The following is a 144,179-nucleotide window of genomic DNA, read 5'->3' as shown; positions in this document are numbered from 1 at the left end:
CTTTCTGTTCTTGTTAGTTATGCAAAAGCCTATGCAATGCTATAAAAGCAAACTTATAAAACAAGCAACTTCTATGAGTTGTCATAATCCCTCTTTTATTTAGAATACCTTTAGAACTTAACTATATATTTTATTACCTTTGAGTTATATATGTGTCCATTGCAATCCCAATCATATCCTAGAAAGTTTAATCAAAACTGACAAGTGGATATATAATTCATATGAAGTATGAAAGAGCAAATAGCCAAAGCAATCTGTGTAAAGAACAGCTTACAAGATTTAAACTACCTGATGTTGAGACATATAATAAAGCTATATCAATTAACACAATGTGTTATTGGTACAATAATAGATGAATAGACGAATGGGAGACTCTAGAAATAGCTTACACATTAATTGTTTCCAGGTATATTACATGTTTGACACTGACATGCTATGGGTGAAAAAAACCACATTTCAATAAATTTGGTTGGATCAACAGAATATTTACATAGAAAACTAAATCATCTTAACCCCTAGCTTACTGCATGCATAAAATCAATTTCAGATAGATTTTGACCTAAATATGAAAAGCAAACTGATAACGTGTTTAGAATTACATATAGGTAAATATATTTATGCTGTTGACATAAGCAAATATTTAAAAATTAGACTCAAAAAGTGCTAACTATGAGGGAAAATGGATAAATGAGACTGCATTTAAATTAAGAATATGTTCATAAAAAGGCATCATAAATAGGGTAAAAGAAAACCAACAGAATGATAGAAGATATTTTCAATACATATATCTAAAAAGGGAGTTGTTTCCAGAACACATAGAAAGACAGAAAACTTAACAATGACAAATTTCTCTAAGAGTCAATTTACAAAAGACTACCTGAATTTTTCAGAGGCATATGACAATGTGTTCAATTGTGTTAGTCGTAAAGAAAATGCAAATTAAATATTTATGTAAATAGAATTAGTTAATATATATGTTTGTGAGGATATATAATTAAACATATATAACACAAAGCTAGAAATAACACAGTAACAGTAGAAATGAGTAAATATGTACTATGAGGTGTAGTTAAAAACAGGGGTAAAATATAGTAAAGGCAATAAACAAACTTTTTCTACACTCAAAAATATAGATTAATCTCCCAAAATAAAAATAAGCAAAGCAATGAAATAGAACTAAAGGCTTCCCTTTTATTTTTTATTTAACTTGAGAGTGATGAGACCCTGACTATTCTGTCTCAGAAAAATTACCCTTTGAGAAGAGAAGGCTTATCAACATATGATACTGGCATTCATGTTACAGCATGTAGCACAGATCATTTATTATAACATTGCATTACATAATTCATGTAGCAACTGAAATAGGTTATTTCTCTAATTTAATTTATTCCTATACATTACAATGTCATCGATTCTTACTTTTGTTCATTAACATCAATCACTGATTTATTTAGGCACCATTTTGCTTTGGAAACATCATTCAAAAGTTTTTATAACAAATATTATGGTATAAATATTTATTTAATGATAACATTAATTTTTATTTTAGCAACCCAGGAAATCTGCTTGATAGAAAACATTTGCAGGCTTCTAGTTACTTTTTTGTGAAAATCTCTTTGAAGTGACTCTAACATTTATGCCTGTGATATTGTTGTTTGTAATTATGGTCAAAACTTCTTAGTGAACCACATACCAAGAAGCCAATTGGTTTCATTACTTAATACTGAAATTTTATTTTGTATCATTTTTGCAGGAGAGATTGATTAAATTCCATGGTGTATTCTAACATTTTCAGTAATTACAAGGAATTTAGTTCTTGTCAATCATATTATTAACAGTATTCTCAAATACTAGGCAGGCACAAATTTTTCAAACAAGGTAGGAATTTTAACATTTTAAAAGTAAGATATTTTATAATCTGTGTTTAAATTGTAATTTACATTCCTTATTCTGGTTCAAATTTTTGTGTTTGATAAATGATTTTATTTAGAATTTCCTTTTGTTTATAAGTTTGAAAAATAGTTCTATATAATTGTTGCACACTAAATTACTCTCATTTTCTCATAGAAGAATATTTGTGTGATTTAAAACATGTTAGCAAGGCTTTAAAAATCTGGAGGACTGTATATAATTTACCATGATAATAAAATGAAGGAATAGTGAACTAGAATGTTCTACATCAATGATATCTAAAATTAGAATAAGAACCATCACTGAGGAGGGTAGTCACTTCTGGAATGATGGCTGAGGTGCTCTATAGATTTTCTTCAATGAAATAACCACAGATGGTCAAAAGTATTATTTAAAAAGTACCTAACGTAGCTGTGAATTGTCCTAAGGGCAAACTTCATTGAAAGAAACATATATTTAAGAATGTCTATGAAATCTCTTGAAGACCAAGAAAAGGCTAAGCATTGAGCCATGACCAGCTCCCTTTCCCATCACCCCTGGCTCAGGGTGAAAAGATCTCCATTTCAGGTACATATGGCCGAAAAGACAGAATTGTGACTCCCCCGTTTCCAGTTGAGTGCTAGGATATCTGTACAAGAAGTTTGCATAACTGGCATTTCTTATGACTCCCAGGTACCTATTGCAGAGGGGATGAAACTCCAGGAAAGTATGATCAAGAGGCCAGGGTTTCCATTTCACTATGCAGTCCCTATCAAAGGAAAAAGTCTCTATAGGCAGGAAATACTAGAACTTCAATTGCCCTTGCTCTAGCTCACTGATAAAGTGATGTTTCATACTAGGAGGATCAAGCTGAAAAGACCAGGGGTTACCACACCTGGACTGTACCCTGCTTATAAAGTAAGATGCCACTCAAAAAAGCAGCCAGCTCTCTCCACTGACAGCTATGAAAAACTGGCTTGGATATTTGGCGTCCTGTGAGAGACAGACCGTAAGGGAAGGCTCAAAAGCTCTCCCCAAAAGAACTGGCTTTCTTTATATCCCAATGTGCACCTTTATATTATATCATGTCGATTTTGGTGGTGAGCAACTAAGAGGAGGCTGGTAGCTCTGGGAAAACAGTAAAATAAACTGCCGACCAGACCAGCTAGTTTACAGAACATACCAAGGAAAAAGAACATTTTCCAAAAATACAGCAACCATCCAGCAATGAATGAAGCCAAATTGCCGGCTGTGGTACCAACGGAAGCAGATAGCTTTGTAGAGGGAAGAGATGCTCAAAGAGAACCCTTCCATAACCACTGTCATCTCAGAATCACTGTTCATAGGCTCAGGGGTGAGTTTTCTGAGGGGTGAACCAGAACCCCACAAAGTAGAGAAAATAGAGTTTACCATTAATAAAGGTAAGTCACTTAAACAAATATATGAAAAAACAAGCATTTGGAGGAAAGGGGACTTTAGTATATGGAGCTGCTATAATGCTATATAAAATGTTCAGTTTTGAAAAGAAATTATGACATACATAGAAACAAAACAGTGTGAACCAAACATAGGCAAAAAAAAAAAAATTGACAGAAACTGTGAGAGAGCTCAGATGTCAGACTTAACAAAGACTTCTAAATAGACATAAATATGTTAAAAACTAAAGAAAACCGTCTTTAAGAAACTAAAGAAGAGTACTATTATGATGCCTTATTAAATATGGAATACCAGTAAGGGGACAGAAATTACAAAAAAAGAACAAAACAGTAATTCTCCTGTTGAAAAATTTAATAACTGAAATAAAAAAAAAATCCTAGAGAGAATCAACAATGGATTTAAATTGGCAGAACAAATCAGTCATCTCAATACACACAGAAAAGTCATTGGATAAAATGTAATACCTTGTCATCATAAGAACTTCTCAGCAAAAGTAGGAATAGAGGAAACTTTCTCAATGTGTTAAAAAATGCCTGCAATAACTCCATAGTTAATAACATACTTAATAGTCACTCTGTACTAAATGTTTGTGTTCTTCCAAAATTCATATGCTAAAACTGTACTCCTTAAAGTGGTAATATTTGCACTGGGGTCTTTGTGACATAATCAGGTCATGACCGTGGCGCCGTCGTGATGGGATTCGTGCCCTTATATGAGAAAGTAGAGAGCTTGCTTCCTCTCTCTGTCCTATCTTTGGTGAAGATACAATAAGAAGAAGGTGGCCTTCTGAAAACTGGGAAGCAAGGCTTCACCAGACACTAGACCTGCCAGCAACTTGATCTTGGATTTCCCAGCCTCCCCCATAACCATGAGAAGTATTTTGTTTGTTTGTTTAGGCCATACAGACTATGATAATTTAACAGCCAGAGCTGTCTAAGATAATTGTACAACACTGAATATCATCCACTGAGATTAGCAACAGATCACCCTTGCCACCACTTATGTTCAACATAGAGGCTCTATTTGGGAAATTAGGCAAGATAATTTTAACAAATTCATCCGGATTGATAAAGAAGTAAAACTATTTCATTTGCAGATAACATGGTCACGTACATAGAAAATCCTAAGAAATCCATGCGAAAATATCAATATATAAAAAGCAATTTTTTGTTTCTATACATTAGCAATGAACAATGCAAAAATGAAACAAACAAACAGTTCAATTTGCAAGAGTATCAAAAGTTTACTTAGCTGTAAACTTTACAATAAGAACTACAGAAAAATCTGAAAGACGTTGTAGAAGTCTAATTAATAGAAAAACGTTCTATGAGCGTAGATTGTAAGAATTAACATTGTTAAAATGGCAATGGTCCCCAAATTGCTCTGTAGCTTCAAAGTAATCCCTATCAAAATTACAACTTCTTTTTTTTTTTGTAGACATTGACAAGCTGATTCTAAAATATATGTGGAAATTGAAGAGACACTAAATAATCAAAACAGTCTTGAAAAAAAATGTTGAAAGCTTCCTGCAAAGCTACTGTAAACAAGACTATGTGGTGCTAGCATAAGACAGACATGTCTTCTTTTGAGGTGGAGTCTCACTGTTACCCAGGTTGGAGTATATTGTCACGATCTTGGCTCACTGCAACCTCTGCCTCCTGGGTTCCAGCAATTTGATTCTCATACCTCAGCCTCCTGAGTAGCTGGGACTACAGTCATATGCCACCATGCCTGGCTAATTTTTGTGTTTTTAGAAGAGATGGAATTTCCCCATGTTGGCTAGGCTGGTCTCAAACCCCCGACCTCAGGTGTTCCACCAGCCTCAGCCTCCTAAAGTGCTGGGATTACAGGCATGAGCCACTGCAACCAGCCATAAGATAGACATATCTGTAAATGGAATTTAATTGAGTGTGCATTAGTTAACCCTTACATTTGAAGTCTATTGTCAAAAGGGATGGCAAGACAATTCAATGGGGGAAAGAAGAGTTTGCCTAACATATTGTTCTGGGGCCACTGGATATCTACTTTAAATGAATGAGGTTGGACTGCGTTTTTATCTTTTATTAAAAAAATCCTCAAAATAGATAAACACCTAAATGTAAGAACTAAAGTTATCAAGCTTTTATAAGAAAATACAGAAATAAATTATGAACTTTGGTTAAAACTTTCTTAGATGGAACACCAAAGTCACAAGCAAGAAGAAAAATAAATAAATTGGACTTCATCTAAATTTCCTAAAAATGTGTTTCAATGGACACCAAGGAGAAAGGATAAAGACCACTCACAGAATAGTACAAAATATTTTTTTAAATTATTCATCTGATGAGGGATTTAATGTAGAATATATAATATATTCAATAAGAGAAAGAGAAGTAACCCAGTGTAAAAATAGGTAAGGAAATCTGAATAACCATTTCTCCAAAGAAGGTATACAAATAGCCAGTAAGAAAGTAAAAAGATGCTGAACATCATTAGTCATCAGAAAAATGCAAAACAAAACCACAGTGAGATATAATTTCACACCCAGTAAGATGGAAAATGTTGGTGAAATTGAGGAGAAACTGAAACTCTCATATAAAATAGTTAATACATTTTGTAAAACAGTCTTTAAGTTCTTCAAAATATAAAATATTGTTTGGTAATAAATAGGAATCAAGTACCAAAACATGGTGCAAATGAATGCTATGAATGAAGATGTATGAATGAACCTTGCAAACATAATGCTAAGTGAATGAAGATAGTCACAAAAGACCACACAGTGTATGATTATATTTATGTGAAATATGCAATATAGACAACCTACAGATAAAGAAAGTAAATTAGTTGTGGAATGAACATGGTATGAATGAACCTTGCAAACATAATGCTAAGCGAATGAAGATAGTCACAAAAGACCACAGAGTGTAAGATTATATTTACATAAAATGTGCAGTATAGACAATCTATAGATAAAGAAAGTAAATTAATTGTGGCCTAGTGTTAAGAAGATTTGGTGTGAAATAATAAAGGGATGATAATGGGCATGAAACTCCTTTTGGAGTGATTTCCTAAATTGTTTCACAAATATTTAAAAATTGATTGTCCTGATGATTTCATGTCTCTCTGAATATGCTAAAACATTCAATTATATTGTATAGGGATTATACCTCAATCACGCTGACACAAAAAGAGAATCCTCTTGGTGATAGGAGCTCAAGTTACAGGATATGACAAAAATTTCAATCACTTGGAACAAAGGATTCTCAGAAAATTATATCATCGGCTTCTCAGTCAACTGTTATAAACATCATCAAATTATTGATCTCTCCTTACCCAATAACAATACATTTTTTTGTTTCATTCAAATTATGGCTGAAACAAAGGCTTTGTTTTTTAAAGAAAAACACTGTCTTGCTTAAAGGGACTTCATACTTCTTATTCCTTGGCAACCCCAGCTGCCCTAGGCTTTCCAGTATCTACTGTTTTGAGATGTTAATCACTGTGCTTCCTCTTTTTTTTTTTCCGCCACCTTTTTTCGTCTTAAATTCTTATTTCAGATTTTAAATAACTATTAGCTCATTTTTTTACATCTATTTTTCTGTACTTTTAATTAATCACATTCTGTAGTTATGCCAGGGATTTGTTTATTGTCCTGTCACATCAAGAACCAGGATGTGAACCATTTCCTGTACAACACCATTACCTATGTGATTGACAATGTTACTACTCTTTATATGCCAGAGATAACAAATGAAAAAGGTAAAATGAAGAATGGAAGGTATGCATATGGGACAGGATGAGTGTGCAGAATCTCAGGACACTAGTAGCATAATTTTAAAAGTTAGCATGAAGGTGAGTGTCAACATACTGACAAAATATAGAGTTAACATAATCATTGACTCGGAGAAAATAAGAAATGATTCAGAAATTGAACGACCTGAAGTTTTGTACATATGTAAAAACTAAGCTTTTAGAGGGTCTGAGAACTATTCTATATCCCTTATGTCAGTGGTCCCCAACCTTTTTGGTATCAGATACTGGTTTCATGGAAGACAATTTTTTCCATGGGACAGAAGGAGTGGAGGGATGGCTTCAGCATGAAAATGTTCCACCTCTGATCATCAGGCATTAGATTGTCATAAGGAGCTTGCAACCTAGATGCCTCGCATGGTCAGTTCACAATGGGGTTTGTGCTCCTACGAGAATCTAATGATCCTGCTGATCTGACAGGAGGCGGAGTGCAGGCCCTAATGCTGGCTCACCTGCTGCTCACCTCCTGCTGTGCAGTCAGGTTCCTAACAGGCCACCGACCCATACCAGTCTGCAGCCCAGAGGTTGGGGACCCCTGCCTTATGTGCTGTATTTTACAAACAGTCCAAGTAGCTTCTTTTGTTTCTTGGTTTAAGGTGCCATCTTTCGGTGGTAGTAAGTGAATATTATTTAGGATAGTGCTTTTTTTTTGCCATCTTTCAGTGATAGTAAGTGAATATTTATTTATTTAGGATAGTGCTTTTTTTTTTTTTTTTTGGATGGAGTCTTTCTCTGTTGCCCAGGCTGGAGTAGAGTGACACAATCTCAGCTCACTGCAGCCTCTACCTCCTGGGTTCAGGTGATTCTCCTGCTTCAGGCTCCTGAGTTGATGGGATTACAGGGTACTCCATGCCTGGCTGAATTTTTGTATTTTTAGTAGCCATGGGGTTTTGCCATGTTGCCCAGGCTATTCTCAAATTCCTGAGCTCAGTCAATCCAACTGCCTTGGCCTCCCAAAATGTTGGGATTACAGGCGTGAGCCACCACACCTAGCTTGATCATGCATTTTCAAATTCACCAACAAAATTGCTAAGTATTTACTGATTTAATTTTCTAAGTTTCTATAGTTGCTTTATAAATATGTCTATAATATATCCTTAATTAAATTGATATTTGTAGAGTAGATGATTTAAAAATATAGAGAACACTGTATATGCCTGTGTGGAAAATTGAAATTTGAACAGACCTATATAATCATTATTCCCTAGAATTTAAACAGGATTTGGATTTAGGGAAAGTGTTAAAATGAATTTTTACTTTAATTAGTGAATATTCTAGATTCTTTTCTACAAATTTTACAAATAATTTAAACTTTACATTAATATTAATATATTAATGTCTTTTTTTTTTTTTTTGAGATGGAGTCTCACTCTCCCACCCAGGATGGAGTTCAGTGGCACCATCTCGGCTCACTGCAAACTCTGCTTCCCAGGTTCAAGCAATGCTCCTGCCTCAGCCTCCCGAGTAGCTGGGACTACAGGTGCCCACCACTTGCCTGACTAAATTTGGTGTTTTTAGTACAGACAATGTTTCACCATGTTGGCCGGGCTGGTCTAGAACTTCTGACCTTAGGAGATTCATGTGCCTTGGCCTCCCAAAGTGCTAGGATTACAGCCATGAGCCCTGGCGAAAGGCCTTAATGTCTTTTTTCTAACAAATTCAAAATTTATTTTTGAAGAAATATTTTAAAATACCAAATTTTCTTTTATCTTTAGAAAACTAGAGTGTTCAGATAATTAATTCTATAAAATTCAGTTGGATATATTAATTTGACATAGAGCAAGCTATATCTCAACAATTGTTCAAGATCCTCTCAATAGAACTCAGATTCCAGAGGAAACTAGTGAGCTTAACAAAGGAAAATAAAAGCAGTGGACGTCAACACCTTCAAAATAAGATTTTATTTTCCCAGCAGTGACAATTAATTGTGATTGCTTAATATTACTAATCTAAAACTACATACGTAATGTGGAAAAAAGCAAATCAGTAATTATATTTTATTTTCTCCATATTCTGTGCTTTTGAAAACCAGGATTTTTTATGTAGAAGATCAAGATAATAGACATATAATATGATACAATTTCAGATGGAATATGAAAGATAAATGAGGCAATGTGTAAAGATAGAAGATACTTGATATAATATTATAGATGCTACATGGAAGAATTAAGTCAAAAGCATGTGTCCTGAATCTTTGAGTTAGAAACAGCAGTATGATTAATTTATTCATAGTCTGTGTTGTCTTGTCTCATCTATCATCTATCTATCTATCTATCTATCTATCTATCTATCTATCTATCTACCTATCAAGCAACAATCCCTTTATTCTGTCTTGCACACCAAATAGACCTAAATGACCAAGTCTGAAATCAATATGCATCTTTAACACCCAGACCAGATTGTAATCTAGCCATACTATTTTCCACTTATGTAATGGAGGTTTCTTGGAGAAATATTTGCCTTTATGTATGGGTCAGAAAAGGAAAAATAAACAGTTTCTTTTGCCTCTGAAAACAGCAAACAATAAGAAAGTTACCAATGACAATGTAGTTTTGTGCCAATCGAATAGTAGACTCCCTGGACAAAAACAGACAATATTCACTTCAATAAGGACAAGTATGATCATGGATTTAAATCTATAGGGTACATTTAAATCCATGATTTTAAGGTGATTGAAAAATATCTGGTCTCCTTCTGAGGAAATCAGAATAAACAGTTTGTTTTTAAAATAGAAACAATAATAAGAAATAATCATACATTAAATCTATTTCTCTATATGAATTTACCCCTGGAAAACCAAACTGCTTCTTTATAAGATTATTTCCTCTAATAAATAAAAGCACACTGACTTCAAATATTACTCTACAACCCAAATAAATAACTGGATCTATCTGACAACAGCTGCTAATTTTTTTTAAGCAAAACACACACACACACACACACACACACACACTCTTATGTCTCCTGATGTGTGTCTCCTGGAGAAAGAAAACATCACCTGTAACCTTACTAAACTTCTGGGACCAGCTGACAGATTAAAGGTAATACAGAGGGCAGAGGAACATGAAAATTGCTCTATGAGTGAACATCAGCAAATTCAAGACAGTGGGAGTCTAAACAAATCAAACAACCACTGTCCTTCAAGGGAGAAAGGAAGTATGGAGATCTGCAGCTTGTGAGAGACTTTTTTTTTTTTGAGATGGAGTCTCATTCTCTCACCCAGGATGGAGTTCAGTGGCGCCATCTTGGTTCACTGCAACCTCTGCTTCCAGGGTTCAGGCAATTCTGCTGCCTCAGCCTCCTGAGTAGCTGGGACTACAGGCACCCACCACTTGCCCAACTAAATTTTGTATTTTTAGTACAGACATTCTTCACCATGTTGGCCAGGCTGGTCTAGAACTTCTGACCTTAGGTGATTCACATGTCTTGGCACGTGTTTTTTAACGAAAACTAAGCTATAGTGTTCAGAGATGCACATTTGGATGACAAAACCATGTGGAAACAAGGGAAGTGATTACCATACTTTCAGAATAGCTGTTACTTTTAGAGAGACTAAGGGGACAGACATTGGAGGAGGCACATGAAGGCCTTCTGGGATGCTTGGCAGAGTAGAGTTTTCTATTTCTTGTCCTAAGTTGTTTTTGCAAAGGTATTCATCTTATATTAACAAATTAAGCTCTACATTTTTGTATGGTTTTCTAAGAATAGCTGAGCTTATTTAACATTATAAAGGTTGATAATGTTATAGACATAGCCAACAAAATCCCAATGTGTATTTAGCTACATATTTTTGAATAATTATAACACGTGATTTTCCACAAGTCCCAAACATATATAATATAAGAAATGGATTATGAGTGTTCTTTTTAATAAACTAAATTTCATTGTATTTTAGAAAATTAACTTTTTAAAACTTTATTGCTATTTAGATCAATATAATCATTGTTTATAATATTGTGTGTTCACATAGGCAATGGTAATGCCGTGAAACACTGAGAAAATAAGACTGCTCAAAGAAAGGGAATTCAAACTTTTATTTTAGAAAATGAAAAAGGAAAATAAAGAAACTGCAGAAGAGAGGCACTGCAAGTTTTATATTACTGCTTTGTAATATTACTCTGGGCAGAAAATTAGGACATTTAGAATAAACCCTTTGATGAATTTCTGGTCCTCTTGTCTTTCCTTATTCTCTCCCTCCAAGCAAAAGAAGATGAGGGGACAATCAACTGCAGTATTCTTTCCATATGCTTTCTGAGTGATACCTTTTCTCTAGGCTAAGCAGGTTTGCAAATAGTGTTAGTTTTCTTTATCTCCATGGCTGAAGATGGGCAGGGATTACTGCTCCTCAGGGTTCCTCAAGTGCTAGAGACACTACATTTTTTGAATCTCTGTCTATTTCTTGTTATCCTAGAGCATGGCTGAACCCTTGGGTCCACGGTGGGCTATTTCTCTACCATGTCTTTCTATACTCTTGTCTCTGCAAAATTTTATCCTTTCTGGAAATCATTGCTGGTTAGGCCTTTGAAGGAAGAAAACATAAACCTTGAAATATGCCTTCACTCTCTTTCCAGATCTTTTTATTTTATCATTCGGTAGGAACAAGCAGACGCTATTGAGTTTACCGATTTCCTGACTTCTGACTTTTAGTATAGCTGTATAAACTGGTTTATTTAATCATATGTTTCAAAAGGAGGAGAATAAAAAAAACTAAACACCTTTTCTCTGCAGATAGGCCTAACTCTTAAACACATTTTTAATTGCAGATTTACAAATTTATATTAAACATTAGATTCAAATATTAAAATTTTATTCTACTTTGTCCTGAGATATCTATTTTAATTCTTCCATCACTATCCCCTCAATGGAAAAGTAGGGATGTACTTCAGGAAAACTAGAAATACAGTCATGAAAAAGGAAATATGAAAGAGATAATCACATTGGTATATTGCATGGCTGTGGATTATATTTCAAAAAAACTAGTGCGTTGGCTCAAATGTTAAGCAAGAGTAATGAAGAGATAGAAAGCAAAGTAAAAAGACATCGTGGAGAGAATAGCTGAATTAATGAACTAAGGACCTCAAATTTTACTATGGCCAAGTCACCAAGGGAGTCAGTCAAAAATAAACTGGGGTATAGGCTTAAGAAATAAGCTTTTGAGTATTAAGGAAAGAGACTTAAATACTATAGAATGAGTTGACTAATATAAGACAAAGGCACTCCCAGATGTCCATCTGGCATTTAAGAAGCCACGGTTTCCTAAAAGGAAAAAGCAGCATTATCACATATTATAAATGAATAATCACCTAATTTATTAGTCAATTAATTTTTTGGAGACTGTGGATACATGGCAATGTTGTACATAATTGTTTAAAAACCTGTGGTGTTCGATTCCAAATCTAATTAGAATTGTTCAAAAAGGATTTGGCTCCTTAAAATGGTAATTGCTTTAGCGGTGGTTAATTTAACTGAGAGTCAGCACTCCCCAGGGAGTAAATAGTTTTGTGTTATAAATAGGAAACTGTTTGCCAGCAATACAAACTAAATGGTAATAGGTCATGGAATAGAGAACTATCCTGACCCAAAATAAAATGCCATAAACAGAGCAAGTGGAATTTACAATTAAATTATAAATCATAGTTCTTTATAAGCCATATTCTTCCTACTAAGAAAAATAAAGTCATCAGAGTTGAGGATCTATAGAGTCATCAAGGACTTACTTCTAAAACCATATCAGTTGGAACTGGAATAAAATTCAAAATAGACACTGAAAATGATACTGGCTTACTAATGGCCACCATTCATTGATTTTTCTCATTTAATTAATTATAATTGATCATTCATGTTGATGTAACCAGAATTTGCATTCAGTTTGAATTTAAAATTGGTAAAGTTACTATGTAAGTTTTTTTATACCATTGAAAAGAAAAAAATAAAAGAAAATAGACATCAAATATGACTTTCTCTTTAGGAAACAACTGAAACAATTTATATCATGATAATGAAATTAATGTGTAACATGTTAACAAATCCCATTTTCTAACATAAACATAGTCTATGAATTAAATAACATTTATAAAGGTTTGCATATTTTTAATTAAATGTTGCATTTCAAGGAAATCTAAAAAGAGACTTTATGTTTATTTTTGAATTAAAAACCCAAGCATAATATGAAATAGACTGAGATTCTTATTTATCCTACCTAGGATAGACCATTTAACTGACATCTTTCCCATCCATCTCATCTTCTTGTTCTAGACTTCAGTAATTACCTGGATGTCAACGTTGTTGCTTACTGAGGAGAATCATGATCAGCCTAGGACTTCAAAAAGTCAAAGTTCTTATTATAGAAGATTCTATGTTTCTATGACATATTGAACTTTATGGTGCATCTTTTTAAAAAAATAAACAAAGGTTCAGCAATAGTTCTAGATTTCACATTTCCTGTTCCACATCTACCCTGCATCAATTATTGTGATAGATGCTACAGATAGATAGAGCACTCAAACATGGCTCCTGAATATGGAGTACTGAAGGGATGGATGAACATACATTCAACACTGAGTTCTAAATACTATGGCTGAAATATATGAAGCATCTACTGCTGGTGAAAAGGGAATAAATACAAAAACATTAATTTGTCACATATTATTATGTAATTTATTTTACAATAAAATGAAATTATTGTTATGAGACAAAAATACCAGTATCATAGATTATTAAATGAGGACCAGGTGCGGTGGCTCATGCCTGTAATCACAGCACTTTGGGAGGCCAAGGTGGGCGGATCACGAGGTCAGGAGGTCAAGACCAGCCTGACCAACATGGTGAAACCCTGGCTCTACTAAAAATACAAAAATTAGTTGGGCATGGTGGCGCACGCCTGTAGTCCCAGGAGGGATTCACTCAGGAGGCTGAGGCAGGAGAATCGCTTGAACCTGGGGGGTGGAGGTTGCAGTGAGCAACTGCACTCCAGCCTGGGTGACAGAGAGAGGCTCTGTCTCCAAAAAAAATATATATATATTAAATTACACGATATTGCAATAAAGCTAAAATTCTGTAAAAGTCATTTAATGTTTTTAAGCAAACATAGCACTAATAAGTTTTGCCACTTCCATTTTTTTGTTGTTGTTGTTGTTGTTGTTTTTTTTTTTTCTTTTTACCTTTTTTTTTTCTTTTATTATTATTATTATTATTATACTTTAGGTTTTATGGTACATGTGCGCAATGTGCAGGTAAGTTACATATGTATACATGTGCCATGCTGGTGCGCTGCACCCACCAACTCGTCATCTAGTATTAGGTATATCTCCCAATGCTATCCCTCCCCCCTCCCCCCACCCCACAACAGTCCCCAGAGTGTGATGTTCCCCTTCCTGTGTCCATGTGTTCTCATTGTTGCCACTTCCATTTTTTAGTCACATGATCTTCTCTGTATGCTATCATGTTGTATCTGCTAAAATTTTCTTGCCGAGTATTTTCTGAATATTTTTTCATTTATTTTAACCTATGTTCACATATACTGTCATAAATGTAAACATTTTCAAAATCAAAGATACTCTTTACAGATAACTTTTGTTTAGCTATGAATTTTAAAGACATCCATCTCCTATGGACTGGAAGTCATATGTTAAGTAAAATAAGCCAGGCACAGAAAGACAAACTTCGCGTGTTCTCACTCATTTGTGAAAGCTAAAAGTAAAACAATTGAACTCACAGAGACAGAGAGTAGAATAATGGTTACCAGAGGCTGGGAAGCCTAGTGGTGCGGGTGGCAGGAAATGATGATGGTTAACAAGTACAAAAATATAATTAGATAGGATGAATAACATCTAGTATTTGATAGCATAACAGCATGACTGCAGTCATCAATAGTTTATTGTACATTTTAAAATAAACAAAAGAGTATAACTGGATTGTTTATAATACAAAAAAAGATAAATGTTCAAGGTAATGGATACCCCATTTACCCTGATGTGATTATTATGCATCCTATGCCTGTATCAAAATGTGTCCTATACCCCATATATACACATACACATATGTACATATACATATATATGTGGATACACAAAAATTAAAAATTAAAAAATTTTTCAAAGGACACCCATCTCTTCAACTATGCTGATAGTTATAGTAATGCTTTGTCTGTTTTAAATTAATAAACTTAATTTGAGTACTTTTGTTTTACAGAAAAGTTGAACAGAAAGTAGAATTCCCATACACATCTTCAAGCTCCCCCCCGTTTCTCCTATTATAAACATAAGATCTTGAATTAGTCTAGTACATATTCATAGTCCAGTACATACTCAACTGATAAGCTAATATTGCTACTTCATTTCAATTATATCCCATAGTTTACATTACACTTCACTCTTTGTGTTGCATCTTCTATGGGCTCTGTCAAATGAATAATGGCATGCGTACACCATTACACTGTCATCGAGAATAGTCTTACTCCCCTAAAAATCTCCTTTTTTCCTCTTATTCATCCCTCCCTTCCTCATTCTGAACACCTGGCAACCATTGATATTTTTATTATCTTCATAGTTTAACCTTTTCTAGAATGTCATATAGCGAATGTCATATAGCTGGTATCATCCAGTGTAGTATTTTCGGATTGGCTTCTTTCACTCAGCAATATATATTTAAGCCTCTCCTATGCCTTTTTTTTTTTTTTTTTTTTTTTTTTTTTTTTTTTGAGACAGAGTTTCGCTCTTGTCACCCAGGCTGGAGTGCAATGGTGCCATCTCGGCTCACTGCAACCTCTACCACCTGGGTTCAAGTGATCCTCTGGCCTCAGCCTCCTGAGTAGCTGGGATTATAGGCATCCACCACCACGCCCAGCTAATTTTTGTATTTTTAGTGGAGACAGGGTTTTATCATGTTGGCCAGGCTTGTCTCAAACTCCAGAGTTCAGGCGATCCACCTGCCTCGGCCTCCCACAGTGCTGAGATTACAGGCGTGAGCCACGGTAAGCCATGCCTTTTAATGACCTGATACCTCATTTATTTTTATTGCTGAATAAAGTTCCATTGTGTGAATAGGCCACTGTTTATCCAACTCATTTATTGAAGAATATCTATAGCTTTCAAACTGTAACAATTTTGTATGAAACTGTTATTAATATTTATGTGCAGGTATTTTGTGAAAATAGGTTTTCTGATAGTTTTACTAAATTTGAAGGAAAATGATTATTGGGTGCTATAGTCAGAGTATGTTTAGTTTTGTCAAAAACTGTCAAACTCTCTTTAAACTGGCTGTAGCGTTTTGCATTTTCACTAACAATGAATGAGAATTCCTATTCTTCCACATTCTTATCAACATCTGACATTGACATTGGGATTTTTGCCATTCTAGTATGTGTATTGTGGAATCTCATTGCCATTTTAATTTGCATTTCCCTAATAACACATGCTGTTGAGCATCTTTTCATATGCTTATTTACAATCTATTTATTTTCTTTCATGAGGTGTCTGTTCAAATCTGTTGCCCAGTTTTCTTAGGTTGTTTGCTTTCTTACTGTTTGCGTTTTAGGAGTTCTTTGTATATTTTGAATACCCATAGCTTATCAAGTATGTGTTTTGCAAGTATTTCTCTAAGTCTTTAATTATAAAGCCCATGGACCTCTACTGAGAAGATCAAATCTATGAGGTTACTTTTGCAAATTTACATTGCTGATAAAAACATGCATGAGACTGGGTAATTTATAAAGCAAAAAGGGGTTTATTGGACTCACAGTTCCACTAAGCAGGGAGGCTCACAATCATGCCAGAAGGTGAAAGGCACATCTTACATGGTGGCAGACAAGAGAAAACGAGAGCCAAGCAAAAGGGGAAATTCCTTACAGAACCATCAGATCTCATGAGATTTATTCACTACCCTGAGAACAGTAAGGTTGAAATTACTGCCATGATTCCATTATCTCCCACTGGGTCCCTCCCACAGCATGCGGGAATTGTGGGAGCTACAATTGAAGATAATTTAAGATGGGATATGGGTGGGGACACAGCCAAACCATATCATTCCACCCCAGCCCCTCTCAAATCTCATGTTCTCACATTTCAAACCAATCTTTCCTTCCCAACAGTCCCCCAAAGTCTTAACTCATTTCAACATTAACTCAAAAGTCTATACTCCAAAATCTCATCTGAGATAAGGCAAGTCCTTTTTGCCTATGAGCTTGTAAAATCAAAAGCAAATTAGTTACTTCCTAAATACAACTGGAGTATAGGCATTTGGTAAATACAGCCATTCCAAATGAGAGAAATTGGCCAAAATGAAGGAGATACAGGTCCCATGCAAGTCCAAAATCCAGCAGGGCAGTCAAATCTTAAAGTTCCAAAATAATCTTCTTTGACTCCATGTCTCATATCCAGGTCACACTGATACAAGAGATGGGTTCCCAGGATCTAGAGCAGCTCCAGCCCTGTGACTTTGTAGTGTACAGCCTCCCTCCCGGCTGCTTTCACAGGCTGGTGTTGAGTGTCTATGGCTTTTCCAGGTGCATGGTGCAAGCTGGGGATCTACCTACTATTCTGGGGTCTGGATGATGAGGACCCTTTTCTCATGGCTCCACTAGGCAATGCCCCAGTGGGGACTCTGTGTGGGGGCTTGAAACTCACATTTCCCTTTTGCACTGCTCTAGCAGAGGTTCTCCATGAGGACAACACCCCTAGAGCAAACTTCTGCCTGGACATCCAGCTTTTTCCAGTATCCTCAGAAATTTAGGTGGTGGTTCCCAATCCTCAATTCTTGACTTCTGTGCGCCCACAGGTTCAACACCACATGGAACCTGGCAAGGTTTGGGGCTTGCACTCTCTGAAGCAACAGCCTGAGCTGTACCTTGGCCCATTTTAGAAATGGCTGGAGCATTTTAGAAATGGCTGAAGCACATGGGATACAGGGTCCCATATCCTGAGGCTGCACACAGCAGTGGGACCATGGGCCTGGCCAAGGAAACCATTTTTTTTTTTCCTCCTAGGCCTCTGGGACTGTGATAGGAGGCTCTGCAGCAAAGAGCTCTGTCATGCCCTGAAGACATTTTCACCATTGTCTTGGTGATTAACATTTGGCTCCTTGTTACTTATGTAAATTTCTGCAGCCAGCTTGAATTTCTCCTCAGAAAATGGATTTTTCTTTTGTATCACATTGTCAGACTGCAAATTTCTGAACATTTATGCTTTATTTCCCCTTTAAAACTGAATGCTTTTAATAACACCCAAGTCACCTCTTGAGTGTTTTGCTGCTTAGAAATTTCTTCTCCCAGATACCCTAAATCATCTCCCTCAAGTTCAAAGTTCCACAAATCTCTAGGACAGGGGCAAAATGCTGCCAGTCTCTTTGCTAAAATATAGCAAGAGTCACCTTTACTCCAGTTCCCAACAAGTTCCTTATATCCATCTGAGACCACCTCAACCTGGATTTTATTGTCCATATCATTATCAGCATTTTGATCAAAGCCATCAACAAGACTAAGAAGTTCCAAACTTTTTCACATTTTCCTGTATTTCATCTGAGCTGTCCAAGCTGTTTGAACCTCTGCCTGTTACACAATTCCAAAGTCACTTCCACATTTTCAAGTATCTTTACAACAGCACTCCACTCTAACTGTACCAATTTACTGTATTAGTCCATTTTCATGCTGCTGATAAAGACATACCTGAGACTGAGTCATTTATAAAGAAAAAGAGGTTTAATAGACTCACAGTTCCATGTATCTGGGGAGGCCTCACGATCATGGCAGAAGGCGAAAGGCACGATTTAACATGGCAGCAGACAAGAGAGAATGAGAGTCAAGCAAAAGGGGAAACCCCTTATAAAACCATCAGATCGCGTGAGACTTATTCACTACCACAAGAATAGTATGGAGGAAACCACCCCCAAGATTCAATTATCTCCCACCTGGTCCCTCCCGCAACAGATGAAAATTATGGGAGCTACAATTCGAGATGAGATTTGGATGGGAACACAGCCAAACCATATCATTACTTCTGCATGACGACCTAAGGGACACTGTGTTTTGTCATTTGTATGGCTCAGATAATCTGTCTACTCTTCATCCTTTACTTTCACGAAAATATCATTTGAGTTTCATGACTTAAAGGTGACAAATAAATCTCCCCATATTCATTTACTCCACAATAACTCTGGTCACTATGGCAGGATTTTCCAAGCATATTTAATGTGCAGAATATCCATGCTAAACCTGACTCTGATCATTATGAAAAAAAAAAATCCCTGCACATTTGGAAGCATCTAACCTATTCCCCCTCAGTGTAATACATTGCATTTCATACTCCATGTTCGACTGTAACTTAAATTATTCTAATTGACCTCATTTGCCCAAAAGGGAATTCCAGTACATATAAAAGTATCTCGCTAACCGCCACCAAGTATTCTAAGCGCCCCAAATAAACATTGCTTATGCACTCAGGAATGTGTGCTTTCCCATCTGCTGCTACGAACAAAAGAATTCTTTGAGTGGCTGTTGCAGCCTTATTGAATGTCTCCTCATTTCTCCACTTCATAGCCTTGGACAGATATTGCTTATTATTTCCAGCAGGGAGCACCACCAATAAATAACTTCTTTTTATGTTCATCTGATCATGATTATTCTTCTTTTATGGTAGGTTCTAACCAAGAAAAAGCCATATTTTCCCCACACTAAAATGTTTTATTATCAGGTGTAAGTGCCAACTTAAAAATTTCTCCAAATCTAAGCAATGGATTTAACTGCTTAATTTCCATGAATAAAGACTTGTCATGCACCTTTTCTCCATATTGCCAATTATGTCCCTGCAGACATTAACTTTTATGACTGGGCAAGGAAAGAAAGTTAGGTCAAGCTATGAGTTACATGAATAGCTTTCCTAGTTGCGGAGAACCAGAAGGATGACAGAATGAGATGGAATCACCTTGTCATTAATGGCTTTAAAGATAAAGGAATGGAGCAGTGAACTAAGGAATACAAGTTGTCTCTAGAAACTGAAAAAGACAAAGAAACAGATTATTCTCTGTAGCTGCTAGATAATAAGGCAGCCCTACCCATGCCTTGATTTTAGCTCAGTGAGGCCTGGATCATATTTCTAACCAACAAAATTATAGGATAATAATCTTTTGTTCTTGTAATCCATTCAGTTTGGGACAATTGGTTGTGGCAAAAATGAAAAAGTAATATAATACTTGAACTGGTCCACAGCATGGGAGAAAAGAAATGGAACCAAAGCCAGTTTGACTTCATAATCCACTCACAAATAATTATTTATCACACATCACTAGTTTGCTGATGATTTAGGTATCATCAATGGCTAAATAATTGGGGTTTTTTTTCCTCATAGGAAGAAGTAGACTAGTGGGATAAATCAGGTTTTGCCTAACAATTTAAATTGCATATTGGGATATTCAGGAAAAATTAGCTATAGAAGATTTGAAAATATAAACTTAATTTTGTGGTTCTACTATTTACTAATCATTTACTCTTAACAAGCTTTTTTTTTCAAGTGGTAGTTTTAGCAACTGTGCATTGAGGATGATAATAAATATTAAATAATGTTGTGATAAATACATAAAAAATAAGAATTCTATGTATATATTATTTAAAATGAAAAGCACAGGCATTGCACTTTGAAGGAACTCAGTAAGTAAAATGCAAACTATAGGTCGTTGTGCTTAAAAGGTATTCAGTTACTGATATTTATGTTATTATTAGAATTATACAGCTTCTTCCCTGTAATCTCTCTTTCCTTCACTGCCTGTTATTTGTAATGTTCATAAATTTATTTAAATATTTTAAAATTATTTTATTCAATAAATGTTTATTAGGTTCATATTATGTACCAAGCATTATCTTATATGCTCAAACTACAACATTGAAAAAGACAACATTTCGACACTTAAAGAGTATACAATTTAGAAGGGATGATAAACACAAAAACATACACATATAAGTTTATGTGCTGCAGGGTGCTTTTTTCATGGTGTGTGTATCTCTTTTATCTCTCATTCTGTTAATACTGCTTGATATGGTTTGGCTATGTCCCCACCCAAATCTCATCTTGAATTGTAGCTCCCATAATTCCCATGTGTTGAGGGAGGAAGCAGGTGGGAGATAATTGAATCATACAGGTGGTTTCCCCCATACTGTTCTTGTGGTAGTGACTAAGTCTCATGAGACCTGATGGTTTTATAAGGGGTTTCCCCTTTTGCTTGGCTCTCATTCTCTCTTGTATGCCACCATGTAAGATGTGCCTTTTCTCTTCTGCCATGACCGTGAGGCCTCCCCAACCACTCAAAACTGTGAGACCATGAAACCTCTTTTTCTTTATAAATTACCCACTCTTAGGTATGTCTTTATCAGCAGCCTGAAAACAAACTAATACACTGTTTTCTTGATTAATTTAGTTATTATTCCATGTAGTGTACATTGTCTAGTTAAAATTTAGAAACAACAAAATATGATTAAGGAAAAAAATGTATTATCTATTGGGCAGACAGATGACCAGAAATTTGTTTTTATCGAAAGACCAACTCCTGAATACTTTGTGATAATGAAGATAATGAGATATTAGTTACTAGGAGTTAAAGGCATTATAGATAAGTACTCTAATATAGTAGCTATGGCATATGTAAAAATTTTCAGAGAACTATAGAATTCATCACATTACAACAAAATGCACAGAAGGATCAAATATTTGCATATAAGTAACAAAGCTATAATAGTATTAGGATAAAATAATTTACATTACGTAAAGTCTGGGTTAACTAAACCTGCTAAAATGTAACATCCACACATGAGATTATAGAAGGATGCTTAATGTATAAATATAGTTTAATATTCTAAGAGACTAAAAAAATCAAAAGAATATTTTTATGTATGTGATAAAGTGCCAATTAATGTGCTTTCTATAGTAAGAATTCTAACAAAAATATAGAAAAAGTAACTTGATATGAGTAGAAAGATGTGATAAACCATCAAGTCACAAAAGCAAAAATAAATACTTCATGGCCCAAACACATTTTGAAAATCAAATTGTAATATAGATTTGATGAACAAGATTATTCATATAATTTTGATGAAAGTTATAAAGTAAAACAATTTTCTAACAGAAATGTAATTTTATTCGGCCTGGCATGGTGGCTCATGCCTGTAATCATAGCACTTTGGGAGGCTGAGGCAGGCAGATCATGAGGTCAGAAGTTTGAGACCAGCCTGACCAACATGGTGAAACCCCGTCTCTAATGAAAATACAAAAATTAGCTAGGTGTGGTGGCATGTGCCTGTAGTCTCAGCTACTCAGGAGGCTGAGGCAGGAGAGTCACTTGAACCCAGGAGGTGGAGGCTGCAGTGAGCCGAGATCGTGCCACTGCACTCCAGCCTGGGCAATGCAGCTAGAATCTGTCTCAAAAAAAAAGAAAGTGTCTCTGTGTGTATATATGTGTGTGTGTGTGTGTGTATATATACACACACACACACACATATATACACATATATACACACACGTATATACACATATATACACATACATACACACACACATATATATATACACACACACACACGTATATACCTTGGAAACTATCAAGTAATTGCAGAGACACATATGAAACACTGTTTGTAATTTTGAGAGTCTTATAAACTACATATTCAAACTGGGGACACAATTAATAAGAAATAAATTAGAATATTATTCAATGTTTCAACTTCTAACAAATGTAACAAGATTGCAGAAGATCAAGTGCTTTTTAACAGCTGAAAATTAAAGACCTTGTAATGATCCAATAATGTGGCATCACATCAGCTAAGCAAATTATGACTTATCCTTTTAGTCTATAATGACAAAATATTATGTGCCCCTCACAATGGTCAGCACTGTGCATGGCCGACATAGATTTAAATTCTGTAGCCTCTGTAATTCTTTCAGCTTTGCATTAAATGACCCCTACATCTGAAACCCAGACCTGCTATTCTTGCCTGACCTAAATTCTTCTTGAATCCTCATATCTGGGGCATCATCACATTGCTGTGGGGGGGTTTGTTTGTTTTTTATTTTGCCCAAAATATTTATTAATTGTTTTTTCCTCTGGCTAAATCATCTTGACTATCTAGACAAGTTCAAAGGAAATTGGGATATAATGAATGGGTATAGTGTTTTCTTCTAATAGGGAGATCAATTTAATCAGTTATTAAAATCACTGGTACTTGAAATCCTTATTATATATTCAAATTTAATTGGAAAATGAAAAGCATTTGTTTCATATTATTTATTTATAGCAGTGATAATTTAACTCCTAATGTCAAGGACCTTAGGAGTTACATATGCATAACTGGAAACATAATTTAATACCAAAATGACTGATAATCTGATGGCTTGCAAAATCATATGGTGAGCCTGACTTTCTTGGAAAGCTAAGGAGATATTTTAACACTAATTCTTTCTACTGTACCAAACTTGAGATTATTGTGTAGTTTGGAGCCATCTAGTACTGCATTTGAATCTAATATCTGCCATAAAATCTACATGAACATGGAAATTTATTTGATGATATTCATTCATTTTTTCTCACCTGTAGTAGGAAAATATTGACCCCTCCATTGAGAAATCTCAAATGTAAAGAGTGCTCTGAGATAGTAGTTATAGCATTTGGAAACATTTTCAGAAAACTATACAGTTCTTCACATTACAATAAAATGCATAGACCAAATATTTGTATATAAAAAACAAAGCTAAAATAGAATTAGAATAAAATAAATTATATTATATTAAGTCTGGGTTAAAAAAGTCTCCTTAAATATATCCATACATGAGATTATAAAGGATCGCTAATATATAAATACATTTTCATATGCTAAGAAACTAAAAAAATTAAAATAATCAAAAAGAATATTTTGTTATGTATTCATGTAAAGAAGAGAACTTTTATTTTTTGGTTGATAAAGAAGTCTAGTCTACTAATCTTACTTTTAGCTCTAATTAATATATTTATATTATATTTATATACTTCTAATGATATGTTATTTCTATTTCTACAAACTTCTTCAAAGCCCCTTAACATTTAAAAATTCTTAACTCTATTAGTACTTCCTATATTTGTTTCCATTTTTTAAAGACATAAACTTAAAGCTCCAGTATTTTATCATAAACTACTAAGAAACCTGTACTTGTAAGCTAATACATAGACCAATTAATGATTTGCTTTTCATGAATCCTGAAGGGAAGAGGTCCAGAGATTTGTAATAGTCTGTCTTGGGTTTAGGTATAGAGATTACAGCTTCCAGGTGGTTATCTATAATATTAATTTTGGGGGCCTAGTAGTAACAAAATATCGTAAACCGGGTGAATTAAAAACAAATTGAGTCACAGTTTTGGAGGCTAGAATTTCAAAATCAAGGCATTGCCAGGATTGGTTCCTTCTGTGGGCTGCCAGGGAAATTCTGTTCCATGCCTCCCTCCAAGTTTTGTGTGCCTTGAGGCATTCCTTGTCTTCTAGATGGTTTTCTTTCTGTGTTTTATATCATTTTTCTTCTATTAGTGTTTGTCTCCGTGTCAAAATGTTCTTTTTATAAAAGGACATCCTTCATACTCAAGTAGGGCCCACTCTAATGACCTCATTTTAACTTGCTCATTGCAAAGATCCTATTCCCCAGTAAGGTCACATTCACAGGTACTTGGGGTTAGGACTTAAACAACTATATATATAGAGAGAGAGAGCTGGAAAATATTGACCCCTCCGTTGAGGGATATATACATACAAATATATATGTGTGTGTATGTATATATATGTATGTATATATGCGCGTATATATATACACACATATGTATATATGTACGTATATATACACACATATGTATATATGTACATATATACACATATGCATGTATACGTGTATGTACATATATGTACACATATACATATACACACGTGTGTGTATATATACATATATACACATGTGTATGTACACATATGTATATATACATATATGTGTATATATATACACACACATATATATATACTCAAAAGTATATATATATATGCTTTATCACTTCTCGGCCTTTTGGCTAAGATCAAGTGTAGTATCTGTTCTTATCAGTTCTAGGATACATGTGCAGAATGTGCAAGTTTGTTACATAGATATACATGTGCCATGGTGGTTGGCTGCACCCATCGACAATCATCTAGGTTTTAAGCCCCGCATGCATTGGGTATTTGTCCTAATGCTATCCTTCCCCTTGACCCCCACACCCTGGCAGGCCCCAGTGTGTGATGTTCCCCTTCCTGCGTCCATGTGTTCTCATTGTTCAACTCCCACTTATGAGTGAGAACATGCAGTGTTTGGTTTTCTGATCCTGTGCTAGTTTGCTGAGAATCATGGTTTCTAGCTTCATCCATGTTCTTGCAAAGGACATGAACTCATTGTTTTTTATGGCTGCAAAGTATTCCATGGTGTATATGTGCCACATTTTCTTTATCCAGTCTATTATTGATGGGCATTTGGGTTGGTTCCAAGTCTTTGCTATTGTAAACAGTGCTGCAATAAACATATGTGTGCATGTGTCATTCTAGTAGAATTATTTATAATCCTTTGGGGTACTTAACTTTTGTAGGGCACATAATTCTACCCATAATAGCGAAGTAAAGCAAAAGATCTACTTTTTGATCACTTTCTGTTTCTTAAAAAAAATTAACATTATAGCAGCCTAGAGTTTGCTGTTTAAATGAAACTTTCAATTATATATTTATATACTCTAAAGTGATTTGTAATGTTAAAATGATAATTAATGAGATAAAGTCTAATTCTACTAGACTAATATGTGGGAAGAATCCAGGATTTAATTATGTGAAAACCAGCTTATAGTAATTATAGAAATAGTCTTGTTTATTCAAATACTCACCCAAAAAACTCCTATTCTGATCCATTAAGTTCCAAAGGATTTCATTGCATTGAAATCTTATAAAGTGGTATTGCCCAACTGGTCACCATTGAGTAACATGAATCAGAAAAACACATTCATAAAACTGAAGAAGTGCCAAAAGCATCTGGTACTCAGTATCAAAGAGCACCAAGTAAATGGAACTTGAGGCAACAAGATGATGGAGAGAACATAAACAAATTGCAGGGGGCCAGATTATACTGCTCTTTTATGTTGGGCATTGCTTTCTCTAAATCTCAGGATAAGGCATAAAGGCTTAGCAGAAAGCAGAAACTTTGAGTTTGAGATATTATTATGGGAGGAGGTAAATATTTGTTTTCAGAAGTAACAGCACACCCAGAATGTGAAGGCTAGGAGTCCTGGAGGAGAAGAATGACCCAGGAAAGCATTCTTAGAATTTCAAGTGCTTTACTACTCTAGGCCATTGGTAAATTCTACAAAGCATGGGGATAAGGATCCAAGAAGTCAATCAGAAGGCTATTGCTAAGTGACTAAAAAGCTAAAAGCTGTCAATAATCTTACTTTGCAGCAGAGGTAAAATTAGACTGCTGGACAGACGAGGAGAAATGACAGCAAAAAATATCATGCATTCAGTTTAGACTTATTAAGCACTATGTCCTATAATAAAATGCAAAACCAGAAAAAAGATAACTCCTACAACACTGGCTCAAAACATCTGAGTTGTTTATAGAGACAAGTAATTTGCCCTTACCCTAACTCTGTCAGGGAACAAACTAATTCTTCCTGAAGGAAAATAAAAATAAAAGTACATCGTAAAATTTTCATATAGGAAGTACAATATGCAATTTTTAAAAATTTCAGTATTAACATGAAAAACACATCAAAAGATTAAAACCAAGGTAAACTCCTACAATATAAACAGCTCTACAGGTGATCTAGATAACGAAGTCATTAGACATGGAATTTAAAACAAACCTGATTATAGTATTCTTCCCTTATCCGTGGTGGATACGATCCAAAATTCACAGTATAGTTCCAAACCATATATATATACCAGCACTTTTATCCTTAATAACTTGAGAGCTTTCACCTGTTAACTTAAAGAATAGACTTAATGGCTTCTTTTTGTCGTGTCCAAATTGCCCGCATCACAACTCTTGTGTTTTGGAGTCATTAATAAGTAACATAAGAGCTACTTAAACGTAAGTGATATGATACCAGGAAAATCAATCGGATAATGATAACAGTTAATAAATGACTAACAGGCAGGTAGTATGGATACTCTGGACAAAAGGACAGTTCATGTCCCAAATGAGGTGGTGCAACAGGGCACAAGAAGATTTCATCAAGCTACTCAAAATGATACACAATTTAAAATGTATAAATTGTTTATTTCTGAAATTTTTCATTTAATCTTCTCAGCCCATAGTTGAGTGCAGGTAATTGAAATAGCTGACGTGCAACTATGAATAAAAGGGGATTGCTGTATCATATTTAAATACATCCATGTCCAAAGCAATGAATAGCAAGATCAGAAATTATACATGAAAAAACTTAAAGGTGTATCTGCTACCTGATGACTTTGGGTGACTCATGCCACCAAACAAGCAAGAACTGAGGAGTTAGCATATTGGCAAAGATAATTGGCCTTAATCACTACAGGTTTGTTACATAATAGAAAGAGAAATATATTGCAACATTTCAGGACAACTTTTGGTATTCCCATGTCCATTCCCATCTGCAAATGAGCAAGTACAACAAATAAAGCCTGATGAGAATACAGCAAGTAGGATTTCAGATATGAGGTCCTGAGTCAAACAATATGACAAGCCACTTTTGATCAGCATAAAGCTTAGCTGAAAGGGGGGTAACTAAAGTACGGAGAATGGAAAGTGGAGATTGTGATGATCAGTTATGAACTCAAGACCAAGTGAAGCAACAGGAATTAAGGTTTGTCCCATTAAGCCATCCCTTGTAATTTTTCTGCAAATTGTAATAAAATGGAATCTTGGTGAGGCGGAGCCTAGATGGAGTATAACAAATGGGAGAAACAATTGAATCTTTGTGTTTTAAGCGGGGACTGTGTTGGGTGCAATAACTCATCAGGGTTTCCTCCAGCAACTGGCATAGACATTCACCAACTTCAGTGATTCTTGGCTAATGAAATTTGCAACTGCCCTCTTCTCCATGAAATTGCTAGAATTCTTTCCTCTGTGGTACAGTATGCACTCCAGAGCTTCCTTGTGACAACAGCCTGGATATAGCCTTCAGTTGTGATGACATACTTGCTTCCATTTGTTCTTCAGCACTTATTCTTAGAGAATTCCTGATTCCCTGAAATATATGGGTTCCAGTGATAGAGAATCTGTCATGAAATCACATCTCAAATTGTTCTATTGCCTTAGAATATTCGTGTCTAAATTCTGACAGACTTTCTATAAGAGAATATTATAGGCTGTCATCTCTCAAGAATATATATAAAAACATATGCTAAGCCAAACAAAAGCCAATTAAATTTACTTACATGGAAAAATATATCAAAGATTAACTGAGTTTATGCTAGGATTTTAAAAAGGTTTAACTTTCAAAAGCAATAAATGCATATCACTATATCAATGTAATAAAGAAGAAATATGATAATCTCAATGGAGGAATCAATAATGTTCTTAACTTGATTAAAAAAAATTAAACCAACATATCCAAAATGTTCAGAATGGCATTTTCTGCTAAGATTGGAAGCAAAACAAGTTCAGAATCAAAACACTACTTCTCTTCAACTTCTGTTAATGTTTCTAGCCAGTTCAGTAAACAAACAAAAAAGTAATAAGATTTAGAAATGAAGAAAAAATAATTGTTGTAATTGGCACATAATATATACAGTGAAAAAATTCAAAAGCATCAAAAGATAAAATAAGAGGATTAATAAGTTAATTTAGCAAGTTCTCTAGATACAAATTCAATATTAAAGATGATAAGCCTCCATGTACCCAAGGCAATAAAATAGACTTTAAACCTCAATGAAACTGCTAACAAAAGCATCAAAAAAAAAAAACCCACCAAAAATATTAGGAATAATGCTAATTAAAAACATGGAAGACATATATAACAAAATAAAATATTCTGAGATAATTTAAGGACAATCTAAGTACCATTCCCGACAAAAGAAAAAAAAAGGAAAGAAAGTCTAAGTAAACTGAAAGACGTATCTTGTTCCTAAATGGTATATTTGGCATTTTAAACATATCAGTTTTTGGTCAGTTGATCTACAAGTTAAAAACAATTCCACGGAAAATCTCAGAAGTGTATATGTGTTTGTGTGTAAGCATGGGTTGTATGTATATCAGTGTAAAAAATGAGATGTTGCTTCTGAGTTTTATATGAAAAGGCAAAAATAGAAGAAATGGCAACACAATATGAAAAAACATAGAGCTTTTATATCATGTACCAAGTCTTACATTAAAGCAATCAGTATTTAATATAATATTAACATAAATGTGGAAAAATATATCAATAAAACAGAATAATGTATCTTGAGAAACACTGACTCATATAGTTATATGATTTATAACCAAGGGCTGTTAACCTTCATTAGTATTTTATTTTCAATAAGCAGTGTTGATTCAATAAGTTGGGTTCATTGGATATCCACAGGAAAACATGTGGATCCGTATTTCAAATCATACAAAAAAATCAATTCCAAATGCATTTGAGACTTAAATGTAAAATACAAAATTGTAAATATACAGAATAGCTTAAAGATTTATATACCCATATAATATACCAACATAGTTTTAAGATAAAAGCACAAAGTACCAAATATAAAATAAAGATTTGTGAATTTGACCGTATTAAAATGATGAATTTATGTTAATTAAAATACAACATAATATCAATGAAAAAGCAACCTTTAGCATAGAACAACGTATTTTCATTGTGTCTTATATAAATAATTTCTGTATATCATAAAGACAATTATTAAACAACTCAATAAAACATGGGCAATATATTTGAATAGATTCTTAATAAAAGATGCTATCCAGTAATCAAACTTATACAAAGATGTACATTATTGGACACCAGGAAAATACAAATTTAAACCACTTTGTGATGCTATAACATAAAATTGGCTAAACTTATACAAAATAATTAAATGAATATATTATGTTTAGGCAAACATGCAGAGAAACTAGAATACACTTACAATATAGTTTGGAGTCTAAAGTTTACCAAAATTGAAAATTGTTTGTCTATTTATGTTCATCATTTGGATACTTTATAGTTCAGTTATTTCACTCATGGGTATATGCCCAACAGAAATGTATACTTAAATAGACCATACAAATGTTTAAGAATATTAAAGCAGTATTGTCAGTAACATTCAGTATCAGAAAATAAAATAAATGCCTATAGATATACTATATTCATAAAATGAAATAGCATAAAGCAATGAAATGAAGAAACTATGAACTCCAATTTGGATAAAACTAATAAATACAAATTTTAGCATGGGAAGTCAGACATAAAAAAGAGTACCATTGTAGATTCCCAGTCTTTAAAGTTCAATTACAGGAAAACTCAGGCTGATGGAAGTCAATAGTTAACTTTCAGTTGGAGATACTTCTGGAAGTCAACGTGGAACCAGTCTTTTCGGATACTTGCAATTTTTATGCACTTCTAATCTGTGAAGTATATATTTGTATAAGTTTGTGTATAATTTGCAATTTAACAAAAAGAGTATAGGTCTTAAAATAAATTTCTGAAGTATGTTCCCTGACCACGGTACAATTAAATTGGAATGACACACACATGTGTGTTTAACTTATATTAAAATATAATAAAAACAAAAATTTAAAATAGAGAATGGTTTGAGCTGAATAATAATTAAAGATTTAATATTAAACACCTATGAGATGTATCTCAAACCATGTTCAGAGGACATTTATGGTCCTAATGTGTATGTTAGTAAAGAAGAAAGACTGAAAATAATTAATCTATGATTCTTCTCAAAAGCTAGTAAACAAAAACAAAATCTAAGGAAAACATTTTAAAATACTTAAGGACTAAAAACAAGATTAAGTGAAATATATTCCTTTCAATCATTATAGAAAAATATTCAAACTACCTTCTTATATACTCCAGAGTAGATAACCCTAAAATGCTGAAAGAAAGTTGTACAGTATATTTAATTTTATTGTTAAGGAATTAGAGATGGAATGGATGTTCCATGTATAAGTCTGTTTCACACTGTTATAAAAATGGCCCAGACTGGGTAATTTATAAAGGAAAATAATTTAATTGACTCATTGTTCCGCATGGCTGGGAAAGACCTCAGGAAACTTACAATTATGGTAGAAGAGGAAGGAGAGGCAAGGCACACTCTGCACAAGGTGGTAGGAAGAAGGAGTGCTAAGCGAAGGGGGAAGAGCCCCTATAAAACCATCAGATTTCCTGAGAACTCACTTGCTATCATGAGAACAGCACTGGGGAAACTGCTGTCATGATTCAGTTACCTCTGCCTGGTCTCTCCCTTGACATAGGGGGATTATGGGGAATCAATTCAAGATGAGATTTGGGTGGGGACACAAAGCCTAATCATATCATTCCAAAAAAGTGGCTGCCTCCTTCCCAGGTAAGAAAGTAGAGGATTCACATTTCCTCTTCCATACTTTTTTCCCCTTCATGGTTTTTCTCCAGGAGTATCCCTGGTGATCCTGTTTGTGTGTGTGTGTGTGTGTGTGTGTGCATGTGCGTGCGCATGTGTGTGATTAGAAAAAGAAATAATTATCAATAGATTCAAATTAGATTACAACAGAGTTTAAGGGGCTGTGTGTAATCCAACCAAGTAAGGATTTGAGTATAAGGTAAGACATAGACCCTTGAGACATCCATCCATCCATGTTCCTATTACAATTGAAAATCATTTCATCTCCACTCTTCATCTGAACCTAAATCTACATTTTTGACATGATGCATTGGTTATCAGCATGTTCTGTACCATTCACAAAATGATTTGTTTCAGTGCTCATGCTACTACAGCTGAGTTTTTTTTTTCTTTTTGCCAAAAAAGTAAAAGCAACAACAGCAACAAAAACGCCTTGGCTTGTGTACATTTTTTTTTTTATTATTTGAGATGGGGTCTTGCTCTGTCACCCAGGCTGGAGTGCAGTGGCGTGATCTCGGCTCGCTGCAGCCTCTGTCTCCCACATTCCAGCTATTCTCCTGCCTCAGCTTCTAGGGTAGCTGAGATTACAGGTGCACGCCACACACCCGGCTAATTTTTTTTTGTATTTTAAGTAGACATGAGGTTACACTATGTTGGCCAGGCTGGTCTCGAACTCCTGACCTCAGGTGATCCACCTGCCTTGGCCTCCCAAAGTGCTACGATTACAGGTGTGAGCCACTGCACCTGGCCACAATTTTTTTTTTAATCTCATCATGTCTATTTCCATCATCACAAGGAAGTGAGCTACTGTAATCTAGGTTACTGTTTTTCCATAGTAGGCATTCAATAAACAACATCATGATTCAGTTTGACTACGTAGACTGCCAGTAAGGGAGTCTTGAAGACACAGGTAATTGTCCTATTAGGTTGTGCAGCGCTGTGTTTGACATTTGCTATAAGGAATGCACTGTATAAATATGGCGATTAATGATAACATAGATTATTTTTCCTTTTCAAATTGCCTTTATTTTCTCCTGTTCTTCGGAATACTTGTAAAAATTATAATCAATTGCAGTAACAGCACTTTAATTAGTATTATTTTATAGTTCACACTTGGCTAAAACTTGTACAATGCTTCTGCACATATCTATTTTAGCTCTGTCCACAATATACTATTTTTTATGAATCTGTGTTTCAAAGTGATATTTTTGCCTACTGTGGATGGTTTTAGTTACATAAGATCAAAAGTATTGTTTCCAGGAACTTATAAAAGCGGTCATATGAGAGTCCACACAAATATTGACAGGTATAACGAGTCTTATTAATAAAAACATGTGATTGTATAAACAGGAAGCATGTAATCAAGTAAATTGATTTATATGTGCGGGTTTTTGTGTGACTTGCTAAGTAAAAATTTAAAAATAAATTAAATTTCTCTTGACCTTCTGGGGATAATTTATCACACATTAATGTAAGCATATTAGAATAATAATATATTCACTGAGGGTATCTTCCACGGATATTATAGACCTATATTATAAAATATGCTACAACTTGAGAGTGTTGTGCGAAAATACACTCATCCATAAATCTGGTCATATTTTACTGAATTATCCGAGAGTGTTTGGCAACTTGTTTTCTGCAGTAAACATGCTGACTGATTTTAGTGGTCTTTTGAGTATAGATTCCCATCTCATTTTATTGCCTTGATAAAAGGTCAGCAAAAATGTATGCTTTCTTTAATAGCCTCTAGAGAAGGCTGAACCTAAATCAGAAAGTAACAACCATGATGATAAAAAGCATATGTTTTGGTATTTTGGGTGTAATCTTTTGTATTTGCTGAGGAGACATTTTGTATTGGGAATGCTAATGTTTGTGAGTAAGTAATACATATCTCTAGGTGAATATTGAATGTATTTTAAAAGTCTATTAAATGAACTATTATTTCATATACTGCCACCAGTGAGTCTTCTCTGTAAAGCTAATTTGGTATGTCACAGAAGAGTTTATCCTGTAATTCATAGCAATATTTTAGAGAGTAATGCCAGTACAAATGAAAATGCACATTCTCAGCTTATTGCCCTTGGCGGTCCTTAGACAGCTGTGTGTAGGTAAAAAAAAAAAAAAGTTCCATTGAATAATAAGTAATTCTAAAAAGAAAATTTTGAAAAGTCGTTTTTGTGGATGTAAAAATTAAAACCTGATGGGCATCCCAAAAGCAAAAGAAATTGTTATTATTACAAAGCTAATTAATGTATCTTCCAGTGAAGATTTAGATGAGGATATATATATATATATGTTGAGCATTTTATAGTCACTTCTAAAATTTGAATTCCCAATTATTGGGATTGGAATCTTACAATTTAATAAACATATTGGGATCTAGATTCTCATTATGTTGATTATATGCCTCTATTATGTAGAATTGATTTTACTTATACATATCACTCTTTTTATAACGAAGTAATTTATTATAATTTTGATGTCTCACATCAGTAATTAATTATTTTTAAGAGATAATCATCACATGCGAGATAAGAAAATCTTGTGGTATAAATAAAATGATTATCAAAAATGAAAAGTTATATTTAGAGGAACCAAATTAGGGAGGAGGGTTATGGTATCATGACAGAGAGTCAGGTGGATTGTGTATGTACAAAATAGAAACAGAAGCACAATAACAACAAAAACTTGGTCATTAAATCGTGGTTTCCAAAATAATTTTTTAAAATGTAAGAACATAATTGGTGACATTATTTTAAAACCTAAAATATTAAGAAATAAAATATGATACAGCAGAGATAAAAAGGATGAACCCAGAAAGCTTATATATCTAAAGAATGAATACTTGTTTGTGTTTTTAGTCAAAAAGTTTACATTTTCTAAAACAAAATTTGCATAGCTTATCAACAGTTTATATTGTAGTATTTTTGTTTTGAAATATTCAGTCTGATGTGCTTCATGTGATGTTTTAGAATGTTTATATTATTTTAAGGTAATATTGAAAGTAATGTGTCAAAATGTAAACTTTAAAATTTCTTGTGGAGAATTTTATCAGTTAACTGTTTCTGTGAAATAGTCCACTCCAAATTTAGTTGCTTAAAACAAAACACTTTTTTTTTAAGTTCCTGAACATGCCAATAAGCAATCAAGATGGAGAACTGCTGGCTAGATCTTCAGATCTCAGTAGAATTCGTCCACATGTAGCTGATATTAGCTATGGGACAGAGAGAGACCGTAATTTAAACTTGGCCTGTTAGTTCCCTGTATGCTGTCTCATCCACCAGCAGTCTGGGGAGGTGTGTTTGCATATGGGGGCAGAGTTATGAGCAACATTGGAAAAATTCTGCATTCCATTGACCAAACCAAATCCAAAGGACAACCTACACTAAAGAAATGGTGAAACAGATACAACTCCTGATGGGAAGAGCTTAAAGCAGCCTTGCAAGTGGCAACAAGGGAGGGAGAAATGAAGAATTACAATCATTTTTCTAATACATCCCCCTACTATTAAGATCTCATTTTTATCAGGCTACTGTATGTAAAGATATTTAAAAGAGAACCTTTTAAAAGTTTAAAGGTGTTAAAATATTTGAGTGTTTTCCACTTATTTAGAGAAAACTCATTTCAAACAATATTATCTTGATTTCTTTCACAACTATGTAGGCTTAGGGTATATGTTAGCATGTGTGTAGGTGGATGTTTCAAATTTGTATTTTATGATTATTATCATTACAGATGTAATACGTAGTAATACAACTACATATTTCTTAAAGTCTATGATCAATGATTTTTTACAAATATCTATCTATCATCTACTTGACATCATGTTTCCAAGTGACATTTTATCCATATTTGGCCTGAGTCATTAATCCCTATTAGTTTTTTATGAAACAATGCAGTTTAATTAATTGTTAAATGAGCCAAAGTAAGTATTTTTAAACATTAATATTTAAATTAACTCTTTAGAAATAAAATGGAACTGGTTGATAATTAAAGGTTAATCCACATCCAGAAAGACAAATTGAGTAATTTTGATATTTATGACCCGTAAAAAATGGCACAGTTCCTTGATTCCCTACCAAGCTACAAAATCTTGCTTAGTAAATAAAAGAAATTTTGACCAACACTGTTTTAGTTCACCCAGTTTGGCTGATAAACCTGTTCTTACATAGACACGGCTTTGGTCATGTAACTATTTCCCCTCTCCCTTTTAAAAAGCAAACAATGAGCAGAGAAATAATACACTTTTATAGGGTTAAAATAAATCAAAAGACAATGTTTAATTTTATCTGATAACATGGAAATTAATTCACTAGTACTATGCCTCCATTTTTTAAATGTGCACTTCACATACATAAATCTTAAAGCAAAATATATGAAACTTCTGGATTCTAAAAAAAATGCAATCTAAGTAGTGAAGGAACACTAACTCTTAAATTTTAATTGGGTTATAAAAGTAATCATCCCGCTCTAGGATTATCCCCATTAAAGGCGTATATTAATATCCCATACATGGTTAATTATGTCCACTCTCTTTTAATACTATATTTTTGAAGTGAAACACAAATTGAGAAAAAATGCATTAGGTGTATAAAATTACATAGTTTGCATTTTCTATTTTATTTAACCACCGAGAACATGCATCTAATAAAATTTATTTGCTCTACATTGCTAATAAACATCAAAATATAATTCCACTCTAAATGCTGAACCAAGATGTTCACTTAGAGTACTAAATTAAGAAATGCCTTAAAATAAAACATTAAAAAAATATGATGCTAAAACAAGTGGAGAGGGCAATGATTTTAACTGTTTTGCAAGTAATTATAAATCTACATGCTGAGCTTCAGAATCCTATTGCTAAATAGTAAATTTGGCTTATTTCCTTCCCTGTTGCCACCATATTTACCATTTAATAATCCCATAAAATTATAATGTGAAGAAAATTGTATTCATGATAGCCTGAGGAATAGGCAGTAAACCTCTGCAGATCAATGTGTTCAGACTTTTGTTGTTGTTTATTTAACTTTCATGGTAAGTGTGAGGAAGAAAAACACTCTGAGCCCTGGTTGCTTTTATTCATCAAAGCTCCCTTCTGCCTTTTCTATTATTTTGTCTATGAAGGATTCAGTTTCCCATATGACTCAAGCCAAATGTGAACAACACTGTTTATCTGGCCCTGAAATTGTGGGCTCTCAGGCTTAAGGAGAATGTGTGAGTTTTTGGTCAGGATGCTCAAGGGATATACTTCTGCAAAAGCTGTTGGTAACAATTCTAAACAGATTTTTGCCACATTTATTATCTTCAACTGATTTTCTCTATATCTTTCTGTTTTCCATGTCATTGATTTTTGCTTTGATGTTTCTTACTTTTTTCTCTCACCTGCTTTAAGTGGATTTTGATTGGCTTATTCTATTTTCTTGAGCTAGGAAATCAGATTATTAATTTGAAATGTTCTCCCTTTACTAATGTAAGCATTGAGTGCTATAAGTTTCCCTCTCAGCATTGCTTTAGAAGCTTCCCATATATTTGATGATTTATTTTCATTTTCCTTCAATTTTATGTATTATTTTTATATAAATTTTCTCTTTGACCATCATATTATTGAGAAACATTGTTAATGTCCAATGTTGAGAAATTATCTTTCTGTTTTTCTTACTTTGGTTTCAAGTTTGAATAAACTGTGACCAGAAAATATAAAGTCTGCCTGATTTCAATTCTTTTAAATCTGTTAAGGTTTCGGTTTGTTTTTAGGTTTTTTTGTTTTTTTGTTTTTTTGAGACAGAGTCTTGCTCTGTCGCCAGACTGGAGTGTAGTGGCGCGATCTCGGCTCACTGCAACCTCCGCCTCCCGGGTTCAAGTGATTCTTCTGCCTCAGCCTCCCGAGTAGCTGGGACTACAGGTTCATGCTACCACGCCCGGCTAATTTTTGTATTTTCAGTAGAGACAGGGTTTCACCACGTTGACCAGGATGGTCTCAATCTCTTGACCTCGTGGTGATCCACCCACCTTTGTCTCCCAAAGTGCTGGGATTACAGGCGTGAACCATGGCGCCCGGCCAAGGTTTTATTTGTTTTGTTCTGTTTTGTTTTTTTGACCGAGGATATAGTTTATCTTCATTTTCTATGAGTGCTTACAAAATAGTAATTTTGGTATTGTTGGATGGAGTGTTCCATGTCAATCAGATTCTGTTGATTGTGGTGTTCAAATCTTCTCTATTCTTGCTGATTCTGTCTAGTAGTTCTATCAATTGCTGAGAAAGGAGTGTTGATGTCCGCAATTATAATTGCAAATTAGTCTATTTTTCCTTTCATTTCCATCTGTTTTTGCTTAAAGTGATTTAAAACACGTTTTGTGATTTTTTGTTGTTGTATAAACATTTAGGAGTGCTATATCTTCGTGATGAATTGTTCATCTTATCATGATGTAACATGACTTTTGTCTCTAGTAAGTTTGTTCTGAAATCTAATTTATGTGATATTTATATGGCAATTCCTGATTCTCTTTAAAGCTAATGTGGCCATGGTATATCATTTTCTTTCCTTTTACTGTCAGCCTTTCTATGTCATTGTGTTTGTATTTATTTTCTTGTAGACAGCGTATACTTGGAACATTTTTTTTTCCCACTCTGCTATTCTGTTTTTGAACTAGTGTACTTTAAGCTCTGACATTTAAAGTACCCATTAACGTGTTAGGGCTTAAATGTGCCATTTTATTATTTGTTTTTTATTTGGCCCACTTCTAGTACCTCTTTTCATTTTTTTGAAACCTTCTTATGTGTCACTTCAACTGTTTTTAGAATTTTATCTCGATGTATTTAAAGTTTGCTGTTTTTGTTGTTTTAGTATATCACTGAATAGTTTTCTAGAGGGTGTTTCAACTGTTACAATACACATGCATAAGTTATCACAGTTGTTGAAATTTTACCACATGTAAATTATAGAATACTTACTTGAATTAGGTCCCTTTTCTTTCCTGGTTATTATAATTATCTCAAGTATTTCATCTACATACATTGACACAACTACAGATTATGCTATATTATTTGTTTAAATAAACAAAAAATTTGAGAAACTCACAAGAATGAGTCGTTAGACTCATATTTTATCCATTCTGATGTTCTTATTTGTAACTTTGATTTATTTGCTGAGATAGCATATTTTTTCATTCTCATTGGGATAGTCTTGGCTCTTAGTATGTTGAGTGGTTTTTAAATGCATCCCACACATTTTGTCTATTATGTTAAGAGGCTCTAGGTTCTATTAAAATCTTTTAATGTAAGAGACAGTCCCCTTAGGTGGTTTATCAGGCAGATCCCAGCCTATTTGCGGGGGTGGGGATGGGGATGTAGTTTAAATGATAGTTTTGTCCTTAAAGTTTTTGAGATGTTATTTTGGTCTATTTGGTTGATTTCATACCACTGAGGTTGATCTGGGCTGACACAGGTCTAATTTAATCTGATGACAGACCTGGCCCAAGAACAGGCCACCTTATGTCTCTCCATGGGGGAGAGTAAATCTCAATGCGTGTGGATGAAGAGGTTTCCTGGGTGGTGCTTGTTGTGATAGTGTCCTCAACTGTTTGTGCAGGGTAGGAAGTATTTCCTGGGCTAGGCATTTGTTATGTCAGGATTCCTATTGTATTATCTCAGCCACCCCAGTGTCTCTGACCAAGGACGGGGATTTCAAACTGGACAAAAGAAGACAACATTTTTCCTGTTGGTTTATTGTTGGTAGAGTTTTTGGTTGATCCCACTTGCCAGTGATTCAGGCTTGCCTGGTATGGTCAGATGGAGTTCTGCTTGATCTCAGGGAAGAACAAGATTGCCTGGCTGGCTTCTGCTGCTAACTTGAGAAACAGGAAATGCCAGTCTGGCTCACTTTCTCCTCTTGGGGTTTTGGGGAAAGCTTATGATGCCCTTTGATTGCTCTTCTTCCAATTACATGGCCTCAGACCACTTTTCCTGCCTCTGACTATCTGACAGAGTGCTCCTTTGGTTGTCACTCACATTATTTCAAGGATTCATAGGTTATTTCTTGAGAAAGGATAGGAAAACACTGCTGTGTACCAGCTTGTCCAGAACCCGTATCTCCTTATTTTCCTTGTGATGGTTCAAGCCTTTTTCCAACTAATCTTTCTATTTTGAGAACTTCCTTTAGTGAGTATTTACAACTATATGTTATATAACAAATATATACATAACATTTTGGGTTTTATTTTATAAGTTTGCAGTACACCAGTTGAGGTGTGGCACCACAGCTGCATAGGTATTTATGTTGAACTTACCACTGAGCTCCACCAATACTGTTCTGGAAAAAGCACAGCACTGACTCATACCACCTTGTTGCCTCTGAGTGAGTGTGCATGCTTACTTTCCCGCTACCCCACAAACATTAGGCAAAATGGAGTCAGATGGCTGACATATACCATCTTATTTAAACACGGTGGAGGTGTAAGCTTGGCTCCTCATGGAGCTGACAAGGGGAGAGGTGAGGCAGAGTGCCAAGTGGGCCTGACCTGCACTACCTTATTCTGCCTCCTTCATAGCAGTGGGTGATAAAGACTCAGCTCCACACCAAGACTTGCTCATGCTTTTGGGGAAGGTACCAAAGTACCCAGGAGCCCTGAGACACACTGCCTCATTCAGTATTATTGTTACCCTGTGGGAGCTGAAGTTCAGGTAATCTCTGGGCCCCAGTGATGCTAGGTGTGTGGAGAGTAGAATACTGATTAGCTTGAACTCTCGATGCCTTGTTCAATCTCCCTGATGCTAGATGACTCAATTCTCTCTTAGGCCTGCTGACAATAATTGGAGAAGGTATAATTCAGAATACTCACTAGCACAAAGTTGCACAGCTTTATTAATCTTCCTTACGGCTGGGTGGAAGTTCTCAGCTTGCCAACAGACCCCACAGAAACTAACGTGGATAGGACAATGGAGTATTAACTGCTGCCCCTAGACAGGAGACAGATCTTTTTTTTTTTTTTCAGCTGGACAATATTGTTTCAATAGAAGAATCAGGGCAACACCTGTATCCACAGGCAGGGGATGGGAGATCAGCTCTCTGCTGGGACCCCATGAAAATGCCCGTGGTGGAATCAGAGTGCTGCTGCCTGTTTCTGCAGAGCAGGGTGTTGGATGGAGTGGAAGATTTGCTCTTTGGATGACTTCTTAGAACCCACAGTGTGTATTTATTTGTGTGTGTGTGTAAATGAGGTGTATGTAGTAGACAGCATGCCACCCCTCCAGAGATGTCCATGGCCTAATCCCTTTAATTTGAAAATATTTTATGGTACATGGCAAAGGGGGCTTTGCAGATGCAATTAAGGTTATAGACATTACAACAAAAATATTATTTTGAATTATATATATGGGTCCAATATAATAGCATGGGCTCTTAAAAATAGAGAAGTTCCCCTGGCTAAGGTCAGAGAAATGTAATGAAAGAAGAATAAGAGAAATGTCACAGATAGTGAACTCAGGCCATTCTGGTTGAGAAAAGAATTTGATACAACATTGCTGGCTCTGAGATGTAGAAGCATATTTTTTAAGAACCAGAGAGAGATGGCTAAAGAGTCATTCTTTCTTTTTAACAGATGTCTATTCAAATATTTTGCTCATGCTTCTAATCATATTATTTGTATTTTTACAGTTGAGTTTTGTGTTCTTTATATATTCTGAATACAAGTTCCTTATCACAGTGGTACCCAAACATTTCGGCACCAGGGACCAGCTAAGTGAAAGACAATTTTTCCATGGACTGAGGAGGGGGATGGTTTCCAGATGAAACTATTCCACCTCAGATTGTCAGGCATTAGTTAGATTACCTTAAGGAACAGGCAACCTAGTCCCTCACATGTGCCGTTCACAATAGGGTTCATAGTCCTATGAGAATCTAAGGCCACTGCTGATCTGACAGGAGGTAGAGCTCAGATAGTAATGCTTGCCTGCTACTCACCTCCTGCTGTACAGCCCATTTCCTAACAGGTCATGGACCAGCACCGGTCCATGGCTCTGGGGCTGGGGACCTCTGTCTTATCAGATACATGATTTGTAGATGCTTTCACCCATTATCCAGATATCTTTTCATATTCTTGATTGTGTTTTATTTTGAAGGAAAAAGATTCAATTTTGATGAAGTCTTATTTATTGAAGCTTATTTCATCATCTAACATATGTTCTTTCAGCAGAATATTCCAGATATAATTTAGAAGAATGCATTTTCTGATGTCATTGGGTGGAGTGTTCTATAGATGTTGTTTATTAGGTATAGTTGTTCAAATTTTCTATTATTATTTGATCTTATGCCTAGTTGTTCTATCCATTATTGAAAGGGTTTGTCAGTCTGCAATAATTACTGTTTGTCTACTTTTTATTTCAATTTTTGGTTTTTGTCATCTTGTCTTTTGGTGTTCTATTTTTAGGTTCATATATAAGTGTTCTGCCTTCCTGAAAGACCTACACTTCTATTGCAATAAAACAACTATTTTTTCTCTAGTACCTTTTTTTGGTATTAAAATTTATATTCTCTGATATTAATATATCCACTTCAATTTTCATTGGTTACTATCTGAATGCCATGTATTTCCCATCTTTTTTTCCAACCTCTTTGTACTTTGCATACAGTGTGTCTTTTGTAGGCAACATAAAGTTGGTCATTCTTCTAAAGTACATTCTGACGATCTACAACTTTAAAGTTTTTACTCCCTTTGCATTTAATGTAATTATGCCTGATATCTTGCTATTTATTTATTATATGTCTATAAGACTTTTTTTTAGCTATGAATTTCATGTACCATTTTTGCCTCATTCATCCATGATTGACTTGTTTTGTGTTTAGTACATATTTTCAAGTGGACTATTTTAATTCCATTGATATTCAACTCATATATATATATATTGAAATATTTCTTATTGCTTGTTCAGGGAATTACAATTAGCATCTTAATATTAAAACAGTCTAGCTCAGATTAATACCTACTTAATTTCAATAGCATACAAAAATGTATTCTAATATAGCTCCTTTTTATCCTATTCTTTGTGCTATATTTGCATCCAAATGTCATATTTATACCTTATAACACTGTCAAAATAATTTTGTTGTTGTCGATTTATGCAATTGTGTTTTAAATCAGACAAGAAGAAAAGAGTCACAAACAAAAATACATTGTGTCTTTTTTAAATGCCTATGTACCTACCTTTATCGGTTTACTTCATTTGTGGTATGGATTTAAGCTACTGTCTAGCCACGTTTCCTTTCAATCTGAAGGATTTCCATCAGTATTTCTTATAGGTCTGCTCTCTTAGCAACAGATTCTTTCATATGTTGTTGCCTCTTTCTTTCTGTTTTTGTTTGGTACTTCCATTGTCCATATGCTGGTACATTTGATGATGCCACACAGGTTTCTCAGGCTCTCATTCTTATTTCTGTTTTTCAGACTAAATAATCTTGGTTGATCCATTTTCAAATTCACTAATTCTTTCTGGAGCAGAAATCAGCTATTGAACCATTCTACATTTTACATTTGTTTTGTCAACTTCAGATTCTATTTTAAGAAATTCTCTCTCTCTCTATTGCTATTTGTTACATTGTTCTCATACTTTTATTTAGTTTGTTAAACATTCTTTTCGTTAGTCCTTTGAATATATTTCATAACTTGATATAAAAGCCCAGTCTAATAAATGAGCTTCCCCAGGAACCTTCTCTAGAGACTATATTTTTATTTCTCCTAATGTGTGTGCCATTCTTTCTTTATTATTTCCGTGTGTTTTTTGTTGCTGTTATTGTTGAAAGCTTGGCATTTTAAATACTGCAATGCACTAAGTATATAAATCACATTCTACCTTCTTTAAAGTTTTTGCGGTTTCTTCTTGTTGTTACTGTTGCTTGGTGACTTTTTTCTAAAATGATTATATAAAATCTCTATTATTTGTCTTAAGCGGCCACTGAAGTCTTTGTCAGTTAAATTAATAGTGAATCAATGTGTCGGCAAGATTTCCTTAAATCCTTAGAACAGGTAAGTTTCCTGGTGTTTGCTATTGAATTCAGTGTCTAAGTTGAAGAACACCTTCCATGCTCAAGAAGGCGGCTTCTTCTGTACCTGATTGTACAGAGCCTCTAACTCCGACAGAGGTGAAAACCTGGGGCCTTCTCAGGTCCTCTCTTAGGTCTATGCATAGCCTTGGGATGCACATGAGCTTGTGGCCTAGTGCATTCCCAGGAATGTGTCAAACACATTCATTTAATTAAATTAATTAATTAACTAACACAGACATTTCATTTAAGTGTTTTTAGTCAAATTCTTATTTGCCCTCTGTTTTTGCAGCCTCAGGCAGCCACAATGTTCAAAGATTGCACTGATTGTTTCTAACCAACACTCTTCGGAATAGGTTGTTCACACTGGGAAAACAGTTGAGCCAGGTCAAATAAAGACAAACTTTGCATTGAGGGTTTCCGTGGGATTGCCAGAGTAGTCATAAAATTATAGTCTCCAACTTTCACAGTGATTCAGCTTACAATTTTTTGACTTTATCATGATGCAAAAGAGACATTCATTCAGTAGAAATCCTTCTTCAAGAAACCATAAACACATTATGTTTTTCATCTTTGGTACTATATTCAATAAGTTACATGAAATATTTAACATTTTATAAAATAGGTTTTGTGTTAGATGCTTTTGCCCAACTGTAGGCTAATGTAAGTGTTCTGAGCATGTTTAAGTTAGGCTAGGGTTAGCTATGATGTAGGTTAAGTGTATAAGTGTATTAAATGCATTTTTGACTTAGAATGTTTTTGTCTTACAATAGGCTTATCAAGGAATAACCTCAGTCTAAGGGGCATCTGTACAATTCTCTGAGAATGTTGCTTTGAGGGATCACCAGTACCATTTTCTCCTCACCCAGTGGTTGCTAAGCTGTTGGTTTTCACTGTGATTGTGGGACTGTGATTTTTCAGTTTTTATGGTTAGTGCAGAGGTAGGTAGAGGTATCTCGGAAAGGGCAAATTAAAATGCCACACGTCTCCCAATTCAGCTGTTTAGGGATTGGGGCACTAAATTGCAACACATTGTTACAAACTGTTACCTATATTTCAAAGTCCTAAAAATATTAATTTTGATAATTTTGACAGTGTTCTTATTTTTACAGAAAAAGAAATTTGGCAGCTACTTCACTATTTCTGTCCAAATTCCCATTTACTATTATTTTAAAGTAACTATGTTTTGCTTTTTTTTTTCTACCTGAACCATTTTGAAGTGTATAGTTCAGTATTGTTAAGCGTATTAACACTGTTATATAACACATTTCCAGAATTATTTTCAACTTGCATAACTGACCTCTATACTGAGTCAGCAACAACAACACATTTCCCAATCCTCCCAAATCCTGGCAACCACCATTCTACTTTCTGTTTCTATGTGTTTCGAAAAAAGCCGTCTAACAGGTGTAAGATGATATACCATTGTCAACTTGTTTTGGATTTCTTTAATGATCAGTGATGTTGAGCATTTCTCATCTGCTTATTAGCCAGTTGAATACCTTCTTTGAAGGTATATCTATTCAAGTTCTTAGCTCATTTTTAATCAAGTTATTTGTTTTAGTTGTTATCAAATTATAAGTGTTCTTTATATATTCTGGGTATTAACCTTTTATCAGATCTATGATTGGCAAATTTTATTTTCCTTAATTTAGGTTGCCTTTTCTCTGATGATTTTGTCTTTTAATTCAAAGAAATTTTGAATTTGATGTAATCCTTGTATTAATCTGTTTTCATGCTGCTGATAAAGACATATCTGAAACTGGGTAATTTATGAAAAAAAAAAAAGAGGTTTAATGGACTCATAGTTCCACATGGCTGATGAGGTCTCACAATCGTGGTGGAAGGCAAAAGGCATGTTTTACATGGTGGCAGAAAAGAGAGACTGAGAATCAAGCCAATTAAATTTCTCCTTATAGAACCATCAGATGTCATAAGACTTATTCACTACCACAAGAACAGTAGGGGAAACTGCCCTCATCATTCAATTATCTCACACCGGGTCCCTCCTACAACATAGGGGAATTATGGAAGCTACAATTCAAGATGCGATTTGGGCAGGGGTTACACAGCCATATCAGCCCTATTTCTCCATTTTTGCTTTTGTTGACTATACTTTTGGTGCCCTTTTTAAGGAAATCATTGCCAAATCCAATATCATGAAGTTTAGCCCTATGTTTTCTTCCAAGATTTTTATAGATTAAGGTCTTAGGTTTAGGTCTCTAATCTATTTTGAATTATTGTTTGTTATAGTGTAAAGTAAGTGTTCAACTTTATTATTTTAAACGTGGATATCTAGTTTTCCCATCACCATTTGTTGAAAAGATTGTCTTTTGCCCATTGAGTCATTTTGACTCCTTTATTTGAGATCATTTGACTATATCTGGGAGGGTTTAAATTTAGGCTTTCACTTCTATTGCATTGGTCTATATGTCTGTCTTTAAGCCAGTACCACAATGTTTTGATTACTATAGCTTTATAATGTTTCAAATCAGAAAGTGTGAGACTTTTCTTATTTTTCAAGATGTTTCTGGCTATTCAAGGTCCCTTAAGGTTTCATATAAACAAAAAAAATGCTATTGGGACTTTGATAGAGGTTGCATTGAGTGTGTAGATCAGTTTGGGTGGTATAGACATCTTAACAATATTAAGTGTTCCAAATTCATGAACACAGCATGACTTTTGATTTATTTGTGTTTCAAAATTTATTTAAATAATTCCCTTTTAAATAGTTTTTGATGTACCAGTATTTTCCTACCTAAGTTAATGTTATTCCAAAGTATTTTATTCTTGAGAGTATTGTAAATGGAATTACTTTCTTAATTTTGGGGTGAATTTTTTATTGTTAGTGTATAGAAAAGCAACTAATTTTTTGCATGTTGACTTTGTATCAGGCAATCTTGCTAAATATTTTCATTACTTCTAAACATTTATTTGCGGAATCTTCAAGGTTTTCTACACGTAAGATATTATCTGAGAACAAATACAATTTTACTTCCCTCTTTTTAATTTAGTTGCCTTTTATTTATTTTATCTTTTGCCAGCTCCCTTTGATTGGGACTTCCAGTACCATGTTAAACAGAAATGTTGAGAGTGGACATCCTTGTCTTGCTCCTAATTTCAGAAAAATACCTTAAACTTTGACTACTGGGTATGATGTTTGCTATGAGTTTTTTATGTATGGTCTTTATAATGTTTAGGGTTTTTTATCCCTAGTTTGTGAAGTGTTTTTGCAATGAAAGGGTGTTTAATCAAGTGCACATTCTGTATCAATTGAGATGAACATGTATTCATGTTTCTCTTCATTCTCTTATTGTGGGTGTATTTTTGTATGTTTAACTGTCCTTGTATTCCAGGAAATAAACCCCGTGATATTGAATTCAGTTTGTTAGTATTTTCTTAGGTACTTTTGCATTAATAATCAGTAAGAGTATTGATTTGTAAGTTTTTGTTCTTGTAGTGTGTTTGCTGGGTTTTGGCATCAGGATTATGTCAGCCTCATAAAATGAGTATGAAATTATTCTTTCTTCAAAATGTCACTACAGTTGGAGGAGTATTGATGTTAACTCCTATTTAAATATTTGTTAAAAATCTACAAAGAAGGCCTCTGGTCTTGGGCTTTCATTTACTGGAAGATTGTTAACTACTGATTCAATCTCCTTACTATAGGTCTGTTTAGATTTTTTATTTCTTCACAATTCAGGCTCAGTGTGTTGTATGTTTCTAGAAATATGTTCATTTCTTCTAGTTCATTCAATTTTTTGGTATGCAATTTTTCATGGTGCACCCAAAATTGGTGTACAGTTTTGCATAGTACAGTTGACCTTTGAACAACATGGGCTTGTACAACATGGATCTGATAATATGCAGATGTTATTCCACCTCTGTCACCTTTGACACAGCAAGATCAACCACTCTTCTTCCTCCTCGTCAGCCTACCGAATGTGAGACAAGATAAAGACCTTTAGAATTATTCACTTTCACTTTACGAATAATAAATATGTCTTCTCTTGCTTATAATTCCCTTAATTACATTTTTAACTAGTTAATGTTATTGTCAAAATATAACACATGATACTTGTAACATACAAAATATGTGTTAATTGACTGTTTATGTCACTAGTAAGTCTTTCAAACAACAGTAAGTTAGGAATAAACTTGGGTGTAAGTCACAAGTTATATGTGGAATTTCGACTGTGTGGGGGTTCAGAACTCCAAACCCTCACATTGGGCGTGGTCTTTATTTTCTTATAAAGCGTTCTATTTCTGTGGCTTCCATTGTAATGTCCTCTCTTTTATTTCTGATTTTAGTAATTTCAGTTGTTTCTTTGTACTTTTATCATTGTTTTGTTTCTTTTTGCTCCTCTGACTCAGTAATTTTGAATAACCTGTATTCAAGTTTGCTGATTCTTTCTTCTTCCTGGTGAAGACCGTAGATGAACCCCTCTACTGAATTTTTCAATTTAGACATTGTATTTTTCAGCTCTAAAAGTTGTTTGGTTCTTTGTTTTATAGTTCCTATCGGTTAATATTCTAATTATGTTCCTGCCTCATTTTGCTGATTTTGTTGACTTGTCCATCTGTGTTCTCCTTTAGCTTTTTGAACGTCTTTAAGAAAGTTGTTTAAATTCTTTGTCAAGTACTTAAGAAATCTGTGTTTCTTGAGGGTAGCTTTCTGGAGATTTATTTTGTCTCTTTGGTTCTCCTATGTTTCCCTATTTCTTTGTATGCCTTGTGATCTTTTATGGAGATTTATGTATTTGAAAAAAGCTATCTCTCGTAGTCTTTATGCACTGCCTCCATGCAGGAGAAGACCTTTACTAGTCAGCTTGGCTAGAGATTCTTAGACCTCTCAAAAATTTTCTGGGATATGTCTTTCCTGAACTTGTGAGTCTGGTTTTATTCTATATGTCAATGCTTTTAACGGTTTATTTTTCTCCAGATGCTTGCCCTCAAAGCTTTCATTTTTATTTTTATTGCATTCCTAATTTGAAAGCACTGTACACTCGTTCTGCCCCCCAGTGCCTACCTGAAAAACTGTCAACTCCTCATTGTCCTAATACTCCATGGCATTACAGACCTCCTACTTGGTATCCAAGGTATACAATCATTACCATCAAAGGACCATGTCAGGTAGAACAGAAACCAATTCCTGGGACATTCCCCAGGAAAATCCAGAATATTAAACACAAGTTTCATTCTTTTCATTCCTTCCTGATGGAGGATCCAGAAATTAGGAAGTTTTCTACTTCATCTTGCCTCACTATATCAAATACAAGAATGTAGAGCAAAGATGAGAAAAGTGCTATCAAATTCCTACTCTCCTCAAATTCCTTCTTGGCTATTTGTTCAACTGAGTGTTCTATCTTCTTAAAATATTTAATTGGATTTTGGCAAAGACCAAACTCCATCTAAAACTGTTTCATGTATATTCTTCTATGAGATGAGAATCCCTTGTCTTACGGTAATAAAATTATAATAAAAATCACATGCAAAGTAATAATAATTGTGATGGTTAATACTGAGTGTCAACTTGATTGGATTGAAGGATGCAAAGTATGGATCCTGGGTGTGTCTGTGAGGGTGTTGCCGAAGGATATTAACATTTGAGTCAGTGGGCTGGGGAAGGCAGACCCACCCTTAATCCAGGTAGGCACCATCTGATCAGCTGCCAGTGCTGCTAGAATATGACTCAGGCAGAAAAACATGAAAAGATTAGACTGGCCCAGCGTCCCAGCCTACATTCTTCTCCTATGCTGGATGCTTCCTGCCCTGCAACATGGGACTCCAAATTCTTCAGTTTGGGGACTCATCCTGGCTCTCCTTTCTCCTCAGCTTGCAGACAGCCTACTGTGGGACCTTGTGATCATTTGAGTTAATACTTAATAAACTCTCCTTTATATATGCGTGCGCACACACACACACACACACACACACACACACACATATATGTATATTATATATATCCTATTAGTTCTGTCTCTCTAGAGAACCCTGGCTAATACAATAATATTAAGGAATGAAAATCCATGAGTCTGAATATCTTTATCATTAGGATTGGTAGCAATTTTGGAGGGCTTAAAATAAATATAAGATTGGTAGGGGAGAGTAGTTTTTTGGTTTACTTATTTGCTTATTTTTGCTTTGAAAGTATAAACTAGAGAAAGTGAGGGCATAATCTTGTTATTGATATCTCTTTTTTTTTCCCTTCCATTGCAGTCTAAATCAATGTTAAGAAATACTTCCTTGCTTCTATAATTCCATCACTGCTCTTTTGATCTAAATACCAAACTGGGACATCAGAATAGGAAAAACTGTCACTTCCTGGTGTTCATAAGGCTTTATTTCTCACATACAATACAAGACATTCTTTCAATTTAATCACGTTTTCAAAGAAGTTTTATAAAATTTCTGGTAGATAAATATTCCAGACATGTTATAATTAAGTGTTTAAATACTATTTAAATGTTAACCTTGTAGAAAACTATTAATATATTTATTTTCCTAAAAATATGTATTTTCTTGGCATTAATAATTATCTTATTTTGTTTCATTTGTTTATCTTTGCATATTTTGGTCACCATTTCAACTCCAAATTCTCCAAAGAACTGCATCAAATTTATTTACTGTGTTGAGATACTTAGGTATTATATAAATTTTATCTTACCAATGAAACATTTCCCAGGACATCTAACCTGCTCTTATTTTAATGGATAATATCACATATCCTGTGCACAGCTGTCGTTCTATTTCTTTTGTTCATTATCCTGGAGATTCCCTTTGTCTCTTCCCTTTATTGACTAAAAAGGAGTATTCATTGTATCTTATGTGTCCTTTTGTCATTTTGTAACAGGACAGCTAGCATGGCTTCAAACCATGTTTTAAAACTTTTTGTTTTCTTTCTCCTTTCTCCTCAATCTCAAGATATAACTTTTGAGACAAACTTAATATGTGTTTCCTTTCATCTTGAACTATAGCCTCAGGATGTGCTGTGGACCTCCACTTCCTTTCTTTTCCCATTCTACGCCCCCATGCCTTATGCACATTTATTTATGTGGATGCGTGTTAAGCACACACCATGCTCACTTATCTGGTCATATATTTCTTTAGAAACATCAGGAGCTAGACCCTTACATGGATCAGGTACCTCCAGAATTCTCCCTCCAGTCAAGGCCAAAACTCACTAGGGGTTAGAAATTAACTGCAAGATTCACTGCAATTAATTTCTAACCTGCTTGGGCCCAGGATGGCGCCAGCCCCTTCGCCAAATGGAATAATAAGTGAAATTAAGCCATTGGAGTGGATCATGCCACCTGACGCCTCCTAGCCCCCCTCCTCTCCTGCATTCCAAACTCCTCTCTCTTTAAAAACCCCTGCGTTCCCTCCACAAATAGGACTGGTGATTTTGGGAAATAATTCCTCCCTCTTTTTCCTTTGCTAGTGCAGCTGATAAAGCTCCTCTCTTTCTACCACAACTCATTATTATTTTGGCTTCTTTCTAGAAGCAACAAGCAGCTGGACACTTTGCCAGCTACACTTTTTTCATAGTTTATGTTCTCATTTGTGGGGTACATATCATCTAGAAATCCCTAAGCAAAGTGTTTCAAAGCCATTTTCTAGATAATCTGTAGGTCTGAAGATGCATTTACTCTTCCGCCACAGTTATTTGGTAGTTTGGCTGGGTAAAGGATTGTAGTTTAAAAATAACAAAGAAAGAAATAGAGACTTTGATCCTATTTTAGACACATTGCAAATACACTCATCAGTATTTCAAAGGGGAATTCAGTTATTGATTTGCATTCTTAAATGATCTCTTTGATTGAAATGTGAGAAATGGAGTGAGATGGCAGAAGGAAGCTGTCAGTGAGGTCAGCTAAGTGATTACTTCTGTAATCCAAGTGAGAGATACTAGTGTCCTGGACTAAGGTAACCATAGTGTTTTTGTAGAATACAGCAGTGTTGTTGAAAATTTTAGTAATGACTTTAAGTAGGCTGAGTTAAAGAAATTAGAAAAAAATATTCTCTGGATAGGGACAATTGTAACAATTGCTAAACAATGGAAAATTACCTTTGGAGCAGGTTTGGGGCTTGCTGTGTTTGAAGGGCTTATATATATTAAAAGTGAAGATGATTATACAAGACTTCCTTCCAAGCAATGTATTTATAGTGAGTTTGCACTGTAGTTGACTTTAATTTTGCAAATTTCCAGAGCATCATAGAATTCATTGTGAATACTCAATTCTCCTAAAAACTGAGTAATCTACTTCTCTGTAGTATAGTATAGAAAAATCCAAGCAAATTTTAAGATAGACTTGGCTATGGAAATTAGCATTTAATCTTCTGTGTGAACCTACACATTTAACTGATTCATTCAAATGATCATTATCCTTATCTATTCTTATATGTCCAAGCACATAATAATATATCTATCCCTACTTCAGAGAATTGTTAAGAAGAAAAAGTAAATTAAGATACATAAGATACAAAGAAGATTGCCTAGCGATCATCATTAATATCTCAATGAATGTTAGTTATTTGTACATACCTTAACTCACAGATTCTGTCATTTAAATATATGCCAAATATTTTCATAATAGTGGAAATAATATGTATGAATCACATCCTAATGCCTTTAAATAGTAGTTACGAATATCTGTTGCTTTCTATATACATGTATAATCAATGATAATTAAAACCTATTGGTAAAGTACAGAATTGGGATCTAATAAGCATATTATTTGTAATCTATTCTATAACATATTAGAATAAGTTATATTTCAAATAAGAGATCAACTATGTCTTATTTATTTACAGAGCATATGAAAGATATCTTTAAAGCTATTTTAGTTAACCTTTTTTCATACGCTGCAAAAATACTCTCTTGTTTACCACACCACAAGAAAATCTTTATTTAAAAATATCAAGCTAAATGCAGCACGAATAATGTAATCACCGTTGAGCTATACTTTCTGAGGGAGTTATAATTTTTGGAAAGCTGTGTCGACCTTTCCAAGCCTCAGGGTATCATTTACTGTAATGAGTGCTAATTTCCTAAGTGGTATCCTAGTGACCCAAAAGAGTTTGTACAACTTTCTGAAAGTGTTTGTAAGTCCCTGTGGTATAGTTTACACAGTGGGGAAATAGGGTTCATTATTCACAAACATACGTTACAGATGTGGAAATTAATGGTCACAATGACATTTTTTGCTCAATTTAAAATGAGTAACATTAAAAGGACTGCGCTTTTAAAAATAAATTGAAATTTATCTGCAGAAAATCAAGTATTATTCATTCATTTTTTCTTTTTTTTCTGAATTTTGTCACAAATACTTATCTATAAATCTATTTTAAAACTACTTTTAAGATATGAATGAGTATCAAAAGAGAGGGGCTATCTCAGGGCTAATTTTTTTAGTTTGCTCAGAATGATGATATTCATCTTCTCTTACTGCTCTCTAAGGCCCTTTTCTGCATCTGCAAACTGATGTTTTGCTGTTTTCAAGCTTGAATGGCAATCAGAACATATTTTTTAGTTCAATGAATTTGTATCTAGGCAAGTTCTTAATTGCCTTACATAAACAGCTTCTTCAAGTTTTCTACAGAAAATATTTTTATCATTGCCTTTACAAAAAATGAAATTTAGATTTATCTGGATAGGAAAAAAAGTGATGGAATGATTAGCATATTGTACACAATATAGTCCTGTAATATTATAAACAGAACCTTACTTCTCCCTTGTGCATTATAAATGTAAGGACCCAACTTAAGAGAGAGGAAAATCTCTTCTTGCCATTTCTCATTCCTAGTAAGAGATTATAAATCCTTTTTCAGAGTTATTGTCCAATCTGAAACCTCCACTTTGGAAATAGGAGTTTATCAATTACCTCAGAAACTTCAAGTTAACATGTAGTGTATTTCTACAATGTATATTAATGTGCAATGAGTAGGAATGTGTTAGTCTTCACAAGAGTTGAAGAAAAAGGGTGTGGGAAGAAGAGTTCCTTTTCACTAAGGTCCCATAAACATTCTTTTCTTTTTACCAGTTTACTTATGAAATATTATCATCATATTAATTATGACTGTTTTCATTTTGAGTTATATCAAAATATAAGCAAGCATTATACTGTAGGGTAAAGAGCAGTGTCTTTCCAACTTTAATGAAGCTACAGAAGCCACGCGGATACCTTATTAAAATACGAATTCTGATTTGGTAGGTCTTGAGCAGGGCCTAACATTCAACATTTCTAATAAATTACCAGAGGATATTAATGTACTTTATGGACCACACTTTGAATTGTAAGGATTTAGAAAATTGAACTTTTTACTATTTCTAGATTTTCAAAGATGTTTAGAGTTATGGTTTCTGGGGAGTCCCCAATGAATGATATATGTCTACTTAAATATTAGTTAGTAAAGCTCTTTAGTTCAACTGAAAATTTTAAAAAGTATACCTATTGTAGAGAAAAGATTATAGAATTAGGGATTCTGTTACTAAAATTATTGCTGTTTTGTTGTCATTTTTCAGATTTATAATATATGTCATAAGACAGATCAAAATCTAGACATTTAAGAAAGAAAATATTTTGAGTATGCAGATATTATCCTTCAGAAATGGCATCCTGTGAGAGGTTATAACTTTGGAAATGCTACTTAATAGTAAAGGGGCATGATTATTATTATTTATGAGTGCCTGTGTGAAGATCCATTAATATGCATTAAACTGCACAAAAAGTAAGAACATTTATTTATCAGCATGTGATGAAACCAGATATACCATGAATTTCATTGCATATCTAATAATTTCACCATATAACCATGTGCATGTATAAGAAATGTTAGTCTAGAAGCAGTAAAGTTTTTTGCACAGAATATTTTGTACTTTCTATATAAATTAATATTTACATTGTGAATGTTCTAATAAAAATATTAATAGCCAGTTATTTAGTTTATAATTTGATTGTTATGGGTTTATGCATATAATGCTATAGATTTCATATATCACATTATTGCTATAACATAATTCAATATATTACATTAGAATAAAATGATCAGCCTTTCTAAAACAAGATTTAAATGAGTAATAATGTTTATTTTAGTAACAAAAACTAATTTCTCTGTAAGTTTATTTCTGACAGTACAGTATATAGCAAAATTCTTTGAAAACAGAGCCTGAGATGAGGTAAAAATAAACAAAAAAAAAAAAAAGAAGAAAAATTCTTGTTTATATGAACTCTAATACACTTAAGGTCTTTGTAAGTAATCTGAGTAGATTACGAATTTGGAGTTGATAGTGTGCCAAAGAGTCTTTTTAAAAAGAATTCTTTCCACAACACTGTATAAAATCAGTATTTCTTTTGCATTTGTGAGGAAAAATCAGGGTAAATAGTTATTATTGCAGGGAGAATACTATACATAGACAATTTGTTAAGGAGAGAAGCATGTTGCTTTGTGTAAAAATAATACAAAGAATGGATCTAGGCATACATATAATGTGTGTACATGTTATATGTAAGTTTATAGAACAGAAATTAGAAAACAAATCATGCAGATGGAGTTGGAAGTTATGACAATATTAGCAAATGTGGTTTATAATTTACCTTAAATAGTGAAATATTTAGCTATGTTGCAGTTAACAACAATATGAAAATTTAAAATTTGGCTAAGTGGCTTAATAAATAATAGTTTATCTCTTACACTTATATAATCTGAATGTATAGAGTATCCTAGTCCATCTGTAGTTAGATCTTCTACACAGACTATGGGGGCTGCCATAGTAAAGAAAAAGAAAAGTAGAGAAGACACGTAATCTGTCCTGTCTGCCACACATTGGTTTAATTTCCTTCCTTGCCTACAGCACACATATACCTTCCCTAAAGGATACAGCAAGGTTCTATCCTGTCAGTGACCGGTCTTCAGGAATTCTTAAATGTCACTGGGAAGATACTTTAAAGGATTCTAGGTTTGAGATGCGGTTCAAGATTAAGATCTGATGATAGTCTGTTTTCTCAGAGGTCCTTTTTCTCCTGGCTCTTGACTTTTTTATTCCCAGGATTAGCTACACTTGTTCATATTTGAGGTAGATACTGGGATATGCGCTTTCCTGCAGGTGTACAGTTTTCTCAGCCTAATTCTGACAGGGGGAAGCTTAGAGACCATTTCTTTAAAAATCCCAAATAGGTAAAGTTTTCAACTCCAGTATCTTAGATTTTTTTCCCAACAAAACTGCCATAAAAGTTTAGTTTCTCTCTTTATCTATTTGATTTCTGTCATTTTCATGTGCTAATTACCATACCCACAGTTCTTGGGAGACATGTTTCTAAAATCTTTATTACTGGGGAATTTCATTTTCCTGTCCCATATGACCCCTCTCAATGAATGGAGGTTTCTGGAAATTTATTATGATTAATTTCATATTTAACCCATGCCACTCTCTGAAAGATTTTACTAGGCTTCTTTGCACCAAGTCTTTGAAATGTAACAGAAATTGACTTTTCCATCAGTCATTGAATGTGTCACAAGTTTTGCTTGTGACAATGTTAAACTTTATCTGATCCCCGTGGCACCTGGAAAACAGCCATGGTTAAAGAAATCCCCCCATCCTTGCATGTTGTGGAAAAGGCTTGTGGCAGAAAACTGCCCTTCCCCCATGATTTACTATTACACTTACAGATGACTCTCTTGTTTACTTACAGCAAGGACAGACACAGACCTCCACATTTTCTGTTCTTGCTTCATATGAGTTTAGGGGAATTTTTTTTGCCCCCACTGATTAATCAAAACAAAATGCCTGTTAAGTGACTTGACCAAATGTTAGTCAAGATTCTTTCCTCCCCAAAGGACTCTGAATATTGACCCCCCACTCAGCTAGAGCCAGCATACAGCCCCACCTTAAAGATAATCTGCTAACCTAAGGGAAAGTATTTCCTTATCATCTTCCAGCTGCACCTTTAGTTCTTTTTAGACTTGATTTTCCTTCCCATAAAGAAAAGACCTTTTCTGCTTGAATTTTGAGAAGCTTGCAGATCTCATGGTTGGAATAGTCTCCTTTATTGCAAGAGTCTTCTCCCCTCTGTTGCAATAGTCTCTTACCTGCCTCTTGCAATAAACCTTACAAATTAAATTTCTTTAGGACTGCATTTGTTTTTATGTTGCCACTGGCAAATTGACCAATCATTTTTAGAGCTTGTCACTTTCTTGTAAGACCTTACTAAATGCAGCCCTAGCCATGCTCACAAACTATTAACGTCATGTTTTCTAACTTCTTAGCCTAGAGCTACATGTTCAGTAGGCATAGGATTTGCTTTCCAGGTGATCTTAGGCAACATTTCAGCACTTTTTGCTACTGCTCATATGGATCTTCATCTCTTTACGCTTGGATCTTACTTTCTTTACCTTCCCCCACCCAACTACCAAGTTGATACCTTATAATTAGGTTTCCTTATTTTTGCAGCAGCATTCTACTGGTGGTCCAATTTCTATACTAGTCAGCATAATGATAGGCATGCTACAGAATCAACACATAGAAATGAAAAATAAAATGTTTCCATTTTTGTTCATTCAGAGTTTAATAAGGGTGGGTGGTTCTGTTCCACCTTCAAGCTGTGTATCTGGATAAGTGGCTCCCAGGGCTCTTACTTGCCTCACCCAGGAACAGACACACATTGCTTCAATTTATAGCCTACTGGCCAGAAATAAATACATGACTCAACCCAACCACAGGAAGGACACATAGATATTTGGGAGCAACTTACTCTCTTTGCTGTGACAGTGTTAACTCATATTATGACATGTTAGGAACATTTACTATTAAGGGACACATACCTGGCTTCTACAAATGATGAAACATATTTTACATGAATTATCTCCCACTTTTAAACACAAACTCTCTGAAATTAAGCACAGCTCTGGGCAAAACATAAACAAATCTGTGTTGTGTCTCCTTTGACCTCCTGTTTAGAGCCCAGTCACCATTATTACTTTCCTTCTGTGAAGACAAGGGAATTATATTGGATGTCCATTGCATAACCTTAAATCTTGGCTAAAAAGGTATGCAATGCCAAAGGTAAAAATTTAAGAACCAAGTTTTCAGTATGAAAGTAATGTCCTTATATGAAATCAAAGTGGTTTAAACATGTTAGTTCTAGACTGAGAAGTATTTTATTTTGCCCCTGTGTTATTTTTAAACAAAATATGTGTTGTTCTCCCTTGCTTGGTAATGAGCACAAGGATGCAGTGTTAAAAGTAAGTTGAATACAATGTATCAAAAATTAGAATATTAATATTTTGTGACATTTTAATTTAAAGTGGTCAGTAGTTAATGAATGATTAATGTGTTTTACAATTTAAAATTAACATGATAATCAATTAATGCTCTTCTGGATTTAAAAGCTTTAAAAATTACAATCTATGTTTTCCTTAGTATTTATTATGAAATAGTTCACTTTTCCAAAGTTTCCATCTTTAAAGTCCATACCCTTCTTTAAATTGGGTCCTACTTGATATGAGTCCTGATTACTTCAGACACTATATTTTCTACTGCATACATCATGTTTCAAACAGCTTTTTTGTCTTTTTGGCCTAAGTATCTTCCTGACACTTGCCAAATGTGCCCATGTATCAGATGCATTGTTTTTAATAATCCCTCTCTTCCAACTCGGTTTTACAAGACGTACACATTGCTTCCTCATTTCATTAACGTCTTTATTTAAGGGTCAACACATGAGAAAGACCTTTTGAGATCATCCACAGTAAAATAAAATTCCATATTTCTGACTAAAATTGCTGTTATCAATAGCACTTTAACACTACCTTAAAGAATGTCTACTTTACGAAGTCTAGAATGTCTACTAAACTATCATTTTCTGTCTCTCTACTAGAATGTCAGCTCCCTGAGGGCAAAGATTTCTTGGTATTTTCTGAGATATTCCCAGTTATTAGAAAAGTCATTACATGATATACTCATGACCTGTTTATATTTCCAGTGACTTGAAAAGTGCCTATTGTATAACAGATATCTGCTACATATTTGCCGATTCAGTGAATTAACATGGTCAATTTGTTTTAAAGGAAAACAAAATTCAAGCAAATATCTGTTATATAGGCAGAATCAATACAAAATTATGTAAAATAAAAATAATATTTTTTGTCCTCCCCAAAAGACATGTTGAAGTCCTAATACCTAGAACCTGTGAATGTGAATTTCTAGGGTTTTTGTGAACGTATTAAAGTCGTACAGATAAGGCCAGACAGGATTAGAGTGGGTTTTACTTTAATGTCTGGTGTTCTTATAAGATGAGGGAAATTTAGACAGAGATACAGTTAGGGAGAATGCTGTGTGATTGTCACAGGTAGTTCGATAGGCATGAGCGGGGCAGGAGAGGGCTCTTCCCTCACCCACTAGGAATGTCAGGTGATGGTTTGACAATTATCACTCTACCTCTTTAAAAATGACAATTTGGCAGCCCACCCAGGGTGCCAGGGAGAGGCCACTTCCTGATGATCCACAGCTATTAACATTAGTGTTAAATGAATGCAGATTCCAAGAAGAAGAAACTGCCTGGGTTTGCACACACCAAATGGCACACAAAAAATGGCAAAGTATGACGTTCCGGATTCACTTCACCAGAAAAAGGGAAAAAAGCCTCAGATGGGCATGTGTACCACTTCCTAAACACACTGTGTGTGCTCAATTCCCAAGGGTAAGGAGAGCACCGTGCACGTGGAAAGCCCACTCAAAGGGAAGAATCATGGGGAAAGAGATGAGTTTAGAAAGCCCTTAGATAAAGGGTAAACACTGTCTTCTCTCTTTCACCTTCAGGCGCCCTCTTGAGTCACTTCCAAGTGAACTTTCCATTCTTTCCTGTTCTAAAGCCTTTTTTTTTTTTTTTTTTAACTTGTAAACATTTTTATTTGTTTTTCATTGTTTTCCACGTTTTTGGAAATAACACATATCACTTTTATAATAATAAAAATATATAAGCTATTTTGTTTTATGTTTAGGGAAAATATGATTGTTTCATTGTTAAGAGGCAAAGCCTTTTTAAATAAACTTCCACTCCTGTGTTGAAACTTGCCATGGTATCTTTTTCTGCTTTATGCTCCTAAGTCAAATTCTTTCTTCTGAGGAGAAAGGACTGAAGTTGCTGCAGACCTGTACAGATATACCGCCGCTAACTCAGGGTAACTGGGATCTCTTCCACTGCTAACATGATGAGAGAGGCAGAGATTGGACTAATGTATTTACAAACCAGGAAACTCCAATGTTTGCTAACACTCCTCAGGAGCCAGGAACAGGAAAGGAAGGACATTCCCCTACAGCCTTCAGAGAGAGCATGATCCTGCTGACAGCTTGACTTTAAACTACTATTATTCAGAACTGTAAGAAAAGAAATTCCTCTTGTTTTTAGCCACCCAGTTTTTGGTAATTTGCTGCAACAGCCCCAGGAAACTAACACGTTGCCAACTCTTCATTCATTAAGGTCACATTTGTATGTTGCAATCAGCTATGGTGGAAGTATTTACAACACGGAAATCAGCAAGTGCCACAAATCAGAGATTGATTAATGCTGATGCTGAAAGAAGTTTTAGTTTAATAAATACAACTTGCATGAAGGTTAAAAATAGTTGACTAGTAGGTCATATATAAGAGTCAATGACCATGTTGTATTGGAAAAAGACAAGATTAGGATGTAACTTGTCAAACCATAGTTGAATTGTAACCATAGATTGGTTACAGCAAAAATCAACAAAAATCTGATAACTAATTGGCCATATACAATTTGCCATAAAGAGTATTCCCCTATGGTCTGAAAATGAGCATTTTATATGGAATGGTATTGAAGAATACATCAAGTTGTCAGTGACATCAAAGAGATGTGGAGTAACAAAAATACAAGGCAGGAATGATAAGAATCTTATAAGACAACATATAATGTTTTCCTTCACCATCCTTTCCTTCTTCAAAGTTATGTTAGAGCAGATACTGACTATATTCATCCAGAATATGCTAGCACTAGATAGGTGTAGAGGTAAATTGAAAGAAGAAAAGGCAGATCAACTTAGACTATTTTTAAACACCCACATTCCTGGACCCCGGTCCACACTTAACAAACCCAAATATGAAAAGTAAAAGATATTTCAAAAGTTCTCCAGGTGATTATGATGTATACTTAGGAAGAGGAACTACTCAGATCCATATTACTGATACTTTAATTATGAGATTTCATGATCCTAAATATCTCTGTGTGAGTACAGAAACATGTTATCCAATGACTCTGGGGAGAATGGCACAACCACCTTCTATTGGCAGTGATCCATTGCTATGTGTGCAACCAGGAGACCTGACACATATCTAACATACCAATTTCCTAGTTTGGGTCTGCAGCTGGTGTTTGCAAAGCCTGATATTAATGCCTTTCTCCAAGAGTCACCTTAAAATGAATGAAAACCAGAGAGAGGGCAGTCCACCTGTAGTTCCCCAGCAGGCCTGCACATGCTGCTTTGCTTTAAGTTGCATTGCAGAATGTTATTGAAACATGTCTGAAGATCAATTACCTACCATTAGGCTTTCCATTTGATTTCACTATATACAGTCATGCACATCTTAGCACTGGGGATACTTTCTTAGAAATGCGCCATTAGGCAATTTCATCCGGCAAACTTCATGGTACAAGAATGTACTTATACAAACCTAGATGGATAGTCTCTACACACCTAAGCTTTCTGGTACAATCTATTGTTCCTAGGCTACAAACCTGAACAGCATGTTACTGTATTGAATACTGTGGGTAATTGTAACACAATGTAAATATTTGTATATCTAAATATAAAAAAGTTACAGTAAAAATATAATGTTATAATCTTATGAGACTAGCATTGTATATGTGGTTCATCATTGAACAAAATGTTGTTATGTAGCAAGTGACTTTAAAATCTGTTTTCTATGCATTAACTAGTGGTATTTTATATTGGCAGATTGATTCCCTTTCAGTGTGTTGCCAATTTTGTGTTGTCATTTAATCACAAATATGTTCATTATAATATCACACCAAAAAAGCCAGTTTTGCAACCACTAAAATAAAACTGGTTATCTCATTAATGTACTAATAACTACTTGATTCAGATGGAATTTCATAGCATATTGGAAGTATATTATATGCTCATCTCTCAAAAGTATTGGTTAGCATCATGGTTTTAGTTTGCATCTTTAGGGGTTAAATCTATAATCATAGGATGGGGCAAAACATTCAGTGATTATTTTTAGATCTTTATTACCTGTGAAAATTACAGACTTAATGATCTGTTTCTCTCATGCTGGCTGGATGATGATAGCAGACTCATTTAACTTGGCCATCCATCCAAAACATAGTGCTGATTCTGCAAATTAATTAAACACTATTGGAACACCCTCATCTGCAGGTGCCTTATTTGTCCTGTAAACAATACTGGTGGAACAAACTCTTTTAGGTAAATCTTTCTATATACTTTGAAAAAATGCATATACACAATTATTATTAGTTATTTTGAAAAAAAATATGTTGTGATATGGTATAAGCTTTGAAGAAACAAAGCCATTTGAAATAACAGAGAGAAAAACAGTGATAAAAGGCAGAGAATGTCGAGGCCCTAAATTTTTAGTTCTCTAGTTTGTATGGACCTTAGATGTACAACCTTTTCTAATTACACACCATTTGGCTGGAGCAACTGAGTGTGCATCAGCATCATAGTTAATACATAGGAAATGATGCAGTTTTTAATCAAGAAATTGTATCGTGTATTCTTTTGAAAGACCTCACCCATATTGTTCAAAGAAGAACCACTGTTATGGGTTGAATTTTGCAACCCCTTACACCTAAATTCATTTATTAAAGTCCTAACTTTTAGTATCTCAGAATGCAACCTTATTTGGAGATAGGGTCTTAGTAGAAGTAATCAAGTTAAAGTGAGATTACTGTTATCCTTATGAAAAGGGGAAATTTTGAGACAGACATGAACACAGGAATAATGGCACATGAAGAGACACAGGGAGAAGACAACCTTGTACAAACCAAGGAAAGAGGCCTGGGGTAGATTCTTCTCTCAGGGCTCTTAGAAGGAACAACCCTGCCGATACCTTGGCTTTGGACTTCTAGCCTCCAGAACTGTGAGACAATACATTTCTGTTGTTTAAGTTAGCCAGTTTTTGGTAGTTTGTTACTGCAGCCCTAGCAAACAAATACAACCACTCTCTTCCTACAAGACTGCCTCCTTGATAACAGTGTGTGGACTAAGTTCGGCATCCATCCATATCGGACAACCACAATCCCACTTTCTTAGTCACAGTGTCAGGGTTGGGTGTATGGACTAAATCAAAGGCCAGTTGGAGTTTTTTCATGGAATTATTTAAATTGGAGTGCAGAGAATAACACCCCTGTTATCTAATAGAAAAACTAGAAAATATGAGTCCGGAAGCCACTGGGTGCCTTAGTTTGTCTACATGAAGAAAACCAATCTGCAGAAATAACAAATGGATGTTGCACAAAGACAGGAATAATGACAAAAGGCACAAAAAGGCAAGGATCACTGGTTATACTTCTCAGATACATACCCCTCCACACCTTTCTGATTACATGAGGTATTATAGCTAAAATGTGTTTTTGTTGCTTGGTTTTGCCAAATGATTCTCTGTTTGATGTTTTGCAAATTTCTTAAACTGTTTGAGCCTAAATTCCTTCCAGCAAAAATGGTATTGATAACAGTGAACTTTTACAATTATCAAAAACTCAAAGTAAATATTTGTAGTTTCTGATACATACTGCAGGTTGAATTAAGTAAGTAAGTTTTTAAGATTACATTCATCAATGCCTAAATGAAAGTAATAATACTGTAATTAATAATCATGTTATAACCTGGGAAGGAAAATCTAGAATCTTGGCTTATTGTTGCTTCATAGACTCAGGCAAAATATATTCCTCATTGGTGCCTTGGCTGTCTGCTATGGAGAGGTTCTATTCAGTGAATGTACTTTTGCCCCTACTGCCAGCTGAGTCTCCGCTGGCTTCACATTTCAGTGCCTTTCATTTATATAACTACGTGCTGCCTGAATTCTTTCCCTTAGTACTCTGTCTTAATTCTGCTTGTTTATGATCCACATTATTATGGTCACTGCCAAAATATATGGTCATTTTCTGGCAAGCCAAAAACAAAAATCACCTGAATTAAAACCTTATCTCTCTCTTTTTTTGAATTTTTGGCTGTCATATAAGCAGGTTTTTTTCTACGCCAAAAAGAACATATATATACATTTACACATATATATGTACATATATATATATATATATATATATATAAAATGGCAGTAGGCTAGCAACTAATTTACATTGGTTCCATGAAAGCAGCTGTTTGAGTGAGTTCAATTATATAAATAAAAAGGAATTGGTTGATAATAGACCACCCTAAAGTATTCTAGAATCTGTTTTATAATATTGTGCCACCTTATCTGCATAATATTATTCCTGTAGCACAATTGCTTAGTGAAGCTTCTACAGTAATTCTATTTCAATTTCTAAACACGGGGTCATTTTGCCATGTCTGCATGACCTAGTTCACATTTTTGTCTCACCTGAAATATACAGATTTTGCTTACACATCACTGCTCCTTGGCCATAACTAGAGGCCGCATAACATAGATATTTACTTTAAGAGGTGATAAAAACGAGTCATGGCAATGTGCACTTTATGTGAAATGAAAATGGGCACTTTAGAATGGAAAAGTAAGCAAAATAAGCAAGCCAGTAATTTCCAGAGGTGAAATTTGGTGTTATTACATGGGTTTCTTTTTGTTGCTTTTTAAAGAAAACTTTAACATTTACATTGTCAGTTGGTGTGATTGTACTGATGTTTACTAGACGGAGATAAACTTTGATAAGATGCAAAATGGTGCATGTCAAATTGATGTTTACCAACTTTGAGTCCGTAATGTAATAAATGTAATAAAATCAAATCATCTATCTTGGAGAATTATAAAGAAATATGTAGAATAATTTGATTATTTTCAAAGTTTATCATTTTGTTGACACAGTTGATACTTTCAAATATTTCTTCATAAGTCAAATTTCTTCCAGAAATATCTATTTAATTACTCATCATTTATCTCAACAAATGATGTTATGTGCTATATTCTAGAAATATAGCAATGAATAGGAATAAATTAATTAAATAGTCAAGATAAGCATCGCTTTTCAACGTAGAATTAATAAGAAAGGTAGCTAATTGAGTGTTGAGAAATAAACCGCACTTTTTTTCCTCTAGGAGAAACCCAAAATTTATACCTTCTAAATCCCTAACACACACACACACACACACACACTCTCTCTCTCTCTCTCTTTCATGCACACAAAGCTCAACAACAAAGAATTCACATTTATATGTAGACTAAGCACACACACACACACACAACACACACACACACACAATCCTGTTTTCAAGGACAAAAAAATAGATTAACATGTCAGAGATTGCCTGTTTGAGTAGGATGTGCATAAATAAAACTGATGTAGAATAAGTGAACTCTTAGATTCCTCATGTTTTTCTTTTCTGGGAGAAAGGTGACATTCTTGAATCTACTATAGGCCACAAGAACACACACACACACACACACACACACAACTTGTCATGGATATTCCTGTGCTTCATTTTTTGTTCTGAAGTATGTAGAAGTGACAAACAATTTTAAAGCCTCAAAAAGAAAAGTATTTATTCTCAACATAAGGCTTCTATCTGACTTATAAACGCACATTTACATATTAGCAGTATAGAATTTTCCTATGAAATAGGTATTTCAGTATAAGAGCTGGAGTGATAGAGATAGATGAGGTGGACAGAAGTACAGATGGGAAACACATAGATGGGGTTTGGAAAAATGTCAGCTCGAGGACATATTTTCAAACATTGATAAAGATTCTCTGAGGACTCCAATTATCGGAGTAAGTTCGAGCCATGCTTTTAGCAAACTGCAGGGCACCTGGTGATTTTGGGGGTGGATTGACATAAAATATCATGGGCAAAATGAATAGAAATAAGTACCCAAAAGCAGACATTAAAGAGTGCATGTTGGTATTAATCAAAACCTCCTATTGACACCCTAAAAACAGAAGTCCTGATTAAAATATGGTGTGGGTTAAGAATATCTTGTATCATATAAAAACAAGAATTTAGTAAATTCAGCCTCTAAAAACTAGAAAGACTAGAAAAACTAGAAAAACCCTAGCCCACAGTCCTGCAGTCACCTTCATTTTAGCCCAGTGAGCCCCGTGGTGTCAGACTCCTTACCTACAGATCTGTACGATAAATTTGTGTTGTTTTAAGTCACCAAGACTGTAGCAGTTTATGAAGCAGTAATATGAAACAATATAAAAACAGAAATATCAGAAATTGAAACTAGCAGATAGAAATTTAATAGACCTATCACTAAAGTTTCAAGGACTTAGAAAAAATGGACATCATAATAAATACATGGAAAATCTCCTCAAATACAAACTGTAAAAGAAAAGCAAATGAAAATGCCAGAATTGAAAACAGTAATATCTGAAATAAAAATTTCACTATATAGGCTTAGTAACAGATGGCACACAGCCAAAGGAAAGGTCAGTGAGTGTGCAGGGCGATCAATAGAGTTTTTAACTGAAGGAGTAAAGGGTGCTGGATATGATAAATATGTGGTTAACATAAAAGGCTTTTGTGGTCAGAAGGCTCCATAGGTAATGCGTTCAATTCATTCTCTTCTTGTATGTACATTCCACTCCCCTTTTAGGGGATCAAGTTTATTAGAAGACAGCAAAAGTGACATGCTGGTACTCTGCCAACCTTTGAAAAGTTTAGCACCTTCTTTTTTTCTCTTTGATGGCAGTCACCATGCTTTAAGAGCCCCAAGCTGAAGGGAAAGGCCACCTGTATCACTCAAATAAACTGTCGCAGATGAAATCCCAGCAAAGAGCAACAGCAACTGCTGGCCATGTGAATGAGCCATTTTGGTTGTTTATTCCCACACAAGCCCAGATGCCTGCAGCCTCAGCTGACCTCATGTGCTGCAGCGCTATCTACCTGAGCCCATCCAAGCCACCCTATTTCTGCCGTCTTCCAAAGCCAAAGTTTATCATATAAGTTTGGCTTTTATAAGAAGCCAAAATTTATATATAATAAGTTTATCACATGAGCCAATGATGATCAGATAATCCCAGCTCTATGCCCCAACCTTAATTAATTATCAGAAACTGTTCATGATTCTTCTATTCAGTTAAGTTGAACTTAAACTTTCAACACTGAGCTGACCTCTCTCAAGGTCGTTGAAGGATTTACAGGGACTAAAGATGTGTTCTTGAGCTTTGCTCTTCATCTATTATATCTGATGTCATCCTAGCACTCTGCAGGGGTATAATATTCTGACGAAGTTTAAATAACTTCATTTAGATCTCATAATCCTAAATATCCTACACCCAGCAGCAATATCTGGTCCCTTCCCGGATAATATTACTTTCAAACAATCCCTACTCATCCAGCAGAGTTGTTGTTCTTCTGCACATACTCTTCTATTGGGATACACTATCTTTGGGTTAATAAGGAGCACAGCCTAGTTCATTTCATTTTTAAGGCTGGTAGCTGAACCAAACAAAAGTGTCAGCTTGAAAATTACCTAGGATGAGAGACACATAACTACAAAGGACAATCTATCTTCCCTATGTCTCTGAGATCATCTGATGGTCTCAGAGACATACGGAAATAGTTTTAATCACCTTAATTCTCTATATGTCACACTCTGTTATGTGGGGTATTTGTATGCCAGAAAAAATCAGAGGTCACAGTGGACATGACCTGTCTGTGTGGCAACTGCAAGTATGAACAAATATCTTGCCTCTCTAGACATTTGTTTTATTTTCTCTCTATTGGAAAAACTGAACAAAAACAAACTATCGCAAAACAAATGAAAACACCTGACATTCTGTAGGTAATCAGATAATATGGCAAAAAGAAGTCAGAAGGAATTAACAGAAATTCACTGGAACTTTGCATACTTGGAAATCTGAGTAGCTTCTCTGTGAACAAGGGTGGAGATGAGAACTTAGACATTAACACAAAGAGCTGTGCAAAGAACGAATAGCACAGAGAATCTCAAATCTCTAGATTAGTCAAAGAAAGTGGGTACACAAGCAAGAGCACCTCCATCTTCAAGAAACTTTTAGATACTGTTGATTGGTATATAAATTTCAATCTTTTTAGATATTATTTTATCAAAATACATCTGAGGTATTAAATATATTCAAATAAATGTCCAAAGAAATAGTCAGAGGTGCATGTACTTCTATCCTCAAACATTATTGCAGCATTTTTGTGAGAATAAAGAACTGAGAAAAAAAGAACCAAACAGTTTCCAAAATAGAAGAATGCTTTTATCACTCAATAGTGAAAAATAACTCTTCAAACCCTGTTTTAAATGTGTATACAATAACGAGTGTATATTGAAATATCATGTCATCTTGAAACTTCACTTAAGAAAGTGCTTCAGCTGTCCAGTGCCTCGATTTCCTCCTCTGTAAAAAGAAAATGATATTAAGAAAATATAATATTCTTGTTGTGAGGATTAAATGAGGAACACCTAGAAGTGAACATAATATGTAGAAATTATTAAATAATTGTTATATTTCAACCCTATTTATATAAAAGGGCATTTACAATAACTCAGTGCTTTTTGATTATTTTTCCCTGGACTGATGGTAAGAAAAGAATTTTATACTGTGATCTAGTATACAAACAAGCAAATACACTTAGATATACATGTGCAGTTTCATACATACTTATTGCAAAAAACAAATTCTCAGGACATTTACTCCATGGATATAGTACCTGATTTTTTCCTTGTATCTTATATTATGTCATGCTATGCTATTCTTTACCATAGTCCACTATTTTATTCTACATTTTAAAATGTTGGTTATGACCTACTAAATCAATTTCATGACTGGCTAAAGTGTGCTTATAAGGTTCTCAAAGATATTACATGACCTTCTAAATCAGGGTATCATTTACTACCTAATGTAAAGTAACTACATGTATAATCTCTGGTATTTTCTCTTCATTAATTTTTGTTTTTCCCTAGAATGCACAATTATTGGGATCAAGAAGTTGTTTCTTCTTCAATGCCTAGAACAGTGTCCGACACCTGTATTTTTAATAAGTGATAAATTAAAATATTATGGCCTTATAAAATATTAAAATGGATAAAATATTATAAAATCAAAATGCTATATTTAAGTGAAATAACCAAGGGTGGATAAATAAAAGAAAGCAGATAGCTTGGTTGAACATTAAGTTTTAAAAAAAATTAATGTAAGGAAGTGTATACTACAAACCAAGAATAACATATTGATGCTGTGGAACATTTAAAAAGATTCTAGGATGAGAAGAGCATTTTTATCTTCTATTTATTTGTTTATTTCTTAGAGACAGGGTCACTCTCTGTCGTCCAGGCTGCTGTATAGTCCACTATCATAGCTCATTGTAACAACAAACTCCTAGGCTTAAGCAATCATCCCATCTCAGCCTCTCAAGTAGCTAGGACTGCAAACACATGCCATCATGTCTAGTTTTGTTTTTTTTTTTAAATTTTTTAGAGATGCGGTTTCACTATGCTGCCCAGGCTGGCCTCGAACTGCTGACCTCATGTGATCCTCCTGCCTTAGCCTCCCAAAGTGCTAGGATTACATACATTAGCCACTGCACCCAGAGGACATTTTAAGAATCAAAATAATTCAAGAACATTCAAAGGAAAGACAATAAACTTGATTTTATAAAATTGTAAAAGTCATAGTGTGCTGGGAAATATGTGTTTTAATATTTGAAATTTAAGTTTAATGTCAAAATCCACTGAAAATTAATATTCTTAAGAATATTTGTTATATTTGTATTTATGCTTAGTTTTACTTAACATACTTTGTCTTCATTTTAAGTTTGGTAGCATTCTGGTTTATATAAAAACATAATCATACAGGTAATTACCTAGCTAAAAATGCTGGCAGTTACCAATAATGAGAGGATTAATGTATCCATCCTAATTTAGGTATGTGGAGCTTCTAATGCATTATTTTCTAGTTCATTTACATTCCATATCGCTCTATTAAATTGCTACAAATGTGAAGACTTGTCAGAATTGTTTTTATAAAATGTGATGGCAGACTAGTAACTGACTATGTATACATAGTCAATTAAACTCAGTGAACTGTCAGTAGAACTTGGTATTAGTTGGATATTTACATCGAATTTGTAACTCATTTTGGAATAGGATGTCTTACAGTCCACTATCTCAAAATAACTGAAACAAACAAGTAGAACCTTTTTTAAAAATGTGAAATAACATTAAGTGAAACAACCAAAAGATGGATAAATAGATGATAGCAGATAGCTTGGCTGATTATTATGTTAAAAAAAAAACCATATTTATGTAAAGAAGTGTACATCTCAGACCAAGAATAATACATGGATGCTGTGGAGTGTTCAAAAAGATTCTAGGATGAGAAGAGCTTTTTTATCCTTTATTTGTTTACTTTTAATAGCAATGGTGTACTACAACAAGTACATTAACAATACTTTTTTAAATTTTAAAAACGTTTTTATTGTAAAATACATTGTAAATAAAATTGAATAAAATTAATCTATTTAGATTAATCACACTAAAAATATATATGTATTCATTGCTCACACTAAGCAATATTTCTTTGAATCCCAGGAGGTAGTTTTCTTGATGACACCAATGAATAACCACTAACGTGCATACTCATCTTCACTGGAATTACCAAAAACAATAAAACACAACGGAATGTAGGAATTACACTCCCACTATTGGTGAGATGAAAACTTCTAGTTGTTCTAATATTTACATGCTTGATACTAATAGATTTCAATTATTATAAATTTGCTGAATGTAAAATAAATTTTATTATAGATTTAAAGTTTTTTTCTCTGATATTCAATGGGCTACTCATTTTTTGTTTGTTCGGCTTTTTTTCTTTTTTTTCCCGATATTCAGTGGGTTATGCTTTTTGTTTTGTTTTGTTTTGTTTTTCATAGGCTATGGTTTATTTAACTTTCTTCTGTGAAATACTATTGATGTTTTCAACCATCTTTTGATAAAGTGAGCTGTTTGTAGTGATTCATATATGTTGTTTACATTTTCTGAATAAAAAGATTTGATTCATTATAGATACTATTCTCACAGAGTGTAGCCTATATTTCCACTCCAATTATGCATTTTTAAATAAATGCCATTCTGTATTGAATAAGTCAACATTATTATCTACACATAGCTTGTAATTCTTTATTTCATATAAGAAATTATTTCCTACCTAAATTTAGATTATTTTATGTTGCTTTTCAAAAATTTCATAAGTTTGCCTTTTACATCTATTTCTCTATACAAGTATTGTTGATTTTTCACATTGTATGGAATGAAACTTCATCGTTTCTCATAGGAATAACTACTTACTTCGTGAGTAATGAAGAATTCCTCCTATTACTGTAGAGATAATACTTAAAGTTTTAATCACCAAAACTTAGCATTATAACCTGTAATCGAACAGAGCAAGGCCTCCCACTATTTTTCTTCAAGTCTTGGCTATTTCCATCCTTTCATTCTCTCTATCAATGATTCTCAGTTGGGGCCATTTTGCTGACAGTGGGACATTTGGGAATGTCTGGAGACATGATTGGTTGCCATGAAGGTTGACTGGTGGGGAGAGACAAGGGATACTGCCAAATATCCACATTTTCAATAACGCAAAGGCCAGCACCCAAAACAAACATGAAACTGGACAAAAATATCCACTGTTCTGAGAAAAGAGTATGGCTTTATATAGATAGTAGAATCAGTTTTTCTAGTAATATATTATTTGAATGCCATTAAAACATTTGTAGATTGATTTGGAATTGTAATTTCAAATCCACAATGTTAAATATTCATATCCACAAGCTAACATATGTCTCTAGATATTTTTCAATGTGTTCCAACATTTTGCAAATATTCTTCAATAAAAACTGCACAATTTGTATTAGCTTTTTCCTGTGAACTTATATTTGTTAAAATCTAAAAAGTTATTAATTTAAAACTGCATTTTCTTATTGATCATTACTGTTTTATAAAAGTGAATTTTAATTTAATGTGGATTTTTAAAATATCAAACTTATAAATGACTTGATAGACTTTAAAAATGTACCTGTATAGTCTATTAAATCTTCTGTATATTTGTTTTTTTAATAAATATGTATCTTTATTTTTTTACACTTGTATAATTGTAGGAACTTCCAATGTTTATGATTTTTAAATAAAAGTAGTACTACCTTTAATTCCTTAAAGTTTTCCTGATACTAAAGAGTATCCTTTTAACAATTCATCATTTATCATGGTGTTTAGTGTTTTGTTTATGCTTCTTATAAGATGAAAAGTTTGCCTATTATTTGGAATTAATAAGAGTTCTAAGTGGTAATAATAATTTTGACCTAACACATTTTCTAGACTTACGAGAATAATAATTTCTTTGCCATACATGCTATATTTTCTAACATTAACCATTCAGTTTATTAATGTTATGTAGTTTTTCACAATATTTTTATGCATTGCTCAGTAATTAACTCATGATACTTATGATTCTATTTACAGTGAAATTAATGTGTTTTTTTCTTTATTTTAATCTATTTCAATTATTTGGGTATTAGGGTTATGCATGTCATATAAAATGAGACTGAGGGTTGAGATTTTTCTCTTTTCCAAGCTTCTTTGTTAGAATTATGTTTCTTTAATACTCTGTAGAACTTACTTGCAAAGCATTTTGCACCAGAATTACTTTCTGTGAAGGTTTTTTTCTAAAAATTTCTAATTAGGTTGCATTAACCGTGTTGGGGCAATACAATTACTCTGTTTCTTCTTGAGACAATTTTTGTGAGTTGTATTTGTTCTTTGGAACATATTAATTTCTTATAAGTTTTTATATTTATTGCCATGAATTTATTCATGTTAACCATCTATGTGTTGGTTTCTACTAAGTGATTACAAACATATGTTCATTTCTGTGTGTATGTGAGATCCTCTACCTAGTGTTGCATTCAGGTAATTTTCTTTGCTATTCTTTACTGTATAGTTAGGCTTATTTAAATTATCCCCCAATTATGACTGTGATCATCTGGAGTTAATGCTATATGTGGGATTCTGGTAAGATTACATTCCAAACTTTCTATTAGCCAGCGAATTTCCTTCCTGTCTCCTCTGTTTAGTGCATCTATCATTTCAGAATCTTCATTTTCACAGGAGCTGTCAGAAGTCCTCAGTGTGAGAATAGGTGGGTTGTTTGTTTCCAACCCATGGTTTCTGCTTTATTTTTGTTTGTGGATCCCAAGACATTTTTACTCTTTTGCTAATTGTTTGTTAAATGTAATAAAAGTTTGTTTTATTTCATCAAAAATTTAATATGTTGTTCTTTTCTTTCTCCAACTTTGATATTGTCTGTCATCCTGTATCTTCTATATTACTTGAAACAGAAGGTTTACATTTTTTTGTCTTTATAATTTTTTTATTATACTTTAAGTTTTAGGGTACATGTGCACAACGTGCAGGTTTGTTACATATGTATACATGTGCCATATTGGTGTGCTGCACCCATTAACTCGTCATTTAGCATTAGGTATATCTCCTAATGCTATCCCTCCCCCCTCCCCCCACCCCACAACAGGCCCCGGTGTGTGATGTTCCCCTTCCTGTGTCCATGTGTTCTCATTGTTCAATTCCCGCCTATGAGTGAGAACATGCGGTGTTTGGTTTTTTGTCCTTACATTTTTGACATATATATTTCAGCTGACTTTCATATATCAAATATCATATAATGTACCAAATATCATATGCTGTCACAATATTTTCCAAATACTACAATATGACAAATGAAAGATGACTTTAGATTGCAGAAGTGGAAAGAGAATTGCCAAATACTTTACTAACTAGCTGTTATCCTGTCATTTATCAAATTATTTCTGATAGCTACCCGGTTCATCTTACTCTTTCCAATTTTTCTTAAAAAGAACCCATACGTTAATAATTATATGGTGAGTACTATCCAAGGCACTGAATACAGAAAGATACAGCTTCTCAACAAATGCATCCTTATGGTATCAAATTTGATTTTCTCAACTAGAACCATACTTTTGCTCTCATTTTGAAACAATAGCATTAAATGTCTCTTTTAAAATGTAAGATAATAATGATAAATACATAAACTTATACCGTCATGCTACATTTGTATTATTTTGCATAATACCATTTTGTGAGTTTTGCATTAGTTCAATGAAGTCAATGAGACATTTGGTATTGCAGACACGGTTGTTTTGTAAATTTAGAAGACTTAAATTATTGCATGTTGACAGAACATTACTCTTAGTTCCTATTATTTATTTTTTAAATAAATGTTTGGCTACAAAGTGTATATATTATAGGGTACACGGGATGTTTTGACATAGGCATGCAATGTGAAATAAGCACATCATGGAGAATGGGGTATCCATCCCCTCAAGCATTAATCCTTTGAGTTGCAAATAATCCAATTACACTCTTTAAGTTATTTTAAATGTACAATTAAGTTATTATTGACTATAGTCACCTTGTGCTATCATAGAGTAGGTCTTGTTCATTCTTTCTAGGGATTTCATTTTGTAGCAATTAACCATCTCAACCCCACATCCCCAGCCCCAAAAGCACTGCCAGCCCCTGGAACCAACCTTCTACTCTCTATGTCCCTGAGTTCAATTGTTTTGATTTTTAGATCTCACACATAAATGAGAACATGTGTTATTTGTCTTTCTGTGTTCTGGCTTATTTCACTTAACATAATGATCTCTAGTACCATCCAGGTTGTTGGAAATGACCGAATCTCATCCTTTTAATGACTGAATTGTACTTCATTGTATATAGTTATCACATTTTCTTTATCCATTTATCTTTTGATAGACACTTAGGTTGCTTCCAAATCTTAGCTATTGTAAACAGTGCTGGAACAAACAAAGGAACACAGATAATCTCTTTCATATACCAATTTCCTTTCTTTGGGGTATATATCCACCAGTGGTATTGCTGGATCATATGGTAGCTCAATTTTTGGTTTTGTGAGGAACCTCCAAACTGTTCTCCATAGTGGTTGGTACTAATTTACATCCCCACCAACAGTGTACAAGGGTACCCTTGTACCTCGCTAGCATTTCTTATTGCCTGACTTTTGAATATAAGCAGTTTTAACTAGGGTGAGATTATATCTCATTCTAGTTTAGATTTGCATTTCTCTGATGATGGATGATGTTGAGCACCTTTTCATATGCCTTTTTACTATTTGTATGTCTTCCTTTGAAATACCTATTCAAATAATTTGCCCATTTTTTGATCAGATTAGTAAGTTTTTTCCCATAGAGTTGTTTGATCTCCTTATATATTCTGGTTATAAATCCCTCATCAGATGGGTAGTTTGAAAACATTTTCTCCCGTTCTGTGGGTTTTCTTTTTACTTTGTTGATTGTATCCTTTACTGTACAGAAGCTTTTAAACTTGATGTGATTCCACGTATCCTTTTGTGCTTTGGTTGCCTCTGCTTGTGGGGTATGAAGAGATCTTTGCCCAGTCCAATGTCCTGGAGAATTTTCCCAATGTTTTCTTGTATAGTTTCATATTTTAAGGTCTTAGATATGTCTTCATCCATTTTTATTTGATTTTTATAAATGGTGATAAATAGGGTTCTAGTTTCATTCTTCTGCATATGGATATCTGGTTTTTCCAGCACCATTTATTTAAGAGGCTATCTTTTCCCCAGTATATGTTCTGGGCAACTTTTTCAAAAATGAGTTCACTATAGGTGTGTGGACTTGTTTCCTGGTTCTCTATTCTGTTCCATTGGTCTATGTATCTGTTTTAATGCCAATACAATGCTGTTTTAATTACTATAGCTTTGTAGTATAATTTGACACCAGGTAATGTGATTCCTCCAGTTTTATTATTTTTGCTTAGGATTGCTTTGGTTATTCTGAGTCTTTTGTGGTTTCATATACATTTTAGGATTTTTTTTTCTATTTCTGTGAAGAATGTCGTTGGTGTTTGAGAGCGATTGTAGATTGCTTTTGGTCGTGTGGGCATTTTTACAATGTTGACTCTTCCAAATCATGATCATGAAATATTTCTCCATTTCTTGGTGTCCTCTTCAATTTATTTCATCAGTGTTTGATAGCTTACATTATAGATGTCTTTCACTTCTTTTGTTAATTCCTAGGTATTTAATTTTATATTTGCCTGTTGTAAATGGGATTACTTTTCTCTTTCTTTTTCAGATCGTTTGCTGTTGGTATATAAAAATCCTCCTGATTTTTGTATGTTGATTTTGTATCTTGCAACTTTACTGAATTTATCAGTTCTGATAGTTTTCTTGTGGAATCTTTAGGTGTTTCAAAATATAAGATAATGTCATCTGTAAACAATGATAATTGGACTTCTTCCTTTTGAATTTGGATGCCCTTATATTGTTCTCTTGTCTGATTGCTCTAGCATGGACTTCCAGTGTTATGTTGAATACCAGTGGTGACCTTGGTTATCTGTGTCATGCTCCAGACCTTAGAGAAAAGGTTTTAGTTATTTCCTATTCAGTATAATACGAGCTGTGGGCTGTGGGTCTGTCATATATGGATTTTATTAATATTATGTTGAGGTATCTTCCTTCTATCTCCAGTTTTTGAGGGTTTATACCTTGAAGGGATGTTGAACTTTATCAAACATTTTTGCATCATCAACTGAAATAATCATATAGATTTTATTCTTCATTCTGTTGATATGATATATCACATTAGTTGCTTTGCATTTGTTGAACAATCCTTTCATCCGAGGGATAAATCTCACTTGGTCATGCTAAATGATTTTTTGAATGTATTGTTGAATTATGTTTGCCAGTATTTGGTTGAGGATTTTTGCATCAATATTTATCAGAGATACTTGTCTGTAGTTTTCTTTTTGATGTGTCTTTGTCTGATTTTGGTATCATGGTAATACTGGCCTTATAGAATGAGTTTGGAGGTATTCGCTTCTCCTAGATTTTTTGGAACAGTATGAATAGAGTTGGTATTAGTTCTTTAAATGTTTGGTAGAATTCAGCAGTGAAGACATTAGATCCCAGGCTTTTCTTCAGTGGGAGACTTTTTATTATAGCTTAATTTCATTACTGGTTATTGGTCTGTTAAGATTTTGGATTTCTTCCTGGTTCAATCTTGGTAGGTGGTATGTATCTAAGCATTTGTTCATTTGCTCTAGATCTCCCATTTATTGTTGCATAGTTGCTCATAGTAGCTATTAAAGAAGCCTTGAATTTATTCTGTATCAGTTGCAATGTTTCCTTTTTCATTTCTGATTGTATTTATTTGTATTTATTTATTTTTATTCTTAATTTGGCTAATGGTGTGTTAATTTTATTTAAATTTTCAAAAAAACAGTTTTTGTTTTATTGATCTTTTGGTTTTTTGGTTTTTGTGTTTTTTTTTCATTTCAATTTTACTTAATTCTGCTCTGCTGTTTATCATTTCTTTTCTTCGACCAATTTTGGGTGTGGCTTTTCGTTGTTTTAGTGGTTATTTAAGATGCATTGTGAGATTTTTCATTTGAAGTTTTTTTCTCTTTTCTGATGTTGGCAGATATAGCTATAAACTTCCATCTTAGTACTGCTTTTCTGTGTTTTTCTGTGTACTTACTATTACCAGTGAGTTTTGTACCTTCAGGTAATTATGTATTCTCATTAATGTCATTTTATTTCTGACTGAAGTACTCCCTTTAGCATTTCTTGTAGGACAAGTCTGGTATTGATGAATTCCCTCAGCTTTTGTTTGTCTAAGAAAGTCTATTTCTCCTTCATGTTTGAAATATGTTTTTTTCTGGATATACCATTCTAGCATGAAAGTTTTTGGTTTTTTTTCCTTAAACACTTTAAATATGTCATGCTACTCTTTGGGCCTGTAAGGTTTCCCCTGAAAAGTCTGCTGCCAGACATATTGGAGCAGATATTATTTGTTTATTTTCTCTTGTTGCTACTACGATCCTTTCTTTATTCTTGACCTTTGGGAGTTTGATTATTACATGCCTTGAGGTAGTCTTTTCTGGGCTAAAACTGCTTGCTATTCTATAACCTTCTTGTACTTGGATATTGATATCTTTCTCTAGGTTTGCTGAGTTCTCTGTTTTTTTTCTTTTAAATAAATTTTCTACCCCTATCTCCTTTTCTACCTCCCATGTAAGGCAAATAACTCTTAGTTTTGCCCTGTTGAGGTTACTTTCCAGGTCCTTGAGGCATGCTTTATTGTTTTTTATTCTTTTTTTTTTTGTCTCTTCTGACTATTTTCAATTAGCTTGTCTTCAAGCTCACTAATTCTTGCTTCTGCTTGATCCATTCTGCTATTAAAGAACTCTGATGCATTCTTCAGTATGTCAATTGCCTTTTTCAGCTTTAGAATTTTTGCTTGATTCTTTTTAATTATCTCTGTATCTTTGTTAAATTTATCTGATAGGATTCTGAATTCCTTCTCTATGCTATCTTGAATTTCTTTCAGTTTCCTCAGCACAGCTATTTTGAACTCTCTGTCTGAAAGGTCACATATCTCTCTTTCTCCAGGATTGGCCCCTAGTGACTTATTTAGTTCATTCAGTGAGATCATATTTTCCTGGATAGTGTTGTTGATAGTAGAAATTTGTTGGTTTCTGGGCATTTCAGGATTAGGTATTTATTGTAGTCTTCACTGTCTGTACTTATCTGTAGGAGTCCTTCTTGGGAAGGCATTCCAGATATTTGAAAGGACTTGGGTGTTATGATCTAAGCTGTATCTGATTTAGAGGGCACCCCAAGCCCAGTAACATTGTGGTTCTTGCAGACACATAGAAGTACCATGGGAAGGCTTTCCAGTTATTTGAAAGGACTTGGGTGTTATGATCTAAGCTGTGTCTGATTTAGGGCGCACCACAAGCCCAGTAACATTGTGGGTCTTGCAGACACATAGAAGTACCTCCTCGATGATCTTGGACCAGATCTAGGAGAATTTTCTGGATAACCAGGCAGAGACTCTTGTTCTCGTTCATTACATTCTTCAAAACAAACTGAGTCTGTCTATTCTAAGTCACCTAAAGCTGGGGTGGAGTGACACAAGCACCCCTGTGGCCACCACCATTATAAATGAGCTGGGTCAGACCTGAAGCCAGCAAAGCACAGGGTCTCATTCAAGACCTGCTGTAACCACTCCCCGGCTAGTGCCTATGTTCACTCAAGGTGCTGGGGCTCTAAAGTCAGTGGGTAGCAAAGCCAGAGAGGTAAGTGTCCTTCCCTTCAGTGTGATGAGGTCCTCCTGTCCCTGCATGATTCCAGAATTGCCATCTGGGAGTCAGGGAGTAGAGTCAAAAACCTTAGAAGTCTACCTGGTGTTTTATTGAGCTTACCCTCTAATCACAAGTTGTAGTTCTTGCCACTTTTCCCTTCCCTTTCTAAAACCAGAGGCGCCTCACCCTGTAGCCATTGCAATCCCAGGCCACAAGGAGTACTAGCAGGCTACCACTGATGTTCTCTTAAGGCCCAAGGTCTCTTAAGTCAACTTGTGGTGAATGCTGCCTGGTCTGGGACTCATCCTTCAGGGCAACGGTTGTCCAAGAGCCAAGCCCAACATCTGAGGACACCACAGCCCACTTGGTGCTCTACCCCCTTGTGGTCATGCTGGTACTTAAAGCTCAAGACAAAATCACCTTTACTTTTCCCTCTGTTTTTCTCAAGCAGAAGGTGTTTTGCCCCATAGCCACCACAGCTGGTAATATGCTAAGTCTCACCTGAAGCCAGTAAGTCTCAGAGGCTTACCCAAGGCCTTCTGTGTATTATCTGGGTATTGCTGTTGGTTATTCAGGGCCCAAGGCCCCCTAATTTAGCAGGTGATGAATGCTGCCAGAACTGGTTTTCGTTTCTTCAAGGCAGAGAGAAGGTCCCCTTCTGACCCAGAATATGTCTAGAACTGTCATGTGGGAGTTAGGGTTTGGAATGGGGCTCTCATGACTCTGTCTGATGCCCTGTCTTGTTGTGGCTGAGTTGGTATTCAAGATTCAAGACAATTCCTTCCCATTCTTCCCTCTCCTCTCCTCAATCAGAGGGAAGGTGTCTCTTTTGGACCCCTGTGCTTTGCAGCCTGGGATTAGGGGAGGGGTGATGTCAACACTCCCTTAGCCACCCCAGCTGGTGTCTCAGTATGTTGCATGGCCCCCAGTCTACTGTCTGGGGCTAGTTTAGCACTAGGACTTACCTGAGAGTTGTAGTTCTTATGGCCTCTCCTGCCTTTCAAGTTTACTGGCAGACAGTGAACTTTAGCTCTTGGTGGCACAATTTGCAGGCATTCAAGGATCAAGGATTTCTTTCTGACTAGGGCTGGTTTAAATGATCCATCCACAGGTGGTTATCAGCTGAGTTTGGTCTTATTTTCCTCTCTGTTCTAACACGACAGCAGTGAGTTCAGTGCCTCACAATTTCTATGTTGTCTCTTCCCTGTGTCCAGATATGCTCTCTGCATCAAGCTGCCACCGACAGGAGTGGAGTAGGGACAGTGTCAGTGATTCAGGACTGTTTTTTTCTATCTCTTCAATGACTCTTCCAGTGACACAAAGTTACAACTGATGCCTGCAGCAGCCCACCTGGAGCGGCCACAGCGGGGGTGCCAGCTGCAGGAGGAGAGGCAAGGCTGAGGTTGCGCACTCCATATAGCCAGCAGGATCCAGAACAGGAATGATCCCTGCCCACGACTGAGTTAAAGGGACAGGAGCCCTACTCCTGGATACGGCTACAGCAGCAGAGCCACAGCTCCTGAACTGGGCATCCCTGTGCTCTCAGGGTTCTGGGAAGCCGCCCTGTCCCCGTGGTCTCGGAAATGCCTCCTCCTGCTCTCTGGACTCTCCTCACTCCTTAGGTCTGCTCTGATTTCAGAGCAAAGTTGAAGCTGAGCCTGGGCACTGTCACGACCGGCTGGGTGTGCATGAGCTTGGGGTAGTGCTGACATGCCAGCAACTCTCCCACCTCCCCTCCACTTGTGCTTCCCTCTGAAGCTTTGGGAACCAACAATCTCAGGGACGCAGGCAAGGGGAGTCTGAGGGAGGCTCAGCATGGGCTGCAGGTGCCCCTTGGGGTGAACAGCCTGGGCACCATGGACTGCCTGAAGCATGGGGGCCGGAGTGTCAGCTCTGGGTGGAATTCATGGCCTGGAGTGAGAACTTACAGTGCTTTTTCCAGGCCCACCTATGGCCACCCATGGACCAATCAGCATATGCTTCCTCCCTTTTGAGCTCATAAAAACCCTAGGACTCAGCCAGACTCGGGAAGACACCAGGACAATCTACTTACACAAAGAAGCTATCCACTGCAGGCCTCCTGAATACTGTTCTGCTGCTCATTGAACCTCCTCTCTGCCTTGCTCACCTTCCAGTTGTCTGTGCACCTCATTCTTCCTGAGCATAGGCTAAGAACTTGGGAACCACTGAATGGCCGGACTCCAAACTGTAACACAAACAGGTCTGAAACACATCTCTCTGCTCACCACATTGTGGACAGTAAGAAAGAGAGAAGAGCTGTGGCTCTTCAGGGAACCCAGACCTAGGGGCTCCCCAAACAAGGGCTGTAACACCCTCTTTGGGGCTCTGCAGCTCCTGGTGTCTCCAAGCTTCCAGGTGCCTCCACGTTGCTCTCATCCAGACGTGGGTGCCTGCAGTGGAAGCTGCCTGCAGTACATCTGGTCCAGTCACAGCCTCGCACGGAGCTGGCCCCTATGCCAGCGCCTGGAGCTGGCCGCTCTACAGCAGCAACCCGCTCCACTTGCTCCACCCACTCATGCCTGACTGCGTGCAGTGGTCGGAACCCGCACTCACTCACCTACATGCCCCTTGCTGCACCACGCCTAGCTCATCCTTCGCAGGTGCAGGATCCAGGCCAGTAGCACAAGCTGAGGGCAGCCTGCCAGGCCAAGTCGGGGGAACAAGCCCAGCAGGTGTGAGCAGTATTCAGGTAGAAGGTGCAGCCGGCCACAGAGGTTTCCAGCTGGCGAAGGGATACCCCAAGGATCCCATAACACAACCAGATCCTATGAGTGCTCACCTGATTTTTCGTTCTTATTAAGGTTTTTTTTCCTTTTTCTTTTTTTTTCTATGTGGATACTTGTTAACTTGATGTCCTTGCAGGAGGATGATGGGTGCTGCTTTCTATTTGCCATCTTGTCCTGCCTCCTCCTAATCTTAGTTCCGTCAAAGAGTTATTCCCTAGGCTATGCGGCATGTTATTTTGGAATCATAATGGTCCAAAAATTATTTTAGGTAGAGTAGGAAAAAGGAAATTAGTAGAGTAGAAAAAGGAAATTAAACTAGAAGTCTTGGAGTTTATTTCTGAATTCACAAATTTCCATTTTTCTTTCTCTACTTCCAAGTGAACATCTAAGTATGGGAAAAAAAGGAAACTTTTCTGGAATCAGATTTGGATGCTGGAGAAGAACATCATTTTTTATTTTTGTTGTTGTTGTTGTTGTTGAGGGGGTGGTGAGAGTAAAGCTGTGATCTACAGAGATTATAACTGAAAAGCACATGGACATAAAGATGGAAATAATAGACACTGGGGGCTCCAAAAACGGGGAGGTGCGAAGGGGTCAAAGAATGAAATACTACCTATTGGGAACTATGTTCACTATTTGGGTGATGGGTTCACTGGAAACCCAAACTTCAACCTTGCACAATATGTTCATGTAACAAACCTGCACATGTACTGCTTGAATATAAAAGAAATGAAAAAGTGAAAAAAAAGGTAAAAAAATAAAGAAAACAGAATTAGGTCGATCATTTGAAGTAAAACAAGTGGCTGGTAAAAGGTCATATCAACATATGAGCAAATGGAACGATTGAAACCATTTACTTTCTCTAGATAAACAATAAGAATATACGGATCAAAGAAGGCTTAATGTTATGTTAACATAAAAATAAAAGCTTTCAATGTGTGGTTATCCCAAACCTGGAAGGTTTCATTGTGGAACACAAGACTGAGCGTGGAGGGTACATTAGGCATAATGTCTGTTTTCTTAAGTGTTTTCTCTCAGACTTCTTAGTTTCTTTCCTGTTTTTGTCTTAACCAATGCAACAAAAATCTTAGGGATTGTCCAGCTTGAGGTTTCTTTGGGGAGTATTGTGTCCATTTGGGAGGTTCTGTATTAGGAAAATAGATTGAATGAAACCTAATGCATAGAAATATGTGAGTTTCATAGTGTTTGGTACCCAGTGGGTAATCAGTACTATTAATTTCCTCTCCCTTTATCTTTTTATTTATGCAGATAAATTGTAATTTTAATCATGTTAATATAATATATTGATCATGTATTATATACAGACCTTTCGTTTGAACTTCCCAAGAAAAGTAAAGCTATGGACATTTTCCTTTAAAATACTAAAGGAATTTAGTATCAGTAAACTGTAAACGATAGTTTTTAACAGCCAAAATGGACTAAAAGTGTGTGCAAATTAAACGGGGAGGAAATGAATAAATAAACATATGCCTGAGTAAAGTACATATGCAAACCCTATTTAAATGTATGCATGGATAGCTTTAGCTTCTGAATACTAATTCATACAATAAGATATAATTATACAATCTCAGAAGCATATTTGACTATATATCAAATAAATGGCCTGGCCAAGGGAATAGTAAACAATTAACCAAAGAGGATAATTCAGTAGTGCTTACACCACCCATCTGGATTCAAATGCTACCTTATACCACAGCATAATCCTAAGTATTATTGTCAGTGACTGCTTTAAGTGCCCACTATTTTTATTGTTTCGTATTATAAAATACATTGAAATAGAAAAAAATGACATTGATAAATTCTCTATATATTGATAATAAGTCTGATTTTGGGCTATTAAAACATACTTCTAACCCCAAATAACACTGAGATAATGACATTTACCAGATGAGATAAAGACAAGTAAACCATTATTCTTTCTTCCAAATATACTTTGAAGTTTCATAGTACAGACATATCAGTCTTCCAAAAATATGTATTAAATAAGATCAGCTACTATTGAGCTATTTGAATAAGTGCTTCAGGAGGTGGTTTATCAGAGCCATAAACAAGTCTTCTAATCATCCTTACAGTCTTTGTTTGCACGATGGGAAAAGCCTCATTAAATAACATACAAAATAACCTGCAATTTAATCAATATATAGTATTAAATACACTATTTGATGAATTTTAATTGATGATTTAACAGTGGAAAGAAACACATTTACAGTACAAGTAGTTTGATTCTTCTCCTACCTTGTATTTGGCTTAATATATATCTGCAGATCATAACTGAACCAACTAAGCAGATCAAGCCCCACTCACAAGAGAGTGTTACAGAAAGGCTATTTGATCCAGATACCAAAGGTGTCAGTATTGAGGTAGATAAAGGGGGCATGCAGATCCTGAAGACATTTATGATCCACTATAAAAGGTGGATAGATGTTAATATACACCCAGGACTAAATAGAACACAACATTTGTGGCACGCTTCCCACTGGAAGGGCAATCATCCTGGGCCCTCAGATCCTTAGGAAAGTGCTCTGTTGCTGACTGACATTGCCAAAACACAGTAGGATCTCATTAGGGATTGAAGAATGTCCCCTATAATTATAATCCGCATGGAAACAAGGCAGGTTATACCCTCTTAGATACTCCCAATTGTTCTAGGAACTGTAGCCACAAGCCTTCCTGTTCACTATGTCCAAACATGTGACAACTCCAGCCTTTCTCCAAGTAGTTTTTGCTAAAATGGTTTAATTAAAAGTGCGTCATCCGCAGTCTGCAGGTATTGCATATCCCTGACATATTCATGCTTTAGGCATGTTTGAAGATTTTATTTTATATTTGACTTAGCTTAGCAAACAACTGTCTGTGGGACAAATATGACCACTCGCTTGTTCATGTAAAGTAAGTTTTATTGGAATTCAGTCACACCCACTCATTTTAGGCATTGCCTAAGACTGCCTTGGTGCTACAAGATTAAATGTTGAGTAGTTTCTGTAGAGACTGTATGGCTCAGATAGCTGAAATTATTTGCTATCTGACCATTTACAGAAAAAAATTCTGGTCCTTTCTCTAATAAATGGAAGAAAAATAAAAAATATTGCCCCTATTTGTTACTTAACTTGTAACCATACCATTTACTGAGAGTGAAGATAAGAATTTCTATGACATAGATTAAGGAAATTATCTACCTCTGCTTGCAAAGAGGTAATATTGCAAGTAATTTGTCCAAGAACAAATTTAGAAATAGTGGGGACTTCTCTGAATATTTGACGTTATTTTTCTCAATGTGTTTTTTTCATCATATCTAGAAACAATTTTCATCAATTCTAGAAACATAGTCTTACTAATGTTCATCTTATGAGAGACTATCTAAGCAACAAACTACGATATTTTGTTGGTTAAAATAAGATAAAAATTGACCAGAAGTAAAAGGGCAGTAGTTTTTCTTTCTATGCAAATATTCTGTTTCAAGTACACTTTGATGCGTGCCACTCACAGTATCAGATATAGAATAGATTAAAACGGCTTAATAGACCACGCTGATAGAATCAACAAATTTAGAAGTGCAGAGTTCATACAATAAAGAGAAGATAAGATGTTCGGATGTTTACTAGCACTCATTTTTCCTTCCATAGGATTATAAGCTCATGAGCGTAAATTCCATAGTTTTGTGAATTACACATTTAAAACTTACACTAAAACTCCTTAACTCAATTTATTCTGATGGTTTAGCAGGATTTTCATAGTTTAAAAGTCTCCTAAAACTTAATCATTTCAATAATTCATCGAAACGTATTATGCATACTTAGTTCAGTAAAATCCTACCCAATTCATAAAGAAAAAAAATCTCTGAATACACAATGCAGTACTCGTGCATTTAGTCATCTGTACACAATATGAATTATTTATTTTAATATTTTCGAAAGGATGTTATAAACCATAGCTTATATTTATCATTCTGTCTTTGATAAATAGCTATGTGAGCAAGGAATGGCCCCAGCAATTAGTGTAGCTATTCATATACAATTTTTCAAGTATCTTTTCTATATCTTACTATGATTAATTTCCTTTATCTCCCTTCTTACTTGAATAAGAAGATTTATTTTATATTTCACAAATGTAAACTTCAAAAATGTTTTTATGGCAATTATAAACTACCTAAATGGAAACAATTGCCACATATCTAAAAAGACTCCTATTAAGATAGATAAAAGGGAGCACATATGAAACATAAACGTCCTTATTTTTGTTAATTGACCAAATCAAAAGAATCCAGAGAGTCTTTTATATACTCATCCCTATCATTTATAACTCATCTATTAAAACTTTACTTAGGTTTTTACTTTATTAACAACATTATTATCATGGCCAAGAAAACTCTGACAACTTTTAAGGATGAGGGAAAAAGGCAATAGCAAACAAAATGTTTACCATCAACAGTCAGTTGCTGTATCCAAAATATTCTCTAGCAAAATCTATCCGGTAACTAGACAGAACAATTTTATAGTAGGTCATAAAATATCCATTATTAAAAGTGTTAAAACTTCCTAGATCAGTTTAAAATGACCACATAAGGAAATATTTACCACTATATTTGGAAATTTCTTAAATTATAGTTAAATATTTCACTCTTCCTGAAGTTAGTACTGTTTGAATAAAAGAAAATGGGGTAAAGAGGTCATTTATATAACATATAAAAATAATTTGACTAATTTAGACTGCTGTAGAAAGATTAAAATTTATTTTCTGCAATGGTATTGGAAATAACACACATGTACAGGGTATATATTATATTTAACATGATATATTAGTATTCACATGCATATCAGTACATGTCAATAATCTACTTAATATAACATTAAATTCTGAGTCTTTGCATAAGGAAATTTGGTTATATAAAATAATGTATCAACTAGGAGCTTAGAATTGGAAGAAATCTAGAGAATCATTGATCCAAACTCTTTTTGTATCTGAATAAAAAAATGAACACTAGAGAGTAAAAATTATTTGTCCATTGACAAATACACAGTTTTTTTACTGATACAAAATGTTTTACATATTTATAGGTTGCACGTGGTATTTGTTACATGCATAGAATATTATTGGAAATAAACTATACAATGTTACTACTATAGTCACCCTACTCTGCTATTCAAGGTTGGGGCTTATTTGTTCTATGTCATTGTATGCTTATACCAACTAAAAATACATATTGATTGAGCTAGCATTAGAAACATAAAGTGAATTACACAAAAATAGACATGATATATTCATTACTTGCACATGAAAGGGAAGGAAGCTATGTTTTAAGTCTAAAGACCAAGGTTCCTGTTCGGCTTCCATCATTTAGTATGTACGTGACTTTGGGAATACAGATCATGCAAAATTTTCTGAATTTCAGCCTCTTTCCTTCACAAAGTGGACAGCATAAAAATTCACTTAGTATTCGTGTGAAGAACTTAACTATATTAGATATAAAATTGATTTAAAGTTCTCTAGTCTATTAAGCAACATCATTTAAGTGCCACACACATTTTCTTATTGTGGATGTTTCTAGTAGAAAGTTACAAATATGAAAAAACTATGAAATGTCTCACTTATTCCAAATGTTTTTATTTTATGTGGCCTAAGTAATGGTTCAATAACAAGACACTAGATAGATAGATAGATAGATAGATAGATAGATAGATAGATAGATAAGTAGATGATAGATAGAGAGAAAGAAAGAAAGAAATCATGTCGTAATATATTCAATAGATACAAGCAACAAAGGGCTAAAAATCCCAAAATCCTTTTTATGGTTTGGAAAGATGTGCGTAATGTAACCAGGTACCAGAATATTTAGAAGTCTGTGAATAACACATTGATTCATTTGCTTCTCCTTTAGGTCTAAAGTGACACAACTATCCAAAGTAAAAATATCTGTAGCTTATATGACAACATCTGTGTCTAGGTCTTTCTGAAGTATTTCTAAACAAGCGTATAGAAAATAAAACTTTCAGAAAAGACGTGGGGGAGGCATGGGGCAGTGAGTATTGTCTAATGAGGAAGAACATAGCTTCAATTTTTTCAGCTTCCTGGGTCAATTATTCTGCTTTCAGATTCCTGACAGTAGTGATATAGTCCAGTGCCGGAAGACACAGCCGAGTCCTCTGCCTTCAACTGAGCATGTAAAAACCCTTTCCATATGTCTCCATTCATAATTAGTGTTTCCTTATAAACTTGTCTCAACACTACTTACCTCCTTTCAAGCAAAGAATAAACTAACAAAGATACAAAGAAAATAATAGGAAAATGTTTGCCCTAATCTAAATGTTTAAAAATGCATTTCATCCTAAAATACAAAAAAAAACTGGAAAATTAAGCCAAATAAACTTCTAGTATCAGTCAGTCAATGATAGAAACAGCTGCAGCAAATATGGTAATAAGAGACAGCCTAATTGAAACAGATGTTTTAAAATGTGCAATTTTAAATGGTATACAAACATTGATGTAAAGTAAGTTTTAAATAAGATGGAATGGATTGGAAACATAATTAAACCCCAAAGAAACGAAAATAATATTGATGAAAACAAAATTAGAATGATAGATAATAATCGTGTTTGCCTAGACAATGAATTATTAGTGAGGAGGGTTATTTTTTAAAATTTTAAATTCAGTACTATTTAGATAAACATGCATTTAATGAGGTTTTAGTAGACATTTTCAAAGATTATAAAATTCAGAGAAAATAGAAATCTGAAAAATGTGCCCTCTCAATATTTTAAAATATAGTTCAATAAATTCCTGCAATGTAAATTTCTAAGGATTTTTTAAAAAAACTTCAGTATTAGACCATTCTAATAGCAACATGTAAAAGTATCATATTTGCTAGGTTTTCAACTCATCCTGGACCACTAATTGTCAAGAATGGTGAAGGTTCTGAGATTTGTATCTCCAAGACAACATAAGTTGCCACAGCTTCATAGAAGATAGCAGAAGACGCAAAGCTCCTGGATCGGAGAAAAGGACTGCACTGTTCACAGTAAGTGAGGCACATGAGAACCAGAATAATTATATCAATTCTCTTTGTCCCAACTTCCACAAGGGTAATGTGAATGGGCCTACATTTATGACTACACACAGAATGGGTTCCAATGAACTTAGGGAAACTAAATACTTTATAATAGAAAGTAAGCAAACATGTCATTTTTTTTCTTTTGGAGGGAGACATTATTTCTATCTTTCCAGGCACTTTGCTATACATCTTTGAAAGGATAGTCCACTATAAGAGGCTATCAACGCCTTTTTTTTGCAAGAAAAAATAAATAGAAAAACAAAAGATCCATGGAATATTTTCTGCCAGTACAAGTTATTTTCACTCTGAAATCATATCCAGTCCCAGTATTTGAGAAACCCAGGTAGTTGCTTAAGTAAGAATTCCTTGTTTGACTCTTCTGTCATTATTTTTATTGGCAACACTTCTTAATTTTATTTTACTATACTAACCCTGCTGTCAAGTTATACTTGTCACAGATATCAACTCTTTCTCTAATGGTCATTCATATGAGGGAAAATTGTTGGGGCAAAAGCACAAATGATGCCTATTTGGAGCCGAAAAACTGAACACTGGAAAGGGCAGGAGCAGTTGTAAAAAGCTGTTTAAAGAGTTTCGCCACACTCCAATATAGACATTTTAAGAATGGCCAAGTATGGGCTCCGTGGGTGCTCCATATCTCATAATAGTCAAACATTTCTGGAATATATAACTTATTCCTGTACAAATGTTGGAATTAGGTATAATGTGTTTGGATTTGATATGATTTAAGTGTATGTAAATGTTCCTTCAAAATACAATTTTTAGTTGTAGAGAGAGTGATTGTAGCCTATTCACTCAAAGGCCAAAGTGGACTCAATGACTAAGGGCTGGACTCCTGTGAAGGTTCATTCTCTCACATGACTGTTGGTTGAGCTGGGAACTCAGCTGGGGCTACCAGTGAAAATACATACATGCAGCCTCCCCATATGGCTGCCTAGGCTCTCTCACAGTGTGGTTCCTGCAGTTGATCCGCGACAAAACAAAGAGATCCAGAAAGGAGCTGAATTGTCTTTTGTGACCCAGCATAGCATATCACATAAGATTACTTTTTTGGGGGTCATGAACTCACAGAAAAAAAAAGAAAAAGAAAGAGCCCAATCCTCAGGGGGAGGAATATCAGTCACATCACAAAAAGAACGTGTGGAAGAGATGATATTAGCTTGGTCATCTTTACAGTGTTGTGTTGGAGCTGTATTACATTGATTCATAGGAGTTAATATTCTGCATCTCATACCAAATTATCATGCAGTGACATCACATTAGCAAACTGAAATTAGAGTATTGACACAATGGAAATTGGAAAATAATACAAATGCCTTTTTTTCCCATTTTAAATTTGGACGAATGATTAAAGATTTGACCAAGACTTTATCCATCTTTAAAAGGTGTTCATACTTATTTGGAGTCACATTCTGACTTGTATGCCTGTAAATTAAATATTGAAATTCAAGATAACCTGCTGACAGCTTTTCATATTCCCTCATATAGTAAGAGAATTGGAAAAAAACAGGAAAGGAAATACTATATATATATAATATTAATAAAAATTAATATCAACGTGAGAAAAAAATGGCTGTAACTCCTATGGCCACCATTCTGGTATGAGGTCATATAGTCTTAACCAGTATTTATAAATTTAATTTCCTACCAAGCAATTCTGTTGATTATGGTGGCTTCTTTTGGGGGTGACCCAAAACTTCTTTCTAGAAATGTCTGAGAAATTGATAGCTCATTCTGTATCATTTGATGTGATTGATTTTCTATAAAATCATATCAAAGTATACAGAAGTACAAAGAGATGTACTACAAAACCTCTTCCTTCCCTTATTTGGGGTCAGAATTAATTAGCTCAACTAGTAACTTTCTTCTTTATACTTGTTTCCTTTCAGTTCAAAGTGACCATGTGGTATTTTCAGCTAAGGTCTCTAAAATCAGCAAGCACTGTATGAAGGGAAGAAAAAAATGGATAGATCATTATTGATAGATCATTATGGTTAATAGAAAGTTAGCTGCTGCTGCTTACATTTCTTACCTTCGATTATCAGACTTGTGAATTCAGGCTCTGGGAAAAGAGCAACATATTAATATTTGGTCACTGATTCAGAACAAAGACCACATCTTGGTGGACATTAACAGAATTATACACTGTATTAATCACTAGATAGTTCTATATATGAGACTTCAAGGCTTGTTATATAAGGGATGCTGTGCTATTAGTCATCCCGACTTAGGGTGATAAGGAAAAGACTAGTGAATTCCCAGAGTCAGAGCTAATTGCTTAATTTCTGACTAATGTTGGGCATATCTATAGAAGCTATACATTCTAGACGTGAGGAAATAAACACACAATGTTTTTTTGGACTCACTGTTACCACCAGGAACCAAAGCTCCATTGAGTACTTTAATTCCATTAGCCCATATTCTTAAATCACCAGGAATAATTGTCAATTCACTATTAGTGAATTCCCACCAAATTTGTTATATTTCCCACCCTATTACATAGTAAATGGTCAAAGATTACTTTGGGAAAAATTAAAAGGAAGATACATATTACAATTTAGGGGTGGGGAGACAGTGTGGGGTTCTTGTTCAAGGATAGTCACCTTCCTCTTTACTCAAAAGATTTTTGTAGGGATATGATAAACTTCTACTCTGGGAACTGGGTTGTGACTTTCTATTGGTAATGCACCATTACTAGAAATTTTTCACTATACAAATCAAGGAACTTTTAGTTAGTATTGTTAGGACTGTTTTGTTGTTTTCGATAATGATTTCATAGGTTTCCCATGATTAATTAGGCAATGCAAAAAATATAAATGGGTGAAACCATTCTGATTACAGCTGTGACCTGTTTCCTGTTACAGTAGTCACATTCATCTTGCTTCTGGCAATTTAATGTTTACTCTTACCTCCCGCCCTTGGAGCTGCCTTGGGATTCCATAATCTCCATTGAAATCAGAGAATTCTTTAATCCATCTTGAATTGATTTTTGTATAAGGTGTAAGGAAGGGATCCAGTTTCAGCTTTCTACATATGGCTAGCCAGTTTTCCCAGCACCATTTATTAAATAGGGAATCCTTTCCCCATTTCTTGTTTTTGTCAGGTTTGTCAAAGATCAGATACTTGTAGATATGTGGCATTATTTCTGAGGGCTCTGTTCTGTTCCATTGATCTATATCTCTGTTTTGGTACCAGTACCATGCTGTTTTGGTTACTGTAGCCTTGTAGTATAGTTTGAAGTCAGGTAGTGTGATGCCTCCAGCTTTGTTCTTTTGGCTTAGGATTGACTTGGCGATGCGGGCTCGTTTTTGGTTCCATATGAACTTTAAAGTAGTTTTTTCCAATTCTGTGAAGAAAGTCATTGGTAGCTTGATGGGGATGGCATTGAATCTGTAAATTACCTTGGGAAGGATGGCCATTTTCATGATATTGATTCTTCCTACCCATGAGCATGGAAGAAACTACCATCAGAGTGAACAGGCAACCTACAAAATGGGAGAAAATTTTCGCAACCTACTCATCTGACAAAGGGCTAATATCCAGAATCTACAATGAACTCCAACAAATTTACAAGAAAAAAACAAACAACCCTATCAAAAAGTGGGCGAAGGACATGAACAGACACTTCTCAAAAGAAGACATTTATGCAGCCAAAAAACACATGAAAAAATGCTCACCATCACTGGCCATCAGAGAAAAGCAAATCAAAACCACAATGAGATACCATCTCACACCAGTTAGAATGGCAATCATTAAAAAGTCAGGAAACAACAGGTGCTGGAGAGGATGTGGAGAAATAGGAACACTTTTACACTGTTGGTGGGACTGTAAACTAGTTCAACCCTTGTGGAAGTCAGTGTGGCGATTCCTCAGGGATCTAGAACTAGAAATTCCATTCGACCCAGCCATCCCATTACTGGGTATATACCCAAAGGACTATAAATCATGCTGCTATAAAGACACATGCACACATATGTTTATTGCCGCATTATTCACAATAGCAAAGACTTGGAACCAACCCAAATATCCAACAATGATAGACTGGATTAAGAAAATGTGGCACATATACACCATGGCATACTATGCAGCCATAAAAAATGATGAGTTCATGTCCTTTGTAGGGACATGGATGAAATTGGAAATCATCATTCTCAGTAAACTATCGCAAGAACAAAAAACCAAACACCGCATATTCTCACTCATAGGTGGGAATTGAACAATGAGAACACATGGACACAGGAAGGGGAACATCACACTTCGGGGACTGTTGTGGGGTGGGGGGAGGGGGGAGCGATAGCATTGGGAGATATACCTAATGCTAGATGACGAGTTGGTGGGTGCAGCGCACCAGCATGGCACATGTATACATATGTAACTTACCTGCACATTGCGCACATGTACCATAAAACCTAAAGTATAATCATAATAATAATAAAAGAAAAGAAAAAAAAAAAAGAAAGAAATCAGAGAATTCAGTTCAAATAAACACTTCCCACTGTCTTTCTTAGCAGGCAGACACATCAGGGGTGCTGGGACAGTGCCTATTAACATATAAATGTGATGCAGTGATTCAGCTTTTCTGACTCCATAGAAATAAATGCATAAGTACCCCAATAGGTGAAATAACATGCAAAACTTTAAAAAGGCAATTGGGACTATTACAAGATTCTGAAAATATTAACTCACTTGATTTTTTCAACCACTTTATGAGGTAGATATTTTAAACTTATTCGGAAGGTATTATTACCTTATATTTTGACATCTAAGAGCTTTATATTAGCCTCTCTATATTTTTAACCAATTATATGAAGATTGTATGTAGACACACTGAATATTTTAATAGTAATAATCTCTGGTGATAATGGGGAGGGCAGAATTAAAGGGGAGAAGGATACTTTTAAGTACATAGGTATCGTTATTGCTATAACATGTAATACATTTATAAACATACTTTGTAATTTATCAAATAATAATAATCTATTAAGTCTGTGACTCTTGGAAAATGTTCATTTCAATTTTGTGTGTTTTTCTAATTATTTTGCCTAAAATAAGTCATGGTGGCTAATTTTGTAAATATATTATTAAGATTTCTGTTATCACTCACACACAGAAGGTACAACATCAGTTGACCGTAGAGTATATGTCAATGCTAAGATATTGTAGTAAGAAAAGTTAACACTCTGTTTTTTAAAAAACCTAGGAATCTCATTTTAATACTTTTGCTTGAATGTATTTTAAATGTATTTTGCTTGAATGTGTAATGTTGACTAAGAACTAGGAATGCTTAGTTGAAAATGAATTTGTGTTTATTTCTGTTATCTGATTTCTTTATACCATCTAACTGAATTCTAACAAATGGCATTTTATAGCCAGTCCAATTTGGTAAAGGAAAATCTTTAAAGAATATTTCTGAATAAAATCTTTCATTTAGAATAGAAATCAAAAATTTAAATAATAACAAATTATATTTCTAAACAATAAAATAATACAGACTATAAAACTAAATATTTATATATCATTAAAAATTATAAACCATAGATATCAAAAAGCTTGGTGTGTTTGTCTAAGTGTATTCTCTTTAATGTGTTCCTTAATATGATCATAAGGAGAAACTGAAAATTGACTGGAATTACAAGAGTTTTACTGAAAATTCTGGTAAGTCAACTGACTCTTTTCAATCATCTAACATCATAAGCAAAATAAAATTATTTGTATAAAATCAGATGGTAGCTAAGAGATATTTTAAGATGTGAAAAAAGTTAGTGTTCAGGGACTTACATTTTTATTTTATTAAATTTGTTTTTTTTTGAGACGGAGTCTCTCTCTGTCGCCCAGTGCAGTGGCATGATCTCGGCTCACTGCAAGCTCCATCTCCTGGGTTCGCTCCATCTCCTGGGTTCACACCATTCTCCTGCCTCAGCCTCCTGAGTAGCTGGGACTACAGGCATCTGCCACCATGTCCATCTAATTTTTTGTATTTTTAGTAAATACAGGGTTTCACCATGTTAGCCAGGATGGTCTCGATCTCCTGACCTCGTGATCCACCCGTCTTGGTCTCCCAAAGTGCTGGGATTACAGGTATGAGCCACCACGCCCGGCCTATTTTATTAAAATATTTTATTGAAAATTGTAATTTGTCACAATTTTTGCCTCAGAGATTACAGAATGGACACACAAAGAACAAATCTATGTATATACTTAAGCAAAAGTCACTGTATATAAAGTGCTGACATTTGGAATATTTGCTCTCATGTAGTGCTCAAGAAGGTGTTGATTTTGGCAGTTTATTGATGAGAAATCACTTCTTTCAATGTCAGTCACTATAGCATTCTGTATTGTTTCAATAATGTGATGATGAGACAACATATACTGCTCAGATATTTGGCAGAAAACAAAATAATGTAGATTAGATTCCTACATATAAATAAACTTAATTCTAGTAAAAGGTAACTAAAAATGACATATTGAATTATAGGTCTCCATTTGTAACCAGGATGGAATAGCAAAGCTGGATTCATTTTCCTACTTGAAATAACCAATAAAGTGGAAAAAAAGTAGCAAGCCACTGAAAAATAGGCAGTAAAGGACAGTGATCTCTGAGAGACGAGAAACAAACAAAATCAGCCTCCTAATTACCCGGCTTACTGCAGTAAGAGAGACTCTTGGCTGTAGCACAGGGAAGGGGAAGACAGGCAGAGCCTGGAAAACTCTATGTTGAAGATATGAAGCTGCGAAACCATGATGATCAAGGTGACTTGCATCTGTGGAATAGAGACCAGAGAGGAGATTATCCTTGAGTATTCATCTGTGTAATGACCTGCTTATGCATTTGAGGAAATTATCTAAGGCCTAGAGAAGAACAAACTCAATGAATTACAAGTGACAGTGCTCAGGTGCTCACAGAGCTAAGAAAATCACCATCCAGATGGAAAAAGTCAACAGGCATTGGGTCTTGGGTAAAAGCATAGAGAATCTTATCTCAGTATTGGTGAATATTAATCCTAGCTTCAGCACAGAGAGTACTCATTGAACAGACCTTAAAATAAAAGCCTCCAAAAATAAAACTGTTTGAAAGTTAATCATATTCCAATTTCAAGAATATTTATAGAAATAAAAATGATCTAGCATAAACAAGGAAAAATTCGCAGTGTTATCCTACAAAGAACTATAGGATATTTATGGGAGAAAAATACAAAGAAACAAAAACAGAAAAACGCAAAGAAACAGAAAAATATTTTCTGTTCCATAATGGTCAGGTGTATCAATCAATCAAAAGTTATCCAGAAATGACAGAAATGTTAGAATTAGCAGACAATAAAAACAAACATTAAAACTGTTGTTATAACCCTATTGCAAGTGGCTAAATCTAGCAACTTGGAAAACATTAAAAAATCAAAAATTAAACTTTTAGAGATGAAAACTATAATACAGAAAGTAAAATTAACAAGAGTTTAGAAATTGCAGATAAAAAATAATTACCCTCAAAATGTCAATACAAATTATTCAAAATAAAACATGGGAAATATAATTTTTAACAAATAAAGAAAATGTCAGTGGTATAACTTCAAGTGGCCCACAATAAATAAAATTAGAGTTCCTAACGAAAGAAAAAAGAGGGGTGAAAAAGGAAAAAAAAAAAAAGAATGACAGAAAACATTCCAAATTTGATGAAAACTACAAACAAAGTTTCAAATTCTTAAAAAAAAACCCCAATTGCAAGAAAATATTTTAAAAAATGAATGTAAAGCACATTCAAATGAAATTGTGCAAGGTAGTGATAAACAGAAATTTTTTAAATTCAGAAAAAAAGACTGATATACATAGAACTAGATCACAGCAGATTTCTAATGAGAAATAACGTCAGATGGTGGTGGAATAAAACTTTTAAGTTACTGAATGGGAAAATAAACTATCAGTATAGAGTTCTATATCAAAAAACTGTTCAACAAACATGAAACAAAGGCAGTATTAGATATGTAAAAGAGGAAAGAATTCATTACCAGAAGACTTGTCACGCAATAAATGTCACAAGAAATCCTTCAGACAAAAAGGATACTGCATAGAAATATGGATCCACATAAATGAATCAAGAGCACAGAAAATACTACCTATATGTGTACAATTCTAAATCATTATTTCAGTCTCCTTAAAGGATAATTGGTTGTTTAAATAAAAATAACAATGGAGAGAAATTTTCATAACACACTGAAAATAATAATTATGACAAAAATAACACAATTTTTGGTAATGGAAAAACAAAAGTGTACCTTGAAAAGTTCTTACACTCTAATTGAAATAATATAATCCTGAAAGATAGACTGTGATAATTAAAAACATAAGCTAGTAAAGAGAAAAAAACAAATTAGAAATACTGCACTATTAAATATGGCATAGAAATTAGTAAAATGTAAAGCAAAAACTAGTAGAATTGATAAATCTAGAAGGTTTTTATTTAAAAGTTTTTTAAAAATTCTTATAATTCAGCTAAAGAAATCAGGGAGAAAAAATATTGTTATACACATAATACAGACACATTGAAATTTTAAGAGAATGCTATAAATGTATGTGAACAAATCTGAAAACTTAGAAACATTCATTATTTTCGGACAAAACATATATAACAAATTTAAAATAATGCATTATGCTTTTAGTATGGTGAAAGACATTGAAAAGATGAATAATAATCTAGCATCATGTCTGATGTCAGCATCATGTTAATTCATGTCTGAGTGCTATATAAACTTTAAAATAAACTAATTGCAAGATTGTTTAAAATATTGATAGAATTTTGGTAGAACAGAAAGTAATTACTCCTCACTGGAAATTATTCTGTAAGCAAAAATTTAGTGTCACACCCCTACAGAATAAAAATGTGTTGAATTTAACCTAATATTATATACGTCTCAAATATTATAAATTCATATAGCATACATGAATTATTCGAACGTTATGTAAACTTTGAAAGAAAGAACAATGCTTTTATTCTCAATGAAATGATGGAACCATTTGATAAAATATGTGCTTACATTAAGGTTTTCATTTTGTTTTGCAATCAACTTTCAGATATTTATTAATGTTTGTGAACAGATTTGTATACTTATTTTATTGCTGTCTGAATCTTGATAGAAATCTCCTGAGCTAAGTTTAAGAAGTACCATTGGGTGTGTTTTGGATATTACATTGCCTTGCTCATTAAAACTAGATTGCAACTAGCCCCATTATTACAAACATTCGAACCAAACAATTTTAGCAAGTATGATCATTAGTAATTACAAATATGGTTTTAAACATACAAAAATGGGAGGTTGACTATCTTTTATGAAACAATAATAAAATCTGATAAACGGCATACTAAAAAAGATAATTCACATGCAGTTTCAATTATAAAGAAGATTTTGGAGCTAAACGATGAGAACACATAGACACAGAGGGAAACAACACACACTGCGGCCTTCAGAGGGTAGAGGGTGGGAGGAGAGGGAGGATCAGTAAAAGTAATAAGTCCTGGGCTTAATACTCTGTACAAAAACAAGCCCCCATGACACAAGTTTATCTGTGTAATAAACCTGCGCTTATATCCCTGAACTTGAAAGTTTACAAAATTTTTAAATAATTAGAATAATATTTGGCAGTGAAATACAGAAGTTTGTCTTACATAATGTGGTATGTCCCATGAAGTCACATTTCAGGAATGCAGTAGTGACTCACTTATGGAAAGATTAAATTTTGAAATGTGTATAATATTTCCAGAAAATACCTCTGAAAGTTCAACATCTATTCATAAGTAAACAAGCTATTATTACAAATATTATAGGTATAAAAAACAATAACAGTTATTCTGCAGTGAAAAAATTTAAGATTAAAAGTATAAATCTTTATGATTGACAAAATTTAAAATTAGTGGTAATATCTCTTAGCACTGAGATGTAGAAGAAACAGGCTTTATGTGTTTTTCTGGGATAATATAATATTTTATAATCATTTAAATAACTAAACATATATGCATGTATGTATGTACATATATATGTACAAGTATATATATACATATATACGTACAAGTATATATATACATATATATACTTCCATCATTGCAAACACTTATGCTAAAAAACAAAAGTTTTATATTATATATGTATATTTCATATATGCATATTTAAAGTGTATCACTTTATTGCAAACATGTTCAAAAGAAAAATAGAAAAATCTAGGGCTAAAATGTCAGGATGCTTTGCTTTAAATGAATTTTTATTTAGCACTCTTTTCTAAATACAGGAATCTAAATTTAGGTCAAAATAGGACATTTGTTGAATATCTATTATAAAGTTATTAAAAATAAGATAGAAATGGTAATTCATATTACCTTTTCATTAACTCTCCCAAATTTAAGGTTGTAAATAATCTTATATATATTTTAACATCTTTTATTATGAAGATGAGACCATTGAAGATTGGTAGTTATTTGCAAATTTGGAGAGCAAATTAATCTCTCAATTATTTATATCTCTTAAATATATATATCTTAATTTGGGGTATTTTCATTTTTGAATATTTACTTATGAATAACAAGTAAAATGTCTAGCAGATTGGCATGTACTAAATGCTTAATAAACAATTGTCAGAACACATAATCACCATTCATTCTTATAAGAAGTTTGTCATATGCAATTAAGATCTCCCTCTGATCTTGGTGACGAAGGTATCCTGCAGGATCCTATGCTCTTTCAGATGGAATTGAACACACACACATGTCCCATGAGTCACAGAAACTGAAGGAAATCCAGGAGTAAGAAAGAAAATAAAGGTACAGCTGCTGCTTTATTTGAATGAGTTGACTCAGCAGATCAGCAACAACTGAGTTATACAAAATGCTTGCAGTGTCTCTTGTGCCTCCACCTCTCCAGGAAAATCTTGTAGCCCACATGTATGGAAATATGCAAATAAAGGAAATTCTGAGAAGTATAGTTTATCTTAGCCAAGTAAGCATGTAGCAAAGTCTTTATAATGAAGACTATTGACGTTTTGTTTTATTGTGAATATTGTTAAAAAAACATTGTAAATCACTGACAAAAAATTAAATGAGTAACAGAAAATATGATTAAATAGTTTACACTTTCATTGGCATTAGACAAAAATCTGTGCCTACTTAGAGGCTTTGGAATATTTATTTGATCTGAATATATCAACTTAGTTTTAAAACATCAGTATACAAAATATGTAATTATTTAAGCCAATTAAATCAAGCATAATTTCATTCCATTAAATATATATACATTAATATATGTATTTATATATATACATTAATATATATATTTATATATATACATTAATATATATTTATATATATACATTTATATATAATATATAAAATCTATGCCTTTTCAAAGTTTATTATATATATATATACTGTTAAAACTATAGGTTGTTTTAAATTAGGTGCTACATTTATAGGTCTATAGCCTGACTGTGAAATTATATTAGATAAAAAGTTAAGAAAATATTTATTTCAAAGATTTTATTTAATTTCTTAGTTGCCTTGTCATTCTAGTCTTTTTTTCTTGATATGTAACATTTAGCAAAATGAACAGCTCATTTTGAAAGTGATTTGTAAACTCTTAGTGACATTCAAATTGAGTTAATATAATTCCATTTCTCTTGTATTACATCTTATCCTTTACATTGTATTTTTCTACTTTCTTTCTCAAGACCTTAAAAGTTCTCTTATTAACAATATAATATTCAAAAAATATTTAGTTTGACCTACATTAATTAAGAAAACATATTTACAGTTATTTTTACTTCTCACTAAAGTTAAAACTGCTTGTATATTAATCACATCATCAATTATCTTATGCTATAATATGATTTATTTAAAATGTGCCAAGCCAATTAAAAAGGAAATTTTTATAAAATCAGTATTTCATCTTACCAAAAACATTAAGATAAAATCCCTCATAACTTCAATTGTTTTTGAAATTGCTAATTAATATATGTAAGGAAACAACACGTAATTTAAGGTACTGTTAGGTTAAACAAACAGACGGTGGCTCACGCCTGTAATCCCAGCAATTTGAGAGGCCTAGGTGAGTGTATCACGAGGTCAGGAGATCAAGACCATCCTGGCTAACACGGCGAAACCCCGTCTCTACTAAAAATACAAAAAATTAGCCAGGCGTGGTGGTGGGCGCCTGTAGTCCCAGCTACTCGAGAGGCTGAAGCAGGAGAATGGAGTGAACACGGGAGGCGGAGCTTGCAGTGAGCCAAGATAGTGCCACTGCACTCCAGCCTGGGAGAGAGCAAGACTTCATCTCAAAACAAAAACAAACAAACAAACAAACAAACAGAAAAACCAGGAAGACGTTAAGTGTGAGGCTGCCTCCGTACTTTGGGTTTCCACATAACATTCTGGAACATCACCCAGTATGTAAACAAACTAAAACCTAATTTTGCATATTTTGTAACAGATTTCTGAGTCCCAGACAATCATCAGCAGGCAACTGATCAGACCAGGTCCAAATAAGAAAACTTCCTAGGTGTAACCAATCAAGCTATTTCTCTGCTTTATTACCTGGTTCTGTCTATAAAAACCCACTGCCAATTTGCTGAATTTAGCTCTCTGAACCTCTTTTAGCTTTGAGTACTGCTTTATTCATGATTCACTTTTTGCTCAAATGAACTCTGTTAAATTTAATTTAATGTATCCTAACGATATATTAAAAACCATTTGTTGTCTTTCTCTGAGTTCTCATACATAATAAAGATCAATGCAAAAAATTCAGAAAATAAATGTGTCATTAAAAAAATCTGTTTTTATTTCCAATTTATAAAGTGAATAACATCTTTAGTTTCCTGAAATATAAACTCATTTTCTTAAAAAAGAAGCACACACACACAAATCAGTAAATAGTTACAAAGAACACACATGCGTACTGTTTCATGGTGAGCCAATAAACGCAAACCCATCCCCAAAGGCTGAAGGACAAGAGAGGTCACAGAAGAGGCTGATGAATCCAGTTTTTCAGGGAAAAAAAAAATTAAAGTGGACTTAAAAACAGAAGTAATGTCTTCAATGCCCACACGAGAGTGGATTCCCATATCTACACTCCAAAACATATTTTTTATAAAGGAAACTTTCAGGGTAAAACAGGTGCAGCTGGCCATGTCTTCAGACTTTCTTGCCAAGACTCGTGACCACTGGGGAGGTTACACAACCACATTAATGATAAATTATCTATGTCAGAGGCATTGTTTCAAGGCCTGTTGCAGAACACCTTTGTACATGAGAGCCAAGCATTTGTCCTCATGGCAGTTTTACTTCAAGGTGGCATCTCTCTTGCCATGCAACAGGCTATTTTCCTAAACATACCTTCTTGATATATAACATACCATGCAACAGGCTATTTTCCTAAACATACCATTGAATGAATTATTTTCATTCAATCATCTCCATTATTTTTTCCTAGAGTAATGAGATTCTTTTAGGTTATATATTTCATTGTATCTAATTCCCTTCCAATAGAATATCAAGTGTAAAGATGTGTCTAATATTTCTTTAAAATATGCAAAAATAGAACTAAATGGTCATCCTTTCGAATGTTTGTCATCCTTTAGAAGATGTTTAAAAATGTCTTATGCTATTAAATGGCTATGAATAACTTTACAAAATCTTACTATAAATCTAATTTTTTTAGACTTTAGTATTACAATTGTATCAGGCTTCAACACAGCAAATTTACTGCAAAAATCTAACTCAGACAAAAGAAATACTTAACCTAAAACATACATGATGTTTTATTTTTATCATGTAAGATCTAACATTTTATAATAAATTACTAATTTATCATGTAAAGATCCACTTTATCAGAAGAAAACACACACACCAACAGCACACTTTAAATCATCTACAATTTCTACTACTTACATTTTGTGTATACTTTGGCAATAGTAAAATAATTCCTAGGTTTCTATTTCCTGTAACAGAATGCATTCTACTATTTTAATTCAAAATTACTTACTGTAACAGATTATATATTGTAGACAATGTCAAGGTTATTTCTAAGTATACAATTGGACAATAAATCTGTGATATTATTTGAAGATTGATATGGTTTGGCTCTGTGTCCCTACCCAAATCTCATCTAGAATCGTAAGCTTCACATGCTGAGGGAAGGATCTGGTGGAAGGTGAGTGGATCATGAGGGGTAGTTTTTCTCATGCTGTCCTCATGATAGTGAGTGAGCTGTCACAAGTTCTGATGGTTTAAAAGTGTTTAGCTATTTCCCCCTTTGTGCTCTCTCTCTATGTATTTCTCCTGCCACCTTGTTAAAAAGTTGCTTGCTTCTCCTTCAGTTTCTGTCTTGATTGTAAGTTTCCTGAGCCATGCAGAACTGTGAGTCAATTAAACCTTTGTTCTTTCTTTGTAAATTACTCAGTCTCATGCAGTTCTTTATAGCAGTGTGAAAATGGACTAATGCAGAAAATCGGTACCAGGTGTGGGGAACTGCCTGAAAATGTGGAAGAAACTTTGCAAATGGATAATGGGCAGAGGTTGAAACAGTTTTAAGGGGTCAGAAGAAGATGGGAAGATGTGGAAAAGTTTGGAACTTCCTAGAGACTGGTTGAATGGTTTTGACCAAAATGCTGATATGGACAATAAAGTCTAGGCTGAGGTGGTCTCAGATGGAGACGAAGAACTTGTTTGGAACTGGAGTAAAGGTGACTCATGCTATGCTTTAGAAAAAAGAATGGCAGTATTTTGCCGCTGCTCAAGAGATTTGTGGAAATTTGAACTTGAGAGAGATGATTTAAGGTATCTGGCAGAAGAAATTTCTAAGCAGCAAAGCATATAAGAGGTGACCTGGCTGATTCTGAAAACATTTAGTCATATGCATTTACAAAGAGATTATCTGAAACTGGAACTTTTATTTAAAAGAGAAGCAGAGCACAAAAGTTTAGAAAATTTGCAGCCTGACCTTGCGGTAATAAAAGAAAAACAAACAAACATTTTCTAGGGAGAAAATCAAGCCATCTGCAAAAATTTGCATTTGTAATAAGGAGCCAAATGTTAATAGCCACAACAATGGGAAAAATGTCTCCAGGGCATCTCAGATACCTTCATAGCAGCCTCCCCCATCACAAGTACAGAAGTCTAGGAGATAAAAATGGTTTTTGCACCAGCTCCAGGGCCCTGCTGTTCTGTGCAGCTTCAGGACATGGTGCCTTGTGTTCCCAACTGTGTCAGCTCCAGCTGTGGCTAAAAGGGGCCAAGGTACAGCTTGAGCCATTGCTTCAGAGTGTGCCAGCCCCATCCTTGGTGGCTTTCATGTAGTGTTAGACCTGTGGGTACATAGAGGACAAAAATTGAGCTTTGGGAGCCTCTGCCTAGATTTCAGAATTTGTACGGCAATGCCTGGATGTCCAGGCACAAGTTTGTGCAGGGTTGGAGCCCTCATGCAGAACATCTACTAGGGCAATGCAGAGGGAAATGTGCAGTTGAAGTCCTGCACAGTGTCCCTACTGGGACACTGCCTAGTGGAGCTGTGAGAAGAAGGCCACCATCCTCCAGACCCCAGAATGGCAAATCTACACATAGCTTGCACTATGTGCTTGGAAAAGCTTCATGGACTCAACAGCAGCCTGTGAAAGTAGCTGTAAGGGCTGGACCCTGCAGAGCCACAAGGGTGAAGCTATGTAAGGCCTTGGGAGCCCACCCCTTGCAGCAGTGTGCCCTGGATCTGAGACATGGTGTCAAAGGAAAGCCTGGAGTAACTAACTTTTTTTTAACTTTTATTTTAATTTTTTTATTTTACAGGCTCCTAAGAAGAAAGGACTTGCCTTGTCTCAGATGAAATGTTGGGCTTGGAGTTTTGAGCTAATTCTGAAACGAGTTAAGATTTTGGGGGACTTTTGGGAAGGCATAATTGGTGTTTAAATTTGAGGACATGAGATTTGGGAGGGGCTGGGGTGAAATAATATGGTTTGGCTCTGTGTCTCCACCCAAATCTCATTTTGAATGGTACACCCCATGTGTTGAGGGAGAGTCTTGGTGGGAGGTGTTTGGATCGTGGGGTGGTTTCTACCATGCTCTTCTCGTGATAGTAAGTGTTCACGAGGTCTGATGGTTTAAAAGTGTTTGGCAGCTTGTCCCTCACTCTCTCTCTCCCCTGCCACCTTGTGAAGAAGGTGTTTGCTTTTCCTTTGCCTTCTGCCATTATTGTAAGTTTCCTGAGCCATGTGGAACTGTGAGTTAATTAAACATCTTTCTTTTCTTTGTAAATAACCCAGTCTCAGGCAGTTGATTATAGCAGTGTGAAACGGACTAATACAAAGGTCATGGGGATATAGATAGCCAAATAATTTAATTTATAAACCTGATATCAATATTTGAATATACATAGTTAAAGATTTATTTTCAATTTTATTTTTGTCTTTTAGTAAATGCAAATGGGCATTGGTGGGATGACCTAATACAAATGTATATACCCTGAACATCTTAAGTTAGTGTGCTCGCAAATAATATTATTTCAAACTTGCCAGGTAAAAGAAATATAATATTGGGTGAGGGGAGTTATATTTAGAGATACTAACTGAATGATACCTAAGGACTTTTATGTGGTTACTTATCTTGGAGAAAGTAGGGAAAAACAACAACTTCAAATTCAGGTCAGTGTCCCCACAAGTAGAAACAGATATAGTTATACACTGAGACCAAAATAACCAAGAGTAGTTTGAGGACAGGGCATTTCTTGGCTCCAGCATGTACATGGGGACAGAGCCTTCATTTACATTTTTGTCAGGATTGTAGTAGCAAAGCCACACCAGCAATGGAGCTGAGTAATTCATTAATTTAGCACTAAAATGAAATTTTCAAGTACTAATTTTTAGAAAGTAAAGTTTTTTGGAATCTTATTTTCTAGGAAGTTAAAAAATATTTAGAAAACTGAAAGATTATGATTGGTTAGAGTATCTAAAAAATGCACATTTGAATTACAGCCTTCAAAATTTCTTTAATGATTAGTTCTCCATAAAGTTGAATAAAAATAAAAGAAAACTTGGTTAAAATTATGTATTTGTGATATGAATCTTACAGAGTAAGTTGGCTTCTTCTATTATGAAGAATCACATTTCCCAGGTGCTTTTCCTTAGAAAGAATGAGTTGGATGAGAAATACTGATAAAGGAAGAGCAACATAGGGGAATCATTTTAGATAAGTAGCATGGTAGTAGCTAGGAATACAGACACTGCCCTTCAAGTGGCATAACTTTGTTTTTGTCTCCTTGTCTGCTGTTCATGCAATTGGCATTTATCATAGTGTTCCTTCAACTAGAGTCCATGCAACAACTGCATCAGAAATCACCTCTCAGGTGATGTTAAAATTCAGATTTCCAGCAAGAACTAATCAACTAGAATCTCAGAGTTATAAGGCTAGAAATCTGTATTCTAAGCTCCTTCAGTTTGGGCTAATGCTAGCAAAACTTTAAGAACCTTTAATTTGCCATTTACAAAGAGTTTATGTGTAGGAACTCCTTTTAAAAGCCTTATCACACCTGATGATTATTACTTTCTTGATTTCACTCTCCTATTCCTACGAAGTCATAAGATTTTCTCCAGGGAAGTCTATATCCATCCATTAAAACATAATTTTTATATTAAAAACAACTTATGTAAAATGGAAATTACCCAAAATTGAATACATATGTCATGTAATTATCTAGTGCCATCTAATTTCTTTGTTGGAAAGCAAAATTGCACAGTGGTAAGACTAAAATTAAAAAGGCAACATTGTTAATGCTTTTCTTTATAAACTTAGATTGTTTTGAATTACCTCTTCTACTGTTGCTGGTAGCAGGTTTTTGTACCAATTGTTACACAATCCAGCTTCCACTCTCAGGGGGGAAATAAGGAAAAACATTCACCTTGACTTTGATCTGTTTCTCATCAGATTCAGCTGCGAGAGATGTCAGACCTGAAATTGTTTCAGGTTTGCCATAATGCTTCAGGGAAGGAACTTTTTTCTTACACACTGTATAATTCACTTTGTAATACCAGGAAATGTAGGTTTCAGAAGGCTAAACTGTTTGAGAGGTGGGAAAAGCAACACATTCCTTTGGCCTTATTCATTCTCTGTCTCTCTCTCTCTTTCTCTTTCTCCCCCTCTCTCTGGCTTTATTTTGTATTTTCTTATTTATTATAATAGTAATTCTAACATCAGGTCTCAGTAATATTTAACCTGATAAGGACAGTCAAATAAACCCCCAAATCCCATTTCTGATAAAAACTTAGAGCATGTGAATGCAGACTTGTAAGTTTCCCCTAGCAGGTTTTGAAACATCTTCTTCACCCTAGAGCTGAACTTTCCTATTTCACTAATTGAACCAGAGACTTTAAAATTCTAAGAAATAGTGTCTTCTCAATGGCTTCAGAAAGACAGTTCAGTCTTTTAGCTCTTGTTGCAAGATAATCATTCAAATAGCCATGCTTAATTTAGCTGATTCTTCCAAAGAATAAGAAAGTTACGGCCATTGAGATAAAATGAAACAAAACATATATCTTAAAATTTCTTTTATGTGTGTTTGTTTAGCTGAATAAAGAACCATATGTTCATTCTATCAAAAAAAATTTCTAGAGGGATATATAACCCCATCCAAAGCAATTGGAATTTTATAAGACAATAAATTGTCATATAGTTCTTTGAAAACGTAATTTAATCTCTCCACTACATCATATTCTTATTTCTTTTGGAAGTTAATACATGTTTAATATACTTGTTGCTGATTGCTCAAACCAATACATTCTTATTCATTGATAAATAGGTATAGTAACATATTTTATCTAAAATGTTTGAGTGTAGAAATTGTGTGCAGACAAATGAGAATATAATTCAATATTTAGCATGTTCAAGATAAATGTATTTGTCTTGTTTTGTAGAATGGCATGGATACTTTTAATAGCTTAAACTGGTGGCTTTATACAATTATGAGTATATAGAAAAATGGGAGATGCTCTTTTCTAGGTTTATACTTTGAAAACATGAAAGTGTTTTAATCTGTTCTGATCATTTAATGGCATTGCTTCCCTGAATACAACATGAAAATCACTTAAAATGGTAAAGCTAATTTATATCACAGTCCAAATGAAACATAGAAATACCTAGCATCAACTCTTTTTCTTACTGTACAGCATTAATATTAGAACTTTAGTTTTAAAGCCTACCTCCCTAATTTTGGCTTATATTTTACTAAGTATGAAACAAAAAAATTAAGTTATGACATTATTGATGTTAAAGTAAAAACAGACAAAAACATATTCAGATATTGTATTCATCATTGACCAGATAATTAAAAATATGAAAAGTTTTAAAGCAGCAAACATTTGATTGGAAGAACACAAGTAATTAAAACACATGCATTAACCAGTTCAAATTAAACCTTGTTTATTATTATTATTATTATTATAATACTTTAAGTTCTAGGATACATGTGCAGGATGTGCAGGTTTGTTATATAGGTATATCCATGCCATGGTGGTTTGCTGCACCCACCAATCCGTTGTCTACTTTAGGTATTTCTCCTAATGCTATCCCTCCCCTAGCCCTCCACCCCCTGATAGGCCCCAGTGTGTGATGTTCCCTTCCCTGCGTCCATGTGTTCTCATTGTTCAACTCCCACTTATGAGTGAGAATATGCGGTGTTGGTTTTCTGTTCCTGTGTTAGTTTGCTGAGAATCATGGTTTCCAGATTCATCCATGTCCCTGCAAAGGACATGAACTCATCCTTTTTGTGGCTGCATAGTATTCCTTGGTGTATATGTGCCACATTTTCTTTATCCAGTCTATCACTGATGAGCTTTTGGGTTGGTTCCATGTCTTTGCTATTGTGAACAGTGCCACAATAAACATACATGTGCATGTGTCTTTATAGTAGAATGATTTATAATCCTTTGGGTATATATCCAGTAATTGGATTGCTGGGTCAAATGGTATTTCTGGTTCTAGATCCTTGAGGAATCTCCACACTGTCTTCCACAGTGGTTGAACTATTTTACACTCCCACCAACAGTGTAAAAGCTTTCCTGTTTCTCCACAGTCTTGCCAGCATCTTTTGTTTCCTGACTTTTTAATGATCACCATTGTAACTGACATGAGATGATGTCTCATTGTGGTTTTGATTTGCATTTCTCTAATGACCAGTGATGATGAGCTTTTTTTCATGTTTGTTGGCTGCATAAATGTCTTCTTTTGAGAGGTGTCTATTTGTATCTTCCACCCACTTTTTCATGGGGTTGTTTGTTTTTTTCTTGTAAATTGGTTTAAGTTCCTTGTAGATTCTGGATATTAGCCCTTTGTCAGATGGATAGATTGCAAAAATGTTCTCCCATTCTGTAGGTTGCCTGTTCACTATGGTGATAATTTCTTTTGATATGCAGAAGCTTTTTAGTTTGATTAGATCCCATTTGTCAATGTTGGCTTTTGTTGCCATTGCTTTTGGTGTTTTAGTCATGAAGTCTTTGCCCATGCCTATGTCCTGAATGGTATTGCCTAGGTTTTCTTCTAGGGTTTTTATGGTTTTAGGCCTTATGTTTAAGTCTTTAATCCATCTTGGCTTGGTTAATTTAATTCTTTATTTGAGTGATTAAAAAATATATATTGTTAAAGCTGGAGTAAAACAAAAAAGGTTGTGCCCACAGAGTTCGGGGTGCCTCAGTGCTTATAATTGAAAAGTATATTTGAATGCCACAGTTTCATTGTTATTTGGGCATCTTAATTTGTTATTAAAACAAAGGAAGTTGTAGTCATTAGACAGTCAATATTATAAAGCTGATTCATTTTCTGCCCTAAGAGCCAGATACCTATAAAACATAATTATTATATTTGAGGAATTGATATGAGAAGCTTTATTATTTTTATTACTATGCTTCATACTACTAATTTATAATATTAATAATATTTGCACTCCTCCCAGATTATAAATTAAATCTCAGAATCACCCAGATTTCTTCTTTTAACACTAATTTCTTTAATTGGCTATGGACTAAAGGCATATTTTAATATGGCATGTCTTTTTAGATTCGTATCAAAGTAGCTCAGTTCAGAACCCAAGCTATAAATCTTTGCACCTGTGTTTGTCAGCTGTGTTAAGAAATTTCAGAGAGGAATAAAACATATGTGATACAAAAAGTCAAAATATTGATTTTGTAATAATGGTCAAGTATTCATGAGGATTAATCAAACAGTCACATGAATTGAAGATTCAAGCCTCAGCATTGAGATCAAGAATTAACACATAAGTTGGAGGATTCATATATTCTAGGTAAGTGCTATGTTAATTATGTAAGATAAATTATCATGGTACTAATTCATGTGGGATGAGAGCTTTGTTATATGTTCTGTCTGTGTTTTATTTTCACTTTTTTATCTGCTGGATATGGTCTGAATGTGTTCACTCCAAAATTCAAGTGTTGCCAATGTGACAGTATAAGAGGTGGAGCCTTTAAGTAGCAATTAGGTCATGATCAGCTAATTGCCATGATTAGGCCCAATCCCTTCATGAATGGGATTGGGTACCCCTATGAAAGAGCTTGATGAAGGGAGTTCATCTATTCACGCTTTTACCTTCCACATGGAAGGAGGCAGCAAGAAGGCCATCACCAGACACAAGTTAACAGCACTTAGATCTTGAACTTCCCAGCCTCCAGACTGAGAAAATAAACTTATATTTTTTCTAAATTACCCAGTCTCTGGTATTTTGTTGTAGTAGCACAAATGGATTAAGATATGTTATTAATTTATTTTAATAGAGATAAAAATATTCCACAATTTTTATCAAACTAATTCTAAAAGGAAACAGCAAAATAATTGAGTAAAGTTAGGTTAAGGGTCTTATTATTACCTAATCTCAAAGATTGATCAAATCTGGTGTTCTGGCATACGTCATCGTTCTTCCATGAATCTGTTAGGTGAAAATACTGTGGATATATGAAGAAAGTATACATCGTTGTACTAAAAACCTTGTTCCTCAAAATTTTATTCAATTCTAAGTTGTCAGATGATAACTAGCCTTATCAATAGGCTCACAGTCATACGGAGTTGTCAAAATGATTATAGTCCTATATATCTTTCTTCACCCATTGGCCTGAGCCATAGCTTCACAACACTGGAAAAAAATTAAATAAGCTACAGTAGAAATATCACAGCAAAATTTTTCTATTGAGAAAGACAACAAAGGAAAATCACTGTTCCTACAACGCTCTAGAACAACACTGAGTTGCTCGCTTCAATGAGAAATAAGCACCTTTGATTATTAATCATTTCATCAAAAACTATAGGTAGACTAAGAAAAAAATATGATTTCCTTAGGTAATGAATAATCTGAAAAAATTGTAAGATATCTCCAGTAATAACAAGACTTATCATAGGAATCTATTCATTAGTTCAATATTTCATTTTTGAAAATTAGAGAAATAGTCTTTCCTTTCATTATACTGTTTATTACAGTTATGATTTTTATAATAAATGTAATTATTATTTCAGAGAACAATTTCTCCGACATGATATTTATGATGCTTAATTTATTTTTCTAATTTGTGGTTTCAAATGGAAATTCACAATCACAAATTAAAGAAGATATTTGTGGAATGCCTTTTAATCATTCTTTTAAATTCAGTATCTAGGAACCTCATGAATATATAACTTATGCATTTTTTGCAAATAATATTACATAACATTAATATTATAATAATGTATTTTTCAGATAGGACTACTTGAGATTAAACTATTTTTTAATTAGAAAGATAAATTATGGGAATTTTGAATAAGTTTATATAAATAGCCACAAGAATGAACTTAGAGCAATTCAGGATTAAGTTACTACTGCTCACAATAAAATAAATAATTGATCTATTCAAAATATATGTAAATATGATAGGTTTACAATTTTATTAATTGTAATTTAAACAAATATTTGCTAATTAATATTAGGATGGAAAGTCATTTATTGTCTTCTGTACTGGATAACTATGCATAAGCTCTTGTTTTATTTATGAATATAATGACTTCAATGGCCCTAAGCTTGGCAAAACATATTTTATTTATAAATATTTTTATGGATGATTAAAAGTCAGCAGAAGGCTATACTACCTTCACTCAAGCAAAACTGAAAGAATTCTTCTTTATGATGATATAGTGGATGGTTTTCCTTTATTTACTAGAACAAAAACATCAAAATGCACATAGGAAAATCCAGTGTATTATTTTATATAAGATGATATTCACGCCGGGCATGGTGGCTCACACATGTAATCCCAGCACTTTGGGAGACCAAGATGAGCTGATCATCTGAGGTCAGGAGTTCGAGTCTAGCCTGGCCAACATGGAGAAACCCTGTCTCTACTAAAAATAAAAATTAAAAAATTAAAAAATATAGCTGGGTATGGTGGCCTATGCCTGTAGTCCCAGCTGCTCAGGAGGCTGAGGCAGAAGAATCACTTCAACCCAGGAGGTGGAGGCTGCAGTGAGCTGAGATTGCACCATTGCACCAATACACTCCAGCCTGGGCAACAGAGTGAGACTCCATCTCCAAAACTAAAATAAAATAAAATAATAACATTTACAGGTCTGAGCAGTAGGTTTCAGAAAAATTATTGAACTATGGATATAAAGATACTGTTCTTATTTAAATCTACTTTGTTTTTTTTCAATGAAAGCCATAAACTTCTTTTCATTGTATTTTATTATGACTATTATTGTCATAAGAAATGTGTTGTCTTGTAGCTCTAATAAAATATATGGCGGAAACAGTATATTGTTTTCAGCAACTTCAAAATGCTTTTAAAGGCCTATAAATGGTGGCTAATAAATTATATTAAAACCAGAGAAAGTTATACCTGACTCTGACAGTGTGTTTAATACCCAATTTAGCTGTTAAATTTATAATAGAAAATTGAGTTTTTGAAAACTGATATAATGTAGCTATGTAGCATCTTGCTCTTTTTGTTTGTATGTATATATATATATATATATATATACACACATACATACACTCATGAAATTTAAAGGATCTATCAACTATAACAAAGTACCATCTGTTTCTCTTTTCAGATTTTAGATAATTCCTCCACCTTGAATGGTCTAAATTGTAGCTGTTTCATAATATATCTTAAAAATGTTACTAATCTGTGTTTACAACGTTATATTTACATGCAAAATAAATTGTGTTTATTTTGAAAACTTCATAGATGCAACTTTGTGGAACTAGGTAACACTAGTTGAAAATTATAATTAATTGACGGTCACAGACTAAATGTATAAATTATAATAAAGTTTTTATTTCAAACTATGAGCAATGTTGGAAATAGTAACAAAAATGCAGTGCCAAGTTTTCATTTTAGTGTTTGGGTTACTCTTGATTTTACTTGTAGGTAAATACCATCAAAGGTTTGGAGATTATACTATGATTTTAATGTATTATTTTTCCGTAATTCACAATCTAGATAACTATACAAGAAAACAAGTGGCCAGGTGTGGTGACTCATGCCTGTAATTCCAGCACTTTGGGAGGCTGAGGTGGGCGGATCACAAGGCCAGCAGTTCCAGACCAGCCTGGCCTACATGGTGAAACCACGTCTCTACTAAAAATACAAAAATTAGCCAGTCATGGTGGCGGTGCCTGTAATCCCAGTTACTGGGGAGGCTGAGGCAGGAAAGGAGAATCGCTTGAATCCGGGAGGCGGAGGTTGTAGTGAGCCAAGACCGCACCGTTGCACTCCAGCCTGGGTGACAGAGTGAGACTCTGTCTCAAAAAAAAAAAAAAAAAGTAATAATGCACACCAATGTAAAAAGATGCAAAAAATAAAAAGCAGTCATGTTATAACTTTTTGTATTTAATGTAACACATTAAAGAAATCCTTGGGAACCAACAATTTTCATAAATTCATTTTATGCAATCAAATTAGATACATTTTGCAGTATGTACTGCTGTACACAGTAGCTGCTAGTGACCACATAAATTTAAAATAAATGAATACACTTCTAATTCTTAACTTTTACTTTCTAAGTACCAAAAGATTGTTTAATATGAGCCAAATGACATAAATTATAAAAATCCTTATTAGCAAGATGAGTTCCAAATCTATACAAAAATTATTCTGCTCTTAAATAATTTTTGTCAAGAAAAAAATACTTAGCATGTTGATGACTAATATTTCTTATGCAAAAAGAGCTTTTCAAAAATGTTTTAATATGCTTTCAAAGATTTTTAGTAATATTTAAATATTAAAAGAATAAAAAGACACAGATTAAGGTAAGTCTTTTTGTACAAGAATCCACTTTATCACTTTATTTTTTTCTCTAGAATAGTTTGGAGGAGAGAACAGGGTATGTACTTGGCAAAAAGAAAAAAAAGGAAAGAAAAAAGTGAATTAAAAAGTTGATGACTTAATTTTTAAATAAGATTACCTAGGTCTGTGGAAATTTTACTGGCAGTGTTATATATGTACATGAATTGATTTCTGAAAAAACTCATAAGCAATGTGTGTAACTAGAAGAGCCTAAGTAAGGTTACATGTCCGATATCATGTGGTCAGCCTAGATAATAATGATTAACAATATTAATCGATATTTATTGGGGACTTACTATGGGTTAAAAACCTTTCTGAAGTTTCTAAACTTTTTACAGGTACCCATGATATTTTTCCTCATTTTGCAGATGAGCAAATTCAAATATAGTTGAATTTGTTTGGGTAAAGTCAAATACCCAAGATTACAGAGTTAATTTTTAAACTTGGTCTCAAAATCCTGCTGGTAAAACCATCATTATTCAACTGACTTTCATTAAATCACAAAACGGAAAACTTTTTTTTGGTTTTCTTTTATGTGGAGATGGCGTATCGTTATGTGGCCCTAAGCTGGTGGGGAACTCCTGGGCTCAAGCAATCCTCCTGTCTCTGCCCCCCAAAGTACTGGAATTACAGGAATGAGCCATTACCACCTTCCGATCATGATTCTTTGTTAGTCATTGGACACACTTCAAGTTTCTTCTAAGGGTGTAAACAGCAGATAGGAGTATTCCTCCTATCCATACAATGAAAAGCATCCTGGCCAACTGCAGATTTATGACTTTTCTTGATCCCATTAGACCAAGTGAGATTGCAAGGCAAAAAATAAAAACAAATAATGACTCAATAATAGGGGAAGACGTACTTGTGGAGAGACGTGAGACATAAGCACTGGTTTGCATGGGGCACACACAGGACACACAACTGTATGCAGTTAAAATGATTCAATGAGGATGTTTTAATGAATAGGTGGAGGAAGATGTGGACTGGCAGGAAGCGTGTAACTCCTGTAGGATGCTGGTATTGAGGGATTCTATTCCAACTTATAGTTTTTGTTGCTGCTGTTCATTTGTGAAGAAAGGACAACAAATAATGTTTAAATTATGACCTTGGTGAAAAGCCACTGAACTTGGCAAAAGGGAACTGGAGGAGGAAAAAGTACATACCCACAGGAAAGGGCAGAAATATATGCTTGGCTCAGAACAATGGAGGCACAGGAGCACTGAGGAAGCCATGCCCTCAACACTCAGGGCACGAGCCAGCCTAACATTGAAGTTTAATCTGAGCAGCAAAGAAACATCTCTCAACTGCTCCCCTCACCAGCGGACTAACCAGCATCAAGTAAAAAGTAATGGCAAAATACCTAAGGGAGATGGGCAGGAGAGAGGTAAGTGTATGAAATGATATCCGTTCTGTGGCACAGCATAAAAGGAACAATCTGAGCTGAGTGTGGTGCAAACATTTACAAACACCCTCTGGAAAACCACCTTTCATCTAAATATAAGGTTACAGCAAGAGCAATGGTTCTTACCAGCAGGTCACCTTTACCTCTCCCAGGAGACATTTGACAGTATTGCCAAATGATTTTTTTTCTTATGACTTGCATCTAACATATAGAACCCAGAAATTCTGTTAAACATCTTACAACATACAGGAAATCTCCCCATAAAAATGTGGATTATCTAATCCAAAATGTAAATGGCACCAAGGCTAGAAAACACTGAAATAGGAGAATTTGTAGTCTATGCTGCTCTGAGGGTAACCAGAGCAAAATGAACAGACAGACAAACAAAATCTAGTCTAAATCCCAGTGGTTTAACCCATACTAATTCTCACAATAAAGGCTTAGAACTTCAAAAAATGTGCTTACTGCCTTGCTTTTTCTCATTTTCTACTGTCTTGCACACCATGTCTGACTTTCAAACAAAAATTACGATACATACAAAAACACAAGGAAATATTTTTTTAAAAGTTGCCAAGAAATAAAGCAATCACCAGAAACAGACTCAGAAATGACACACATCTAGTAACTATTTGACAATAAATTTAAAATAACTGGGATTTTATTTATTTATTTATTAGAGACAGGGGGTCTCTCTGTCACCCAGGCTGGAGTGGAGTTGCATGATCCTAGCTCAGTGCAGCCTCAATCTCCTGGGTTCAAGTGATCCTCCCATTTCAGCCTCCTGAGTAATTAGAATTACATGCATGTGCCACCATGCCTGGCTATTTTTAAACTTTTTAAAGTAATTTCAACTTATTTTTAGATTCGGGTGGTACATGTACAGGTTTGCTATATGGGTATATTGCATGATGCTGAGGTTTAGGATGTGATTGATCTCATCACCCAGATAGTGAGCATAGTATCCAATAGTTAGTTTTTAAACCCCTGCCTTCCTCCCTTCCTCCCACCTCTGGTAGCCCACAGTGTTTATTGTGGCCATCTTTTTGTCTATTTCTACCCAATGTTTAGCTTCCACGTACAAGTGAAAACATGTGGTATGTGGTTTTCTGTTCATGTGTTAATTCTTAGGATAATGGCCTCCAGCAGTGTCCATATTGCCACAAAGGACATGATCACGTTTTTTGGCTGTGTAGTATCCTTTGGGCTATATGTACCACATTTTCTTTATCCAGTCCACCATTGTTGGGCACCTAGGATGATTCCATATCTTTGCTATTGTGAATAGTGCTGCGATGAACATCCGAGCACACGTGTGTTTTAGCAGAATGATTTATTTTATTTTGGGTATATACTCAGTAACAAGATAGCTGGGTCCAATGGTAGTTCTAAGTTCTTTGGGAAACCTCCGAACTGCTTTCCACGGTGGTTTAGCTAATTTACATTCCCACCAACACTGTATAAGCAAAATAACTGTGATTGATTATGTGAAAACTCTAGTGGAAACATAAAATTACATGGGCAATTTCATCAGGGAGGTAGTATAGAAACTATCAGAAAGAATTGGAAATGCTAGGAAATAAAAACAGTGAAAACAGTGAAGCATGCCATTCACAGACCTCTCACAGCTGAGAAAATAATCATGAACTTGAAGATGAATCCATAGAAAGCAATAAAACTGAATGTGAGAAAAAAGAAGAAAATAAAAAGCATCTGAGTACTGTCAGGCTGTATTGATTGACCTAATATATGCGTAATTGGAATTTCAGAAAGAGAAAAGAGAACAAGGAAGAAGTGATATATTTAAATAAATGATGGTCTAGGCATTTTCAAAGTAAAATGAGAGCCAATCACATATCCGAGATACTTAGAAACACTAAATAGGAAAAAGATTAAAACAAAAATGACAATAAAACAAAAATGACAATAAAACAAAAAATAACAAAACAGCATCCAGGCATATCTTATTCAAACTGATGGAAAAAAATAACAAAAGATACCTTGAAGATAGAAGAAAGGATATATACAAAGGAATAAAGATAAAATTACAGAAGACTTCTTGTCAAGAATAATGCCAGTTAAAAGATAATGGAAATAGTTCTTTAAGGTGCTGAAAGGCAAAGCAAAATAACAACAACAAAAGCTATCAACTCATCTCTGTAGATAATAAAAATATATTTCAAAAGTAAAAGAGACAAACCGTTTCTTCAAACAAGCAAAAAATGAGGAACCAAACAGCCAGCAGATGTACTCTACAAGGAGTATTAAAGGAACTTCCTGAAGAAGAAAAATAATACTAAATAGAAACTAGACTCTACACAAAGAAAGAGTCTCAGAAACTGAACAAATTAAGAGAAAATTATGCTTTCTTATTTTCTATTGCTCTTAAGAAAACTGACTAGCTAAGGCAAACCTAGTAACAATGCATCACATATTTATAGTTTATATAAAAAGTGTGGCAATATAATTCAAATAAGAGAGTGAAGCGGTTGATAATGCACTGTTGTAATCCCCTTATGCTGCACACAAAATGGTACAATGATATTTGAAGGTAGACTCTAATTAGTTAAAGTGATATATTGTCAACCTAAAATAACTTAGTAGTAAGAAGAAGTCTTGTATGAAATATGTAAGAATATATTTGTATAAATTATATAAAGTTGTATTTTAAAGTATTAAAGCAGGTCAAAAGTAAGTAGTTGTGAATAGGCCTATTTAATGGAATTTTTAAAGAAACTTAAAAATCACAAAAGGAAGAAGGCAGGCAAGCAGCAAAGGAAGGAAGAAGGCAGGAAGGCAAGAAGGAAGGAAGGGAGGGAGGGAGGGAGGGAAGGAAAGGAGGGGGAGAGAGAGAGGGATGGAGGGAGAGAAGAAATTTACTCCTGGAATTATGAGAGGTTGAAGAGAAGGGAGTATAGACTTTGCCCATGTGTCAATAAACTCCTATCTGTAAAGAGTGAAAGTATTTATTTATAACAGAAGTGGGGAAATGATATTGATAAAGATAACATAGAAATGTTAATTCTATATATGTATAGATTGTGAAACAAGATGTGAAGGAAGCTATGATCTCCACTGGGAAAGCTGTGGAAAGGCTTCTGGTTCACTTTATTTCACCACAAACTTATTTTAGGGTTTTGTTGTTGTTGTTATTCCATGAAAATTAAATTGATAACAGAAAAATATTTACAATGACACTAGTTACAATAAAAGTCTTATTAATATCCCAAATGCAGTCCTTAATCTTTTCAATCATCTTTTTGTTTTTCTGTTTCTTTGGTTTCTTTGGGTTGCCTCTTTGTATTTTCCTTTGTCTCTCATTTCTCTATTTCACATACACGCAAAAAGTGCACACACACACACACACACACACACACTCTAACACACGTTGCATATAATCTAATCTATCAAGTGAATTAGGCTTTGTCTTATTAAAGTATGCTATATTAATCAGTGAGTTATTATATATGCTCTGATATGTATACATCATTATGAGGTAAAAAAAAGCCTGCATATGTATATACTTTGATATTTGAATAAATAAATGAACATTGGGTTAGAAACAAGAGGCTTAGATGAAGATAGGCAGATATTCATCATCTTTCTACATAAAACAGATGTACGTGTTGAGTATTGTTTATCCAAAATGCTTGAGACCAGAAGTGTTTTGGATTTTTTTGAATTTTGGAATATTTGCATATATATAAGTAATTTTAGGGATAGGACCCAAGGTTAAACATGAAATTAATTTATTTTTCATATACACTTTATTCACACAGCACAAAGCTAATTTTACACAACATTTTGATAATTTTGTGCATGAAGCAAATTTGTATTAAATATTTATTTGTGGAACTTCCCACTTGTGGCATCATGTTGACACTCAGTATTTTGGATTTTGGAGAGTTTTGGATTTTGGGTTTTCACATTAGATGTGCTCAATCTGTATGTGCTTGAATTGTAAACTGTGCTTCCATTAGACATAGAAGCTTTTTCATTTGTAAATTACCACTTTTTAATGTTTGTTATATTGAAAAGAATTCTACTGTGCAACTTTTATCTTTCATCTTTAATATTCTACTCTCTGTGAGAGTTTGGAACGAAGTTAGAAATCCAATCACGAGACAAGGCTGACTTCACTAAGGTTTGTGGCCATGTGCTTGAGCAGTCAGACAAGGCATAAGTTCTATTTCTGTGAGCATTGTTTGTTGTCTAATGGAATCAGAGCCTCTGAATATTGGTGACTTTGTGGGAACACACTAGGGAACAGATCACACTAGTTTCTGCAGTGTTTCACAGAGGAATCAAAACAATTCACGCTTGTCTGCCTTGCTAAATGTTTGAAGTCTCGACCCATATCTAGATTTAAATCTCCCTTAAAAAGAGCCCTATGATGGGGCTCATGAAATTGTGCATAAATTCCACAGCCACGTTAGTCCCTACTTTTAATTTTTGTCCTCTTGTTTTCTAAAAAGAAAAATAACAAACTTTATCAAAATTGTGAATAAAATGCACTTTTTTCTTTATAAGAATGACCAGGTATATTGTTATAAAGATTTTCAGAAATAAAATATCTTTTTAGCTAAAGCCTAAAGGTGACACATCGATTAAGCATAGAAGAATCCATGGAGTTTTGTGAACTATTTATGATGCACTTCACTGATAGATTATAAGGTCTGTGCTGAGTAATAAGTAGAAATAGTCAATGACAAATTTAGAAACATTTTTCTTTCTCTCATGTGACCATATATTATTTAATTTCTTTATTTATAGAGGGAAATTAGTCTTCTCAATAAAATCCTAAATAAATGTGAGCCATGGGCAACTTTGACCTCAATAATCTATAGAAGGCCAAAATAATTCTTCAGTAAGTCTCGGTTACTACAATGTGATGGGTTTATTATAGAGATTCCATGTGAAACAAGGTAATTAAGTCCTGCTCAAATTACAGCACAGAACTCCAAAATTGTCTATAACACCAACCTGCTGTTCTAGGGTTATTATGCAAAGAACAAAAAAAAAATCCAAATTCATAGGCTCATAAAATGGCCATGTAATGTGAGCTCTTATGTATACACTGTTGAAAAGAAGACTGCATTTCTAAAATGGTAAATGATGTATTTTATTATAGGGAGGGAGGTACGATGTATGTGAGGCAAATCCAGTAAAAAGTGAGAAAAAACACAGATTTTCATGTAAGATATACCAAAAGTGAGATCATTAAAATCTGGAAAGATAAATGTTGAGAGGATATAATGTAATCTATAAAATTTTAAGTGTGAACATTAAATATATTCTTGTTAAACAGATCCTTAAACTCTAGCACTCTTTATAAATACAAGATTTTCTGTGTAAAACGCCTATTAGGGTTCAGGGTACATGCAGAATTAAATTTTATTACTCAAATTTAAATCAAATAAAGTATCATTAATGGGATTTCAAGATTGTAAGAATAGTTGTATTGAGTACATTATTTTAGAAAAGAAGTTTCTGGAAATGCTATTAGATTTCAAAATATTTTGGGAGACTTCAATGATAAAAAGTAAGTCTGTATGATGATTAGTGTAATTATTCTTTGAGGCAGACTTTTATTGTTAGCAATTTAGTAGTAATACTTCTAGCTATTCACACATATAGGAATGCTTATTTGTGAAATTATGAGGGTCACCATCAATATATTTAAATGAATTCACATTTTGAGTTAGGATTTGGGTTACAGTTATTCAAGATTTTTCCATATAGGGTGTCAATATTTAAATTCTATAAAACCCAAGATAGGAATAATTAATGTGGCAGATTAGCAGGAAAAAAAAGGATGAGTAAAAGGAGAGACAGAATAAGAAAAAATATAAGAAAAGATAGGAAAAAATATAGTTAATATTATAATTGATACAAATTTGCAAACTATTCCTAACTTTAATTACCATTTAATCAGTAATGTCAACAGGCTTCAAGAGATTCCATAAAATTATAATGTTAATCTTTTATTTGAGTCACCAGAAAGGATTTGTTCAACACTTGTTTTCATGTAGCATAGTGATGATTGAAACCCAAAATATAAATGAATGCCATATAATGAAAAGACACATGCTGTGTGTGACAGATAAACCCTTCATGCAGCAGGAACAAGCCATTTTTAAATAACCTTGTTAATACCCACACTTTACTTGAAAATGTATCAGAATAATTTAAGATAAAATGTATACAAAAAATTTAATATTTACAATAATTTGTCCTGTTATGGTAGTAAATATAAATGCAAATTATGTAAATATATGATGATAAATCATAAGTTACCTGTGTATTTTGGTACATAACTAGTGGTTTTGCAAATATTTTTATTTATATATAGCAGTGTAGAATATTTGGAAATATACAATAAAAAGCTTAATTGCAGTAATAGGTTAAAGTTTGTTGGCTATTTATTGTCTCTTGTAAGCAATCGTCTCTTCTAAGAATTTCATCCCCTGCTACCACCTCATTCCATCCCTCCTCTCTAACCTTATTTGAAAATAAATTCAGGCCAGGCACTGTGGCTCATGCCTGTAATCCCAGCACTTTGGGAGACTGAGGCAGGGTGGATCATCTAAGGTCAGGAGTTCGAGACCAGCCTGACCAACATGGTGAAACATCGTCTCTACTAAAAATACAAAATTAGCTGGGTGTGGTGGTGGACGCCTGTAATGTCAGCTACTTGGGAGGCTGAGGCGGGAAAATTGCTTGAACCTGGGAGGCAGAGTTTGCAGTGAGCCGAGATTGCTCCATTCCACTCCAGCCTGGGCCAAAAGAGCGAAACTCCATCTCAAAAATAAATAAATAAAAATAAATTCATACATTTAAAAGTCATGTTCTGCTTACTATAGTGAAACAAATGATGAAGTCAACTTTTCAAGAAAATGTCAGATTAAAAAAAAAGTAATCCTTAGGTATCTGTGAAAACCATACATTCATTTAGAGAATACAGTAATAGAATTAATAAATGGATTTCACAAGACCACTTGTAATAAAAATAATAATCTAATGTCAATTGATTTCTATACCTTTTTGATAAAGAGAAAGTGAAATTTTGAAAGACATAGTTATACATAGATATTAAAATAAGAATAAAAGAATATAACTGGAAATAAAAGCACTTGATTATGAATATAATTGAAGGTTTAACATCATTTTTCTAAGGATTTTGAGTAATTTCCCTATTGTCCTCCAGGATCATTTTCTTCACAGGGTAATTCACAAACTGCCATCATTATCATCACTTTGGAGCTTGTTGCTTGTGGGGCTGTATTTTGGACTTACTGACTTGGACAGAATACAGAAATCTGTTTTAATTTCTCTAGGTGATTAAGATACATATTATATTTTGAGAAATACTACTTTTATAATCTGCTGTTGCAGAACATGAGTCAGACGCCAGATCAACTGTCATTCAACTATAGAGGAACAACACCCTGTTTTTGCCACCCAAATTTAGATTATTTTATCTTAAATATGGTCTAATCCACTTATACTTTATGGAAACTGTTAAGGTTTTGCCTAGAGTTGAGTGTCAGATGTGGTGGAGCTATGGACCAAACCCACTGTAACTTGAGTGTAGAGGGATGAGTGTTACTACCTTTCACTCCTGTTCGTAGTAGAGTCTTCGACTTCTGAGCACAGAACCCTCCAAAGAATAAATCCATGACACTAAGCTGCATTCAGCTGTGTCAATGTGTTAGGCTATCATTTTCCACACTTTGTCATCCATCCAGATCACTAAATGTTCTAAACTTTCTGAGCACATGTTTGAGTTTAGATTGTTGAAATCATTGTTCTTAGCACTTTGCATTCTCTTTCTTTATGTTGAAACTTCTTCAACTGTGAGAACTCATTAATTTAATTGTTAATATTAGTTCATTCATTCTTGGATTTCTAATAACTAGTAAATGGAATTTTTAGATTTGTCTTCCAAGTCATTATGTATTCCCATATTTTTTTCTTTATTTTACTGTATATTCTCAGATATTTCATCAGTTTTAATTTTCCAAATTATATTAATTTTATTTAAATATATTTTATATTGCTAAGAAATTTCCATTTTTTTACTTTTAAAAACATCCTGTTGTAATTATTGTATTATTTTCTTGTATATCTGTATTTACATGCAATTATTTATTTTGAGGGTAGGCTTAGTGCTTACTTTTCTTTGACTTGGCTTGTTGACGTGGTAGTTGGTTTATTTTGTTTGATTTTTAAGCTTTTCTTTTATAGCTTGAGTTTTCTGTTTTTCTATTGAGGTAATCTATTATTTAGGCAGGGATTTCTTCATGGTTTTGGAGTTTTTTATTTTATAATTTTGTGAGAAATATACAAACACATCACTATTATTAAGCTACTAAGTTCCTTTTTTTGATTTGCGTTATGTGTGTGCATTGTTGATTTAGTTGCCCAATAATTCTGTCTTCGATTGGGAATACTGATAAGTACATCTAAATGCCTTTTCTTTGACTGAGCAAAGAGCCAGCTGTCAGACCACTAGACACTCAAAGCCAAAATTCAGATAGCTTAACTCTGGAGAGTTCTCATTCACACTAAGAGGAAATTTCATATGTCATAGCTACTGTAAGGAAAGACCTTTAGGGTTTTGTCTGGAGTTTGTTGTGAGGTGTGGAAGGAATGTGGGTTGAATTCATTCTGATTTGATATGCAGAGGAGACAGATGGAGGTTACTACCTTCACTCCTGATCACAATTGAGTCTTTGAACTCTGAGCATAGAACTTCCCCAAAGAACCAACTCATGATATTAAGCTATATTAGGCTGTGTTAGTTATTAGACTGCCAAATTGTCAGCTTATTTTATGCATTCAGACAGGCCTCTCCTCTTTCCCTCATTCAGGTTTTGTGGAATTCTCCCAACCACTGGTGAACCTCCTCATTATCATCTCTTTCATATGTTTTGAAAAGCAATAAACACTTTTTATTTTTCTACATGGTATTATGCATCACACATTGCCTTATTTTTGCAAATTTTTCTACTTGGATATGTTGTGAGTAATTATCCTTTGGCCTTGATGAAGGCTGTATCATTTCATCACCGGTTCTTTGTCACAGACAAGGTCAGAATGAAATGGGTCAGAGGAAAACTCTTCTGCCTTCTGTCCCCAGAACAGTGAAGGTTTCTTGGCTAGGAAAATAGGATTTAATGACTGTGTATGAGAAATTCATCTTAAAATAAAATCTAATGAGTACTATATCCACTTAAGATAGAGATTACAATACAGCTAATTAGTATTCTACCACATTTTTCATTCATTTACTTTCATGTGAAGTATTAATGACTAACATTTTAGGCTTTAGGATTATTTGGGCAATGCTGAATTTCAATCTTTCTATGAAAATGTGGACGTGGAAATAAGTATTATAAAAATATCATGTTTATTTTGCTTTAATTTGGTAAGTTCAAAAGGTATTGCTTAGATAATAATGTGGTAGTTAAAATTGTGATGTTTAATGACTCAATTTTAAATGGCTTTAATAGGAATAACTTCATAGACTTGAATACACACAGTTTAATTTACACCATCAGGTTAATTACCATATTTTTTTCAAAGCTCTGGCTATTTCATTTTTTTAGAAAAATTAAGAATCTTTTTATGTTGCCCAGGCTAGTCTCAAACTCATGGCCCCAAGTAGCCCTCCCACCTCAGCCTTCTGAGTTGCTGAGGCTAAAGGGGTGGCCCATGGCACCTAATGTTGGTAACATATTTTTACAGACACATCACCTGCTGGATAGAATGGCAACACAGTTTTAAAATGCACTGATTAAAAAGCCTTTAGATATAGTATGCTGTTAATAAACAGAAAGCTATTTTTAAGTTAATATATATTAAAATGTTGGTTTATATGTATGTTGAGAAAATTATTCTAAATGAGAGTACTTGCTGTTCAAGTGAATCAGAAAAATCCAACAAGCAAACAAAGAAAATGAATTGGCATTGAGGGAAAAAATGAATTACAATAAACATCTGTTTGTTTATCATTTGTAAGAAGTTTTGTTCATCATCTGGCTTATATGTATTTCATTATATGTTTACCTTTTGCTTTGTAGAAATCAACCCCCACACATTGTCCCTCAAAAAGTGACTACATGTGGCCAAATGAGGACAGTGTGACTTTATCCTTATGCATGAAAGAGTAAAAATGTCTGCATAGATTTTGAAGTTCAGATATTTTGAGGGTGTTGTGAGCTAATAAATGTCCATATAATGAAAGCTATGAAAACATGCAGCTTAATTCAGATATCTTTTAAAAGTGGACATTATTCTGATGGAATGTGTTAACATTCAATAAACAGGTTTTTAAACATGAAACTTGTAGGACTAGTTTTATACAATGATCATAGGCTAATTACTGAACTAATCAACTGGATTCTTAAAGTAAAATCTAGTAAACAGTAAGACAAATTTAAGGGATTTCTCATCTTAGAGAGTGTATGTAAAACAATTTGTTTAAGTGAGCTTTGGAATACTGGAGCAAATTAGAAATTCCTTGATTTGTGACTTAATTTGAACTCCACATAACAGTATTAAGAAGCAAATTGTAGTCTTCCATCATTATTCCTAATGATTTCAGAAGATTAATGATACTTAAGTAACTATTTATGAAGACAATATTATTATTTTTTGAAAGATGTCATTTAACTCATAAACACATAACTAAAGCCTCTCTTCAAGGTGATTCAGATGACCCTTAAATTTAATTAATGTACTGACAATTAGTTCTAATCTAATATTGGAACTGAAAAATTTAGGTGTGAGGTATGGATCAATAATAATACCTAGTTTTAATAATGGTGTATTAGTCCATTTCTCTCACTGCTATAAAGAAATACCTGAGACTGGGTAATTTATAAAGAAAGACATTTAATTGACTTAGGGTTCAATAGGGTGTACAGGAAGCATGACGACTTCTGGGAAGGCCTCAGGAAACTTTCAATCATGGTGGAAGACAAAGGGGAAGCAGGCAGCTCTTACATGGCTGGAGCAGGAGGAAGAGAGAGCGCAGAGAGGTGCTACACACTTTTGAACATCAGAGCTCTTGAGAACTCACTGACACAAGAACAGCAAGGGGGAAATCCACCCACATGATCTAATCACCTCCTATCAGGACCCTCCTCCAACATTTGAGATAATAATTCAACATGACATTTGGGCAAATGTTATGCTATAATGAGTTACAAAAATGACTGAAGTGACATGTTCATTTATGAATCCTGTGACTCCGAGATGATTAATATTTTTTTCTATTGGGGAGGAGAATTCTAGCAGAATTTCTCTTCTCCTATAGGTATGAACCACTAAGGAAGACTTTCTCTAGTCTATTACTCTGCATCCAAGCTTTCAGGAAGGCCTAGCGGAGGTCTAAGAACAAGAGATAAACACTTGCAAACTGTTGAGTTTTTGAGTCCCATGAGTCATGTATTTTCATGTAAAACCCTATTTGAAATTAGGAGTTTATTAAAAGTATTTTCTGAATTAATTTTACCAAAATCTATGGTGTGTAATGTCTTTATTTCTTGTGATGTGACACAGGTAAGGCAGTATCTTTGTCTTGTGTCATTTTGGAGGTTTCAAAACTTTTTCATTGCTTTTTATTGCTGTGTACAGAATACAACTGAATTTTATATTAAGTTTATATATCCAGCAAACTCACCTGATTAACTTCCTGATTTTCTAGTGCTTTTATATTGGTTTTCCTATATTTACAATCTTTCATCTGTAAAAAACATATATGTATGTATAATGTACAAAGTAAATTGTATTTCAGTGTTGAAAATGTTGCCTTTTATTTCTTTCTCTTTTTTTAGGAACTCCAGTGAAATAATAAATAGAAGTCAAAGGTGGCATTGGGTTTTTTAACCTAATCTCAATATGGACACTTTGGATGTATAATAACAGTGGAATTGTCTGTAGATTATACTGACGTACCATATATCAAATTGAGTTTATTTAAAATAAATTTTATGACCTTATTAAAAGATTGTTTGATTTTGATTAGTGTAGTTTTTAAATCAGAAATGTGTGCTAAGATTTTACTAAATAACTTTTTCCTATGGATATGATGAGTTGCACTGATACTGATGTGGTTTCTAATATTAAGTCATCCTTCTATTGCTGGAATAAATCCACTGCCTGTGACCTATCATTATTTTTATATATTTTTAAAATTAATTTAGCTAACATTTTATTTAAGAATGGTATTTCAATGTTTATAACATTTTATTAATAAATCATAAAAGGTGTTAGAAAGTCTTACCTGTTTATCAAATTTCTAGAAAACATGGTGAAAAATTAGTGTTATTTGCACCTTAAAAGAACTTGAAATAATTTAGAAATGAAGCTATCTCTGCTTTTCTATATGGGAGGTTTATAATAAAGGATTTGTATGTCAATAGTAATTTTACTATTTCTAATATTGTCATATATAGTGAGTTTTTAAAAATTTTGATGAGTACATAGTAGGTGTATATATTTATGGAGTACAGGAAATATTTTGATAAAGGCATATAATGTGTAATAAGTACATCAGTGTAATGGGGTATCCATCACCTCAAACATTAATGCTTTCTTTGTGTTATAATCATTCCAATTATAATCCTTTAGTTACTTTAACTAAAATAGTTTTAAAAAGTTAGTTATAACTGAAGGATTATAATCGGAATGACCCTGTTGTGCCATTAAATATTAGATCTTACTGATTCTATCTCACTATATTTTTGTGTTTACTATCCATTTTCAATCCCTCCCCCTCTACCACTTCCAGCCACTGGTAACCATCATTCTCCTCCATCTCCAACAGTTTGTTTTAATTTTTAGCTATCACAAATGAGTGAGAACATGTGATGTTTGACTTTCTGTGCCTAGTTTATTTCACTTAACATAATGTCCTCCAGTTCTATCCCTGTTGTGGCAAATGACGATTTTAGACGATTAATTATACTTAAGCAACTACTTTATTTATACTTTGAATTTCTGCACTATCAATTGTAAAATCTCTTTTTTTATCTCTGGTTTTATTTATTTGGTTATTCTCTCTTTTATATCTTGGTTAATCTGGCTAAAAATTTGTTGATTTTGTTTCTTTTCAACAAATCAACTTTTATTTGTTGATGTTTTTATTTTTAAAATTTTTAATTTCATTTATTTCAGCTCTGATATTTATTATTTATTTTCTTTTATTAAATTTAGCTTTGGTTTGCTCTTTTTTTATTCTGTCAGATGTATTATTAGGTTGTGTATTTGTAGATTTTCTACATTTTTGATATAGTTGTTTATTGTTATCTTTTTAGTACTTCTTTAGCTCCATCTCATAGGTTTTGGTATGTTGTGTTTCCATTTTCATTTGTTTTTTTTTTTAATTGATTAATTCCTTTCTTAATTTCTTCGGTGACCCACTTCTCATTAAGGGACATATTGTTTATAAAAATATCCATGTGTTTTTAAAGTTTCCAAAATTTCTTGTTACTGATTTCTTCTTCTATTTCATTGGGGTCAGAAAAAAAATACTTCATAGGATCTCATTTTTTTGACTATTTAAGACTTATTTTGGGGCCCAATATATTACCTATCATTGAGAATGGTCCATGTGCTGAGGAGAAGAATTTGTATTCTTTAGCTGTTAGATGAAATGTTCTTTAAATATCAATAAATATTCAATTGGTTTATAGTGCAAATTAAATCTGATGTTTCTTAGTTGACTTTCTGTCTGGATGATCTGTCCAATGCTGAAAGTGGGGTGTTGAAGTCTCCAGCTATTATTCTTTTGGAGGTCTATTGCTCTTTTTAGTACTAATAATATTTGTTTTATATATCTAGCTGCTCCACTGTTGGGTGCATATATTTATAATTGTTGCATTCTCTTGCTGAATTGACCCTTTGCCATTAAAACTACCTTCTTTATCTCTTTATGGAGTTTTTGATTTGATATTTATTTTACTTGATGTAATTGTAGGTTCTCATGCTCTCTTTTGGTGTCCATTTGCATGGAATATCTTTTTCTATGTCCCTATTTTCAATCCATGTGTATATTTATAGGTAATGTGTGTTTCTTGTAGGCAACAGATCTTTGGGTCTTTTTAAAAAAATCCATTCAGCCACTCTATATCTTTCGATTGGAGAGTTTTATCAATTTATATTCAATGTTGGTAAGTAAGAAGTTAGTTCTGCCGTTTTGTTCTTTGCTTTCTGGTTAGTTTTTGGACTTATTTTCCTTCTTTTCTTTCTTCCTTTTAGTAAAAGTGATTTTCTCTAGTGGTATTACTTAATGCATTGCTGTTTATCTTTTATGTATCTGTTGTTTCTTGATTTGAGGTGGCCATGAGTCTTGCAAATAATATAACCCATCATTTTAAACTGATGTCAATTTAACACTGCGGAAACAAACAAACAATCAGACAAGTAAAGAGATAACCAACACAAACTCTATAGTTTAACTTCATTGGCTTCATTTTTTAACTTTTTGTTTCTATGTGTATATTTTATACTATGTCTGGAAAAGTTGTTATGGTTACTATTTTTGATAGATTCATCTTTTAGTCTTTCTACTCAAAATATAAGTCATTTACACAGCACAATTACAGTGTTATAATATTATGTTTGTCTCTGTGCTTACTATTACCAGTGAGATTTCTGCCTTCAGATGATTTTGTATTTCACATTAACAGTCCTTCTATCAGACTGAATAACTTCCTCAACCATTTATTGTAGGAAAGATCTGATGCTGATCAAATCCCTTAGATTTTGTTCGTCTAGAAAAGTCTTTATTCCGCCTTCATGTTTGAGGGATATTTTCAGTGGATACACTAGTCTGGGATAAAAGCATTTTTCCTTCAACACTATAAGTATGCATTGCTACTCTCTGGCCTGTAAGGCTTCCACTAAGTCTTCTGCCAGACATATTGGAGTGCCTTTGTATATTATTTGTTTTCTCTTGATGCTTTTATTTTTTTTTATCCTTGAACTTTGGGGGTTTGATTATTAAATATCTTGAGGACATCTTATTTAGGTTAAATCTGCTTGGTATTCTATAACCTTCTTGTACTTGAATATTGATATCTTTCTCTAGATTTGGGAAGTTCTCTGTTACTATCCCTTTGAACGAACTTCCTACACCTATCTCTCTCTCTCTGCCTCCACTTTAAGGCCAATCACTCTTAGATGTGCTATTTGGGACTATTTTCTATGTCTTGTAGGTTTTCTTGATTTTTTTTCTATTTTTCGTACCTTCTGGCTGCGTATTTACAAATAGTTTGTGGTCAATTTCATTTATTCATTCTTCTGCTTGATCAGTTTTTCTTTTGTGAGACTGTGCTGCATGCTTCATTATGTCCTTTGTATTTTTCAGATCCTGAATTTCTTTTGATTTTTAAAAATCATTTCAATCTCATTAAATGTATTGGATAGGAATCTGAATTCCTTCTCTGTTGTCTAGAACTTCATTGAGCTTCCGCAAAACAGCCCCTTTGAATTCTCTGTCTGAAAGTTCACATATCACTGCCACTCTGTGAATGGTGACTGGTGCCTTATTTACTTTGATTTTTGAGGTCATGTTTTCCTGGATGGTTTTAGTGATTGTGGATATTTATCAGTGTCTGAGACTTGAAGAGTCAAGTATTTATTGTAATCTTCACAGTCTGGGGTTGTTTGTACCCATCTTTCTTGGGAAGGCTTTCCAAGTGTTCAAAAGGACTTGAGTCTTTTGTCACTTCAGAAATAGTTGCTCGCACAAGCCCAGCAATGCTACATCTTACAAACTCAGAGGTACTGCCTTGGTTGTCTTTGGAAAAATCTGAGATAATTCCTTGTATTATCAGGCAGAGACACTTTGTCTTCCTTACTTTCACCCAGAAAATCAGAGCTCCTGTAGTTCTCCATGTTGAGCTGCCCATAGCTGATGGACAGGTGACACAAACACCCTTCTGGGCATCATCACTGGACTTCTGGGTGACACCTGAAGCCAGCATAGCACTGGGCCCATGGCAACCATTGCCTGCCTACTACCAATGTTCACTCAAGGCCAAAGAGCGCTTCAGTCATCAGATATTGAGTCCAGTCAGTTTTGTTTCCTTCCTTTCAGGGTGGCAATCTCCTCCCTGGCCCAGGGTGAGATAAGATATGCTGTCTAGGAGCCACTACCTGGAACTGGGAACCTCAGGAATCTTCCTGATGCTCCATTATACTATGACTGAGCTAACACCCAAGCTGTAAGACAAAGACCTTCCCACTTTTCTCTCTTCTTTTCTCAAGCAGAGTAATCTATTCTTGTGGCCACCACTAACCCAGGCCCACAGAGAATACTGCCAGGCTACCATGAATGTTCACTCAAAGCACGAGGACTCTGCAGTCAGTCTGTGGTAAATGCCGCCATGCCTGGGTCTCTTCACTTCAGGAAAGTGGGCTCCCTGCTGTCTCAAGGTGAGTCCAGACATGCCATCCAGGAACCAAGGCCTGGAATCAAGGACCCCAGGAATCTGCTTGGTGCTCAACTCCACTGTAGCTGAGCTGGTACCCAAGCTGCAAGACAAAGTCCCCTTTACACTTCTCTTTCCTTTCCTCAGGTAGAAGGACACTCTTCCCATGGACACCACAACTGGGAATGTGCTGGGTCACACATGATGCCAGCATAGCCCTTGGTCTCTCCCTCAGCCTACATAGAGTTCTGCCTGGTTATTGCTAATGTTTATTCAGGGCCCAAGGGCTCTTCAGACAGAAGGTGATGAATCCTGCCAGAACTGCGTCCTTTTCATTAGTGAATTGAGTTCCCTTCCAGCTCAGGGTGTGTCTAGAAATGTTGTCCTGGAGCAAGGGCCTAAGAAGGAGGCCTCAGGATTTTGCCTGGTGTCTTACTATATTCTGACTGAACTGGTATCCAACTTGCAAGACAAAGTCTTCTTTATTCTTCCATCTCCTCTCTTCAAGTAAAAGGAAAGAATGTATCCCAGAGCTTGGAGCACTGCTATCTGGGATTGGGTAAGGGAACAAACCACTCCTGAGGCCACCCCAGCTGGTGTCTCACTAGGTCATGTGTACCCCAAGTCCACTGGCTCCAAGTCCAGCACAACACCAGGACTTGTCCAAGAATTGCAGTCCTTGTAGCCTAGACTGCCTTTCAAGTTTATTTAGGTCCCCAGAGTAGTTTATTCTGTGGTTTAGAGGCTTGCTAGAACTCAGGTTCCGCCCACTGTGATAGACAGTTCCCTGCTGGTCCAAACGTTCCCTTCATAGGTGCTGGCTGAATTCTGCTCTGTGTTGCTTTCTGCAATGTTAGGCAGCATTGAGTACTCATGTAACATCTTACAATCCCTGTGTTCTCCCTCCCTCAAGCACAAAGGTTCTTTCTCTGTGCCACATGGCTGCTTGAGATAGGGGAGGGGTAGTGTTGATAATTCAAGACTGTGTTTTCTACTCTCTTCAGTACATCTTTCTTTGATAATGATGTTAAAACCAGGTACTATGATTACTCACCTGATTTTGTTTCTTATGTAGGTGGTTTCTTGTGTGGATAGTTGTTCAGTTTAGTGTTCCTGAAGAGTAGGGGCGATGATTGCTGGAGGGTTCTATCTGGCCATCTTGCTCTGCTTCCCTCTCTATTGAGTTTTCAAAATGAAATTCATAAGTTCATCTGATCACATATTGGTAAAAGCTCTTAAAGAATAGATTTTGGTTACTTTTTAATCTAGTGCCTATAATAGGAGAAAACAAGTGGTTTTTCCACTTTCACACCTCTCAACACCATAATTCTAACACCAGATATTTGGGGGTATTTTCTCACACACCAATCATTCTCCAGAAGACACCAGCTGGGTGTCCTGTAATTCAATTCAATTGTCACACTACCTACTGGAGATAGCATCAGATCATATAGGTTAAGGGCCCACTCCCAAAAGACTGCCTTCCACTTCAAATACCAATTGCAATAGGTTGTCACCTGTGTAGTCATGTGTCACTGAACAATGGAGATACATTCTGACAAATTTTTCCTTAGGTGATTTTGTCATTCGATGACCATTATAGAGTGTGCTATACTTACATTAATCTAGATGGTATAGCCTATTAAACATCCAGGCCATATAGTATAGCCTATTGCTCCTAGACCACAAACCTGTATAGCATACTACTATACTCAATACTGTAGGCAGTTGAAACACAATGGTAAGAACTTGTGTTTCTAAATGTATCTAAATATGTAAGAGGTGTAGTAAAAATGCATTATAATCTTATGGGACCATCATCTTATATGTGGTCTCTTGTTGACTAAATCATTATATAGCACATGACTGTACTTACGACCAACTGGCTATAAATCAGGGTTTTCTTAACCCCTTCCTTGGGTTCCATTAATTTGGTGGCATTGCTTAGAGAACTCAGGGAAACACTGTACTTATGTTTGGCAATTTATTAATAACAGATATAATGAGAATACAGGTGAACATCCACATGAAGAGATATATAGGGCAATGTCTGGAAGGGTCTCAGCACAGGCGTTTCTGTGGTGAGACCAATGGAATTTGTGTGCACTACCGTCCCAGAATTTAGATACGTTCATCAACCTAGAAGTTCTCTGAATCCCATAGTGCAGGGACTTTTATGGAGACTTCATCATATAGGCATGATTGATTATTATCTCCATATCTAGCATCTCTCCTTTCTCTAGCAAAGTGGGGTGGGGCTGAACATTTTAATCTTATAATTAAACCTTGGTCTTTCTAATGAACAGCCCACTGTAGGAGACCACCAAGAATTGTGTTATTAGAACAAAAAACATTTCTATCATCCCCCAAAATTCCAAGGGATTCAGTAGCTCTGTGTCCAGAACTGGGGTCAAAGACCAAATATTACAACAAAGTACTCTCCTAGCAACCTTTGAGTTTAGAAAATTACAAAGGTGTTAGAAGCTCTTTGACAGCAACTGAAGGCAGAAAACACTAGATGCGTTTCTTAATTTTTTATGATAGCTGCAGTGATATCCCATTTTTATTCCTAATATTGGCCATTGTGGTTGTCTTTTTAACCTTGGACATTTTCCCCTAGAGTTTTAATATGTATTTTTTATTGTTAAAACTGAACATCTAACATATGGCTTTTTTGATTTTTTTTCTTTCTTAATGTTTTATTGTATGTTATTAATTTTTGCTTTTGTATCTAATTTATCTTATTTTACTTTATGTAAGTTTAATTTGTGCTATTACATTTAGTTTCTTGAAAGAAAGTATTTAATCACTAAATTTTAGATATTCGTTTTCTTTTCTAATCCACACATCTAAGGTTACAAATTTTTCACTATATTTTCTGCATTTTAAAACATTTGATGTGTTGAAACTCTATTACTGATCAGTTAGAATTATTTTATTACTTCCATTTTGGTGTTTTCTTTGACATTGGGTTATTTGTAAGGCAATGCTTAATATTGTTGCTGTTGGGGATTTTCTGGATATCTGCCTCTCAATTTCTGAAGTAAATTTACTGTGGTCAGAAAACAAACAATAATTTTCATCTTCAAAATTTATTGATATTATCTTTATTGCCAAACATGGTAGGTTTGGTAAATTTCTTATAAGTATTTAAACAAGTTGTTAATTATTGTTGTGTTGTGCACATTGTTCTAAATATGCCAGATCAATATTGTTAACAGTGTTCAGATTTTATATTTTAAAAAATTAATTCTGTTTATTCTGTAAACTGCAAAAGAGTATAGGTTGTCCATGCCTAATCTGAAAAATCTGAAATCCAAAATATTACAAAATTTGAAAAATATTGAGCACAGATATGGTGCTGAATGTGGAAAATTTCACACCTGAGCACACATCATGGGTCACAGTCAAAATGCAGATGAACAGTGCACAATTGATTCACTGTCTCCAACGGATAAAGGACTCTTAACAGCCCCATTGACCTGCAATATATTTTTTCTGATTCCCCCACACAAATGCACCAACAAAGTCTATTAAAAAGGCATGCGTGCAGGCCAGACACTCCAAGGGCAATTTCATCATAATGGCCCACTTAAGGCCAAGACCTTTGTGCATTACTCCCTGTGTTTTTCTGTTTATTTTCGGTTGTCTCATACAAAAATATTGTTGAAAAGGCCTGCAGACACTCCTATAGGTACCAGTGATAAGAAAAAGAGAAATCATTTATGTTTATCTAGAGCACAGAATGTCAAGGTGTTGAAGAAACTAGTCAGTGGTGTAAGTGTGAAATGTTTTACAATGAAGTATGATGTTGGAAGGAGCACCATATACGACCTGAAGAAACAGAAGCTTAAATTGTTGGTGTTCCATGCAAAAAGTGTTGAACAAAAGTTAACAAAAATTATAAGAACATTATATAAAACTAAAAATAAAGATCTTGAATGTGTACTGTAAGAGATGATCTTTCAGCATCATAGTGAATACATGCCGCCTAATGGTATGCTAATCATGAAACAAGCAAAGGTCTATCACAAGAAACTGAAAATGGAGGGGAACTTTATTCTATAGGCTATTTACATAAATTTAAGAAAGGACATATTACATTTTTAAAATTTTATAGTGATGAAGCATCTGTTGATCATGAAGCAACAAAGAAATTCATTGACGAGTTTGATAAGATCATCACTGATGAAAATCTGATACTAGAACAAAGTTGTAATACTGATGGAACATCACTGTTTTGGTGTTATTGCCCTAGAAAGACATTGATTACAGCCAGTGAGATACCCCTGACAGAAGTTAAAAGTGCCAAAGACACACTACCTGTGCTGATATGTGCTAATGCAGCAGGCATACATAAGTGTAACCTTGAGATAGACAAAGGCCTGTGTCCTCACTGTTTTCAAGTAGTAAAGTTGTTATCAACTAATTATCATGCTAATAAAAAGGTATGGATCACCAGGGACAACTTATCTGATTAATTTCACAAACATTTTGTAGCAAGGTCCTTGCTCTCTGCAGGGAAGCCAGACTAGATGACACTGTAACTTTTTTAAAATTTCTTGAAAAGTGTTCTGCTCATTCTACAGCTGAACTTTTCATCAAAAAATAATGTTCATGTACTTTCACCCAAATGTGACTATATTAATTCAGCCATGTGACTGGGATATCTTTAGATTAATAAATAGCAAATATGAAGAAGCTCTCTTGAACAGCATGCTAGCGTTAGTGAATAGAGGCATAGGTGTGGACAATTTTCAAAAGAAGTTAGCATGAAGAACATCATCTATGCTGTGTCCAGTGCTTGGAAGACAGTGACTAAGGAAACTGTTGTGCATTCCTCTGACCAGTAACTAAATTTAATGTTGATGATGAACAAGATGGTGACTTTGAAAGATTCTATATGCTAAGTGAGGAAAAAAATGATGTCTTATCTCCTTAAATATACAAAAAGTATACTTCAGAATCCAATAAACTGAAAGAAATTGATATTGAAGACATTTTTAATGTTGATAATGAGGCTCCAGTTGTTCATTCATTGACCAATGGTGAACTAGCTGATGTTTTTTAGAATCATGGTAATTATGATAATAGGAACAATGAAGACGGTGTTAATACTGCAGAAAACATGCCTAATGACAACATGGTGAAATCATGTGATGAACTTACTGAAGAACTAGGACAGCATACATTTATAACAGAGTCAGAAATTGTCATTGTACAAAATCAAAGACTGATTTTTAAGACCAAAAAAATGCTGTTAATGAGTCAAATTCCTCTGGAGGAAATATTTTAAAAGCCATCTAGCAGAGTGCCTCCTCATCTCTAGAGGACCCACTTCCTGATCTCCCCACTTCCTAGTCCCTCAACTGCTTATGATATCCCTCCTCATCTAAAAAGTAGAATACATTGCATAGTAAACTTTCAGTGAAAACAGTATTCCTGTCACACACTAAAAAAAGAGTTTAATAACAGATTAAATAGAATGGAAGACAAAATTAATTACCTGAAAGGCAGGTTTATAAAATTATTTATTGAATCACAGAGAAAAAAGGACTGAAGGATATGTACATACAAAACCTGTAAATGGTGTAACATATATTTAATTGGACCCTAACGGGAGATGAAAGAAATGATCCAGAAGAAATATTTGAAAAAATAATGGAAAATAAAAGATTTTAGACTACATCACGAAGGACAATAAACCAAGCCTAGTGGGATATATGTATTTTTAGTCCTTTTGCATATATTTCAAATCTAGAAGCCCCATTTGATACTCATAATTGCCAATGTGGGGCTAATTTATGCATTGCTTTATGTATTTTTGTCCAAATTTCTCCATTTTCTCAAAAGTGATATCACATTTATTTTAACGTTATGTTCTACTAGCTGCAAATTCTGGTTCACCTGCAATTCTGTTTTTATTGACTAATTAGTCTTTTAGCTACTGTTCATGTATTATTTCCTCTACAAATGTCTAGTAATTTTTACTTTTTTCTGTTAGACATTATGTGTAAAATAACATTAAAGCCTTTAAGTTATCTTCTATTAAATAGGATTGTGACTTACTTTTGTGGGGTATATTATGGACAGGGATACGGGTGTGTATGTGTGTGGTAGGGTGTGATTATCAAATTAATCCAATCAGAAGTTATGCAGAATTGTGACCGGGATGCAAGTTCCATAAAAGTTAGTCCATCTGTGGAATGCCACTATTCCTAGGGTGATTAATTCGGAGTTTTTTATTTGGAGCAGGGCAGCACTCTGCCTCCACTGCTCTGATACACTCCAAAAGTTTTAGTTCTGTACTTCAGAGTGCTTCAGTTGAGGTCTTTGATTTTTCATTCCACGCTGTTTTAAAATTTGCTAAATGTCTTGATGGTGAGATTGTTTATGCTTTAAGGCTTACAAGACTCCTATCTTCTCCCTCCAGTTCCACGTGTGTGCTGCTGATTTCCTTGTCACTTTTAGCAGGGCCAACCCTGATTTGCATTCTCTGCTCAGACCCATAATCACTAAGTGTTCCCAAGTGAGAAGCAGTTGCAGAACTTCAGAGTTAATCTAGCACTATCTCCAGGACTTCATTTTCTGGTTTGCTTATTCATTTGTTAAGCCTTCTGGCTTTGTCAGATTTTTGTTTCTTAAGAGCCAGCATGAAAACTTTACAGCCTAACTCTTTATCTTTCCATGCAGCACAATTTGGCAAATATATATTTGGGTAAAAAAAAAAGTTATGAATTTGAGGTCTCTGGATGTCTCAATCATTCCATCCCCAAGTAGCTACTAAGAAATTTGCTGCTTTTTCTTTTCCCATCAGTAGACCCCAGCCTATGTCAAGCTCTGATCCTGAAATAGCCTCCTGAATTAAAAAAAAAAAAAAGAAAGAAAAGAAAATGACTAGCTGACATTCTCATATCACCAATTGAGATATTGTCCCAGTAGATAATTTAAAAGCAGGTGGTAGTCAAAAAGTTGTGGATAATCTTCAAAGAATTATCATAAATTGACAAGAGAAAGCATTTAAACACTAGCAAATGGTATATAATTCAATTTTCAGAGATGCTAATTCAAATAAATAATACTAAAATTTACTAATATTAAGGATAAAATTAAATTTGTAGTGAAGTAACAAACACATGAGTAATTTTTAAAATAGAATAAAGACCTATAAGCCCTACTGTTTTGGAGTCTATGATAAAAGGATTACTATCTGGTATTTGTTGGAAATGCCAAGTTTACTGCCTTTTGAAAATTAAGTTGGCAATTTCTTCTGAAACCCAAGTGCACAAAGCGTTTGATCCACAGATTGCACTTTGAGAATTTGTAATACAAAAAAACGAATGTTCCAATACAGAAAAGTATGGATGCAAAGATATTTACTGAACAAAAGATGAAGTGGCATAAACATGGCCAACATATTGTATGCTCATCACTAGGCAGATGGGAGAATAAATCATGACTATATCCATACAGTGAAATACATGTAGTCCTTGCAAAAATTTAAATCAATGTGAAATGACTTTTAATGGTGTGTACAAAGTATTTTGAAGTGAAAAAAAAATGATGTAATAATTGTGTCTAACAGCTTATTTTAAAAAAATAGTCAACACTCTATATTTGAATGTGAACATGTTTTACATTGTTATGGATTGAAATGTGTTCCCACAAAACTCATGTGTTGAAGTCCTTATCCTCAGTAAGACTGTATTTGGAGTTATTATTTTTAAAGGGGTAATCCAGGCTAATTGAAATCATAGAGGTGGAGCACTAATCCATTATGAGTGGTGTCCTGATAAGAAGAGGAAGAGATACTATGGAGGCTTGTGCACAGAGAAAAAGCAATGTGAGGACACAGCAAGAAATAAACCATCTGCAAGTCAAAATGAGAGGCCTGAGGGAAAACTAAATGTGTTGACACCTTGATCTTAGACTTGCAGCCTCCAGAACATTGAGAAATAAACTTCCGTCATTTAAGCCATGCATTCTGTAGTGTTTTGTTATGACAATCCTAGCAGACAGACCCATACATATTTATTGTAATAAAAAGTTTATTAACCCAAGGTGATGTTGCATTTTAGGGATAAGGGTCTGATATAGATAAGACAGAGTCAGGAGGAAACCTATCTATATTATCTCCATATTAAAAGAAAATTAAGTCTGCAATAAAATGTGTAATCATATTCACCTAAAATTGTATGTAATTCAAGTGTATTTCTGTTACATATGTATTCATATACATACATTATTTATTTATTAAGATATAAATAATTTTATATACTATAACAATCTGTAACAATAACAGTATACCACACCCAAAAGTGTCGCTCTCATGTTCAACTTTAATTTTTGCCAAACTTTCAAAATCTTTCTAGTAAGTATTTACAGCTGCCAAGGTCTCTAATTCAGAGACGGATTCTTATATGTAACTGAGTGTCTGGTATAGAATACACATTCCGTAAACCATTTTTTAAACTTTGTAAACAAAGGAATGTGTGAAAGAACAGATGAAGGAACATGAATGACGGATTAATAGTCATTAGTACACTTTGTATTCACATTCGTTTATTAAAAGACTTCTCATTAAATATAGAGTTAAATTCAAATTTCTTGTCTTCCAATGGTTGTTTATAATCCAATGTCATTATGTTTTTCTAGCCCTATTTTTCTTTTTTACTTTATGTAAATTTTAAGAGTAAAAAATATGCCTTTAACCTATCTATTACCACCATGATATCTTTTTATCCCCAGTGCAATATTTATACAATGTAGCAGTATTGTTTGGAGAGCAAGATCAGGTGTCTGAGTTTTAATCCTGGATCTAGTATTTAACAGATCAATTAACTTAGAATAGGCCATTTAGTCCCAGGCCTCTACTTTTTTACCTTATTTTACAAAAGCAGCAACAGTAGTGTATGTGTTTAATAATGTTAGAAATATTGATTGCAAAATGCTTACAATAATATTTGCTGCATGGAAAACACTTAATATATTATAATTTACCTAATTTTAGATATCTCCACATTTCCCTTTTTATTAAAATTTCCATTGTCCTTCAGTGACTCTCTCAGATAAAACAATTTCATGATGTCTTTCTTTGATATTTTTGGAAGTTTTCTTTTATTTTCCTAAGATCTAGTCCTCTTGCTTTTTTGTAATCATTTGATACGTATCATAAATATTCACAATTTATCTCTTTAAAATAGATATGCATCACATCTTGCTTAAGTAGTCAGGAAGCTCACAGAGATGAAGGTCAAATGATGAATCCCACACATGGTCCTGTCATGTGCAAAACAAGGCACAGTTTCTCCCAACGAGCATTTCTAAAACTGTGTGGTTTTGTTCATTGGTAAATCTCCAGTGCCTTGAAACACTCCCAATAGTTTTTGACTCAGGACATATATTATTTCCTCCTTTTAATATTGTTAATTTATTTTTTGTTTATTTGTTTTCAATCTTGCCTTCTAAATTACTTTTTATTTTTGGCCTGTGAAGAATCTCTTGACATTTAGTATGTCGACCAGTGAAAAAAATAAATGATGGTGCTTGGATCTACATCCACTTACTTTAGTCATAAAAGACCTTGAATTTAGTAGAAAATCTAAAAGAGAGTTGGATTGTTTAGTTACATTGTTTCTAAAGCATTAATGTTACATTCCAGAACATACCTACTTAGAGGTTGACAGGAAAATGTTTTAAAAATAAAAATATAGATATTGCACTAAATAAGAGATAATAAGAAATTTTATTTGTTAGTTATGGGGCAATGCAATATATTATCTATCTGTTGATCTATTGCCAATTCCTATACTTTAATAACACCTGAGTGTTTCATTACAGTGGAAGGATAAATCTATTACTAAACAAGGAGTCAACATTTTTTCAGTCATAAAATATTCCAAACATTTCAGTTAGAATATAGCCATGTTTCTACATAAAACAAGGCTGTTTTAACACTGAAATCATCAGATTTGTCACAAGGAAAAGCCAATTCTGTCAACAATTCTATTGCATTTCACGTCTGTTTGCTTCTGAAAAAAAAAGAAGTAAATAGTTCCATAATAGCTAAATATAGTTTAAAATGACTTTTCAGATTTCCTTTCAAGTGAGAAGAAAAATAATCTTTCATCAACAGAGAATGTCCTGGCAAGCAGAAATATTGCTTATTTGGTAAAAGCCTATGAAATATTGCAACTATCCTACTGTGAACATCAATATTTAATTTTTCTCATTTTTTATGACTAAGTGTCCAAGAAACATAATACATCAAGAGCCACTGTATTAAAAAGCAGATGGAGAACTCAGGGAATTAAATAGCAAAAGATACAGAGCTTTGCTCTCATTTCCAACTACATTGATTTTGGTTATTACTTGTTGACTTGTCTTTCTCATTAATTTCAAACGTAGATAATTAAAGACATAATTTTTAATCTACATATAGTTAAGCAGGGCAGACTATACTAAATAGTTCAATAATTGTGACAAATAATGTTTCATATCATATATATTTTTGGAACACTGAAGAAAACCAGAATTGTACTATATAGAAGCTGACTTCTTTCACTTAGTATTATGCATTAGAGTTCGTGTTCCTGCTTTTGTCATTGGCTTGCCTTTGTTCATTTCTTTTTCTTTCTAAGTAGTATTTCATTGCTGAAATGTATCATAGTTTGTTTATTCATTTGCCGGTTGAAAGAAATTTCAGTGTGTTAATTCAATTATTATATTATAATTATAAACTTTTACAAACAATGTTATGTAAACATAAGTTTTAATTATACTTTGGTAAATAAATAGAATTGATGAGTCAAATCATATATGTATATGGTAAACTTTATAAGAAGCTGACAAACAGTTACAAAATAATTCAATGAACCTCAACAGTTTCCATAGAAATGAAATTATTCATAGAGATATTTAATGTATTATGATTGATGTGTTCTTCTCTTGAAGTAATAAACCAATTATAATTTACCCATACCCTAAAATATAAACCCCAGAAAAGCAGATATTTCTATTTTGAATTCTGAGTGTCCTCAGTAGCTAATACTCTGTCTACAAAAAAGTAGATGTTCAGTAATTATTTATGCAATGAGTGAGTAACCCAATATTACATAAGTTCTGTTTACTCTGTGCTGCTATAACAAAATACCTGAAAATTGGTAATTTATAAACAATAGAAATATATTTTCTTATATTTCTGGAGGCTGAGAAGTCCAAGACAAAGATTCTCATGGGCTTGGTTGTCTCGTGAGGGTTATATCCTCTGCAGGGGAGAAATGCTGTGTCCTAACATGGCAGAGGACAGAAGAACAGCCAATTATTGTGTGAAGCTTCCTTTACATCAGCCTTAATCCCATTCATGAGGGAGGAGCCCTAATGACTTAACCACCTCTTAACGGCTCCAGGTCTTAATACTATCACATTGGCAACAGCTAAACTTCGAAGGGGACACATTCAAAAAATAGCAAGTACAAAATATATCACAAAACATACGTCAGGTTTTATATATATATATGTATACTAGATATATACAAAATATATACACAATATGTACAAATATATACACAAAAAATATACAAATATATACACAAAAATAAATATACAAATATATACAAATATATAAAAGTACAAATACATACAGAAAAATATATACAAATATATACAACTATATACACAAAACATATGATTGATTATATATACAAAAAATATATATACAAATATACAAATATATGCACAAAAATATACAAATATACACACAAAGCATATGCTATATACAAATGTATACAAATATATACACAAAAATATATACAAATGCACAAAAATATACAAATATATAAATATACAAATATATTAAAATATATACACAAAAATATACAAATATATACACAAAACATATGCTAGATTATATGTATACAAATATATAAATATACAAATATATACACAAAACATACATACATACATACACAAAACATGCTAGATTTTATATATATATATGATGCCATCATAAAATATATGGCAGTATTGAAAGGCAGGATCTTTAAGAGGTGATTGAATCATGAGGCTCTGCCCTTACAAAT

The 144,179-nt window shown here is 34.2% G+C and overlaps 1 pseudogene; it reads left to right on the top strand.

The window, feature by feature from the left end:
- The first annotated feature begins 25,152 nt into the window (after nt 1-25,152).
- LOC112130539 (U2 spliceosomal RNA) lies at nt 25,153-25,330 on the top strand (annotated as a pseudogene).
- The last annotated feature ends 118,849 nt before the right edge of the window (nt 25,331-144,179 follow it).

Source organism: Pongo abelii, chromosome 22 (genome assembly GCF_028885655.2).
Source record: "Pongo abelii isolate AG06213 chromosome 22, NHGRI_mPonAbe1-v2.0_pri, whole genome shotgun sequence".
Classification (NCBI taxonomy): domain Eukaryota; kingdom Metazoa; phylum Chordata; class Mammalia; order Primates; family Hominidae; genus Pongo; species Pongo abelii.
Note: the sequence above shows the minus strand (reverse complement) of the source record. Positions and strands in the feature narration are given on the sequence as shown.